The sequence below is a fragment of the Haemorhous mexicanus genome, chromosome 18, assembly GCF_027477595.1.
Source record: "Haemorhous mexicanus isolate bHaeMex1 chromosome 18, bHaeMex1.pri, whole genome shotgun sequence".
NCBI lineage: Eukaryota > Metazoa > Chordata > Aves > Passeriformes > Fringillidae > Haemorhous > Haemorhous mexicanus.
In genome coordinates, this window is record NC_082358.1 from 6,478,266 (window position 1) to 6,617,427 (window position 139,162).

The 139,162-nt window shown below is 52.3% G+C and overlaps 4 protein-coding genes across 9 annotated transcripts; 2 read left to right on the forward strand and 2 right to left on the reverse strand.

The window, feature by feature from the left end:
- The first annotated feature begins 2,230 nt into the window (after positions 1–2,230).
- PLCG1 (phospholipase C gamma 1) lies at positions 2,231–45,215 on the forward strand. Of its 4 annotated transcripts, none has more exons than XM_059862256.1 (32): positions 2,231–2,447; positions 21,154–21,306; positions 21,665–21,758; positions 22,194–22,241; positions 26,496–26,580; positions 27,609–27,692; positions 27,863–27,885; positions 28,966–29,038; positions 30,020–30,121; positions 30,816–30,934; positions 31,720–31,805; positions 32,138–32,258; positions 32,635–32,803; positions 33,220–33,342; positions 34,201–34,302; positions 34,531–34,718; positions 35,011–35,211; positions 35,579–35,698; positions 35,993–36,173; positions 36,448–36,525; positions 36,998–37,101; positions 37,339–37,435; positions 37,536–37,608; positions 37,834–37,991; positions 38,508–38,604; positions 39,052–39,276; positions 40,085–40,233; positions 42,425–42,539; positions 42,732–42,893; positions 43,401–43,489; positions 44,110–44,297; positions 44,620–45,215. In XM_059862256.1, the coding sequence occupies exons 1-32, from the start codon at positions 2,246–2,248 to the stop codon at positions 44,660–44,662; spliced, it is 3,852 nt and encodes a 1,283-aa protein (XP_059718239.1). In that variant the 5' UTR covers positions 2,231–2,245; the 3' UTR covers positions 44,663–45,215. The 4 variants fall into 4 exon arrangements, with proteins under 4 accessions (XP_059718239.1, XP_059718241.1, XP_059718240.1 ...); XM_059862258.1 differs by having other exon boundaries at positions 44,113–44,297; XM_059862257.1 differs by having other exon boundaries at positions 37,539–37,608.
- Positions 45,216–45,629: 414 nt separating this feature from the next.
- On the reverse strand, positions 45,630–92,433 carry ZHX3 (zinc fingers and homeoboxes 3). 3 transcript variants are annotated; one of them, XM_059862262.1, is made up of 4 exons: positions 92,337–92,433; positions 74,958–75,064; positions 52,730–55,450; positions 45,630–51,271 (listed from the first exon to the last, which is right to left on the reverse strand). In XM_059862262.1, exons 3-4 carry the CDS (start codon positions 55,298–55,300, stop codon positions 51,209–51,211), a joined length of 2,634 nt encoding a protein of 877 aa, XP_059718245.1. In that variant the 5' UTR covers positions 55,301–55,450; positions 74,958–75,064; positions 92,337–92,433; the 3' UTR covers positions 45,630–51,208. The 3 variants fall into 3 exon arrangements, with proteins under 3 accessions (XP_059718245.1, XP_059718243.1, XP_059718244.1); XM_059862260.1 differs by having other exon boundaries at positions 52,543–55,450; XM_059862261.1 differs by lacking the exons at positions 74,958–75,064; positions 92,337–92,433 and adding an exon at positions 56,817–57,221 and having other exon boundaries at positions 52,543–55,450.
- Positions 92,434–96,764: 4,331 nt separating this feature from the next.
- LOC132335833 (phosphatidate phosphatase LPIN3-like) lies at positions 96,765–107,466 on the forward strand. Its single transcript, XM_059862756.1, has 20 exons — positions 96,765–96,887; positions 98,859–99,059; positions 99,385–99,480; positions 100,237–100,448; positions 100,669–100,773; positions 101,211–101,331; positions 101,491–101,911; positions 102,523–102,622; positions 102,744–102,907; positions 102,992–103,085; positions 103,265–103,334; positions 103,423–103,515; positions 104,090–104,154; positions 104,294–104,423; positions 104,665–104,813; positions 104,977–105,063; positions 106,002–106,154; positions 106,451–106,562; positions 106,654–106,757; positions 106,867–107,466. The coding sequence occupies exons 2-20, from the start codon at positions 98,868–98,870 to the stop codon at positions 107,000–107,002; spliced, it is 2,604 nt and encodes an 867-aa protein (XP_059718739.1). The 5' UTR covers positions 96,765–96,887; positions 98,859–98,867; the 3' UTR covers positions 107,003–107,466.
- A 3,120-nt stretch (positions 107,467–110,586) lies between these two features.
- Positions 110,587–114,033, reverse strand: EMILIN3 (elastin microfibril interfacer 3). The gene is made up of 2 exons (XM_059862757.1): positions 113,484–114,033; positions 110,587–112,553 (listed from the first exon to the last, which is right to left on the reverse strand). Exons 1-2 carry the CDS (start codon positions 113,920–113,922, stop codon positions 110,659–110,661), a joined length of 2,334 nt encoding a protein of 777 aa, XP_059718740.1. The 5' UTR covers positions 113,923–114,033; the 3' UTR covers positions 110,587–110,658.
- Positions 114,034–139,162: the final 25,129 nt, after the last annotated feature.

Consider the following 139,162-nt stretch of genomic DNA (forward strand, 5'->3'; position numbering starts at 1 on the left):
TTTCTTCAAAAGCAAAACAGGAACGTAATAGAAGTTTTTGCTGCCCTGAGGGCTGGGGGTGATTGTTCACATCCTGGCTGGTACAGGAGCTGGGACCACCAAATGGGGCTGTCAAGCAGCAGGCACACAAAGGCTGTCAAATTTCCTGAGCTGTCAAATCAAACAGCAGAATTCCTTGGCATGCAGCATCTTACACACAGAGAGCTAATGCAAGGCTAAAAAATGATCAGTCAAACTTAGAAAATAAAAAATATCCATCACAAACAGCTCATTGTAAACCACATCCTCCACATGCTGGCCTCAGCCGCTCCGAGCTGAGGACACACCTTGCCGGGTGCTCTCCATCAGCAGGAACAGGCAGTGTTTGGGAACAAGGGAGTTACCTTTTCTGCTTCTTCCATGGCCACACTCCCTTCTCAGGTTTTGCCCTCAAAAACAAGGGTGTGCCCATAATGCTCAGCTATTTTAAGACCACTGGGAGCTGGCTGCTTCCTGCCGGTCCCAAGCGAGGCCATTACACGAGGCAGGAGCCACTTCCCTGGCGGCCCCGGTGTTTCACCCCGGAGAGAATGAGGCCCAGAGCGCTGTGCCAGCACCAAGCACAGCCTCCAGTAGCTCTGGCTCAGCTGAGCACATCCCCAGCATCCTTACAGTGCTGTCACACTCTGCTCATTTCTATCAGGGCAGGTTTAGGCTCTCACCTTGCCTGGTTTTTACACCAGGTAGGATCCTAAAAGACCGTATAGGGTTCCTACTGTGTGTGCACGTGTGTGTGCTGGGGAATGTCCCTGTGGAGGCAGGTGGAGCAGTAGGACAGAGAGAGCTGCTCACATGTGGGATCCACTCAGGGATGGGCCCCACGCTTAGAAGATGATGCCCCTCCCAGTCCCAGCTGTGAGCTGGAGGGGGTGAGATAAGGGCTGCTGAGCACAGGCTGCCTTGCCACGGGCCTGTGGACACGTGTGTGTACATGTGTGTATTCACAGAATCATTAAATTTGGAAAAAAGAAAAAAAATCATAGGATCATTAAAGTTGGAAAAGTCCTCTAAGATCATCAGGTCCAAGCAGTAACCCATACTTACACATTTATACATATAAATGTGTCAGCCTGAGCACCCAGTGCGCCATGGGGTGCTCTGATGGAAAGGAGGGCGTGGGGAAGAAGGTCGGTGGCACACAGAAGGGGAAATCACAGGCTTTAACCACATGAATGGAGCAAACTGCATTGAAACGCTTCCCAATTCAGCCACTTATCCCCTCGCTAACCCTGCTTCTGTGTGGTCTCTAACCCTGTTTTTTTGTGGGGCCGGAGAGCAACTGGAGAGCGTCCAGTGACCCCCAGCTCCCTACAGGTCGCCCGGGGCGGGATGCCACAGGCCACCCTGCAAGTCCTGTCCTGCTTTCCATGCCAGCACGGATCCGGCTGGGATCTGTGCGGAGGAAACGACAGCAAACGCAGACCTGGCTTCACCAAGAACCCACACCATAGTGCCAGCCACACGGAGGGGTCTGTCCCCAGGAAAAGCCACCGTGGGATGCAATGTGGGGACCCCACATGTGCCACGTCAGGATACCACGCAAACCCTGCTGTGGGTGCCGGAGCCCTAAGGTATCCCGTGGGCTGTGTGACCCACGGGGGACCTGCGGGGTGCAGGGTGGTCCCGCAGGCGTGCCGTGGGGTGCAGAGTCCCCGGTCCCCCAGGCGTGCCTGGTGCGGAGGGTGGCGCGGTTCCCAGGCGTGCTGGGTGGTCTGTGGCACTGCCATCCCGCACCACGCAACGGGTCCCGCTCCGGCCTCCGAGCCCCTGGGCGGGCAGCACCGGGTCCGTGTCCCCCCGCAGCCCCCGAGCCCCAGCACCGGGGAGCCCCCAAGCCCCAGCACCGGGTCCGTGTGCCCCCGCAGCCCCCAAGCCCCAGCACCGGGTCCGTGTGCCCCCGCAGCCCCCGAGCCCCAGCACCGGGTCCGTGTGCCCCCGCAGCCCCCGAGCCCCAGCACCGGGTCCGTGTCCCCCCGATCCCCAGCACCGGCTGCGGGTCCCCCCCGCGGACCCCCCGCGCTGCGCGCCCGCCCCCCGCGCCGGCAGCGCTCCGCCCCTTCCCCTCCCTCCTCCCTCCTCCCTCCTCCCTCCTCCTTCCTCGCTCCTCCTCCTCCTCCCTCTCCTCCTCCTCGGCTCCCCTCCCGCGGCGGCGGCGCGGGGCGCGGCGGGGCTCGGGCGCTCCCGCTCCCCTTTGTTCGCCGCGCCGATGGCGGCCGGGCCGGGCGCCGGCCCCGGGGCGCCCAGCGAGGCGGAGGCGGCGCAGCTCTGCCGCAGCTTGGAGGTGGGCACCGTCATGACCCTGTTCTACTCCAAAAAGTCGCAGCGACCCGAGCGGAAAACTTTCCAGGTGAAGCTGGAGACGCGGCAGGTCACCTGGAGCCGCGGCTCCGAGAAGGTCGAGGGCGCCGGTGAGTGCGGCGGGAGCGCGGCGGGAAGGGGCGCGGAGGGGCTGCGCTCCCGCGGGCGGCGCGGCGCGGCCGGAGCCCTCCGGGAGCCGCCGTTCGGGGAGCGCCGGGGTTCCCTGGCGAGGAAGGAGGAAGAAAATGAAAGATAATGAACCCCCAGGCTCGCCGTGCCCGGCATCTCCCCGCGGGCAGCCGAGGGGGCGGAGAGGGGTCCGGGTCCCAGCGTGGGGCCGGCCCCGACCGCTCTGTGCGCGGGGGATGCGCGGGCCGGTACCGCCGCTGCCCCCGCCCAGCGCCGCCTCCCAACTTTCCGCATCCCTGCTCGGCACCAAACTTCCCCTGGGATAAACGAGGTGTTTTCCCGGGTGGTGCCTTGGCGAGCAGCACCTAAAGGCTGTGGGGAGCCTCAGAAGGAGGCAGGATTAGTGTGAACCCTTTTGCGGTTGCACCTCGGAGCAACAGATGAGACCAAACGGAAAAGGTTAAACAGTAGGAAAACCAGCCCAAAATATTGTGCTGTGGTTCCGTCCTTTTTCCCGTTGCCCTGTGCACATCAGCCCGAGGGTGATGGCACAGAGTCAGGTGAGCCCCAGCTTCCTGTGCTGGATGGGGACAAGGCGGACAGAGGAAAGGATGCGTAAGAAACCTGAGTGTAAAATCAGGTTTCTTATGCATGGGCGTAAGGTGGGAAGGGGGTGAGATCTGGCATGCTCTGCACTCTTAAACTTGGTGTTGGTTTCCCAGGTTTTCTTGAATTATCCTTCCTGTCCCCGTGTGCACCAGCACAAGGACAGGGTCTCTGTTCCAGGTGGGACATGAGGAAGAGGGGACGTGCATGAAGGCCAAGGGGTGGGAGAGCAGGTGCTGGCCATGGCACTGGCCTTCCCCATGCTGAGGGATGTGACTGAGGCCCAGCAAGGCCAGGGAGGGGTTGTCATCTCTCCTGGCAAAAGTGCTGCAGGTCCACGATGGAAAGGTGGGATGCTGATAGTACCAGGGGCTTAGATGAGGAAAGGGCTTGGAGATGGTGGCCACATCTCTGTGGCAGGTCACAGAATGCTCGTTTGGGGCTTTGGTTTGCCCTGAGACCCTTCCAGTCCTCTGCCTTCTGCCCTGTGGTGTGTGCAGGCAGATCTGGAGGGAGCCTTGGGTTCCTTTAGCATCATGAGGATGTGAAACTCCCTCATCTCTTTCCCAGAATGGCCTCTGGAGTGATGAGGCAGTGTGAGAGGGAGGAGAGAGCAGCATTCTATTGACCCTGGGATTAAGTTGTTCTTAAACTCAGGCTGAGCAAACGTTGATTTTGCTGAGGAGACTCTGGTGTGAGACAGAGCCCACAGACCACATGTGCCCATGGGGGACAGAAGTCCCCACTGGTGTCTGCAGGGGTGATTGTTCCTGGGGACAAACCTAGGTGTGTCCCTGTAACCTTTGGGGGAAATCTAGAGAACTTCAGCTTCTGTACCAGAACTGTGGGCCTAACAATGATAAAGCCATGGCTGCAAGGAATTCTTATGCTGTGCAGACATCCAAGAGCAGTGAAAGCAAAGAGAGTGTCCCAGGGACTGAGATGATTGTGTTTCTTGTAATGTCACAGAAGAAAATTCCTTGGGGCTTCTCTACTGTGCCATAGGCAAGGTGTCTGGCTGGTGGCTTTGGCCTCTGGGCTCCCCACGTGTGCCTCCCAGTGCTCGTGGTGTGACCCTCCCAAGGGACCACGGGGCCTTGCTGGACACAGGACATCAGGCTGAAGAGCTGCTGTATCTTCAGCCCCATCTCTCTGATGCCAGATGCTTTCCCCATGGCATCCTCTCTCACCAGAGCAACCCACCCTGTCCTCAGTCCCCTGCTGTGGTGTCACCCAGCACCCTGAGCTTGCAGGGCTGAGGAGCAGAGCTTTGCTTTAACATTTCCTGGGCAGAACTGTGGGGCTCCAGCTGGAAGTACCAGCTTGTGTACACAAATAGTGCCTGGGTTTCTCGGCAGGCAAGGCAAACCATGGGATCGATGGCCAGCAGTACTGGGTTCTTGGCCAGCTTCCCTGTTTTTATCTGTATGTGCTTTCTGGGCAGAAAGAGGATGCCTGGGGAAAGGCAGGTGTGTGACAGCTCCATGTGGCAAATACACCAAGGTATTCTCCTGGCTGATCCCTTGAGGTCAACATGGCCATGCTGGGAACCAGAGGGTGAAGTAATCTGGAGCTGAGCTCATCACTTTCAGTGCAGGGTAGTGTCAGCCATGGGCAGTGCTGATCCAGTTCTCCCCATGAAGACAAGCCATGCCAGCACAGGGAGCAGTAGGTTGGGTTTTGCATTTGGTTTGGCCCCAGCTTGCACTCTGAGGGGGTGGCCAGCTGTCAGGAGGTGAGATGTTCCTTCCCATGGGACAGCATCTGCACCAAACGGTGTCTGGGGACTTACAGGTCAAAGATTGCTGTGTGCATGGGTCAGTAGTGGATGCTCTTGTGTTTCTTGAGAGACAGAGACCACTGGGGAGTTCTAGACCACCCTGGATATGTGTTAATTGTCTAAGTAGGAATGATTCTGAGTTTTTATCCACTTCAGAGCAGGTGAGCATCCACAGCATCTCACATATGGAGGTTTTGGGCTCAGGGCATGTCTGTGTGGATGGCCATGTCTTGGAGAGGTCTGTCTCCATGGACACCAGCTATAGAGGATCTGTGCTCCTTTCTCTGCTCATGGTGGATGTGCAGAAGGGAGATGTGTATTGGTCCCAGGGTGGGTGAGGATGGGTGGATGTCAGCCTGGCTCCATGGCTGACAGTGTTGGGAAGAGCACAGCCCCTGTGGCTGCAGCTTGGGAAGCTCCTGTTGCATGGTGGGCAGTGCATGAAGGGACAGAGGTCAGGTGGGCTAAAGCTGCAGCGTGCCAGGAGGAGAGGGCTCTGGGCACAGCCACTGCCATCGTTCCTCAGCATGGTGGTGCCCATTTTGGAGCTTTGCCATCACTGTGAGGTGTTGTGGGGCAGCTGCTGCCCCGGGATCTGTTGGTACTTCTGATCTCTGCTGAACTCTGCAACAGGCAACCAGTTCTTTGCCTTAGAAACATTGTTTGGGTGGTGCTTGGCTTTCTGTGCACACTGATGTGGAGTTTAGAGGGGAGCAGAGCCTGAGCAGGCTGAAGGTCACCCCACTGCTGGAGGGAGGTCCAGGGAACCTCTGTGCCTTTGGTGCTTCAACAGCCTGTTGCTGGGGGCCTGAGCTCCCTCTCTCTGCCATGCTCAGAGGTGATGTGCCACCTTTATTCAAGTTACTGAGGCCAGCAGGGTCTGACTGGCCTCTGCAAGGAACTTTTGGCACTTAAGGACGAAGGTGTCTGTGTGCTTCAGCATCTCCTAAGAGCAGTGAGGTTGGACCAGGGGGCTGCTGCCTGGGGAGAAGTCTGTGTAGATGTGGCACCTGGGGCATGGCTCGGTGGTGGACCTGGCAGTGGTTGGACTGGATGGTCTGAGAGGACTTTTCCTGCCTAATGATTCTGTGAAGGGTTGGGTGGCATGACTACACGTGCTGTAGATGGACAGGTAACCAGCTGGCCTCAGTGGCCACCATGAACTGCCCAGCCTGCCTCCCCATGAGCCAGGAGGTGCTGGGGGACAGAGAGCAGAGAGCCCTCGCTGGTGTGACAGCCCTGTCCTCGTCCCCTGCTTTGTGACCCTTGTGTAGCGCTTTGTGAGAGTGCATAAAGACCCTGTGTGTGCCCCCCTCTGTGCTCTCCGTGGGCAGCTCTGGCTGGGCTCAGGCTCAGCAGGGCCCCCAGCCAGCTGGGCTGCCCCATGAGAGCCTCTTCTCTTGGACAGGACCTGCTCTTCCTTGAGCTCTTCACTCCAGAGTGATGAGAATCTCCATGAGCTGCGGGCTGGGGAGGGGGGGTGAGCTCCCCTGGGCAGGAAGCCTTTCCCTTCTCCTGTACTTCTTCAAAACTGTGCAAAATGCAATCCTGGTTTGTGCCAAAAAAAAAAAAAGGCTTTTTTTTTTTTTTTAAATTAATACTTGTTTTTATTCATAAGGTTCCAGCCAGGTTTAATTACCAAGGCATTGGTTTCTTGCTACTAACTCTGCAGAGGGCCTGGCTGCTACAATAGGAAGAGTGCTAATAATTTTCTATTCTTTTTGTTAAGCACCCAGAGCAAAGGAGAGCTAATCCCTCAAGTCAGTTGTCTTTTATGCATTTATTTTCTTTTAAACTTCCTGTGTTAACTGATTCTTTATTTTTAATAAAAAAGGGTCTTGCATTCTTACCTTCTCATGCTGGGGGGGTTATAGGCCAGTTTCAAATTGAACTTTTTGTCTTGAAATACATAAGAAAATTCAGAGAGTTTGCTCAGAGAGTGAGCTGAAAATTTGGAGCAGATGTTTGTTTTATAGGGGAGAGAGAGGAGAAAAAAAAACTACCTCGCAAAAACCCTGGTTGCATTCTTGCTTTCAGTGAAATGAGCTCACTCCCTTGGAGGTGGAGAAAAGCCATTGCCTGTGTAAAAGAAAAGAAATGAGCTGTGAAATATTAATGCAAAGTGGCTCTGAAGTGTGGCTCGTACTCGCCTCAGCCGTTTCAAGCACCAACCTCTTTCATTAGTCCACTGGGGCACAGCTTCTTTAATTATGTTTTTTTGGGGCCATTTGCTTAAACTGAGGAGCTTGGAGCTCTGAAGAAGCAAGTGAGCCAGAAATGGTTTTCAAGGCTGAAATGACTTCAGAGTGAGCTCCTCCTGGGGTGCAGGATGGCTCCTGCACTGGAGGTCCCCTCCTGCTCCTCCAGCCATGGATGCAGGATGCAGCCCCTGCAGTGGGCAGGAATGGGAGGAGGGAGCTCCCCCTGAGGTGCCTGGAGCAAGGGGCTGCACAAGGGCTGGGCTGGGAAAGGGAGAGCATGGCTTGTGACTGTCGGGGTGGTTGGAGCTTCCCCTGCTGACGCTCTGCCGTGGGAGCTTTTGAGGGCAGGTGTTTTTGTCCCCCTTCCTGCCTATGAGGGCATTTGTGCTACACACAAAGCAAGTGAGTTCTGCTCTGCCTTCACCTCCAAACTGAAACAGCCTTTCCCTTCACTTCACATCCCTTTGTCATCCCAGTTTTACTCTTGGTAGCGTCTTCCAGGAGGGGCAGGTTAGAAAACCCCTCCCCTTGCAGTAAGATGTGTTACCCCCTCCCTCCCTTGGCATCTCTGCCACTGGAGAGCAGCTGGAAGTTGGCTGGCTGGTGTTTTCCTCTAGTACCTGCACCACGTCACCCATCCATCTGGTTCCTTCCTCTGCCAGTCAGCCACCTGGAAGGAATTGGCTTATGGGGTCCAAGCCCACTAATCAGAATGTGCTGGAGAGGTTTTGCAAAGTGTTGGATTGATTGTTTCTCACCAACATCAAGGGGCTGAGTTTTTCAGGGCTTGGCTTTCTCCTTGCCATGGCTGGACACCATGTGTGGCAGCAGGAGCACCTCAGTGAGCTGGGTCTGAACATCTGGCCTTGCAGAGCTCGTGCCAAGAGGTGCCATGTTCAGCTCAGCTCCATCACCTCCCATCCCCAGGGGCTGTTCTGTTGTGGGATTTTGTACAGGACTTTGATGTGCCCCATCTGAGGAGCTGAGCCAGCAGCTGCCCAAGCCAGCCTGGGATCCCTCTGCTGCTCCCTTTGAGCTGCCTTGCCTGCACAGTGGGGATGGTCATCCTTATCCTTATCTCAGAGGTTTGCTGGCTCTTTATCTGATGGCAGTGGCTGCCCTGGGAGCACCCCCAGGACATGCTGACTGTCCCCCTGTCCCCTGTGAGCAGGCGTGTGACCTCCTGCATATCTTACAGATTGCAGGCACAGGAGGAAAGGCTCTGCAGCCTTGAGTCAGTGCTAAAGTCCCCTGCCCTGAGCAGCCCTGAGGTCCCTGTCCCCAAGTGCTGTGTGTGGCAGGGCAGGCTTGGCCAGTGAGTTGCTCAGGAGAGCAGACTTGGTGTAAAATCTGTGTTCCTGGGAACCTGGGCACTGCTCTTTGGCTGGGACCTTCTCCTCCAGAGGGCACTGGGGCTGTTGTCTCCTTTTGGAACTGACCCTCATCAGTGTGCTGTGATGGGCAGCCTGGCCAGGAGTAAAACTTGGGAACGCTTGGAATGGAGCAGGAGCTCTCAGAGCACCCTCTCCTGTGACTGCCTTACAGATTTGGCTACATCACACACTTCTGCTGGAATTGCAGGCTTATTGATGAGCTGCAGCAGCTCAGCCTGTGGATGGCAACTTCAGAAGCTGCTGGAAGTGGAACATGTTTGATTGTGTGTCCACCTCCTCTGTCCCTGCCAAAGTGGGATCCTGATGGGCTTGGCTTGACAGACAGTTTGTGCTGAGCATCCCCTCCAGGCCATGGGACAGGCTGGCAGGAGCTGTGGGCTCTCTTGGGGATCAGCCCTGTCTGTGCTGTCCCCGGGGATCAGCCCTGTCTGTGCTGTCCCTGGGGATCAGCCCTGTCTGTGCTGTCCCTTTGGATCAGCCCTGTCTGTGCTGTCCCTTTGGATCAGCCCTGTCTGTGCTGTCCCCGGGGATCAGCCCTGTCTGTGCTGTCCCCGGGGATCAGCCCTGTCTGTGCTGTCCCTGGGGATCAGCCCTGGGAGTGCTGTCCCTTGGGATCAGCCCTGTCTGTGCTGTCCCCGGGGATCAGCCCTGGGAGTGCTGTCCCTTGGGATCAGCCCTGTCTGTGCTGTCCCCGGGGATCAGCCCTGTCTGTGCTGTCCCCGGGGATCAGCCCTGGGAGTGCTGTCCCTGGGGATCAGCCCTGTCTGTGCTGTCCCCGGGGATCAGCCCTGTCTGTGCTGTCCCTGGGGATCAGCCCTGGGAGTGCTGTCCCCGGGGATCAGCCCTGTCTGTGCTGTCCCTTTGGATCAGCCCTGTCTGTGCTGTCCCTTGGGATCAGCCCTGTCTGTGCTGTCCCCGGGGATCAGCCCTGGGATCAGCCCTGTCTGTGCTGTCCCCGGGGATCAGCCCTGTCTGTGCTGTCCTGCAGGGCTGTAGAACACCCCAGCACCACGCTGAGCTGTGGTCTGGCAGGTGAGGAGGCCAGCAGGGACTGTCTGTGCTCAGTGCTGGCTCAGCCAAGAGCTGGGCTGCTGGTGCAGGGCTCAGGGGTGTGTGACAGTGGCTCTAGCACAAGCCTGACCTGGCAGGGCTGCAGCCAGCCCCCGTGCTGTGTCCCTGCTCCCGAGCTGCTGCAGGTTTTGTGAGACCCAGTGTGATGAAGCTGACAGTGAAGGAGGGTGTGGGGAGCCCAGGAAGAGCTTGCAGTGTGTGGTGAGGAGGTGTGGGCCTTTGAGCTCAGAAAACCCCAGCAGCTCTGAGCTGAAAAACCGTTGGCTGCACCTTACCCTACAGCAGAAGGAAATGGGTGAAGTCAGTGGAGGAGAATTGTTACTTTTCTTGTGTTCTCTGAGGTTTAAGAGCAGTGGAAATCAGAACATTCTGAAGCTCTTGCAGTGCTTTTGAAAAGTTCCCCCCCACATCCTCCCTCTTTCCCCTTGGCCAGACAGGCTTGGAGAGTGGATGGTGGAAGATGATGCTGGACTAGAGCAACTAGAGGAGTTAGCATTCAGGAACACATCATCACAGAATGATTAGATGCAAGGTGCTTTTATTGAAGAGCTCTGGGTGTCAGGGGTGCACAGACCCAACTCTGACCCAACATGGTTTTGAGCCAAACATGTTTTATACTCTATCACTATATCACTTACATATTAATTATTAAACTTGCATTGTTCTATTGTATACATTGATTTCATCCAAGCATGGATTTCTCGTGATGCCCCTCAAACCCCTGACATAGTTTTTCATGATTCTTTAAGCAATAATTATATCTAACCACATCTAAGATTTATATCATTTATCACATACTGACTACACAGTTTAACAGTTTAACATGATCTAGCAAATACAAGGCCTAACATTTCCCAGTGCCTACCTTGAGCATTTTCCCAGGGCCTTCTAAGCCTAACTTTCTTTCTAACTCCCTGAATTTTCTATGATTTTAAAATCTTTTACTATCAGAGGGATACCTGTCTAGAGAGGGATGAAAGGAGCTCTGGGTGTTCCACAGATGGACAGCAGCTGGGTGGAGAGGGCTCTGTGGTGCCTGACACCTGGGGATGCTCACAGACACCTGGGAGGCTCCTCAGCTCCCTTGGTGGTGGTGGCTGCTGCTGGTGTCCCTTGAGGGATCAGTTCAGCCCCCAGGCCATCCCTGGCAGGGCTGTCCTGCCTGCTCGGGGTGGTGCCTGGCTGATCTCATGGCTGTTCCTGCTCAGCTGTTCCAGCAGTGTGGTTTTGCTGCTGGAGGTGTTACATCAGGCCCTGCTGGGAGGGTGCCTTCAGACCAGGGAGAGCCCTTAGGAAGGGACATGGTGACAGCAGCCATTCCCAAAGGGACTCTGTAGTGCTGGGAAAAGCTGTCCTTCTAAATGGTTTTAATCTTTGAGTTTTGAGTATTCTTATTTTGAACAAAGTGCTGCTTGACGTGGAAAGAGCTTTTTCACATTGATTCCAATGAGAAACTTCCTCATTTCTGAGAATTTTCAGCCTTTCTGGAGATCCCCAGCACTTGGAACTCTAGGCCAGGGCTGTCTGCTTCTGATCTGCCAAGCTCATCCCTCCTGCCCCAGGTGTCCTTATCTCTGAGCACTTTGCTGCCTGTTGATCTGTGCTTGTCATCTACTGACCACCCTGATACACTGGGTGGCAGGAGGATTCAGGACTGTGGAGCACCCTGAGCACCCAGACAGCCGTGGGCTGATGTCTCTAGCCAAAGCTGGCCACACTAAAGCTGTACAAGTCAGCAGAGCTTTAGGATGCTGCCAGCCCATACTCTGAAAGTCTCTGTGATTTTCAAACTGATTTTTAGCTCAATCTCTGCTGTCCCTGTGGTCTGGTGGCTCTCTAGCCTGATCTGGGGTCCTGAACTTGGCTGGCTGGAGAGCCATGGAAAGCCTTCCAGAATCTGGGATGGACCTCTCCCTTGTTTTCCTCTGCAGGTCCTCCCTTCTGTCTGTACACATTTGAGGCTCTGAGGTTTTGGTCAGTCCCTTCTTGTGCTGTCATAGGGTGCCCCAGAGTGTTCTGGCTGTCCAAGCCAAGCAAACCCTGGTGCTGGTTTAAAATGATCCCAGGGAAGGTCATGGTCCAGCACATGATCTCCTGTGATGTGAGATGCTGTGCTGAGCTGTTTGCCCACTGCCCTTAAGGATGCAGTGGCCAAAAGCCACAGCAGAAGGGGCAGGACTGTGACTTACAGGTTGTGTTTTCTCCCCAACTCATTACAAACACATTTATTTTCCTTTTCTAGGAATATGACTCTTCTTTTCCTGCCTTGACTTATGGAATCCCAGAGCTGTGCTGCCTTGTGTTTGCAGCTCACCCCCAGCCTTTATCCCTCTGGGGGTGTGCAGGACTCCTGCCTTCCCAGTCCTGGTCCTTTGGGAAGTCACCTCCTGGCTGGAGCATCTCAGGGACAAGGGTTGCCTTTCCTGCTGGCTGCAAACTCCATCCCCCAGGAGCTGGCTGTGTGGTGTGTCCCCTGCACAGGCAGGACCCCAGTGCCTGCAGGGATGGCTGCAGGGGGGCCACTGTGCTCTGGGTGACACACAGCCCTGCTGTGGCTGCTCTGCTGCCTCCTGGCTCTGTGAGCTGCTCCAGCTGTCCTGCTCTCCATCTCTGCTGCAGCTCCTCTGAGTCCCTCTGGGCTGTCCTGTGCTCCTCTCCTCCTGGGATCCCGTGCAGAGCCCCATCCTGCTCCCTTGGAGCATCACCCCCTGGTAGGGCTGCACCAGCAGGGCTGGAAATGGCCACATCAAGGACAGCTGTCACTGCAGGCTTGGCACACCAGCTGCCTGAGAGCCTTTTTCCTGTTTACTTGCTCCCAGAAGTGCTGATGGTGTGGTGATTAAAGGATATCCCCCCTGCATGTGCCAGTGCATCCTTCATCCCTCCTCCTCCTCCTCCTCACCTGTGGTGGTGCAGCCCTCAGCCCAAGTCAGGCTGGCTGTGGTGGGGGCTTGGCCATGCTGGGAGCAGGGAATGTCCCAGAGGACTTTCACCCCCTTGGCTCCCTGCCCTGGAGATCTGCACCCCATAAATCTGCTTCCCAGCTGGCAGGAGGTGGGGCAGGGGCTGGCTGGGCTTGTTTGCTGAGCATTTGGACACTGCCTGTCAAGGTCCTTCTTGTCTGAGGCTCGTCAGAGCAGAGCACAGAGCCTGCTGCCTCGTCCCTCCAAACTCCTGTGCTTGGATTCCTGCCCTTAGACACCACTCACCCACCTCTGGCTCCTCCTGCCAGGATTCAGGGCACTCTGGATACCTTCCTTCTCTCCCGAGCTTGCAGTCCTTGTCCTGTTAATCCCTGCCAGCTCACAGCCCTCGTCAGCTTCAGAAGACCAAAGAGCTGTGTCCCTGATTCCAGAGCAGACCCCAAGCACTGCCAGGGCAGTGGGGAGGTGGCTCTGCTTGTCTCTGTGTCCCAGCAAAGCAGCAGAAATTGATTTTTATTGTTTTTTTTTTCCTCTTCTGTGTCTCACATGTCCTGCAGTGCCTTGTGTCAGCCTGTTCTCAAGATCTTGCTGCTAGTTGGGTTATTGTCCCTGTAACCTCCAGCAGCTCAGGCTCTGGGTCACGTTGTGAAGAGCTCCAGAGGTGAGGGAATGAAATTTTTGGAGCATTGATGCATCAGGTTTGATATGAGCCATGGAGCAGGTTGGAGTACAAACAAGAAGAGGTCTCCAGTTCTGGGGACCAAATAAATCCCAGGTGAGGTAATTAAAAAAAAAAAAAAAAAAAACAGTCCCAAGTGGTTTCACACCATCACCATGATCTTGTGCTTTTCCCCTGTAAACTGAAAATGCTGTCATGTGCCAGGGAGTGTGGCTTGGGCAGTGTCTGCTCAGTGCCTGGACATCTTCACTTGGATGGTGCTGTAAGAAGTGCCTTTGGCTGCTTATCCCCCAAAATCTGCCCTTGGCATTGAAGGTGAAACCAGCCCAGGGGGTCCCATCGTGGTTAGAGCAGATAGAGCAAATCTGGGGGAAAGGGAAGAGGAGAGTCACTGTTTCCATTTCCCTTGGCACAGGTTTGATTTCACCTGCAGCTGCTCTGGTAACTTTGTGTCAGGTTTGTGGTGGGGTGGAGAAGCGACTCAGGTGGAGCATCCGAGGAGGTGACAGGAGGAGGTGACAGGAGGAGGTGACAGGAGGAGGTGCCTCCCTGCCTTTAGTGGTTGAGATGCTCCAGCCCCTGGGGCTCTCTGCACGCAGTGGCACAGAGGGAGATGGAGGGGAGGGCACACATCTGTAAGTCACATCTGTGCTCTGGCAAATACTCAGCCCTGCCAGTCTCAGAGCAGCTTTTGAATTGAGCATGGGGCAGGAAGAGGCCAGGCTGTTGTGGTGACCTCGAGCAGCTCAGCAGCAGATGGGATCTTCATCCCATCCTTCTCTTCCCAGTGTTGCCCTCACACTGCAGAGTTCAAGCCCTGGTGGGGACAGGGACAAGCCACTTCCCTGCTGCCACTGAGGGTCCTGGCCAGCAGGCACCTCTGCTGTAAACCTGTGACTGAAACTTGATTGTTTCAAGTTCACACTCAGGGTGAAACCTGAGTCACAGCATTTGAGCATCACTGACATTTGCTGCCACTGTGACAAATCTTTTCTGTCCTTTGGTTTTCACTCCTTGCCTTTGTGCCCTGTCCTGGGGACAATGTGTCCAACTCTTGTCTCCAGTTGATTTGTGACAGGGCATGACCCCTGGGCATGAAAGTTGGGAATGCACCTTTGTGGAGTGCCGAAATCCCCAAAATGCTCCGAGGAGATCTTGCTGCTGTTGGACACTTGGGTCCCCAGATCCACCTCTGCCAGGGCTTCCTCACTGGCCCTGCCAGGCTCCCAGCTGTCAGGCTGTGAGCTCTGCATTCAGAACTGCTGGATTGCCACCTCTGCCCCTCTGTCCTGCTTGGTTTCTGGCAGCCTGCTTGGTCCCATCCCCTTCCCCTCACTGGCACTGAGCACTCTGGCTGGCTGAGAGCCTGGGGGCATCAGTGACCCTGTAAGGTCCAGGAGAGAGATGCAGAGACATTGCACAGAGGGGCTCCCTGTTCAGCCCTTCCATGAAGGACACCTGCCCAGAGAGCAGCTCCCTTCAGCCTCTCACCCTCCTCCCTGCTGAGACACAGCATGTATTGGTGCCTCATCAACCTGTCCCTGCCCACCTGGGGGTCTCCTTGCAGCTGTAAGGAGATCTCCCCTGGAGGGAGGAAGAGTGGCAGAGGCAGGAGCTGTGCACACAGATCTTCATCCCATCCTCCCTCTGGTTTATTCTGCTCCTTAAAGGACATTGCATTTCTCACCCAGGCAGGGCTGGGGGGGTGGAACCTGCCATGCCATGCAGAAGGAAAGTCATCTTGGGGGTGGGGTGTGGAGCATTCCCTAGGCAGGCTGGCCAGAGCACCAGTGCTGAGCTTCCCCTTTCCACATGAGTCACTGGAACTTTGTGCCTCTCAGACAGGGAAATGACTGAAGGGTCTCTCTGCTGGCTGCCACCAGCCTGATTTCATCTGGGGCAGGGACACCAACATCTTCAGAGAAGCATCTGTGCAAGCAAAATCTGGGGCTCTGCCTCAGCTGGAGCAGCTGTGCCTCTCTCTGGGGTGGGAATGTGCTCCCGTGTCCTGTATGGTGACAGTGCAACAAGTCCATGGCTCTCAGAGGTGCCAGCCTTGTGTGTGGGACTGGGTACAACCAGCAGCCCTGGATGCCCAGCTTGGGATTTGGTACAAAACCCCACAGCTCCACAAAGACACAATTTCCATGGAGGACAAGAGAGAGCCCCAGCATTGCAGGAGGAGGGTTGCTGGAGCCCTTGCCTGGCATTTGCCATCTGCTGCCTGTCTCCTTGAGCTCCCCACCACTGGCTGGGAGGTAGCAGCATCCTGCTTTGCTCACTTGGAGGATCAGCTTGGGTTTTTTACACATATTTTCTTGCAGCCGAGGGTGAGCAGGGGAGATGTGCTGCTGATAACAGGTCAGGCAGCTGCCAGCCCACAGCTGCCTCTGGTTCTCACATCAAGAGGATGTTCAAGAGCTCTTGAAGGCCACCTGCGTGAGGCTGATGCTGGCAAGGCTGCCTGGGAAGAGGCCACCATGCCCTGTAGCAGCAGTGTCTGGGCAGGATCCTCTGCCTCCCTGCTCCAGCCCCTAACAGGGGGTACGTGTGAGGTGGAGGAGGGGAGGTCTCGTCCTCACATCCTCTCAGCAGCATCTCCTATCTCCCTGCACATCTCCTGCAGCTTCCTCTGCAGCTGATAAGGATTCTGGGGGGGTGAACAGGGGAGGGAGGAATGGGAGCTCGGAAGCCACAGGCCATGTGACTGGGGGGCACAACAGAGCTGGGGCAGGCAGAGGCTGGGGCAGGAAGCCCCAGTGCCCACAGAGCAGCCAGCACCTCCCTGTGTGCCCTGCGTGGGCACACTGCTGGCACTGCTGCCCTCTGCCATTCCCAGGTGGTGTTCCAGCTCCCTGCCAGATCCTCTCGGTCCACATTGAGTGACAGGATTGCTGAGAGCTGAGCCAGGATCTGAGGGGGGGTCCAGGCTAGCCCCAGTCACCCTGGCTAGTCAGCATCTCCCTGTTGTCTCCTCTCCAGCCCACTGAGCTGTTTTTCCCCCCAGCATCTCCCCTCCCAAGATGCTTTCTGCATGGATGTTGCTGGCACTGGGGTAGTGATATTGAGACTTCATAGCAAAATCCAGTGGCTTGGAGCAAAAAATAAAAAATCCAGTTTGTGATGCAGGTGAGATGAAGCACCTCGTTAGAGCAACCTGAGACACAGCTGAGCTGAGTCTGGAGAGGAAAATAGCTTTGCCTGCTTCTTTTCCTGAGGCATAGGTACCACCTGCCTGCTGTAGCAACAGGAGCAGTGGGACCCCCTGATCCCCTGGGCACCAGGATGGCTCCTCCCTGGGATAACAAGGGAAGTGAGAGGATGTTTTATGTGGGTTTGAGTGCTGAACTGAAAGGGCTGAGTTGCCTTTTCAGTTCGTAGGGGGTGAGGGATGCTCTGGGGCACAGGGTGCTGCTGCTTTGGTGATTGTTGGCCCCCGTGGATGCCTCCCTGCCCTCTGAAAAACCAGTTAAGGTCAAATGAGAGGCCTCAGCTGGTTTCTTGCTGTCCTGTCTGGATAAGCCATCTGCTAATGGCACTGGCTCTTCCTCTGGAAACCTGATAGTGGATGCTGAGCAGCGAGGGGGGTGCGGTAACCTCATCTGAGCAGGGATGTTCAATTCAGGGATGTTCAATTCAGGGATGTTCAATTCACTGTCACTCTGCCTGCTTTAGGCTGTGGATGAAGGGGAGCTTGTGGCCTTGAGAGGTTGAGCAGCTGTCACTCTGAGCACCAATACCAATGTGACATGCACTCCTGATGGTTTGGGCTGAAGGGGACGCAGAGGGCAGGACCGCACTCGGTGTGCTCATTGTGGGTGTCACACACGTGTCCCAAGAGCCACCCTAATTCCTACCCCGTGCCAAACCCCAGCTCAGCTGGCTCTGCCTGCTTCCCCTGCAGCCTGACGGGTTTGGGGCTGGGCAGGAGGAAGGGGCTGGATCAGCAGCGAGGGGCAGCAACAGCTCCAGACAGAGAGGTGCTGAGGGCTCTGGCCCCCGGCCAGCCGAGCACTTAGAGCTTGCCCAGCCATTCCTGAGCTCACAGGGGACTTGTGCTGGGGTTTTGTTGTTCTTGCAGGTGGTGTTGGGTTGCAGCAGCAGAGCCAGGGGCAGGGCTGCTCGTGGGGGGAACACCCGGCTGGTGGGTGCCAGCAGGAGCAGGTGAGCCAGGATCCTCCTGCAGCTCCAGACGGCCACTGCTGGCCCAAATGTCCCCTTCAGGGGGCTTGCACTGAAATAGTAAAAAGGGAGGTGGTGCTGCTTTACTCTCCACAGTGTTGCAAAATAGATTTTTCTTGTATTGTACTCACATGCACATGCACGTCTTTTTCCTCTTTCTCCCTGGGGGCCGCCTGACCCTGCGGTGCCCTTTCAGTGATGGGAAGCCTGGGGATGACCACATGGCTGTGCTCAGTGGGATCCACAATGCTAAATAGCAGGAAGACTCTTTTTTTAACCTCTTTTTCTTTGCCAGAGCCAGTAGGCTGGAGGCTTTTCCGCTGCCCCCGGGCAGGATCAGTCCTTGTCAGCCAGCTGGGCTGGCAGTGACCCCGTGGCTCTCACTGCACCATTCCTCCCCAGGGAGACCCAGCAATGCCTCTTGAGGGGGTGGGTGTTTGCTTGGAGGCTGCCCCTGATAAACCCATCCTGGAAAGTAATCTGGCTAAATGCTCTTTTGGTCAGCTTTTTAAATTTTTAATTTTTTTTTTTAATTTAATCAGTTTTCCATCTTTCCAGAAATCCTCTGGAGGTGGTGATTTTGCAACCCTCAGAGCCTGTTCCAGGCTGTCCTTATCCTTGCACGTTACAACACCCTATCCATCAGTGGGTAAATGAGGCTTGGATGAAGTTTCAGTTTTAAATGACTTCGAGGGTGGATCTGGTTTTCATGTAACCAGAGGGTAATTTGGTGGGGTTTTTTCTTACATGGTGAGGGAGGTGGATCTGGGGTCAGCTTTTTCTTTCTGATGCAACCCACTCCTGCTGAAAGAGGGCTCTTTGCCCAGAAATGTGACTTTTTTCTTTTTTTTTTTTTTTTTTTCAGCCCTGGAGACAAAGGGAGGGCCAGGCTGTTTCTTCTGGCAGTGGGCTGCCGGGAAGTTTGGGAGGTTGTGAAGGGCACAACTGTTTGTAGAGCCATGGGATGGCTCAGTGTGCACTGTGGGACCACGTGGGGAGCTCAGAGCATCTCTGGGCTGCATGGGCTTTGCTGCCTCCTTGCCAGAGCCTCTCCTGGCTGCTGTCTGCACACCCACCCAGGAGGGCTGGAGAGGAGCCAGCCTGCTCCAGGCTCCAATCTCAGCCACTGCTCATCCACCCCTGCCTGCTGCTGGCTCTGCTCTGGGGCATCCAGCTCTGTCAGGCTGCAGCAGGGCTCCTGTTCCATCAGAGAGCTTCCTCTGCCATTGCTGTGGGACCAGGTTCTTCCTCTCTTGCCACATCCCAGGTGGGATAAGGACCAGTTTGTACACTCTGCCTCCCCTGGGGGAGAGGGCAGCTCGGGGAGGAGGGGGAGATGTGGCTCACCTTGGTGGCAGAGGGCTCTGGCCCTCTTTGGAGGGCTTGCCCCAGGTCACCTGCCCAGGTGTGCATGTGGCCTGTGGAGCTGGGACCCCACCGGGTGCTTCACCCCCTGTCTTTGCCCACATCCTCAGTAAGCCTTTCCCAGCAAGGACACGAGGTGCAGCCCCATGGTGGCACATGTGGGTCATGTCACAGAGCCCGTGCCACCCCTGATGGGGAAACTCCTGGTGCTGAGCAGGGCAGAGCCTGCAGAGTGTCCCTGTGACACCTGGGCTCCAGCAGGGCAGCCTGGGCTCAGCCCTTGCTGCACCAGGGGCATGGTGCCATTTGTGCTGGCTGTGCTTCCTGCTCAGAGTCACTTCCTTCCAGCTGCCAGGGGCCAGCCAGGTGTTGGAGGCTGCAGGTGGGTGAGACTGCTGTGCTGAGAAAAGGGCTGCACAAACCAACCCCAGCACACTCAGGCAGGTTTGGGAGGGTGAGAGAGAGGAGCAAGCAGCTGCAGGTATGCGTGGGCTGGAGGTTCCTGCCCCATCCTCAGGGATCCTGCCCTTTGCCCCAGGAATTCCCTGCGTGCTTTTGTCCTTGATAAGCGCCTCACTTGCTCCAGGGCTCTCTCCACTGCGTGGATTTTAGGTATGCACTTTGTAACAGCACCTCTGCCTCGCTGGGTAGTAACCTGCTGGTGCTCTGAGCAGGGAGGGGTGAGCACAGGGCACAGCCCACTCTGCAGCATCCCAAAGTACAGACAATATGCTTGCAAAGGCAGGCCAGGAATATGCCAGCACTTTCCTTTGGTAGTTATTGCCTGGTAAATTACCATGAAAACTCATCTGACATGTTTTCCCCCACTGTGTTGGTCAAATCCTGCATCCTCCAAGGACAGGATTAGCCTTCAACCCCGCTGTGTGTCCTGGATGCAAAGACCTGAGCTGTGGTATGGGCTTTTATGGGCTCAAATAACCTGCTCACTAAGGATGTCACTAAGGATATCAGCACATGGGTAAGGTTATGGCAGGGCATGCTAACATTTGAGCTGCCAGACAGCTCCTTTCCAAAGGGTAGATGATGCCTCAAAAAGTCACATTCTTGCTTATTTTAGGAAGCTTGTCTGTCCTTGCTTTGCAGCCCCAAGGAACTGGGTCTTTCTATGCTCTTGTCACAGCTTGATGAGCTTTGGAGGGTTATTAGGTTCATGGAATGTCCTGAGTTGGGAGGATCATGGAGTCCAGCTCCTGGCTCTGCACAGGACAGCCCCAAAATTCACAGAGGGGTCAGTCTGGATGTGTCCTGTGCCAGGCAGTGAGCAGGCTTCCACTGTCTCCAGGTGCACCCTCAGTGCTGCACAGGAGCAGGATCCACAGGGGATCCCACGTTCTTTGTGCTTTGCAAGTCCTCCCAAAGTCAATCCTTGTGTCTGCCTTGCTGTGGGGTTTGGAGGGAGCATCATCTCTCATGCTGCAGTTTAGTGCTGTGGGTGATGAGCAGGTCACATTTCTGTCTAGTTTTAAACTGCAGTAAATGGAAATGAAAGGCAAGATGATCCACTGTGAGTGCAGTAAGTGGAGTTTAATTGGGATGAATTACATGCCAGGTTTGCAGTAATCTCCATCCTGCATTGCTCAGAAGCATCATCTGCTTTGGAAATGTGACTCAGAAATGTTGTTATTTGATTCCCACGAGCATTTAAGAAACTATTTTTCCAGGAAGCAAAAATTCTTGGGTTTGGGTTGGGTTTCATTGTTTTGGTTTTGGGTTCTGTTTTTTTTTTTCTTGCTGCTGCTGTTGTTTTCTCTTTGTTCTATGGCAATAGGAGTCCTTTCCCAGAATTTCCTCTGGGGAGGGAGGCTGTGAGATGCTCCCTTTTCAGTGTCTCTTCAGCTGCTTCTCCTCGCTTAGTGCTAATGCTCCAGCATGCTCACAGCTGCCCCTTCCTGGAGATCCCTGTGGGGGGGACATTCAGCCATTTTTGGGGAGCACAGAGGTAACTGGGGGGGTTCTGGCTGGGGAAACCTCCTCGGGAAGAAGTAAGAGGGAGCTGTGCTTACAGGCTCTAGGCCTGGGGCTGCCATCATGTGCTAACCCAGCTCTTCAGATGACTAAATCCACTTCATCTGTGTGGATCTGTAGGGGGTTAGAATATAAGAAAATAAAGATAGTGTAGAAAGTAATCTTACCCCTAAGGAGTTGCAGCTGGACCAATTAGCAAAGATTAGGAACAGGCCTGACTTTAACAGGCCACAGCTGTAAGCAATGAGAAGAAGAGTGCTATAAAAGAGTGGGATGGCTGGGTGAGAAGGGAACTGGAGTCAGTTGGCTGCTTTGTGAAGAGGAAAGAGTCAGTGCTCTGAGGAGCTGCCCACGAGAAACACCAAGGAGGTGTGGAACTTTTGTGATAAGGAGACAGCAGTATGGAACCCCTGCAATAAGATGGCAACAGGTGTGCCCTTCCTTCTCCAATGCCGTGGGAATTCTGAGCTATTCCCTGAATGTTTTCCCTTTCTCTCAGTGGACATCCGTGAGATCAAGGAGATCCGCCCAGGGAAGAACTCGCGCGACTTCGACCGCTACCAGGAGGATCCGTGTTTCCGCCCCGAGCACTCGCACTGCTTCGTCGTCCTCTACGGCACAGAGTTCCGCCTGAAGACCCTCAGCTTGCAAGGTAGAGCTCTCCCAGGCTTGTGCCAGGCAGGGTTGAGCCAGAGCCTCACCCTCACAGAGCCCAAGCAGCTTGGCTGCTCGGGGACAAAGATAACTGCCAGCTCCTGGGAGCTGGAGGAGGAGGGAGCGGGACACGTGGGGGCAGGGGGTCCAGCCAGCCACCTCCATCCCACAGGGGAGGAGCAGGAGCTTGGCAGGGAGAGGAGGCAGCCAGAGCATCTGCATGGGGGGGAAATGTTACCAGAAAGGGGATGAAGCAAGGAATAGGGCATGTAAGGTGCTGGGGATAGTCCCAGGAGGTTTGGGTTGGTGATCAAGCCTGTGTGTCCCTTCTTCCCTCTTCTATTCCTTTTCCACAGCCACTTCTGAGGATGAGGTCAATATGTGGATCAAGGGGCTGAACTGGCTGGTGGCAGACACTCTGAGGGCACCCACCCCCCTGCAGATTGAAAGGTGAGGAAAGCCTGTCCTTTTCCTGCACTTGTTTTCTTTTTCCCCCCTTCTGTCTGTTTTGACAGAAGAAGGTGAGCACAGTGACATCTCATTCCCTCTCTGAGCCATGCTGACCTAGCACTTCTGCCTCTGCACTCCAGAAGCTTCATCCTGCTGACCCCAGAGTCTGATCTCATGCATCAGGGAGAAGGAGTTTTACCACAAATTGATGTTTCTGTGTGTGCACAGCCTGTATTATCTGGAGCACTTCAGTGCAGAGGCACTTTTAAAGCAGAACTTGTATGAAAATAGGGTAGGCTGCCTGTGAAAGGGGGCAGAGCCGGGTTCCCTGGGGGGAAGGAGGGATGTGGGAGTGGATGGTGTGGCACTGAGCAGCTTCCAGAGAGGGGTTGGAGCAGGGGCTGAGTGTGTGCCTGTTTGTGCCTTCCCACCTAGGTGGCTCCGGAAGCAGTTCTACTCCCTGGATCGCAACCGGGAAGACAGGTGAGCAGGGAGGGACTGCAGCCGTGTTCAGGGGAGGGTTTGGGCTGGGAGGCTTCACCTTTGGCTTGAAACCCCAGCCTTTGGGTTTTTTGTTGGGTTCTTTAGGATTTTAATGCTCATTTTCAAGGAACCTTTAGTCCAAGTCCCAAACTTCCCTGGCTGATTTTCAGTGAATTAAAAAAAGCATAACAAAGCTGTCTTGTTTTCCTGACCTATTTCTCAGCTCTTTAGACCCAGTAACCCCTTGACAGCTTCCCCCCAGCTGGCACCACCCAAGGAAGCAGGCATCAAAGAGCCAAGAGGCAGTTCAGGGCCCCCCATCAGGACTGAACTGGGTTGTGTTTATTACTCTCCACCCTGTTTGTTCCATTCTCCTTTTCTGAGGCCTGTAAGGGCATGGATCATCATGCTTGGCTTGTGGGGCTCTTGGGTGAGTACTTCGTGTTGTCCTAGCAAGTAAAGTGTCATGAGGAGGTAAGGGAAGGGAATTGGGTCATGATTCACCATGAGATAAGGGAGGGGATGTTTTCCTGCTGGGGAGGTGAGTTCCACCATGCTCTGCTCTGTCCCAGTGCCATCACCAGTTTTCCAGTCCCACTGCTGCTCTTACTGAGCTGCTGTTGTGTGCCCCCTTCCCTCCCTGGGACGTGCTTCTCCCCTGGCAGTGGTGTTAACCGAGCCCATTAACCTTTCAGCATTGATCCCCGTGTTAATGTGCTCCCTCCCCTGGGGGCACCAGCCCTGCCTCCAGCTGCTGTGCAGCACGTGGGTCCCACCTGCCCCTTCTCCATGCTCTGATCTCCAGAGAGGGCTGGCTGCAGGACTCTGGGCTCCAGAGCATCCTCTGCTTTGTCCTTGTTGTGCCCCTCCCAGGACAGCCAGCCAGGGGATAGATTGGCCCTGTCCAGGAGCAGGGCAGGAGTGTGTTGCATGGGGCAGACCCTGCTGTACTGGATGTTTTTGCCTTTGCAGTGATTTATTCTGTGAGAGAGCACCAGTGGGTGCATGGGGATTTTGTGGAGGGGGGATAAATCCTCACAGAAAAGGAAGAAATCCTCACAGAAAGGGAAGAGGAGCTTTAATCTGTTGCAGCTGCTCTGCATAAGCCACACACCTTTTGAATCCAGGCTTGTATTTCCTAATTCTGCAATGGAGAACGCTGAGGCAGGTGCAGGGGTAGCTGTGTGGAGGTTCTGGAGCAGGAGTGCAGGAAAAGTGGAAATAATTGGTCCTTTTTTCCCTCTGGTTATGCAGTAAAAGTGATGAAATGGCATGCCTGCAGTACAAAAGGAGATTGCATGTATAGATCTGTCTGCCCAGGGCAGACCAGCAGAGCTGACAGAGCCAGCCTGTTGCACCCCTGTTGTTTCTATTGATATCATCTTTCTATTAGCATTTAGAATTAAGGCAGCAAAATCCAAGATATTCCTTACCTGTCACCCACAGGGAGAGGTTTCAGTGCAAAATTAGGAGAGCTGCTGCTCCAGCCCAGGCAGTGAGAGGAGCAAAACATCAACAGCAGGCATGGGGAAAGATTTGGAGTTTTCCCATTTTACAAACATTTTACAAGCATCCATGTGTTTTCTGCAAGGTAGAGGCTAAAGTTATGTAACATACACATCTCCTGGATTAAATCTTGGCCCCTGTGAGGCATTCCAGCATTAAATTTTATGTCACTGAGCTCTAGCTCTTTGCTTTTGCTTCTCAGTCTGGAAGTGGGTTTTCAAAGGGACCAGTGAGTTGTGATTTTTTTTTTTTAATTTTTTTTTTTTTTACAAAACCCCACTTGCACACCATCCTTGATCCTTTCCACAACAGATAGGGTTTTGGCAGCTGCAGAAATCATTCCCAGCATTTGTGTACCCCATGGCTCTTGTGCTGGAGCCCTTTCTTCTCTCTGCCTTCCCTGTCTGGGGGCTGGGCTGTCCCTTGCAGCACCAGCAGATGGTGGCTGTTTCCACTGGCTGCTGGCCCTTTGGGTATTTGTTTTTCCAAGGGAGGTTAGGTGGAAAGAGGAGGATAACAGGATGCTGGGGTTTTTTTTCCTAATTGCTCTGGAGAAGACTGTTTCACCTCTGGCCAGGAGAGCTGCCCATGGCTGGGATTTACAGCACTGAGGGCTGGCAGGGGAATGTTTCCATCCCCTGTGAGAGGGCTGGGCCTCTGGCTTGTTTGTCCTGAAACCTTAAAAATTGTTCTGTAGAAAAAATTAGTTTTTGTTTTTACTTTCTAGTCTGAAAATACTACCAAGCTGTTTTTCCAAGGTCTCCAGCAGTTTAACATGATGAGTAACACACAATAAATAAAATCCTTCCATATCCTGTCCTCCTTCTGTGGCTGAGAGGGAAATGCTGGTCACAGCTTTGACAGGGCTTGCTCTTGTCACATCAGTGAGCAGGGCTGTGGTCCAGCACCTCCTGTGGAACAGCTCAGCATCACCAGAGCTGAGTGGCAGCTCCAGAGAGTCCCCAGGGATGGCTGCTGCTGGTTCTGCTCTTCCAGCCTCTCCTGCTCTTTTTCCATGAGCTTTTTTGCACCAAGGAGGGGGAGCAAGGCTGGGCAGCCCTGGGGACTCTGTGTGTCCTCTTGGGGGTCCCATGACAGCTGTGGTTCCTGACATGTGAGGGCATCTCTCCTTGTACTCCTGGCTCACTCCACACATTTCCCTGTCACCCAGGACCCTGTGGCTGGGACCCCCTGCCTGGGGAGGGGTCACACAGCACCCATGGCTATGGCTGCTGGGTGTGCTGGAGAAGGGAAGGGGCAGGATCTCCTCCCCAGAACACTCCCTCTGAGCCCCCAGGTAGCTTCACCTGCCAGGGAGGTAGAGGGGCAGGGGAGTACTCGTGCTGTGTGTGTGTTGCTGACTGTACAGCATGAGGGAAGGGGAGGCTGGGGCTATTTCCCAGCTTCTTTCTTCTTTTTCTGTTCTGCCAGTGAGTGGCAGGACACTGCAAAGCCCTTGGATGGTGGGGTGCTGGCCCTGGGCAGGGCACAGGAGCTGGGCCAGGTCCTGCTGTGGCTGTGTGTGTGGGTTCCCAGGGCTCTGAGGCCAGGAACAAGGGCTCTCTGTGTGCTGCTGGCTGCCCAGCCCTGGGCTCTGCAGCGCCTGACACCAGCCGGTTTCTCCCTCTCCGTGGAGCTCTCTCCATCCCTCCTCCTTCCTCTGCTGTTTGAGATCACCCTGCTCTCAGGGAAGAGTGTAAAAAAGATGTCACATGTGAATGCCAGCATGCCCCTGGGTTAAATCTCCTGTGCAGGGCATCTTCTCTGCTATTTTTATATTTGCACCCCAAAGCCATAAGGATTTCCAGACTTGCCCTGTGCTTTGTGGGATGGGGGAGCATCCTCCAGGATCCTGTGTTCCCACGTGCTCAGTGGGGGACAGAAGCACCATCTGTGATTGCAGGGGTGGACTCCCAGGACTTGCTTTTAAGGCAGGAGCTGCCAGAAAATGATTGGACACAGACCCCTCAGCTTCTAAATCCTGCAGATGGGAGGCATCCTCATTTTTCCTTGCTGCAGGGCTGTTGCCTCATGTGGGGACAGCTCCAGAACAGGCAAGGGCAGCCCAGAGCTCCTTCCTGCCTGCTGGGCTGTAGGATCCTGCTCAGGGTTGGCTCTGGAGCTTTCCCTGGTCTGGAACCAGCACCTTTGGTGTGGAGGGCTTGGGGAAGCACAGCCACACTGGCTGCTCCCTGCCTGCAGCGTGTGAGGCTGGGGGAGCACAGCTGGGCACGACGTGGCAGTGCTGTGCCTGTGGCTGGGGACCTAAAATGGCTTTTTTCCTCTCCTTAAGATAAAATTAGCTGAGTCCTAACCACTTAGAGAGCCTGTCCTCCTCCAGCTGGCCAGGGAGTGGGTTTTGGAAGGGAGTGGGTCACCCAGCATCCATGCTGGGGCACAGATACACAGAGCAATGCTTCTTCCTGGTCGTTCATTTAAAGTAGTGGTGCTGCCTGTCAGCTGTGGCATCAGCTCGATTGGGCAGAGGGTGCTGGGCTCACCCTGCTCTGCCAGGAGTTGTAGGAGCAGCGTTTGCAGTCCCCACTGACTACAGGTACCTCTCTCTGCTCCCCACATCTTCCCCACTGTTCCCAGCCTCAGCATCCTTCTGGGGTCTCTCATCCATCCTTGTGCCACAGCTGATGTCCCTTTGGGCACGGCCTCTCTGTGCCTGTTCCAGCCCCAGGGTGAGACCCCTTCCATCCCAGACTCCTGAACAGGTCTCCCCTCTTTCCCCTGCCGAGCCAGGATCTCTGCCAAGGATCTGAAGAACATGCTGTCCCAGGTCAACTACCGCGTCCCCAACATGAGGTTCCTGCGGGAGAGACTCACGGTGAGTGTGTGGCCCCTCTGCTCTCCCCCTCAGCAGTCCATTGCCTGCCTTTGAGCAAAAACTGGTGGTGGTTCAACTCCCAGGGAGTGTTTGCATATTGCAGAGCCTCCCAGCCTTTCCTGGGAGGGCCCCCACCCACGGTGGTGACTGAAGAGGTGCCAGCTCCCACTGGGTGCCGCACCCTGGCCCATTTGTGGCCAGCACCCTCTCCTTACCCCACCCTGCCTCCCACACTCCCCTTGTTGCTCCTGGCTCCAGTCATAGGCTGGTGCTGGTGGGGTAGAGTGCAGAACAGCTACCAGGTCCTGCATCCTGGCTCTTGCACCCCCTGCCAGTGATTGATGCTCTGCCAGCATCACTGCTGACCTGGGCATGAAGGGTCATCTCATGGTGGCCAGCTGCTCCCACCAGTACAGAACTCCAAGGCCAAAGAGTGGTGTATCCAAGGGAGAGCACACACTTTGGGTCTTGCAGTTTCCAGACACTTCAGACACTCTGGGCAAGCAAAAAATCAAATTATCCTTTTGTAAGTAATCAGTAAGTGGTGACACTTTATCAGTGTGTGGGTGAGCTTGGGGAATTGTGAAACTCATTTTAGGATGTGTCTGTGCCCTGGGCACTGCAGGGTCTCACAGCCCCAGCAGAGACTGTGGCAGATTTGCTAAGATTGGAAAAGCCCTCTAAAATCATTGAGTGATGCCATTACCCAGCACTGCCATGTCCACTAAACCATGTCCCCATGTGGCACATCCACGTGTTTTTTGAGCAGGTGCAGGGATGATGACTCCTACATTGCTTGGGCAGCCTGTTCCAATGCCTGACCACTGTTTTCATGAATTTTTCAAAATATCCAACCTAGCCCTCCCCTGACACAACTTGGGGTCACTGTGCAGGAGGCAAAGCCTGAATAGGTTTTGGCCTTTTTCTTCTCCTTTTTCTCCCCAGGGATGGTGGGAAGAGACATTCCTTAAGCCATGCAGAGTTACCTGTGGCCTCTGTAAAACCCCTGGGTTTGATTTGTTTTTCAGGATGTGGAGCAGAGGAACGGGGATATCACGTACGGGCAGTTTGCACAGCTCTACCGCAGCCTGATGTTCAGCGCCCAGAAAACAGTAAGAGCTGAATTCTCCAGGGGAGGAGAGGGAAGGGAGAAACCATATTTGTTACTGGGCATTCCCACTTAATTGACTTTTTAACCCTGCTGCCCTCAGGGTGAGCTCTTCTCTTGAGAGTAAAGAAGTAGCTGAGAGCAAACCTAATGCTTGTGCTTCTTCTTTTGCAGATGGATGTCCCGTTCTTGGAAAGGTGGATATTTCTCTGTGTTTTCTGGGGAAGGGGCTGTTTTCTTTTGCTCCATAACATGCTTTGGGGCCTGCAGCAGCATGTTGGGATGAGGCATTATGCACTCCTCCTGCTCCTGTGCTGCCTGTGGTTCTGTGCTCTGAACAAGCATCACTGCTGTAGATGCTTTAGCCCAGGGCAGGGAGGGCTCTCTCCCTCCCAGAAGTCCCAGTGGGATCCAGCTCAGGTCAGCTGGTTGATGTGAAGTGATCAGACCTTGGGCCATCTCCCAGGGATTATGCTTGTGGTGGCTGCAGAGCCCTCCCCACCCAGGCAGTGCCTCTGGTGCCACTGCCAGCTGTGCCCTTCCCTGCCCTCTGCTCGCCTTGGCTGTGATAGAAAGAGCTTGAATTTAGACACAGGAGCTGAAGAGTGAAAGACTTACTGACTTGTCCAGTAATTCCCAATGGTTTTCTTCCTTTTTTCCCTATAACTATAGAAAAGAGATGTCAGGACCCTCAGCAGAGCATCTGGCTCATCCCTCTGCCCAGGGCAGCCAGCACTGCCCAGTCCACTTTGGATTTTGTGGTGTTAGTGCCCAGCATGGCCCTTGGCTGCCCATTGTGACTTACAGCAGTCATGGGCCAGTCTTTAGAGATTATCACCTACAAACAATTCCCTTCTTCATTCCCTGTCTTGCCACCATGAGCCCATGTTCCCTGCATACCTGTAGGTCTGTCCTGTCTGCAGTCACCCCTTAACTGCCCTGCCCCTGTTTACTTCTTTACACTCAGATTCAAACCAAACCCTCTATTTTTAATTTTTTTTCCACTAATCCATCCCTCTAATGGTTTTTGCTGCCCTTCACCAGAGTTTCATGTTACCATGCCTTTGTCAGTGTGAGCCCTGTACTGCTGCTGGAGCAGTCCCTGGTTCTGGGATGTGGACATGTGTTTGCTCTCCTCAGCTCTCTGCTCATCCCACTCTGCTCCTTCAGTGCTGCACGCTCAGGGCACATCTGGCTGCACGTGCCAGGGGGGGCAGATGGCATCTCACAGGATGTGCTGCACTAGTGACTGAAGCTTCTCTCTCTCTGCTTGCCAGGGGTGCAGAAAGGTCTGAGCACTTCAGGGTGTCACTGCTGGAGCTGCAGAAGTTTTTGCTGGAGTACCAGAGGGTGAGCTCAGCACAGGCAGTGGGGAGGGACGATGGGGTAGGCACTGGTGACATTTGGGGTCCAGTGCTCCGAGGGTGGCTTTGCTGTGGGCTGCTCTGCCTGGCACAGCTCATCCTTCTGGAGCAGGAGGTGTTGTAGGGGAGGTGCTGGGGAGGGCAGACCTGAACTCAGCTGGGCACCATGGCCAGAAAAGGAACCAGGAGATCTGGGAGGAGTGGGGGGTCCCAGGAGGCAGGAACTGATCAGTGGAGGTTGACCCAGTCCCTGTGACCTCAGCTGGTCACCAAAGGTTTGCTGCAGCCAAGAAATCATGTCCATCCTGTTGCTCAGGAGGTGTCAGCAGTTCCTGAGGAGCAGCTGATGGATTCATCTGCTGATTCTTCAATTTAAAAGCAATCTTGGGTCACTCAGCAAGCACAGCATGCATATGCAGACACACACACAGGCACCAGCTGTGCATTTTTGGGCAGCACAGACCCTTTGGCTCTTGCCAGGTTCCTGTCTCATTGCTGGTCTCCTCCAGGAGGGCAGGGCTGGCTGGCAAAACCCTGCCATGGCTCATGGCTCCTGCTCTGCCCTGTCCCCTGCTGCCACCTCCCTGCCTGTGGTCTGCAGCCAGCAGGGAGTTAACCAGTGGGGAAATGCAGAGTTTTGGTGGCTAATGAAAGAAACCCAGGGAGAGAGGGCCAGATGAAGCTGGGTTGGCTTCTGCTGCTGAAGGAGGAGGGATGGCAGATGTTGTTCAAAGGAGCTATTGGAGAGAAAAATGCACTGAGAAAATGAAGCCCACTCAGAAGCAGGGCAGATTTCCTCCTTGTGTGCTCTCCAGCACTTGTGCTGACAGTTGAGTTCCTGGCAGAGATGGGCTTGCATCAAAAACCACCTCCTTAAAGGTTAAAGCTTTGAACTGGATGAGCTGCATGTGGTTTGCAGTAATACATTCTGAAATGGCTTCTTTTATGTCTCCCCTGGGCTTGGCAGGAGCTCTGGGCTGCAGATACCCTTCAGGTACAGGAATTCATGTTCAACTTCCTGAGAGACCCTTTGAGGGAGATTGATGAGCCTTATTTCTCCTTGGATGAAGTAAGACACCTTGAATGTGGCATGTGTGGGGTGGGGTGACACAGGGGATGGCACCCTGGTGTGGTGTGTGCTGAGGTGTGACAGCTCTGCTGTCTGTGCCTTTGCTGCAGGGTGGGGGTGCTGGAAGGGTCACAGCTCCTGTGAGATGGACGTGGTTGGCAAAGGGAATGGCTTCTGGGCTGTCCTTTAGTGCCTTAGTGTCCTTGAGTGTCCTTGAGTGTGTGCAGCTGGGAGCACTCACCAGGCAGTTCATCTGGAGGAGGAGAGGGGCTGCCTTTGGCTTGAGGCTGCCTTGGGGTGTGTAAGGATCTCTTCAAAGCAAAAAGAGCTGAATAAAGGATAAAAACAACTAGAGATGACCATGGCACTGGCACTCTGGACTAAGCCAAGGTCCCTTGACCCACATGGCCTTAGTAAGCTATTGCCTGCCATGTCAGCTGCAAAAAAAAATGCAGAGCCATTAACTTGTCCCTAGCTGGGTCAAAGGGTCTGGCACACAGATACCTGTCAGAGCTCAGTGGGTAGGTGGCAGTGCCCAAGCTGTGGTCACTCAGGCACCCTGGCTCAGGTAGCTGGTGTGCTGGTCATCCTGTGCTGGACGTCTGCTGGCACAGAACGTGAGATGTGTGTGAAGCTAAACCACAGCAGCTGGCTCCTCTGCATCATTAACACGTTTCTGTTTCTTCCTGAGCAGTTTCTCACCTTCCTGTTTTCCAAAGAGAACAGCATCTGGAACTCACAACTGGACATGGTGTGTCTGGAGAACATGAACAACCCTCTCTCCCATTACTGGATCTCCTCCTCACACAACACGTAAGGATGAGGGGAGGGCTCTCTCCACCCAGCTGCTCTCAGCATCCTTTTCTCATGCTAGGGTGGGAGTATTTTGCCTGATTCCAGTGATGGGTCAAGTAGGCTTTTCCAAACCAAGGCCAGTACATCAGAGACCTTCCTCTTGGTGCCCCACTCCTCCCTTCTGTCATTTAGCCATACATGTTGTGCTCAGGCACTGTCAGCAGCACACATCTGCACAGGCCTTCAGGTGCCTTCACGTCCTGAGCTGTTGCTCTGGTAATTTCTCACCATTAGCAATGTCATTCTCCAGAGCCTCTCAGGACAGATGTGATAAACCCTGTCAGGCTGAAATTGGCCATTTTCCACTCTCTGCTGCTAGAATAATTTTGTAGGAACTGCTTTCTGTGCAGACAGGCTCTGTCTGTGCTATGTGTTCCTGCTAACCCGAATTTAAAGGACTGAGAGCCTAAGCCAGCTGAGCAGCCCTGAGGGCAGGCAGTGAGATCCTGTCTGCCTGCAAGAGCTCCTCTCACCCTGCTCTCAGGCTGCAGGGGGCTCTCTGTGGCACCAGTGCTGATGTTGCTGTCTGAGGTTTGTCTCAGGAGCTGGGGCTGGACCTCAGAGTGCTCTCAGCCCTGTGCAGCAGGGGCAGAGCTGAAGCCCTCACCCGGGGAAAGTGGCAGGCGTGGAGAAGCACCACTCCTGCCACTCCCATGTGCCAGAGGCACGTCCACAGTGTCCCAGCAGACACCTGTGCCCTCAGTGGGTTTGTCACTGTGCTGATGTGTTGTCTCACCTGGAAGGTACCTGACGGGGGATCAGTTCTCGAGCGAGTCCTCGCTGGAGGCGTACGCCCGCTGCCTGCGCATGGGCTGCCGCTGCATCGAACGTGAGTACCCACACTGGCCCTTCTGCCTCAGCACAGCAGCTTCTGCTGCTCAGGGAGGCTTTGCAAGGAAGGCACAGCTGAAGGGAGATCAGGCCAGTGGCAACACTAACACCATGATGTGCAGAAAGAGCTGAGGTCGTTTGCTTTGTGGGACTGGGTGATCTGTGCCCGAGGTTCTGGTCCCACAGAAAGCTCAGGGTTTCACTGATCACCTCACTCCTTTATTGCCTTCCAGTACATTTCCCAGCAGCACCTGGCTCAGCCCATCACATGTCCATGTCTTGCCTCTGTTCCAGCCTTTGGGCTAAGTTTCTCCTGTACGTCTCTTTCAGTGGATTGCTGGGATGGTCCTGATGGCATGCCAGTCATCTACCATGGACACACCTTAACCACCAAGATCAAGTTCTCTGATGTCTTGGTCACCATCAAGGAGCACGCCTTTGTCACCTCTGAGTGAGTACAGCAGGACTTCAGCTAGCAGGACAGAGAGATGGTGGAGCCAAGGCTGTAGCAAAGTGAAGCTCACTTTATCCAGAGCTGCAGCACAAGGCCTGGATATGGTGGGAAGGAAGCATGTCATGTCTGCCAGCCAAAGGGAGATTTTTCCCAGAAAAATGTTATGGGAGGGAGAGCTTTGGGTAAACCCCAGTAGTTTGGCAGTCCTTCTCCACCCTGTGCACTCCTGAAGGGTGGCTACAGGCAGCACAGATGGCTGTTGGTATGAGCTGCTCCTGGAGGGCTCAGAGGCCAGGCTTTGAGACAGAGCTCAGAAGTCTTTGGTTCCATCCAGATCCAATGCTGGTTTTGATGGCTCTGCTCCTTCTCCCAGTTTCCCTGTCATTCTGTCCATTGAGGACCACTGCAGCATTGCTCAGCAGAGGAACATGGCTCAGAATTTCAAGAAGGTTTTTGGAGACATGCTCTTGACCAAACCAGTCGATATTTCTGCTGATGGCCTTCCATCCCCAAACCAGCTCAAGAGGAAGATTCTCATTAAGGTGAATTCCCTTGCCCAGCAAGGCTCCTGAGTGAGGGAATGGGTGAGGATTTGGGACTGAAGGCCGCTGCCTTTGGAAGGGTGTGGTTGGCAGTGTAGGGGTAGAAGTGGAGACCTGATGCTAAGAGCAACTGGATACAAAGACAGCTCTCTCACTTCAGAAAATCTGCTGGGAAGTGAGCTCAGCAGCTGGGTGCTGCCTTTTTTTGAGGGCATGGGGGATGTTGGTATTTCTGCTTCAGGAACAACCTTTGAAAAGAAGGGGTGGGACTTCAGTGCTATTTGATGATCCCTGTGGCATGGGTCATGTTTATTCTAATCTGAAGGACCCCACTGCAGCAGACCTGGGCTTTTAGGGCTATTCACCAGGAAATCTGTGCTGGTTTTGGGTGCCTGACCCCTTCTCTCATCCCACAGCACAAGAAGCTGGCGGAGGGCAGCGCTTACGAGGAGCTGCCCACGTCCATGATGTACTCCGAGAATGACATCAGCAACTCCATCAAGAATGGGATCCTCTACCTGGAAGACCCCATCAATCACGTATGTCTGTGCCATGGTGGCCCAGTCCCTGCTCTGGTGGCTCTGTTGGGTGCTGTGTGTGCTGGAAGGAAGGGCTGTGGTGCAAATGATTTAAGAGGCTCTCTGTCTGTCTGGTTTCTCAAGTGTCCCTGAAGGCCGGGGGAGTTTTATGCTGGCTCTCTCTGTGCTCTTCCCTGGGAATCTCCTGTGGGCCCTTGCTAGAGGCAGAAGGCTGAGCTAGAGGGAGCTCTGGGCCAAGGCACTGCAGCCTCTGATTTGTGCTGCCAGAATTTCTGGAGATGGCTGCACTTCCAGCCCTGCTCCTGCCAAGTGCCTGCACACCTGACACACCTAAGCAAGGTTTTATCCTTGTAAAGCACTGAGTGTTCATCACTGGGTGCATTTACTCACAGCCCACCTTCAGCAGCTTTACTGTGCTGAGGGTCTGTCTGGCAAAGCCACAATGCAAATGGAACAGGGTTTGTTTGTTTTTTTTTTAAAAACAGTGAAATGCAGTGGTAAATTCACATAAACATCTCTGGTATCTTCAACTCAGATTGCCCCTGTGCTGAGTCTATGCAGACTGGGATTTTTTTTTTGCATTGATTTGCTCTTCATTTGGTCATCTCCTTTTATTAAGTGTTGGAGTGTTTGCAGTGTGATCTGTCACATGCTGAGTTTTTTGCTACTGATAAATCCATGCCTCTGGGGGATGTATTGGAAGCTCCTGTGACTCACTGGAATCAGTGTTGGTGGCTGTCCTTCACAAACCTGATCGTCCCTCCCTGTACTGGTCAGGAGGAGATGATCCCATGGGTGGGTGGTGGGCAGTCTGGTGCTTCCCCAGGGATCTCTTTGCCAGAGTTCATCTCCTTGCAGGAGTGGAACCCACATTACTTTGTGCTGACCAGCAGCAAGATCTATTACTCTGGGGAGACAACCAGTGACCAAGGAAACGAGGATGAGGAAGAGCAAAAGGAGGTGAGGGCTCTCCTGTGGGACTGTGAGTTGTTCCCTAAGGAAAGGACTTGACTGCCCAATGAGCATTGCCATTGCCAGCTGACTCCAGGGGGAGATCCTGTGGTGGGGAGGATGGGAGCTGCTTCAGGAACTCCCTGCTCCCAGCTGGAAGACCCTGTGCAAAGCAGAATCCAGCCCCATGAGCCTGCCCTCAGTAACCCAAGGTGATGGCTTTTTTCCCCCTGCCAGGTGAGCAACAGCACCGAGCTGCACTCCACGGAGAAGTGGTTCCACGGGAAGCTGGGAGCGGGCCGCGACGGGCGGCACATCGCGGAGCGGCTGCTGACGGAATATTGCATCGAGACAGGGGCTCCTGATGGCTCCTTCCTCGTCAGGGAGAGCGAGACCTTCGTAGGGGACTATACTCTCTCCTTCTGGTGAGGGTCCCACTGCTCTGTGTCGCTCTGGGGTTGTTTTCTCTTGCCATGTTCTTCAGTGGTGGGGTCCCGTTCCTGGCTGGCCTGTGAGCAGTCTCTCCCCTGTTCCTGTGCCCCAGCATCATGCCAGCTCCCTGTCCTAGTGCAGAAGGGTCAAGGATCTTGGGATCCTTGTGCAGTCACTCTCTTGTGGGGCAGGAATGCCATGTCAGGCTGGAGCTGTGCCTGAGGGAGATGTAAAATCTCTGTGGACAAGGCTGGCTTACCCTGTCCCTCCCTCCCTGTCCCACAGGCGCAATGGGAAGGTGCAGCACTGCCGGATCCACTCGCGGCAGGACGCCGGCAGCCCCAAGTTCTTCCTGACAGACAACCTGGTGTTTGACAGCCTCTACGACCTCATCACCCACTACCAGGAGGTGCCTCTGAGGTGCAACGAGTTTGAAATGAGGCTGACAGAGCCAGTGCCACAGACCAATGCCCACGAGAGCAAAGAGTGAGTGCGCGTGTGTGTCCATTGGGCAGCCGGGACACTGTAGGAAGCTCTTCCAGATCTCTCCTCAGCCCTTCCTCCCTTGCTGGAGTTTTCTGGTCCCCACTTTCTCCCCATGGAGCTCTGCTCATGGCTGCTGTCACAGCAGCCATGCTGGCCAGCTCTGTTGTTCATGGAGCTGAATGTCATGGGTTTGGTAGGGATGCTCTGGCCCCTGCCACCCTTCACCAAAGGCTCTGATCCTGCCTGCCCTATTGCAGTCCCTGTCTTCCTCTGGAGGATTCAAGGAGCATTTCAGGAGCTGGAGGGGAAGGGCTGTGGGATGGGCTGGGTGTGTGTGACCTGTGCACAGCCATGTCTCTCCTGCCAGGTGGTACCATGCCAACCTCACACGGGCCCAAGCCGAGCACATGCTGATGCGGGTGCCCCGCGACGGAGCCTTCCTGGTGCGCAAGAGGAGCGAGCCCAGCTCCTACGCCATCTCCTTCAGGTGTGTCCCTGCAACCGCGGTGGTGGGTGCTGGAGATGGAGCTGGGACACTGCAGTGTGTGAGAGAGCAGGACAGGTGCCATCAGCCAGCCTTGAGCCCTCCCAGAACTCCTGTTGCTCTGGGATAGCCCTTGAATAAGTCCTTGAGATCCTGCTCTTCCCTCCCCTCTTCCAATGGGAGATGGCTGTGCTCGGCCACCTTACCAGGGGCACCTTTTCCTTGGTGTCTTTATTTTGGCAGAGACCTTCTCTTGCCAGGTGCCAAGTGGCTTCTCCCTGTGTTTCCTCCCTGCAGGGCAGAGGGGAAGATCAAGCACTGCCGGGTGCAGCAGGAGGGCCAGACTGTGCTGCTGGGCAACTCTGAGTTCGAGAGCCTGGTGGACTTGATCAGCTACTACGAGAAGCACCCGCTGTACCGCAAGATGAAGCTGCGCTACCCCATCAACGAGGAGACCCTGGAGAAGATCGGCACAGCGGTGAGTGCAGGAGCCCCAGAATCATGGACAGGTTGTTTTTGAGGTGGTGCTGTGTGAGCCATCTCTGTGCTTTGCAGCCCATACCTCACGGGGCTTCCTGACACTTGAGTGGAGTTCGGTGCTTCCCCTCTGAGTCAGGCTTGGGCTGCTGTTGGCTGTCTGCAGCATCATCTTTGGTCTTGTGCCTTCCTGGGGCACTCTCCCACCTACCCCAAGGTAGGGAACCTTTTCCCCTGCAGTCACTGCTGTAACCACTGTCCCTCTGCTTCCACAGGAGCCAGACTACGGAGCCCTGTACGAGGGACGCCATCCTGGGTTCTATGTGGAAGCCAACCCCATGCCCACCTTCAAGGTACACTCTCACTGTTTGGCACAAAACAAACTGCAGGGCTGGAGGATCTTTTAGCACAGATCTTTTTTGGCAGGGATCTTTTTATTTTCTAGGAGCTGTATTAGTTTGCACACCTATTTCTAGACCACCAAGAGAGAGACAATGGAGGTTGAACCTCCAGGTTCCCAAACTGGGCTGCCTCTTATTCTGAGCTCTCCAAACTAAGCCCCTCAGTGGCTCTTGGGACAGAGGAGAGTGCCTGTGTGGGGCCATACCAGACTTGTGAGCTCTGCTTTGGCATAAATGGGGCCTTGATTTGCTCTGCAGGGTGTCACTAGGTCTGGCAGCAGGGCTGGATGCTGCCTGCCTGCACATGATGTGCCTCACAGTCCCAAACAAACACATCTGTGGTGGGAGGTGATGTCTCATGCTGTGGGCTCGTTGTCCACATGTCCATTCCCTGCCAGCCTCATGGGACCCCTCCTCATTGCAGTGTGCAGTCAAAGCCCTGTTCGACTACAAGGCCCAGAGGGAGGACGAGCTCACCTTCACCAAAAATGCCATCATCCAGAACGTGGAGAAACAGGAAGGAGGCTGGTGAGTTGGTCCTGAGCCTCTCTTTTCCCTTGGGGATATGGTCAAACCTTGCTGTCACCATCCAGACAAAGGTGTGTCCACTCTAGGAATGGGTCTGTCTGGGGATTACACGTGAGCAGCACAGTTCCAAAGCCTCACAGACCCATAATGGATGAGCTGCCTGTTCCCCTCACCCCCACTCAGAATACTCTGGGGTCCCATGGCCAGTGCTGACATTGCCCCTTCCCTCCCTTCCAGGTGGAGAGGAGATTATGGTGGCAAAAAGCAGCTGTGGTTCCCTTCCAACTATGTAGAGGAAATTACCAGTCCCACTAGCCTGGAGCCAGAGCGGGAGGTGAGTATGGCCATGAGTGCAGCAAGGAGGGTTTGTGCCCCCCGAGCTGGGCTGCTCTGCCCACTGTGCCCAGCACCATCCTGCTGTGCTTCCTTCCCAGCAGCAGCTGGATGAGAACAGCCCCCTGGGAGACCTGCTCGGAGGGGTCCTGGACGTGCCCTCCTGCCAGATTGGTGAGTGCCAGCGAGGGAGCATTGCAAAGGCCCCTCGAGGCTTCTCAGCCCTCACTTATTGCTGCCTGGGCTCCATCTCTTGCCTCCAGAGAAATGGGAGTTTCCTGTCACTGTAGAGTGCCGGGGTAGCAATGTGTCCCTGTGCCTGTCTTCTCCCGTGCTGCCTGTGAAGGGCCTGGCTCAGCACCTGCAGTGACCCTGTCCCCTGCTCCCTGTCCCTCGCAGCCATCCGCCCCGAGGGCAAGAACAGCCGGCTCTTCGTGTTCTCCATCAGCATGTCCTCGGTGTCACGGCTGTCCCTGGACGTGGCGGCTGACACGCACGAGGACCTGCTGGACTGGGTGAAGAAGATCCGGGAGGCAGCTCAGACAGCTGATGCCAGGGTGAGTCTGGGGAGCCCCTGGCAGGGGAGGAGGTCTCTCCTGGGTCTCCAGCTGCTGGGTTTTCCAGGAGCTGGTGGAGGCTGGTGGGGGGTGATGAGGTGACAACCTGTGATGGCTGGCTGAGCAGTTGCAGAGATGATAAAGCCAGAGCAATCTTGGGCAATGTGGCAAGGGGTGGTGGCCACATGGCTTGAGAGGTTCAGGCTGGATATTTGGGAAATTGGACTACTGGGTGGGTGCTACAGCCTCAGAAAGTGGGGGTCCTCCATCAGTGAAGGGTGGCAAGGCCACAGATGTCCTGTGCTAGTACCAGTGCCAGTCCTGCTCTGGGCAGGATGTAGGACCTGCCCACACCCTACCTGTGTGATGTCCCCAACAAAGACCTGGCAGATCTGCTGGTGGTCCCTACAGTGTGGGCAGGAGCCACACCAAGCAGTGAGGGTCAGCTTGTGAGCTGGGTTATCCATCACCACTGCTCCTACCTGGCCTGACACCTCTCTCATCCTCTCTTGGCAGCTCTCTGAAGGGAAGATGATGGAGAGGAGAAAGAAGATTGCCCTGGAGCTTTCAGAACTGGTGGTCTATTGCCGACCTGTGCCCTTTGATGAAGAGAGTGAGCATCTGCTGAGCTGGTGGCCATCACAGGCAGTCACTGTGGCATTACAGACCCTGTGGTGTGCCCCAAGAGGCTGCTTTGGCTAGATCTCAGCAGAGGCTAGGTGTCCAAGGTGTCCAAATCCCCAGTTTACCTTGGAGCTCTGGGTAACTCCAGAGGGTACAAGTTCCCTTCCCTATCCCTCTGTTGCTGGGGTCTGTCAGCACACAGAGCAGCTGCTGAGGGAGTGGGGCAGGGGAGCATCGTGCCTGGTCAGTGGGAGCTGTGTTGGTGCTCTGTCATTAGTGTTGGGCACCTGGCAAACACCCACTGGGGCAGAGCAGGTGTGAGACTCTCACTGGTGGCTGCGCCAGGGGTGAGAGGATGGCGTCAGGAAGGAGCTGGGGTGGTTGGGTGTCAGCAAAGGGAGCGTGCCCCTGGCTCACACAGTACTGTCCCTCCCAGAGATCGGCACAGAGAGGGCCTGCTACCGGGATATGTCCTCCTTTCCTGAGACCAAGGCAGAAAAGTACGTCAACAAGATCAAGGGCAAGAAGTTCCTGCAGTACAACCGCCTGCAGCTGTCCCGCATCTACCCCAAGGGCCAGCGCCTCGACTCCTCCAACTACGACCCCCTGCCCATGTGGATCTGTGGCAGCCAGCTGGTGGCACTCAACTTCCAGACCCCGGGTGAGGGCAGCAGGAAGGGACAGGGATGGTGGGCTGGCTCCTGGGGTGCCCTGTGCCTCCTCAGAGCCACCTGCTGAGCCCTGCTGCAGGAAAATGGGGACTGGGAGGGGCTCTGGGTCTTGGAAGGGCTCTGCGGGCAGTGAGACCTGGGTTAATGTGCTCCAGAGGGCTGGGTTGAGCCAAGGAGCTGCACTGAGGCTGGGGATTGTGCCATGAGAACAAGATGGAATGGAGAGGAGGCAGGGGATGGGTTCTCTTAGGTCCCTGGTGACAAGCAGGGCAGGCAGGGAAGGTGCCAAAGGGGATGGTGCTGCCCCAGGCTTGGGACACCAGCTGGCTGCATGGTCTGAGTCCAGCTGGCTGCTCTTCCTGCTTTTGCCCAGCTTCCATTCCTGCTCCTGCCATGCAGTCCAGCCTTCCTCTCCCTGGCCTTTGCCAAACCCTGCTGTGAGCCTGCTCAGCTCAGCGACACACCAGCAAACAACCTGCCTCTTCTTTCCTGCTGGCTTTTTCATTCCTTCTGTGAATTCAGGCATCTCACAGGGGGTTTGGCAAATATTACAGGCAGCACACAGAAAGCTGAAAATAGGAGGAAAAGAGGGAGGTGACCCATGGAGCACTGGGTAGTTGGGCCGATCGTGCATGGTAGGGTCACCTCATGGCCCTGACACGTGGTGACACATTGCTCAGCATTGCCAAGGGGTGAGCCAGGTCCTCTTGCCAAAGGCTTCCTGAGAAGCATCAAAGATGGGGGTGATGAACCAGCTTGTGCATCCTTCATCTCCTGTCTCTCCTGCCTGTGCTCTAGACAAGCCCATGCAGATGAACCAGGCCTTGTTCATGTCCAGTGGCCAGTGTGGGTACGTCCTGCAGCCGACCAACATGAGGGATGACATCTTTGACCCCTTTGACAAGAGCACACTGCGGGGCACAGAACCACTCTCCATCTCCATTGAGGTCAGTACCCCCTCCTGGTGTGGGGGAATGCAGGCTCAGACCCCAGTGGGGTACCAGATTTGGGGTGAGAGAATGTTTTTCTGGGCCCCTGGCTCTCCCTGCCCCTGTCCCGCAGCACAGACTGGGACAGCCCTGGCTGTCCCCTGTGAAGGGCTTGTCCCCCTGTAAAGGAAGGGCTGCCACTTTGAGGGAAATTTGGGGGTTTGGGGAATCGCAGAATCGTGGACTGGTTTGGATTGGAAGGGACCCTAAAGGCCCTCGCTGAAGAGGGGCACTCGTGGGTGCTGCTGAGGGTGCCTGGAGAGGAGCAGCAGGAGCATCCCTGGATGCTCCCCCAGGACTCCTCCTGTCCAGGTCCCCGTGCCAGCAGGTGGCATCCACGAGCCGCAGAGGTGACATCCCTGTCCCCAGAGCCCGGCCGGGCTGCATCCACAGGCTAGCAACGCAAGAGCTGTGCCTTGTCCCCTCCTTGTCACTCCGTTGCTCCAGGCTCGATGTTTGCTTTTCCCTTGCTCGTGGTCCCTCTTGGGAAGATGCTCGAGGTCAGGGCAAACTTTTCAGGCCATTTCTGTGTTGTGGTGATGATAAGAGGAGGAGGGCTGAGGGGTGCCAGAGGAAGGGGTGTGGATTCTTGATGAGTTTTTTACTTCCCTGATGGTGCAGCTGAGGCTGGATGGTTCCTGTGTCAGCTCTCAGAGCTGCACAGCAGAGGCTCTGCAGGGACATGGGAGAGCTTGCCAGGCAAAGCTTCGGAGGGCTGTGCCAAACCAGCTGGCTCTCATGTTTGGACCAGCAGGGTCCAGTAGCCTGTACAGGCATTCCCTGTGGTCTCAGAACCAAGCTATGGGTCAGCAGTCTGCTTTGCCAGTCCCCTCAGCTCGTGTAGACCTTGGGGAGGATGCAGTGGAGATCCTGCCTGGAGGTGCTCACAGGTTTCCTCTGCAGCCACCTCTGTTTCGGAGTGATCCCACCTAAAAAAGCCACAGCCCTTCTCCATGAGGACAACCTATCATGTACCCTCTGCACCACTGACCCCATGCCCACTGTCTCCCTAAAAATTCCCTGTGTAGGGGGATAGACTATAAGAAAATAAAGATAGTGTAGAAAGTAATCTTACCCCTAAGGAGTTGCAGCTGGGCTAATTATCAAAGATTGGGAGCAGGCCTGACTTTAACAGGCCCCAGCTGTAAGCAATGAGAAGAAGAGTGCTATAAAAGAGTGGGGTGGCTGGGTGAGAAGGGAACTGGAGTCAGTTGGCTGCTTTGTGAAGAAGAAGAAGGAGTCAGTGCTCTGAGGAGCTGCCCACGTGAAACACCAAGGAGGTGTGAAACTTTTGTGATAAAGAGACAACAGTATGGAACCCCTGCAATAAGATGACAACATCCCTGCCCCATTCTGTTTTCCAAGCTCTTCCTGCACCTCAGGATGCAGCTGCCCCCACCAAGTGCCAAGAGTCATTGTGCCATAGCCAGTCACTGTTGCCTTTAAGAGACAGGCTCAGCCTCTTGTTGTCTGGCAGACCTGCCTGCTGTCCCCACCAAAGCCAGCTTTCATGGATGGAGAAGCCATCTCAAGCCCAGCATGACTCAGAGCACATGATCCAGGGTTGGCAGCAGGTCCTTCCCCTGCAGCAGCAGCGTGCTGGAGCGACATATGGCCACGGGCAAGGGGGAGCTGCCATGGCTCTCTCCTGCGAGGAGGCAGCTTGGCATTTGAGTGGAGCACAGCCTGTGCTGCAGGCATGAGGCAGAGCAGGGGTGGAGAGCAGCTCCTTTTCCTCCTCACAGCAAGGCAGGAGGACTGAGAAGTTTCAGCAAAGATGAGGGGGTCCAGGGTAGTGCTTCGAGCAGGAAACAGTGCTCGGTGGGAGCCCAGCTCCAGCTTGGCCAGCTGGGGGAGGGATGCTGTGGCCCAGGCCTGGCTGTGCTGGCAGCAGTCAGGAACCTGGAGCAGTTCAGCTGGTTTTTTTGTGGCTTACAAGTCAAACTGTGGACCAAGAACACTGTAGCAGCTTCCAGGGGTGGGAGCTATTTCTCTCCAAGCTGCCGGCTGGGCTGGCTGTCAGTGCTCCTTCTCTCTCCAATTAGCAGAGCCAGGGTGATTTATTTGGGAAGAAAATGTCCTGGTATGCAAACACATTTTTCCCCCTTTGTTCCTGTCTCTTACCAAGTCTCTCCTGCTCTCTGCTCAGGTCCTGGGGGCCCGGCACCTTCCCAAAAATGGAAGGGGAATCGTTTGTCCCTTCGTGGAGGTGGAGGTGTCTGGTGCTGAGTATGACAACGCCAAGCAGAAAACAGAGATTGTGGGTGAGTGGGTGGGGAAGGAAAGGGAGGGGGCTGCACAGCACTCCTGATCCTGGTGTGAGCCATGGGGTCTGCAGCAAAGCCTGGCACTGAGCTGGGGGCTGCCCTTGTGCTGTCCCCGAGCCCAGCATCAGCCACGGGGGTGGTGGAAGGACTCAGTGGGGCTGCCCAGTGACAGCTGTGTTTTGTGAGCAGCTGACAACGGCCTGAACCCTCTCTGGACCCCGAAGCAGTTCCACTTTCAGGTCAGCAACCCTGACTTTGCCTTCCTCCGCTTCGTGGTCTATGAGGAGGACATGTTCAGTGACGAGAACTTCCTGGCTCAGGCCACCTTCCTGGTGAAAGGCTTGAAGACAGGTGAGGCACTTGGGACAGCAGGGAGGGGGGTCATGCTGGTCCTCACCAGTTCACACTGTTAGCCAGGGAGATGGTGATTTTCATGGGAGGGTGTTGTTGGGCCCCAGGCTGGCTCAGCCTGTCCCCATGACAGGTCACGTCATCCCCAACCAGTTAAAGGAAGGCAGAGCCATTTGCTAACAGCCCTTGGGGCCACCTGCCACTTTGAGGGAAACTTGGGGATTTGGAGAATCACGGAATCATGGACTGGTTTGGATTAGAAGGGACCCTGAAGACCATCTTGTTTCAGCCCCACTGCCTCGGGCAGGGACACCTTCCACTACCCCAGGCTGCTCTGAGCCCCATCCAACCTGACCTTGGACATTTCCAGGGATGGGGCAGCCACAGCTTCTCTGGGCAGAAGAGAAAAAGGGTCTTGTGAAAGAAAAACCCCCTTGAGTTCTGTGCCAGGGCATTGCCACCTCACCTCCTGTGCAGGGAGTGACACCAGGGCTCTCTCTGCCGTAGGTTTTCGAGCTGTTCCCCTGAAGAACAACTACAGTGAGAACCTGGAGCTGGCTTCTCTGCTTGTCAAGATAGACATTTTCCCTTGCAAGGTGAGACTGGCTGCACACACAAGAAGGTGACCATGCTGTAGGCTGAGGAGCAGAGCCAGTGAGACCAGCCTGGCCCTGCCCACTCTCCTGCTCCATTTGGGGTGGTGAGGCTCAGTGGTGCCTGGCCTGAGTGCCTGTGGATGGCTGAATTCCCAGTGCTGCTCCATAGGGATGCCCAGCAGGAAAGCAAGCACTGGGTTTGCCTCCTGTAGCAGTCAGGGTGTTTCAGGCAGGGTCCTGCCTGCACTGGGTTTGACTTGCCTGGAAATCCCTTCAGCAAAAGCTGGAGAAGGCGGATTTGTCACACTGCCTGTCTGTGCTCCAGGGACATTGCAGCTCAGGATCACGGAGCTGGCTGGCCTGGGGCTGTCCCTGTTGGCATAAACAGAGGGCAGGGCTCCTTCTGAGACAGATGGTTCTTTTATTTCTTCATTTAAAATGGTGCTGGTGGGAGCCAGCGATGGCTGTTAGAGCAGCTGCACATTGCAAACCCCAAGCCCCCGTGAGCCCTGGACACCCTGCAGGACAGCCAGGGCCCTGCACCACAACTGCCCTTACTACAGGATATATGCTTTGCAATCGCAAGCCCTTGACTACAGCATTTTTTTTCCTCTTCCAAGCAGGAAAATGGCGAAATAAACCTCTTCAATGCTTCATCCCTACGGGAACGAGCAGGGGATGGCTCCAGCCAGCTGCTGACAAGCAGAGGCAGAGAGGGCTCCTTTGAGTTGCGGTACCAGCAGCCTTTCGAGGATTTCCGTGTGGCCCCAGAGCAGCTCGCTGACCACTTTGAGAGCCGGGAGAGAAGGTGAGGCCAGTGCTCAGTCAGCTCTTCCCCTGCATTTGGTCTGGCTGGAGGCAATGAATTCAGCCTCCCCCTAACCCAAAGTGGAGCTGCAGCCTTGTTTGCTGCTTGCAAACCCTAAATTTGCGCTGCAAGTTGTGCCAGTGCTTGTGGCAGTCACTGCTGTGGGAGTAGGGTGGGACACCACAGCTGGTGCCATTATCCCAGTCATGGGCGATGTGGCTGAGCTCCTGCTTTGCTCCAGTGGGCAACGCCCAGCAGAGCGTTGTCCTTGGTCATGCCAGGGTGAGGCTGAGCTGTGTCCCCTGTGTGTGTCCCCTTGCAGGGTACTGCGGAGGACCCGGGTCAACGGGGACAACCGGCTGTAGCCCATCCCGGCGGGCGAAAGCACCTCCAGTGCTTGTGAATCTCACAGCACGCTGTGAACTGGTTTCTATGGAAACGGCACTGCTATGGCCTACTTTCAGGCAGCTTTTCCAGTTTCTCTGCTGAAGTGTGTTCAAGTGGAGAACTAAAAAAAAAAATAAAGATATTGGAAATAAACCCCACCCCGAACCAGCCCCAAGCACCCACCAACCTTCACCACGAAGCCCTTAAGAAGCGCGTCGGTGCGGCCAGGCTGCCAGAGGCCAGAGACCAAACTGTCTATAATCACAAGAAGAGACCTAAAAATTCCCTATCTCTGTGTCACTGCTCTGCCTGTAATCCAGAGATCGTGTGCAGCTGCTGGAGCCTGTTTGCAGCCATCCTGTGCTGGGTCCATTGCCAGAGCTCGGGGCCTGCAGTGACCGCAGCAGCACCTCTGTCTGTCCTGGTGACACCACACCTGACCTGTATAGCCACTGCCGAAGGGTCCAGTAGTGAAACTCTACATTTACAGGGCCGCTCTAGCTTTAAATGACAATAAAAGTGTCAGTATTATGTGTGTGCTGGCTCAGGTGTCTCGTGGTCTGTGCCCTGCAGAGCTGAGGTGCAGCTATTCCTGAGGAGAGGCTGCACTGCTCCCTCCTTCCTCCTGGTTTTTGGGGAGGAAAAATAACCAGGAACAGCCCCAGGTTTTATGCTGTTCACTCAAAAGGGTAAAAACAAATTTATGTGCTCCAGCTGCCTGTGCTGTTCTGAGGCAGGCTGGGGACAGAACTCTGGGATGAAGAAGCACCTCTCAGGCAGAGGTGTCTGGGCACTCACTTGTGGCCTTACCCCATGGAAAAGTTGTCATTCTTAAAAAATAAATGAGGAGGTTGTGATGGAGCACTCCCAGCCCAGCAGCTGGAAGGCAGGCACAGCCATTCTTGGGCCCTCCCAAACCCCAGTGCAAGCACCACTCAACTCATGTTTGATTTTTATGCTCTTTATTTAGGAACAACCAAAAACGTCTGGTTTCATTTCAACAAACTGTACAAGCAAGCTCTTCCCCTTGCCCACCCTCACATCCACATATACAAAAGGAAGGGAAACTTGCCGTTCACTTCTCAGAAGTGGCATTGTTGCTACAGGGAGTTCTTGCCCTCAGAATAAGAGCAGGTAAAGTCCATAGCACGTACAAGCTACCCTAGCCCTAGTAATAGCTACAGCCCACAATCACAGGCAGCTTCTTTTTTTGTTTCCTCTTTAAAACCTTTACCAAAAGTAAAAACTATTTCCTGTTTCACACGATTGCCAAGGTGACCATTTAAAATTGTGGTCTTGGAAAAAAAAAAAAACCAAACAAAATAAAACCAAAGTAACAACCCCCCTGGAACCCCCCACACCTCCCCGGTACAAAGACAGCTTTACACAGCAGAGCTCTCACCCTGCTCCCTCACTGCACCGGCCGCCCTTATGAAAGGTCCCGTTGCAGCTACAATTACATTTTCCTTTGGATAAATCCAAGCAAAAAATTCCAGGTCATTCAGCACCAGCATGATTTCTAAATAACAATAATTAAAAAAAAAAAAAAAGAAAAAAAAAGAGACCCCGTTAGGCTGACTTTGTGGTCTGCTGAGAAACAAAGTGATCAACACGCTGTTCCCAAAGTCTCTCTTTTAGTGCAATGTTAGTATGTGCAAGGGGAATCACAGCCACGTACCCATAACACCACCACGAGCCAGATGGGGCAGAGAGAAAGTGCAATTTTAGCTAGAAATTTTCTATGCCATGGATTCCTAGCCCAACCTTCACTAGCACCAGTAAGCAAGAATCCTCCTAACACCACCTTCCATCAGTACAGGGGAAAAAGGGGCTTTAATTGTGCCATCAGAATGTGCCAAACGTCAGCCAACAGAGCACTTGGGCCATAACAAGAAAACCCAAAATTAAAAAAAAAAAAAAAAAAAAAATTCACTGCTTACATAACTGAGGTCCCTTGCCCTGCTTTAGTTTTCTGATGCCAACCCAACATTCCTGGCACACACCCCTGCCAGTAAAACATACAGCAGAAACTAATTTTCTCAATAAAAAGAACAGGGATAGCCTGCAAGTGCCTCATTCCCCTCCATGTGTTGTGTTGCCTAATCTTACCCTGCTGGTTTTGGGATCAGCTGAGAAGCGACACCAGAGCTTTACAGGTGAGCTGAATCACATCAGGACCTCGACTGATTTGAAGAGAGCAAAACCAAAATGATCTGGGCAACAGGGAGAAGACATTTACAAGCATTTTGAATACTGTCACCCTAATGGGAAAGCGCAGCATCCCGTTCACTTTGTAATTTGTGCCCAAGTGCTGAAAATCATATTTTTCTTCTGATTCCCAATGAGCAATCTTCAGTTTGCCTCTGTTATATCTGTAAGAGAGGGGCTGCAGGGAAAACAATATAACACTTCTGCAGGCGACCAAAATCTGTTGCTTTCCATTAAGAAAATAGAAATACTCAAAACCCTAAATAAAAAAAACCAGCATCACTACAGCTTCCTTCTCTTGAACTGTTGGGAACACTAACAAAAATTAACCCAGCAGGTGTCTTCCAGCTCTGGTGAGCATGCTTCAACCAGGTAAAGGACGACAGTGTTTCTCTGCCAGAGAACTGCAGCTACTGCTCTTGCTGGTGGCTTCTCCTGGTGACCAACTCAGGGAGGGGACATTAAAACACACTAAGTACTTGCCAGCACCTGTGCCTATCCTCCCACCACACTGCAGCATCACTCAGCTCTCAGGCAAGTGGAGATAGGAGCCTGTAGATCATTGTTTGTTTAGTGTTCTGCTAAAAAAAAAAAAATAAAAATTCAAGGATGCTTATTACAGAGCTGAAAAATAAGGTAGCCAAATGAAACATGGAACAATGTCTAGAAATCTTATGGCAGGGGCTGCTGACATCAATGAATAAAGAAACTCAGTTCCTTGCACCAGGAGAACCAGCAGCCCTTCCCATGAGCAAGCCAGGGCCAGCACAAATCAGGGTTTCAGGTTATTAAGCAATTGGATTGTGCCCTAAATCTAAGCAGCCTCAGAGACATAAGTAACAAGATTCACATGGATTAAAATTGATGGTTTCTGCTGTGCCTGCCAAGCCCAAGCTCAGGCACAGCGGATGGAGGTGGGGAATTCAATTTCCCTTCCTTACTGATGCTGGCTACATCACCTCGATCTTACACCCCTTTCAAGTCAAGATAGTCATCTTTGATTAGATGATGATAAATATTCACACACTGTGAAGAATTGTGGTGACATTTCCTCTTAACACCACAAGAGCTGCTGTTGGGACTGTCAAGCCACCTCTCAATTTTTCTTTTCAGTTTCAGATGCAAACACTTTTCCAATGTCCTGCACCAAAACCGAGTCTGTTTGGAGATGGCACCGGTTTCTCCTCCTCAGCAGAGAAACAGAAGACCACAGAGCTAAACCCTCAAAAATCTTCAGCTTATACTTTTACAGAGATTTCAAGTCAACTAAAAAATGCAGATAACAAGGAATGTAGGAGTTAGAAAGGGAACTCGATCATGTTTTGATTTCTTTTTTGTCTCTAAATCTTACCCCCCCACGCAAAGGCGTTTGCCAGCCCCATTGCCATGTCCAAGGGGAGTCTGCATGGAACCACTTTTTAAAATTCCTCCGACCCAAAAGAAAGAAAACTCCTGCTGTGCTTGTATGAATGCATGGAGACAAAGCTCAAAAACCTCAGCAGCTTCCAACCCTCAAGGCTGGTTTTTCTGTGTACACCGGGAAATTCTCCCTCTAGCTCACAAGACTTCTTTTCAATTTTTCTGGAAAACTGGCTGAATTCAATCCAAATGCAAAACATTTCAGCTAGTGCATCAAAACATGTTTTGAAGGGACCAGTTCATACCATAGTCCTTAAGCATTCCTGTAGATGGAGTGGGGATCACTCTTTCAATCAGCCATAGGCCCTTAAGTGTACACCAAAAATCCCACAGAAAATCACCTTGAATGGGCAAACTACACTTCCAACATATTTATATAGCAAGTAGTTAGTAAAAGTGTACATTTTTAATGTACATCATAATGCAATAAAGAATCAATGGCATATTTGAACTGTATATATGTGTAGTTAAATAAACCTGCATGTACACAGACACTACAGAGTAAATTGACCTACCTGTATTTGTTCTCTGAAGGTGACACTGCACATACATCCATATTCTCAGGCTGCACAACTCCCAGATCTGCTTTCAGCTCTAGAACCACCCAGATTCTGCCACCCTCTCTGATATTTTGGGGTGCACAGGATTGCACCCATGAGGGTGAGACCCTGGGGCAGCTCTCACCACTGGGCAGCTGTCCCTGATCCCCAAAGAGGGACCCACGGGGATGCCACCAGCTGAGCCATCACCACCAAGGTGGGATGGCTGCTGGTCATGCCTCCAAATGTGTCATGACCATCAGCAGTGCTCCCAAAGGCAAATTTAGAGTGCCAAACAGGCTCCTCCAGGTCAGAGCCACCCCTGCTCAAAGCATGGTGGGATGGCTGCTCTGGCTATGGGATGCACAGAGCCAGTGGCCACATCCAAGGCATCACCCCGCTCTCTGTGGGGTGCAGGTCGCCTCTGTGTGGAGCAGATGGTCACACATGGCCGTGGTCTCACACCAGGGAAGCCCTGTGAGCTCAGGCACAAGCACCCAGCACATCCCACCAGGCAAGGGGAAGCCTCTGCCAAAGCACTGAGCAGCCACAGCCCCTTCCTGCAGCTGAGCAAGGCGGCCTCTTGAAGAGGGGGTGAAGAAAGAATTGCAAAAGCAAGGGCAATTAAAGGTAGAAATCAGACACCATCTTTGGAAGAGGTTCTGAAAGAGCTTTTTTGTTTTTAAAACGGTTTTTTGTTAATCTCTGGATCCAATCCTTTGGGGTTTGCTACCCACCCTCCTAATAAATATCATTTACCACCAACAATAAAGTCTCCCACATTAAAAAGCTCTCACTAAATAAAAACCTTCTACTGAAAAAGCTTGGCTGAGTTGGCTTGGCAAAAAATAGGGAGCTATGACTACTCTCCATAAATACATCAGCAGATAAACACCAAAAACTATTTAAGTTAAAGGACAATGTTGGCTCCAAAACAAACCAGGAATGTACCAGCCACAAATTAATTCAAACTAGAAATTTAAATACAGTTTCTAACCACTCAAAGGCAGTCAATTTCTGATCTAGCCTTCCAAGAGCAAAAGTGAAGGCAAAACATGGAACCAATTTGGAGTTGGGGTTTGATTAGTTTGTGACAGAATGATCTGACACAGCATTTGGCTGGACTATTCAGTTCAAGAGTTTCCCTTCTAGACTTTGTTTTCTATTAAAAAGAATATTTAAAGCAAAAATGTCCAAGCAGTTGCATCACACAGCAACCACACAAGACAACACACATTAAAAATGTACAGGTATCAGGCAGCAGACTGGATAACTGGGAAATTTATTTTGCTCTTTTTCCAGAACTATTGCACATGGCCTGGGGAAAAAAAAAGGGGGAAAAAATAAGAAAAGAAAAACAAAAAGGACTGGAACAAACACTTGAAATCACCAGCAGTGCTGCAGGAGGATCTGCCATGTAGGGCTGCAAGAAGGAAACTTCCTGGTGGCAGCAGAGCCACTGCCTTGGTGACAACAATGACTTGAACCACTCACAGCCACACTGTGACTCTCTGCGTTTGTTCTCTGAAGAACAGACTGTTCTCTCCAAACAATGAAAAGGATTCCAGGTCAGGATGCAAAAATTATTATGTGCTAGTTCTCAGATATTAAAGAGAGACTTGGAGATTTAACAGCCTGTTACAGTCAGTCTCCAGGAGCACAGAGGAAAGTGTTCTTGCCAGCAAGGGACAAATGACACCAAACTCCATCTCCAGGGCTGCCTCAGTCTGGAAATCTGCTGCTTATCAGAGAGTATGCAATGCTCACTCTAACCTCATCTGAAGGGATGAGAATCTCACTCAAATTCAAGATTGCCAATTTTCTTCTCAATTCCCTTCCCTTTCCTAATACACTCACACCTGTGTGCCCACAAAGCCCTTCACTGCCAGGACTTAAGGACCAGAAAGGGCAGAGAGGATATATGCAGCCCTGCCAACCTTTAGAGAACAAACACCTTAATGGACAGATGAAAAAAAAAAAACAAAAAAAAACCAAAGAAACAAGTACTATGCCATGATAGTCCATATCTAAGCAATGACCTTGTTTACACAATGTCTGAGATTTGTTATGCTTGTATAGGCAGCTGTAGGCATCGGTATATGAATATGAAATCTGAAAGTCTGTCACTGGAAAGCAAACAGGAGCATCCTATTTCCTGGGTGTGAGCTGAGCCCCTGCCCCTGCCAGCTCCCAGCCATCTCCTTGGCTGGGCCACCAAGAGCTCAGCACCGAGAGCTCAGTTTGTGCATGTGCTGTCTCGTGTGCTGTGCCCAAAGGTCTCATGTATGGCAGTGCTTCATCACCACGTCCTGCTCCTCAGGCTTGGGTCAGGCCGGCCCATGGGTTTCTTAAAGATCACTAATTTCTTCTCAAGGGTAAGAGCGGATCCTCCGGGGCTGGTGGCTTGAGTTCAGTCTGTTTCTGAAAAAGAACACAGGTGTCAGAGATGCTCCTGGTCTTGCTCCAGTTGGGGTGCTGGGTGGGGAGGAGGGGATGCAGGAGTACCTCAGGATAGGCAATATCAGGAACCTTGATAGAGTCAGCTGCAAAGAAGGGCTAGCAACATTCAGAGGGGCCAGGAAACCCAAAATCCTTGAGGGATTAGAGTTGCCTTTGCACTCTAAGGAGGGATGCACCTTAGCTAAGCACCTCTGTGCCATGAGGGCTGACAGGACTTTTGCTCTGGCTGGCAGAAAGCCACGCTCAGAGGGCACTAGCAGGGGTACAGCCACCTCCCCAGCACAAAATCTGGCACCCCACCAGTCCCCATACTCACCCTTCCCCTGCAAAGCACACACGATGTGCAGCAAAGGCAGGACCCATCCAGACTCACGTTCCACCTTCTCCAAATTAGATGGGAAGGGAATCAAAGAATTTTACTCGATTTTTATAAATTTTTTTTTTTAAGGTCTGCAGCCATGGCAGAGGTGTGTGGGAAGCTCCAAAGCAAGGCAGTGGGACTGGAGAAGATCCCAATCCCAGCTGGCCAGCAAGGAACTGCATGTGTGGACCACCATGGGACAGGACCAGCACTTGGCCATCCCCATCTGGTGGGAGCCCTACCAGGCTGGAAGTAGCCCCCAGCTGCACTGCAGAAAAGCTCACAAAGGGCTTGGAAAACACCTCTCCTCTCCACCACACACACATACACACACAGACATATGCTTTTCCAAAGTGACTTCAGGAAACTCCACATCCCCTCCTGCCTTTGCAGCCTACACCTTCACCACCTGAGCCCTTCTCCACAGCGAACAAGGATGCTCACGTCTGGAAAGCAGGCAGCAGGAGAGAGAAAGGCAGGCAGGGGTGTGTCTGCTGCTGGAGCTCAGGCAGGGACATGGGAGGAACCAGCAGCACAGGACAAGCAGTCAGGCCCCTTTCTACCCAAATAAATCCACGGGTCATCTTCTAAAATGACCAGACACTCCTAAAGTTTTACTCCAGACAGGATTTGGTTTCTGAGTGGTGCCAGCACCCAAAGACCAAGGCAGGAAAGGGCAGGCAGGAGTGGCGCTCATCCTGCCAGACCCTCCTCACCGTGCTTCCTTTATGCCTTTCCTTCAGAGAGCGCTCCTCACCACTTCCTCAGTTAAACCTCAAACGCTAAGCTCTTCACTGAACCTGCTTCGGAAACACGCGAGGCCCAGAGCCCCGTGCCCCCCGCAGCCCTCCCGCCGAGGCAGGGGCCTTACCCAGCCCTGTGGCGGGCGGCGGCCCGGGGGCGTCGGGGCTCCCGGCGCTGCCCTCCTGGCCGCCCGGCTCCCACGCCTCGCTGCTCTCCGACGCCTCCGCGCCGGCTCCGCACGGCCCTTTCCGGCTGCCGGCCGCCTCGGGGCCGCAGCCCCTGCCCTCCTCCTCCGCCTTCACCGCAAACCACACCTTGAGCTGCTGGGCGCCGAGGCGGGCGCGCTCGCAGAGGCCGGGCACGTCCTCCTCCCGCAGCCCCTTGTGCTTCTCGTAGTAGTCCTCGAGCACCTCCCGGCCGGCGGGGCTGACCTCCACCAGCCCCGGGGGGAAGACCCCCCGCCGGTAGTTCTCATACCACTTCAGCTGCCCGTTCTTGTAGCCATAGCGGCTGTCCCCGAACCAGCGAATGACCTCGGCCCGCGGCAGGCCCGTCTGGGACACGATGGCATCATACTCCTGGTTCGTGGGGCGCTGGGTCTGCACGAACATTTGCTTCAGCAGATGCCGCTGCTGGGCCGTTTTTTTGAAGTTCAGTTTGGTTTTGGGAGGGGTGGGCGGCCGGCTGGAGCTGCCGTCCCCCTTTTCATTTGCGCCGGTCCCCGGTACCTCGTTTTTGCCGTTGGACTCGGTCACTCGCAGGTTTTTCAGGTTGATTTTGATGGGACTCACCTTCCGCTCCGCTGAGTTCGGGTTGCTGCCGGAGGCGTCGACTGAGCCGTTTTCACTCGTTGCCCTCTGCTCATCCGAGGAGTCTTCCCCTTCCCCGCCGCCATTCTCTGCCTCCTCGTCCTCCTGTTGAGCCACCTCCTCCACTTTCTTATTCTCCTCCGCCACCTTCTTCTTCCTCCTCTCCGAGAACCAGCTGTCGATCTCCCTCCGTGTCATCTTCGTCTCCCCCCTCAGGCGGTTCACCTCTTCCTCCGCAGGAAGGGGATTTTGGGCAAAACTGCTCTCCAGGGCCTTCAGCTGCTCCGGCGCTCTCTCCTTGTACTTGGTCGGGGTGAAGTCGGGTGCCTGGTGCCACGACTGCCGCCGTGGTGGGTGGTGAGCGGCCGGCGTAGCCGCCATCGCCGCAGGGCTCAGCTCAGCTCCTCTGGGTGGGACATCTAAGGTGATTTCGGGCAGGGAATCAAGAGCACTGTCTCCAGGGAAGACGGCCCGGCCGCCTCTCACATTCCTGTAGTGGTACCTCCTGTCACTGAACCATTTCCGGATCTCCTTGGTGGACAAGCCTGTGATCTTTGTTAGCCGCTCGACCTCAGCCTGGCCAGGGAACTGGTTTCTGCAGAAGCTGCCTTTGAGGGCTGAGAGCTGCTCATGGGACTTCTTGTTTTTGTAGACATTGGGATCCAGGAAGGTCTGCGAGGAGATGGCAGGGCAGGCGGTGAGCAGGGACTGGGCACTGTTGACCACCTTGACCCCAGATGTGTTGCTGGAGCTCACAGTGCTGTGCTGCGCTGCCGGCTGCGGCTTGGGGACAGAAGTCACTGCCAAGGTGAAAGAGGAGCTGGTGCCCTTCAACCCGTTTGCCATGATGGGCTGCGTGACCAGCAGCCCCCCTGTCCCCTCTGGCTGCCCCACCACGTGGCCTGGTAAAGTTGCCTGGATAAGATGGGGAACAGTCCCAGGATTTGCTACCAGGGGCGTGTTCAGCACTGTAATGGTGGGTTGTGGCACAGACTGGATAACAGTGTTGAACATCTTCTTCCTGGCATCTTCAATCTCCTCTGGTGACCAGCTAATGCCCTGCTTCAGCCTCTGGGCAGTGAACCAGATCTTCAGCTGCTCTTCTGGGTACTTGGTCACCACGGTCAAGTAGCAGAGCTCAGCTTTGGTGGGGTAGGGGAACTTGTTGAAAGAGTTTTTCAGGAAGCTGTTGGAATCCATGGCGGCATTGTATGTGGGAATGCTGCTCAGTGGGATCATCACCTTGGGAAGGGACTTGGATGTAGGGAGCTGCTGATGCAACGGGGGCTGCTGCTGCAGAGACACAAGTTGTGCAACACCCGCCTGCAGAACAGGCACGTTTCCTATGATAGAGCCATTCACTATGTGGGATGACTTCGATGAACTTGCAGTAGGCTGGCTGACTGGCACCGACCCATTTGGGAATGAATGCTCTCCATCCTTCACCTCTGACTCACCACCCAACTGACTTGACACATTCTCCTTCAGCGTGTGGATTTTTTTGGCCTCAGGTTTACCCTTCATTATCTTCATGATAGGGGTTTTGGTAATGATAATTTCAGACTGGCCGTCTGCCCCTTCCTCAGGGACCTCTCCTGGCAGGTCATGGCTGCTGGTGGCCTCACAGAGACTTTGCTCCACGGTTGTACGACTGTCCTGCTTCACCAGCCTCCAGACAAAGCCGGTCTCGCCGGCATGTGACTCAGTGTTGTGGTGTGAGAGCCCTTCGTGGCTGTTGGCCAGGAAGCTGCACCCGACACACGCGAACGCGGGCTCTTTGCTGAACTCTGAGTGCTCAGAGTCCAAGTGCCCAAAGAACTGGTGAAGGTCTTGAGAGCCAAAGTCACAAGGCTTGCAGATGTAAGTGTCACCGTCGGCAATGCCGCGGTGCCCGTTGGACAAAGCTCCGTTATTGCTGTTGCTGGCCCCAGCATCACTCGCTGCTGCTCCTTCTGCAGGAGCCTCTGGTTGGGTTCCTTCATGATCATCTTCTCCAGCATCCTGTTCAGTCTCCTGAAGCACCAGTGTTTTTACTGGTATCATGCAGGGAGTTGTGGATTTCCTTTTGCTAGCCATCGCTACAGTCGATCCAGAGGACTATTTTTCTTTCATTTAAATGAAATTCAAATTTAGAAAGCACTATTGCAAGTGTTTTGTGGTCCAGATTCCAGCAAACTCATGATGTCCCAAGGAGTTGTTGACAAATGTTCATATTTGCCACTGAACCTGCGGATAAGGAGAGGGAGGAGGGGTTAGTTCCCTTGGTATTAGACCAAGTACAACTGCTCTGGTATTTAACTGCTTCACTCAATAAATAATTTTTCTTCTTTCATTGGAAAAATCTAACTTGACCTTGGATTTACTGTATTTTCACACCTAAACCTGTGAACTGTTTTAAACCAAACACACAAACATGTCACTTTTACAGCCCATATCAAATTCTCATTTAAGGAGGAAAAACACTGAATTTTGCCCTCATTCTACCCTGTCAAGACCCATCCTTGGTGTTTCAGCAGGGAGCGCAGTGGCTGGGCTCCCTGTGCACCCAGGTCCCAGCTCAGCCTCACACAGTAGGTGACACTAGGCAGGGTCACCTGGAAAAGATGCCTGCTTTCCATCACAAAAAAAGGATGAAAAATCCACATATTCCCTACAGAACATTTCAATTTTTTCAAAATCAGCATTTTCCATCCATCCTGTCAGGAAGTTTCTTGCCAGCTCAGTGCACTGTGCCTGTGCCAAGACCCAGAGCTGCTGCTGGGAGTGAGGAGGCTGCAGTATTTGAGCCCTTCTTGCTCAGCAAGCCTGCAAAGCATTTGGGAGATGCCCTTCCCATCCCGTGTACACTTCATTCCTGTTCCAACACCATCTGTGAGTCCTCATCTGGAGCTGCAAGGCAAGGTAAAGGCTTCAAAGCTCAAGAGCAGCATCACAATGTTCTTGGCTCCTAGGCTTCCCCTCCCACCACCTCTGCAGCTTTTGGCAGTCACACCACCCAGTGCACTGGGGTATTCCCTGACAAAGGGTAATTTCTCGTCAGTGCAAGCCCATCTTGCTGGCCTTGGGCTAAGCAGAGATTTGTTGCATTTAAAACCAAAACCAAACAAAAATAAGCAAAACCCAACCAACCAACACTAAACTTTTTCCTTTATTTTTTTTCCTCCTCTGAAGCTACAGCAGACCCTGAAGTGCTCCAGCCCATAGAAGGTCAGGGCTGGCTGAGGCATTAGCCACAACCATTTATTCCTGGCCTGATGGAGCTTTCCCACTTGCACAGCAAATGCTCTGTGTGCCTGAGATCATGACCCCAGGGCAGCAAAGCTGCTGTAGCTGGCACCAGGAGTCATCTGCCTGGTGACACCCCTCTGTCAACCTTTTCTACAGCAACTCTGCTTTTTTTATTCTCTTCAACAGAGGGATAAAATGGTATTTTTCCAGATTGCAAGGTCACTTGGAAGCATATGGACACACTGATTCATATTACAAAGATTCTGTGCCAGATTTCCCTGAGATTTACAGTAACAGCAACTGAGCTTTATAAAAACACTCATAAAAACTTGAACTTTAAAAAAAAAAAAAAAAAAAGACTTACCATCCTATGAGATGACTCACAGAGGTAATTCCTATCAGTTACAGCAGTTGTGCACCAGCAGCTTTCTCAGATCAGATATTTGGAGCTGATCTCATGCACTGAGAAATGCAGATCAAGCAAATGCCTTGTTGGTGCTTATGCAATACCTCCTGTGCTTAGTTTTGTTGGTAGTTTTTAGAACAGAGGAATGAAAGATCCTCATGCAAAAGAAACCAAAAAAAGTTAAATGGAGGAAGTTCAATTTCAAATGAGCTCCCTAACTTTATTAGATTTTTTTTACAAAGCTTGTTCTGAAAGCTGACATCATTTTTTCCAAACGGGAGAGCCTGGATGGCTGGCTCTGGGCTCAGCAACTCTCAGGCACCGTTTGAAAGACTGACGGGAAAACGTAACTTCCCGTTAATGTGGGCTGATCTGAGATTACAAAACAGTCCTGTAAACAGTGTTAGTCATCACTGAACTTGGCATCAGAAAAGACTGCTTGCTATGCTAAGGCATGGTGAAGAGCTAGAAGTTATAACTTTAAAAAAAAAATTCTATAAATAAAACAGGTATTAAAGCTGTGAGCTGGATTTAGAGCGTGTGGATTGCACATCTCAATACCTGCTTTGTGCCACTCTCATCCCACCTTCTCGTGGTTGGTCCTGCCCTCTGCAGAGGGCCAGAGAGTTACTCATTAGCATTAGCAAGTGGAATATTTGGATGACTATGAATGGGCTGTGCTATTCAGAGGGGAACAGCATCCATTTGACACCAATCCCGAGATGCTCATTTTTGATGCTAAGTTAAATATTACACAGTCTAGCAGGCTGCGATGACCTTTCCAAGTCGAGTCAGTTAGGGGAAAAGCAGTAAGATCAGCCTGAAGGCTACAAAATACAGCTTTAAAGGCTGAGAGGAGTTTCATGTCAGGGAAGCAATGGTAAAAGGGAATACTTATTTCATTTTATCCTGCAGCTTTAGCACAGAGAAGCTGCTGGGCCCTCTGCAAGCTTTTTTCTTTCCAGCAAACTCCAGTCTCCATTACTGAGACAGCTCCAGTCCCTGACAGATCTGACCCAGCGTTTATGGAGTCTCCAGATATCAAAAAGATGATTTTTATCTGTCAACAGAGTAAATTTGATACAAAGCAACAGCGACACACAAAGACCCCCACTGTGCCACATTAACAAAGTGCCTCTCCCGAGCACTCCATCGCTATTATTTTGGGGAAGTGTGAATGGCCTGACCCACCTACAGAGAACCTAAAAGCTCTGCATTTCATTTACCAGCACATTTGCATCAAACTCTGCGCTCTCTCCAACAACTTTCCTTAAAAATGCAATCAAAGCAGCCCCAGCCACCACAGCTCTCCTGCGGGGCTCCAATATTAATGCCACCTGAGAACACAGATTGCAAATTTTAGCTGGAAGTGAATCACAGTGGCAATTTACTGGGGGAAAAAAAATTAATCAAGTGTACTGTTTGTCCATTTCATTTCCATGGAACAGTTGCATAACCACATGTTGGGAGTATGTTTTATTCACTGCTCACCTTTTGGAATGCACTTAATACTTTAATACACCACTAATATATAACAGAATTGATAATTCTCTGATTTCTCCCTCATTAAAATAAGTGAGGGTGTTCTAATGGATAGGGTGAATTAATAGCAGAAAAAGTAATTAATTGAAAAAGATCCTTACAACTGATCTGAGTGTATATATCACCACTGCAGATGCCTCGGACCCATCTGCACAGCCATGAGTGAAGAGCTCCATTTCCTATGTATTATTTTATTATTAACTGGAACAAAGAGACAAAGCTGAATGAAGAATTACCTGGAGCCAGGAAGACAAAGTTATTGTACTTAAATTCATGGTTCCTATTTAATTTATACCTGCTAATTTCATAGCAAGGTAGCAAAGCAGGTCAAATGTCCAGTGCACCTAAATCATCCCTGCTGCTGGAAAATTGAGGGAAAACTGACTTAAAGCAGAGTAAAACCAGTTTTTTTTTCCCAGGGATGCTCACAGAAACGCAGGCTGGAGGGAAAGGTGGCAGTTCCAGGTACAAAACCAACGCTCTGCAGAGCAGCTTTGCCTCTGCTGAGGGAAACAATGCCCAGACCAGTCACAGTGAGCTCTGCAATAGCAGAAAATTTACTTCTACAGAGATTAACAAAGGGAGGTTTCGAAATCTGCACTGCTGAGTATGAACTTTCAGCTTTTTCCAGCTTGGCTGGATATAACTGGTTTGGTTTTAAATGTTTCACTGAATTAACGAGTTAGGTTGTTAATGCAAAACATTCACTGCACGCAGAGCCAAGGTCCCCAGTTAGCAGATTAATTTTTTGTGACCTTTTGCAAACCTCGCCTAGAAACAGCAACCAGAAAACCCACCAGGCAGCAGCACCAAGACACAGCAGCTCCAGTCCCTCTGCCCAGGCATGAGAATATAGGGGCAGCTGCCCTCCCCTGCCCCCCAGCCCTGCCAGCTCCTCTGCCAACACTGACACCAGGGACAAAGCTCCATGGGGACACAAAGGATGGCTGCGTGTTCTGTGGGCTCTGGTGCTCTGCTGAAGAGGGAATGCTGCGTTAAAATAAAATGAAATTAATAAAAAATTCGATTTTTAAAAATCAGCACCAAAATAGAAGTAAAATAACAGTTTTCTCAACACTTCCAGTGCCTGCTAGGCAGGCAGACACGCTCCCCAGGTCAGAGACAAAGTTAATGTTTCTGTCTCATATGGAGCCAAGCACAATATTGGCACTTTAAATAAAAGTGGTTTGTTTTTAAGTTGAAGCTCTGCAGGCCCCAGCTGATAGCATCATATGAGGGGGGAAAGAGGAAGAAATCAAAGGAGGAAAAAAAGTTGATGTTTTTGAATTTCTGTCTCTCCCCTTCAGGCTCTACCTCCAGCCAGGGTCAGAAGATGCAGCACTGGCTCTGGGAGTTCCAGATGACTTCCCAATCACACTGTAATTAGCCAGACTATTAAATAAATGATCCCTGTGACCAGCACCATAGATCCAAACCTGAGGGCTGAGCCCCCTTCCCACCCCCACAAACATCCCCCTGTGTTTGACAGCAGGTTCCCCCAGCATGACAGGCACCCAGTTTGCCCTGGGAGCCAGCTCAGCAGCCTGGGACTGGGTGCATTTACCATGGTGCTGGGGAAGGAAGGACAAACAGGTCCATGTATTTGGGGTACAGGCCCTGTTGCCAGCCAGGGCAGTCCTGGGACTCTTCCTCTTTGGCTGGGCATTAACATTCCTTCTGCCTTTGCAGTCCATTCACAAGAAGTCATGTAGGAATTTCACCAGTCTGATTTATTGCTGAAGGATGCCCTGTGGGGGCTACTGCTAATCCATCCCAGGGACACACTGTGTGGATGGACATCTCAGCAAAGACCTCTCCAGGCCACATCCCTGTCATTCCATGCAGACAGACACAGCCAGCAGGGACAGATCACCTCTCCGGAGAAACTTCCAAGGTGTGGGAGGGACCTCTCTGCCAGCTGTGCCAGCATGGCTCTGTGAAGGAGAAGAAAGGGCAAGATTTGGCAGGGCTGAGCTCCTCTGTTCCCACTCTGTGGTTGTGCATCTCAGCTAGCTGGAGTCCAGCATCCTCCCCGAGTAACTCTGCAAAGGCTGCAGCTGGGAGGAAGTCACAGCATGGGAACATCTCCAGCAGCCTAAAAATGCCAGCAGCAGAGCATCACCCTGGCTTCTGGCACACATCCCCATGCCATGCCCTTGCACCTGGAGGTGGTGCCTGCCACCCAAAGCTTGGTTCATAACCCACACTGAGGTCGTGACACACTTAATTCTTTTGGGGTTTAACCTCATTCAGGACTGCAAGTTCATCAATGAACAGTTAGGGAGATTTTCCCCTCCCGAGCAGACTGGCAGCACACAAACTCTGCAGGCACTCAAACCCTAACATGAACAAGCAGAGCCACCAGCAATACAATAACCACAGCCCCAGAGAGGCCACACAGGCAAGAAAGGCTCTTCACGTCTTATTATCTCGTGCTGCACGAATGTACAAACACACGCACAAACTTCAGCAGTTTTGAGCTTCAAGCAGCATCACAGTCAACGTTTGTACTAAGGAACAATTTCTCTTTATGCCAACTGGTCAGGGTGCTTTGTAGCTTAAGCCTGGCTTTGAAACCACGGGTACAGTCTAAATGCAGTGGGAGCCGGTTGACCGAACAATCGTATTCATTCTCCATTCCTTGGCAGGCCTAGAGCAGAAAAGACTCTTTTCCATTTAGACCAGTTAAACAGAGCTATTCATTAAAATTTCACCCTTCTCCCAACTGCTGGACTTCTCCATTTAAAACCTGCCTTTAAGAGAAGCCCTCTCTCCTCTGCCCCACAGTGCTCCTCATCCCCCTGTCTCAAGTAGGCACCCATTTCTGAGCTGCATGTTTGGGTTGCTCTGGTGCTGCAACAGCAGCACCTCTCCTGTGTGTTGGTATCTGGGCAGAGGCTGCCTCAGCACTCAGGGACTAAGGGCAATTATCTCTGCTATTTTTTTTTTCCCCCCAGACAAGCACAAAACTGAGCAAGATGGAAGGTTAGAAAGAGCCGGCTGAAACAGAACACGATTAGAGTATAAAAATAGGTCACTGGGATAATATAACCTTTAGACTATTGGCAGTGTGCCCCCCTTAGAGACAAGCCTGTGTGCTATATTTCAGGAGAATGTGAGGAATAAAAAACAACCACAACAAAAACCATCAAAACAAAACCACTGATCATCCCTCAGAGCTTTGCATGCTTCTGTTTGAACATCACTAACATTAATTCACTCCTTTTCCTCTGCCTTCATCCATTTGATTGAGCACAAAATAAATGTTATGTAATCATACCATTAACATCTTCCAAAAAAGTAATAATCTCTTTTGGCACAGAGGCTTCATTACAGATTTGCTCTGCATTGCACTACCTTAGCAGGGTTCACAGTTCCAGCAATCCAGGGACCCACCTCCACAGTTTCAATCCTCAGATTTTGTCCATGCTGCAAAACATTCCCAGCATTCCCCCAAAGCAAAAGGCCCAGCAGACAGATAATCACATCTCAACAGAGCCAGCTCTAGGGTTAGCACTACCAGCAGAGGACACCAGATAGCATTAATGGAGCTTCAAGAAGTCCCTCAGCTCATCAGTATGTGGGTGTCCCACCACCGCACACTCAGCTGGTGACTGCCAGCAGGGTGCTTTGTGCCTGAACAGGATGGTATGACCATGCTTGTAAACACACTGGAGTTCCCATTTCAGCCCCTTGTGCTTTCTCTAGGATGTTTTATCTTTGCTTGCATTGCCAGGGCTTTGTGATTTCATCTGAAACACAGGCAACTCACACATCAATTATATCCTGCCACACCACCTTCAGATGTGCCACACGCCTTGTGATCCCACCCTTGGAACTCATTGTCAAGCATCACCATTTCCCCAGGACAAGCCCAGCTTTGGCAGATGCAGCCCTCCAGAATGTATGTGAAGATGAATAGGTTACACCTAAAATACACTTGTGTTTTTATTATCTGAAATTGCTGAACTGGCTCCGAGACAAAAATCTACTGGGGAGCTCAGAGCAATGAATAAGCACCAGAGGTAGATCTTTGTCCACATCAAATTTCCAACAAGGATACTCAAGACTTTTAAATCAGCAGGGAACACTTGGCTGAGCTGCTGAGGAGCTCACAGGTGTGAACACCCAATGGCAACAGAACACGCACAGTGCCACAGCCCCACTGTGCTCTCTAGTGCTGCTACAAGCCTGCCCCTTCCCAAGGAATCGTCTTGGGGAAGCCTTGGAGCCCACCTTTCTGATGTACCCCTGCTCACAGCCCCACTGCCAGGCTTGCACGTCACCTCCATACGGGTGACCTTAACCGAGGGGCCATCACCCCAAATTCGGGAACCACAGCTCTAATGCCAGCACAGCATTTACTGTTAAAAGAAAGCCAGTGTCAGCTTTTTACCAGCACCAAAACGATCCCACTGCAGACACAAACCCAAAAGCCTGTCACACAGGTTTCTCACCAAGCATCCAAGTCCCCTGTGGAATGAAGAACCTCTTGCTGAAGCCAGGCTGATCACCAGGCTGATCACCAGTTACCGAGCAGCCGCAAAAGGGACAGACCCGCAGCAATTCCAGGGAAGTAAAGAGTGCCCAGAGCTTTAAAACAAGATGTGGGTGGGAAGGACTAAACCAAGCTACTAAACAGTACCAGAGGCGCTGGAGCTGATCATCTGCAGCACAGCCTGATGACTACGAGTGCTGCAGCCCCTTCCCAGCTGAGCATTTTTGGATTACTTCATCCCCTGTGCCCTTTTGCAATATGCAGCTTCGAGAGCTGTGTTACATCCTGGCTCAGCCTCAGCTCCCATTCCTCCACTTACAGTTGCTATAACCAAAAAGAAAACTGCAAAATACTTCGTCTGAAAGCAAAGAAACAGGGTTTGGCAGGTTGGGATTGTGGATTATTTTTTTCCATCCCCATGCATTCTGCTTCAGAGTCGTCCTGCGCGCAGCCGATGGCTTTTGCAGCTTATTGAGCCCGCTGGTTTATGGCAATGTTTTTCTGCTCACTGAACTGGCTCATTCTTTCAGCAGAACAAACTGTTCCACGTTGAGGCAGGAGTTGGCTGTGTTTTAACAAAGGATTTTTCCCTTCTGACAGTGTTTTGCAAAAGACCCAAAAAAAGGAGTTTGGAGCCAAGTTACAAAAGGTCAGGAGAGGCGAGTCAAGCACTGGGTGTAGTTCCTGTATGTCACAGCCAGACAAGGAAATGGGTGGGGAGAAGAGGAACGGCACTTCGAGCTGCAATAATATGTATAAAGTGATATTAATGAGGAATGGGCTTTTAAATGAGGATGGCAAGTATGCAGGCACCGTAATTTTTGCTGTACAACAGCAGGCTTGTTAGGTAGGCTGAGGCTTCTGTAATCATTTATCCATGTGAAGCATGCATTTGAGAGAGTTCAAGTAGCACTAGGAGTGAGAAAAAGGCAGTCTTATTTGCTTCCCCTCCCCAAGCTGATTTCAAGGAGCTACCACACTCTCATCTCCCGTCAGCCAAATGAATATTCAAAAGGCTTTTGCCAAGCCAGCGCCAGTCAATCAGGGAAACAATGCTGCAGGGAAAAAAAGCACTGGGCTGAGAGACCTGTGTGAGACAGGCACCTTGTTCCTCACCACGGCTCTGCTTTAGCATCCAAGCATTTAATGTGGTGCACGGTGCTCCTGCCAGGGCTGCTGCTCTGCCTCCTCCATCCCCTGCCACCCCACAGGACAGCAGGGCTACAGCAGAGCTGCTGGATGGAGGATGAGCATCCCAAACCAGGGTGCTGCAAGTGGGGATGATCCCAGGACTGTGGTCCCAGCAACACAGCCCTCCTGAGGGAGCTGGTGATAGCTCTTCTCTCTCTTCTGCTACAGGCTGGGACCACAAATGTTTCCTGCATGGGATGGGCAGGTTCCTGGTGAGAGCCCACTCCCTGCTCAGCAGAAGCAGCTGGTAGGAATTGGGTCTTTCTGCTGTGTGCACTGCACATGGACAAGCCAAGATGGACAACTCCGGCCTTGCAGATGTTGGGAGGAGGGAGCCAAGGGGATCTGCAGCAGTTGACAGTATGTCATGCTTAATACTCAAGCTTTTCCAGGCCTCAGAGGATCCCTGAATAGAAAGAAACCACCCACCACTGGAACACAGCCACTTTTGTGGCTAGAAGGGGCAGATGTTCAACCCCATACAACAATGCAACACAACAGTTGAGGCTGTAAGTGAAGAATGCTGCATCCACTTAAAACTGAAGAGGGAAATTAGGGACACCATCTCATTCTAGAACTACCATTTGGTCCTGATGCTTAAAGTTCACATACCTACTCTGCAAGAGTGGCACAGGGCTTCCTTCTATTGCCTTAAATAGGCAATATCCTGGACTAAAGCACTGAACCACAAGGACTTCAGAAGCATATGGTCAGACTGGCAAGTGCTCAGCTCCTTCAGCTGGAACACCAGTTCCCAAATAAGTTCAGTTCCTTTTTAGCACCTACATAAGTGACAGACTTCCAGAAGTCCCAATTGGACTGCACAGGACAGGCCCTCCTGGCATAGAGAAGGGCAGACCAATAAGAGAGCTCAGTATCTCTGACAGCCAAATCCTTTGCTGAGATGAGCCTGGGGAGAAGCTGAGTTTCAGAAATCCTGCTCACCACAGCCAGCATTAAATCCTTCACCACTCAGTTGCCAAGAAGAGCTTGGCATGGAGAACAACCTTCCTTACCACCACACCCTCATTCAGTGACCCCCAAGACTTCTCATGGGACAACCTTCTCCCTTTCTCTGAAACGCTCACCATGTCTTTTAGGATTGATAGCAAGAGAAAAATGGATTTGAGACGTGATTTGAGATCTCTCTGGACAGAATCTGGGCATCTGGACCATGCACCTGCCACCCAGATGCAATCCTGGTCATTTGCTCCCTGGTTAGAAACTGTATTTGTTCAAAACCATTTGTCAAGACACTCTGGACAGAACTCAGAGACACAGAACAAAGTTCAAGGGTTATTTGTGATATGAACCATGCCAGTCAGGACTCTCCTCTTCCTCCAGCTGTTTAGTGACACTTGGAATTGGAGTGGCCTTACTGGACAGTCAGTTATTTTTTTTAGTTGAAACTCACCATCCTCTAGATCAGCTGTGAGCTGAAAGCATCCCAGTTATTTACTGCTGGAAGCAAAAGGAATTTCCTTACTCTCAGAAAACAGACATTTAAAATTAGTTTCAAGTTCAGTTGTGATAAACAAATCACATTCTCCTCCTTTCCCTCCCCTGTTTTGTTTTGGGGGTTTTTTGTTTGGGTGGGGTTTTTTTTGGGTTTTTTTTTTTTTTTTGGAGGGGGGAGGGGGGATTGGTTGTTTGGGTTTTTTTTGTTTGTTGTTGGTTTTTTAAATCATACCTGCTAGTCCAACCAGCCTTTTCCTCAGTTGCTCTTTGCAATTCCTCATTTAAAAACTCATTCACAAGGAGGCAGGGGAACTACAGACATCTTCTGAGAAGAAACAGCAAAGCCAGATCCTTGATTTTATAGCTTTTCCTTTGACACTTGATTCCCTGAGAACCTCATTAAAAAGAAACAAACCACCATGTATCTAGGTTTTTTTCCCACTTCCTGTGAAGAGCAAAAGCTTAGGAACTGGAATGGGGGCTCAGGATTCCAAATCTCTGCTGACAATCAAGATGAGCCCACTCCACCTACCCTGCCCAAAAGCTGGGGATGCAAACAGCTCCCAGCAGATTGATGAGGTGTTTTAAATTGATATGACACTGCAACTTAAAGGTTTGGGGTTTTGGACTGAGTCCCACAAGCCTGAATTCATATGGATGTACTTTGTACCTTGTGGATCACAAGGCCTTGATACAAGGAGATTCTTTTAAAAAATTCAGGCGTGCTGGGAGAATTGCCTCCTTGCCATGTTTTAGTGAGTCTGCCCATGAACTGCCAGCAATTACTAAGCATCTACTCTGTATTCAAAGCCCTATACAATGGAGTTTATTATTTTTAAGCCTTTCAGACATCAATGTAGCAAACTTAACAGAGCTATTTGGAAGATTAAGACACAAACACCACCATATTATTCAATTTAGCTCCAACACTGAACACTTATTTCTGTAAAGGATCACAGCTAATACATTGCCAACTGCCAGCAGAGACAAACACTTAAAGTCACACTGCAGCATGGTCTTATAAATCAAATTTAAGATAGAAGAAGAAGGAAATTACTATCATTATGCAAGTACAGCCCGATTACCACCAAGCGATAGCAAACCTATCTTCAGGTCCTTCAAAAATCCACCCCTAGAAATGACAGCCCATGGAAATCCTCACCTTCTGTGCATGCAGCTGGGTGTGAACCTACTAGTACACCTCCAATACCTGTATTAGATGATTTTTTAAAGTATTTTATATGTTCATAAGGGTGCAAAGAGACTTTGTTACCACCTCACCACCCCGTTCACTGTGGGGAATTCACTTATAGCTGCTCTATTTGCCAAATCAGACCTGCAGACAGGTGACAAAGGGGAGGGATGTGAGAAAACAAAGGATTTGTGCCTTTTCCCTACCATTACAGTGCTCACAGGAGAGCTGACTGCTGCATTTTGCCCTCCTGAAACCATCCCACCCTTCACAAACAATTGCATGAACTTAGGTTAGACTGGGTGCAGGAGTAGCAGAGGGGAGCAACATCCTTCATGGGAATGAAATGAAGTAAGAGTCAATTAAAAAAAAAAAATCAGTTTGCCGTACAAAGACTGTAATTTCCTTAGAGCTGACTTAACCTGAAGCCTTTGGAGAAAATCCATCTGTTGCAAATTTAAAATTTCCCAGCCCTTCAAATGAACATGGAAAAGTTCTCATTGCAAAGTGTCCCATGAATAACATAAATATTTCTGGTTTACACCAAAGGCATCACAGACTATGTTATAACTTCAGCAAATCAGAAATCAAGAACCCCACCTGGCTTTTCAGAAAAAAATGAAGGGTTGTCTCATTACACCAGTCTAAAACATTCATTATCCTCATTAGGCTAAAGGGCACAGCAACATTATTAACTCTGTTTCACAGCACTAAGAAAACAGCAGGATAAAGTAAACTGCAGGAGTCCGCACAGGGGACAGTAAGGTAAAAACATCCATGCTGTGTCAGCAGGCATCCTGCACACACAGGAATGGGGATGACTGACTGGTAATGCCATGATGGAGCACTTCATTTCTAGGCCAGCAGCCCAAATCCCAGTCAGGTTAGGAGAACATGGTCCTCCAGGCACCTGCCCTCTTCTCTGGGCTAGGAGTGAACAGAGTTGGGAGCATCTTGATGATACTGCACCAAATGACAGCGTGTCACACTGGATCAGCCTCAGGACAGCAGAACTGCCTCCATGCACCAGCCCATCATCACCCACCATGCAGGATTAAGGGAGTAGAAGCTTCCCATGGCAGGGCAGCCAGGGGAGAGCACTCACAGCCTGCAGGACTCATCCCTGATCCCATCAGGAGCAGACAGGGCACAGGAGCCCCTCGAGAGCAACACCCCTGTGATCAATTCCACATCGAGCTGCCTCCCCAGGGGCCAGAGCAGGCAGAGTGAGCAGCAGGGCTCCTCCAGGGAGCTCTCCATGGATCACTGCTGTAACACTGCCAGGCATAGCTGGGAAAGTGGCTGACAGCACTGCCCAAAGCACTGCCACTCTGTTTGGGGTTCTTCTGGACCATCTGTTTTCACATCAAAAACAAGCAGCAGCCACACAAAATTCATGGCCAGCTGCTCCTATCTGCACCCTTCATCCTCTCCACCCTTCTCAAATTTGGCACAAGTCTCATCATCACCTGCAAGTGCTGGTGAGTGCTGAGAAGCTGCCAGTGCAGGAGACACCCTCACTGTTTCAATGACTCAAGCTGCCATCCTGGGCAAGGTCCCACGGGATATTCAGGGTACAGTCACTTGCCATCCCCCAGAGTACATAAGTGTTCTGAAATCATACACCAGGGTTCAGCTCCATCAGGAAATTGCTGCCAGCCTCCTCCTTGTTGCCTGGCATCTTCCCCACATCCCTCCCTTCCTGGGTCAGTAGTTATTTCCATGGCGTTTTAGAATTTCCCAAGAGACCTGTACAAAGCCTCTCCCCAGGGCTCCAAGATCCTCCAACAGAGAGCCCTGAAGACTTTTAGAAGTCACACATCCATGTGATCTTCCACACACATCAGTCTGGAGCTCACCCTCCCCCACACACAAAGTGGCTAGAACAACTAAAAGTCTCACAACTTGGGGAAAAATCCACAGCCTTAAATGTTTGTTGGCCCAGCAGGAAGATCACACAAACCACAAAAGGGAAAAACAAGAGGGTTAGACAGCAGAAGTACTTAATGATACCACATCCTGTACATTGAATTCAATTTCTTCCCTTTCACTAGTGTCAGGGGTGCTGTTCTAGACAGTTTTACTCCTAGTTACAAGGCTGAGTCTGAGGAACAGCCAGATCTGCCTGTAGCCTGAGATTTACAATCCTGGTCCAGAAGCAGCCCCAGCCTGTTGCTGTGCCCTGGAGGCCACATGCTGCCAGCTGCCCAGCCTTGCAGCATCCCAGCAGGACAGTCAGCAGCTCAGGATACCTTGAAGGAGAAGGGGGTTGGGGTTTTGGCTCTTGGGAAGAGAAGGATGGAGATGAAAGCAAAGCTTCTGTCCAAAATGGATGGATTTTTCCAGCTGCTGGGCCACGCCTCTTGCAGAGGTGATAGAAATTTCAAATGAAATATTCACACCAAAGATGAAAGAGTGGCCACAATTCACACTGCTAGTTCTCAACAGCCTGCACAAGCCACGTGGTCCAGCTATGTGACCAGAGGGAAATACAGATAACAGCATTTTTAATATTTCTGGATAATCAGATACTCCCCATGAGCATTTTCCCACCCACAAGCACCACGAGGTCTGATTTTCTGCCACATCCCAAAGATGATCATTTCCATCCACCCACAGCATCCCACACCAGCTGGAGCTCACTCAGTGCCACAGGGGGGGGTCTCAGGCTGGTGGCTGTCCCAGATCCACCCCTGGATATGGCAAAGGGAAGAGGGGCTGCATGCCCCCAGGACAAAGGAGGCTCAGCATCACTCCTTCTGAACTCTGCTGTACCTAAAACAGAGGCAGCTCCCCCCAGGACAGCTGTCATGTGAGGGCTTCCCACAGCTCATCCCATGGGAATGGCAGGGAGCCTTCAGAGCAGCACACAGGAGACAGCCAGCCCCTTGTTCCCCCCAGATGTCTGCTATTCCAGCCACGAGGTTTTAGCACATTTCAGGCATGCTGGAAAGCTTCTCCTGACATTTAGGGAGCGGGGAAAGGGGTGGTCAGTGCTTTACCCTACACTGGGAAGGAGCAGGGAGAGATGAAATGATCTGCCCAAGGTCTGTTTGCACACTGCCATGGGGAGCAGGACCATGTGCCATCATCTCTATCCCCCAAAGCCATCACCCTTCCTTAGCATTCACCCAGGTTCAAAGCAGAAAGGCAGCACAGGGGCACCAGAAACCTGCTCTGCCCAAACTGGCCATCAATTTAAAGCTCAAGAGCTGAGAGCAGTGCTAAAGAAGATTTACAGCTCGAGAAGCAACCACCTTGCTAGAGCAGTTATGCCAGGACCTAATGGAACATATTCTCTGGGTACCTGTAAAACCCTTTCAATGGATCATCCTGTTCTGTTTTCCCCAGGAAAACAGAAAAGAGGCCCATGAGATGGTCATGCTTCCTAGTCCATCCAGGTTCTTCACACAGCTGCTCTGGAAAAGGGTACAGACACCTTCCCACTGCCACAGCTCCTGGCTGGAAGGGAAATGCTGTCACCAGTGTGTTACAGAAAGGGAAATGAGGCACAAAGCAATTTTAAATAACTCGCCCAAGGTCACAGGAAGCTTATAGCAAAGTCAGTAATTAAACTCAGGACTTGTGAGTCCCAGTCTAGTTATTTATCAGAATTCACCCTTTAATGGATCACCTGTAGTCAGATACCCTCCTATTTTGAACTGCCACTGAATTATACTGGCAAAGGGAATTATTATGAGTTTCCCTTACAGCCCAACATGCTTAAAGGGCTGTTTTGGAAATAAAAGAAAACTTGCAGCATGGAACAGACAACTCCTCAGTGCTGCAGAGAGCTGAACCACCAAAGTGATTACAAGGCTCCAGATCAAGCTGGGAAATAAGAAGCTGTTTTTCCTCTGCAGTGAATCACTTTGTTTTGAAGGGTGGCCTCCAGTCCACAGTTTGAAGGGTGGTGAGTAAGAACTCACCATTTCACCTTGGATTTGTGTCCTCTTTCACAAATACTTCTGAGGACATAGAACATTGTAGCCTTAGCTCTGAGCCAGACATCCCAAAGCCTCTCCCTTTGCAGCAGGCCTCTCCTTGAACCTGATGTGCCACCGGTTTGTGTTGGTACAAAACAATAGAATGGACTTTATCCAGACTTCCACAGGCCACAGGCACAGTTCTTTCCCTTCAGAAAGAAAACCTGTTCAAGCACACCCCAGTCCCCTCACAGAGACTGGACACAGCCTTCACTGGAGCCTTGCACAGCCTCAGGGCACCCCTGCCAGACAGGGCTGGCTGAAGGCATCTCTGGAGCATCCAACTGCTGCTCCTGGGGCTCTCCTGCTCTTGGAGCCCTCCTGGGGCACTGCTCACCTCACCAGAGAACAGCAGAGCCACTGCACATCCCAAACCCCAGCACAGGGAGAAGCCCTGCAAAGGGGAACAGCAAAGCCAAAGCCTCCTGATACACAGATGTGGTTTGTAAGAGCACAGACAACCAAACCACATCTGTGGATATCTGCAGTGCTCAGATCCCTTTCAGCTGATGACAAATAGTGGAAGTGTTGGGCAATAGGTTTGGAAAGGGACATGCAGGATGGAATTTGCCTTTCACAAAATACAATGTGAGGGGCAGGAGTCAAAACTGATAGTTTGGGGCTAGCCAAGAAGTTTATGGATCCAATTTATGGCCTCATCTTTCTGAGTACAAGCAATTTAATTTGTCACACTGATATTGTATATGTGTCCTGAGCAAATAGGTCAGTAAGAAGTAAGAGTAGGAAGGGAGGAATTATGGAGAAGGATGCAATGGCATTTGGAACAATCCATCTGATCTGCAAGTTGGGAAACTTTGCAGTTACACATACTGATTGGGGAGATAAGAAAAGAGGAGGCAAGAGAGGCTTGCTCAGAGCTGCAGCCCTGCCTGGGGACTGAGGGGCACTGGTCAGTGGCAGCCCCCAGCCATCACCTTCCTAGGGAGCACCAACACTGCCAGCTTAACAGAGAGAAAAGGAAAAAGGACAGAGAGCTTCACCTCTTCTAAGACTCTGTCACAGAAAGAAACCCCACATGCTACCAAATTACATGGACAAAGGACAATCCTGTTTTGCAAAGCCTTTGTGTGGGGAATTCTTTGCTTTGAGCTCTGCTGCAGATTTGCAGGTGAACGAAACTCTTGTGAAAAATTCACCTCTCAGGGTGAGGAAATGAAATCTCTTTTCCCCATCTGTTCTTGACTGGCAGAGCAGAGGCTCTGGGTGGAAGGGCTGCATGAGTGGGATGACCCTGCCCCAGCCCTTTAAGGCTACTCACCAGAGGTCCTTGCTGTCACTCCACACCACAAACCCCAGGGAGGAGCACATCCAGGGCTGCAGCTTCACACAGGGCACACAGTTCTGGGAAAGCACCTCGTGTTGTTCCCACCATGGATCCTGTCTTCCCTGAACCATCAGATCAGGGTGAATCCCTCAGCCCTCTGCAAGAACCAGCTCAGCAGAAACACCTCCAGAGGGTTATTAGCAACAAGACCAAACTAGCAGCTGTGGGCCTGCAGATCCTTGGGCCCTGAACACGGGGCTGAAGAGGCATGACATCAACTATGTCAAAAATTTGCTTGCTTTGAAATCCTACTCCTGGTTATTTATGTTACAGGAGTACCCAGAGGCCTCAGCCAAACCCTACAGAGCTGGGGCTGGAGAAGTGCATTTGCACATGTAATGGCCATAGAATCACAGAATGGTTTGCATTGGAAGGAACCTTAAAGATCATCTTAGTCCAGCCCTGCTGCCATGGCCAACCCTACACCAGGCTGCACAAAGCCCCACATCTCCACAGAGATGGCTGCCCATGGCCAGCCACAAGCAGCTCAGAGTTTTCACTGGAAATAACTCACAGCCAGGCTGGAGGTGAGGAGGTGCTGTAGGAGGGCAGGCTACAGGAAAGAGGCAGCACAAGGGCTGGGAAGGAAGCCAGCAGCCAGGCATCATGGCCAGGGGTGTCCCTGGGGCTCCTGCAGTGCTCCCACAGCAGAGCTGAGCTCTGCCTCCAGCAGCCAGAACACCTTGCTGAAAATGCTGCACACAGAGCTCTGCAACCCCCACAAGGATGCAGAGAAGGCTGTTAACCTAAACAGACAGGTCTGAGATTGATTTGCAGGAAGGATGAAATCAAGAGGCAAAAATAACATTTCCAACACACCAGTGACATACCAAGCCCTTAATCCAAGGCACTATTTACAGGCCAAGAGCATTCCTTGCTGCTCTTACCTTCAGCTGCAAGTCTGGGTCAGCAGCTGCCTTGGAGGAGCCTGTTTGAAGGTAACAGACAGCTCAGGGAGCAGCCAAACCCAGGAACTGGGATTTGCAGGCAAAGATAAATAATTAAAGGGACAACTGAGCACAGCTCACTAGACTTTGCTTCACAATGCAAGCGCTGAACGTGGAAAACTCGAAACATTTCCTCCCCAAATGCATTAAATGCCCATTTTGCTATTTCAAAGTCTTCTACTTTCTCCAGCATCCAGATATTCACTTCCCAGATGCACTGCCAGGAATAGGGTCTTGTAAATAAAGTTTTACAAAAAAGGAAGGTTAACACACAACATATTTTTCCCATTACTTCAATACATCCTGCAAGCTCTGCAAGCTCGGTAAAGAAAGAGTCTATTTAAAAATCTAGGGTGGGGAAGAATTAGCTCACCAAAACCATAAACAGATTTGCTTTGCACTTTCAGGCCAAGAGAAAAACAAGACAGGCCATGCACGTATTGATGCACACAATGGCACAATCGTTTTAAAAACAAATGAATTGGGAGGGAGAGGACACCACAGGAGGGTGGGGGAAAAGGAGGAGCAGAGAGAAAGGAGCCAACTTCTGCAGCAAAGATCCTCAGCTTGGTTCTTAAAGCTCCCTGAGAAGACACTGAAAAGCCTTCGTGGGCCAGCACAGGACCATGAGCTTGCAGGGAGGATGGCACACTGCTACAAGGCCACAAGCCATCTCTGGGTGCTGGCCCTTCAGTAATGAGCAATGTCTTTTTCTGCAGATGGAACACAAAGGAATCCTTCTTATTTACCCAGACACCTTCCACATGAACCACCCACATCCATTATTGCTGTATTTCCATGGCAGATACCAAGGGATATAAAATGTAATGCCCTTCTCCCCACTCTCCCTCCTAAGAGACTGACTCTGTTTACAAAGGCAGAGCAAAGCTACCAAAGCTTCACCCTCTTCCTTCTGCAAGATTCCCTGTTTATAATAGCCAGACAACCAGACAGCCACAATGTTCACTGCATTTGCACAATTGCTGCCATGAGGTTTTGAGGACCCACCTAGATGCAATTAATGGAGGGAACTTCAAGGAGGACAGCTCTCAGGGGGCTGAGGGTGCACGTGGATCCCAGCACATCACATGCTTCAGCAGGGTGCTTTAGTTTATTCCTACCAGTTTAACAGGCTACAGAACTGGAAGTGTGTCAGGAAAGCTGCACCAAACAGCATCAGCCCAGTTACTGTACTCCCAACGCTGATTATTTATTAAAGTCTAGAAACAAGCAGTCTCCAGATGTGGCACAAGCTGGGTAGAAACCACTCCAGGGTTTGAAAATCCCTTTTTCCACAGGGACACGGTCATTTATCACACAGCCATGAACTGGGTGAACAAATTCCCTGCTAGTCTGCTCACTAATGTTCAATCATGGAGCTTACTTTTTGTACAAATAAAATGGCTTGGCTCTGCTATGAGACCCAATTTCTTCTTCAAAAGCCTGGAACAGTGTAATGGAAAACTGGAGTGTTATTTCCAAGCACACTTCTTCCATCCCCAGAAGCCAAAGGGAAAAAGCATTGCTCTCCTGACCCTTCATCCACACCATGGGACAGATGGATATTTATTAAGTGATATGGAAATAAAGTAAATCAGCAACTAGCACACAGATAGAGGAGCCAGCCAGGAGAAAAGCACAAACACACAGACTATCTGTACTCTGCTTTGTTCAAGGAGTGATATCCAAAAGCAAAGAAAATAAAAATTTCCCCCTTCTCAGGGACACCTGGAAGCATAAGCCAAGTTTGATCTGACCACAGAGCAGTCCCTGCTCTCAAGGCAGAAGAGCCATTCACTGCAGGATCACTTCCTTCAGCCATCAGGCTCCAGCAGCCTGCACAGAGATCTCTGTGACACTGGAATACCCCATATTTCCCTGTCCAGGCTGCACAGGACAAAGGACACAGGACAGCACCCAAGGTGACAGCAGTGTCCTACCTGCTCGAGGGACCACGTCCTGAGCCTGTCGTTCTCCTGCCCCTCCTCTGTGCTCAGCCACATCTTTAAAGTGCCTGCAGTTGCCTCAGTAGCACCAGGATTCAGGGCTGGAAGAGAAGACATGACACCAAAAATTACTGCTGCACCCCTAAAGGAGAAGGCAGCCTTTGGTGAGCAAAGGCTAAAAGCAAAAATAAAACACTGATCAGTTTGAGGTGTCCACCCTGCCATGCTCCCACAGTACATCCCCACTGAAGCACCCTAAACACCCATATTTGGGGGTTTTTTCTCCCTCTCAATTAGTAAAGACATTATTTATGAGAAGTTACCCAAATTTGCTGAATTAATCACCAAGCCCTGAACCCAGTGAAAGCAATTCCCCAGCTGCAGCATGCTGGAAGCCAGTGACACTGCTGCCCAGCTCCCTGTGGACTTGGACCATTACAGGGCTGGAAACCTCAACTGGCCAGAACATATTTAGAGCAGCAACCACAGCACCCTGACTGCCACTGCCACAGCAGCAGCTAAATATAACAACCAGCTCTGCTCATAGCTGTGGCCTTCTTTTCTCCCCCTCATTTCCCCCCACTGCCATCCAATCCCTGTTCCCTCACTACTGGAGAAGCAGCAGAGCCAGCTCCATGTATTTCCTAATTTCTAAACTTTACTATCTAAACATAAGCAGCCAAGTGGATTTCTGGGATTAAGTTCAGACCAGGGGAGAAAAGAGCATATTGAAAAACAAAGAGTCACCCTGGAAAAAGGTGAGCCAGAGCTTGGAACAAGGATGAAAACCAGGAAAATTAGGTTGTGATTGCACAAGTAAAGGAAAATTTAAAGTTGTTTGTTGTGACAGGTCCTCCTCTCCCAGCAGCACGTCCCAAGTGTCCCATGCCCAGTGGCAGGAGGGCTGGAACGATGTGATCTTTAAGGTTCCTCCCAACCCAAACCAACCTGTGACTCTATGATTCTGTGAAGTGTCCCTGTGCTTCAGCCAGCTCCAGTCCCTAAAGTTCCCTGCCAGAGCCCCACTGATCTGCTGCTCAGGTTGGATCCTGCTGACCACATGCTTTGCACACAACTGTTGCATTTCTTGGATTATTTAAGTAAGTGGCACAGAGAGATTTCACCAAATAACTGCATTACAACTCAGGAAAGGGTTCCACAAACCCACCCAACATCCTGCAGACAAGAAATTTCCACTGTGGCTGTAATTTTACAAAGCAAACTCAGCAGGATTTAAAAAAAAATTAAAAAAGCAAAGTAATTGGACAAGGGTAGAAGGACACAAAGGTTTTCCCTCACTAAGCACTCAGGTGTCCCAGCGTTCCCTGGTGCAGAGCCATGCATGGAGAAAGCTTTCTTTTCTCCAGACCTGCAGTACTGACTGCTCAATGTTATTTGTTATAAATTATTTGCTGTACATTATTCTCCCAATTTAATTCACAGGAAAAGCAAAGCAAGCCCAGAACCAGGGGGGAGAAAAATCAGGAGGCCTAAGTCTGGCAAATCACAAGACTTCAGGGAACAAGAAAAAATGCTTTAAATGCCTGCTAGATGCCACAGTTTTTTCTTTTTTCCTCGCTTTTCTTTTTTTTCCTCCCCTAAAATGAAGGGAAGGCTTACCCCTAACCAATTAGGTTTCAGCACATTTGGAAAGATCCCAACATGGAATGCCGAGACCTTGACACAACAGGTGACAAACTTTGCTGTGCCAGAAAAAAAATCTAACATATAATAAGAAACAAATACTAGACTGCTGATGGAGTGGGTTTTTATTCCAGAAATTTGTGTAAATGTCCTATATTGACTTGCACAACCCCAGCACCTCCCAAACTGAGTGATAACAGCATGGCCCCACTGCTTATCTGCCATTCCTCCTCCTGTAACAGTGCTGCTCCTCTCCCTCTGCCATGGTACATTTAATATCCTTCACACACTCCTTTAGGGATTCAGCATATGCCTAAGACATCAGCAAACAAGATTTTGCATTCCTTGGAGTACCTAAATTAAAGAGTGACCTCGATCACAGCAGTCAGAACAGCTTCGCGCTTCAAGAAATTAAAGGTGGCTTAAATAGAAACTTAAGCTGGAGGCAGAGATAAATCTGAGTCTTCCAAAACCTCGTTCTGAAATATGGAGTAAAGCCCCTGCAAATTTGGCACCATGAGCCATGATTACCCTGGCAGCTCCTCCTTGAATTCCCTGGAATTGCTGCTTCAAGAAGAATAACACAGAGGGGGCTGGGGCGAGAGGGCAGCGACTGGGGTTTCCTCAGAGCAGAACATGCAAACAGCTCAGCTGCTTATCACTGAAACTGGAACAGCAACAAGGACAACCAAAGCATGCTTTTTTCCCTAACTTCTTTCAGATATTAAAATCCCAGCATCCAACAGCCAAGATACACTGAGGTCCTTCTGTCTCAGTTATTTGCAGTGTCTGCCAGAACCACAGCCATCATTACCATCCCACCGCTGTCCTTTCAGCTTCCCAAGGCTTAACTGAGCAGCTCAAACCTGCACACAGTTCCAGAATGGAGAGTATCTTCCCCAGATAGCAAATTCAACACACACAGTGAGCTATCTTACTGTACCTGGAGGTTCAGCACTGCAATGGCTGAACCAGCTGGACCAGTGGGCTCATGAAAGGGGAGAGAAAAACTCCGGCACCCTGTGTGAGATCCACTGAGGGACTGAACATTTAAAAATCAAATCCACTGCAAAGGCTCAAAAATAGAGATTATTCTGTTTTCCTTTTACCTGACATCCCCACCTCAGATTTTTTTTTAACAGCTGTTAGCTCTCTTTTGGGATCTTAACAGATCTTCTTGCTCTCTTTTGGGATGTTTTTTTTGACATGACTGAAAAGGGAACTAGGCTGTCCCAGAATAAAGCCTCCTTGCAGAGCAAAGCCTGGTTCACCCTGAGACTCACACAAACAGACACAGCAGCCCCAAGCCCACCTCTCTGTGCACACAGAGGGAAAACAAAACAATACAGAAAAACACAAAAACAATTTCCCTGCTCACCAGTCTCCAAAGGGGATGCTTTGAGGGGTGCTTCACCCTTTCTTGCAGTTCTCAGAACTAGGAAATAGCTGACCTGTGAAGGCACTTTGCAAGATCCCAGCTTTGGCAGAGATGGGCACCTTCCTGAGGTGTCCACATGGAGCTGAAGGAAACTTCTCAGACATGTGACACCTTCTGACACTGCCCAGCAGAGACTGTCTGGCCCTGTCGCCTCTGCTGCTCGTGGAACACTGATTTTAAAAAGTGTTTTTTTATCATCCCCAAGGTGTAATTAAAGGACTGACAGGTTACCATTCAGGATCTCTAAAGTGGCTGTTTCTATTTCTCCAGTATTTACAGAGCTGGGAACTCCACTGATATTTCTTTAAAGAGAAATAGCTGGACTAAAAGCAACATCATTCCCTCCCCTCTCTGTCTCTTCCAACTCAAGTGAACCAGCATCCTGGAAAAGATCCTGAGAGAGACAAGTTGTACAATTTAATGTCCATAGCATTCAATTTCAGAACCAAAGAGCATAAAATATTTCTGGGCAACATCTGCTTTTGTAGGGAGGCATGCAAACTTACATTATGTTTAGCCACTTCAATCTTTTTTAAGTGCCTGAAAATTTAAGCCACAGAACATCATTTCTCATCTCTTGATTATTTTAGACCAAAACCAACCTTCTCCAGCCTCACCACTCCAGGCCAGGAGGGAAGGGAGCACAGGACAACTCCCACTGCAGGGGAATGAACTGCACCTTCCTCATGCATCAACGACCATCGAGAAATATCAGAAAGATATTTCCAAGTTGTTTTAATCTCTGACAACTAATGCTCCCCAAGCTCTTCAGACCATCAAATCCTGTTGTTACTTTCAGGCTCTTGTTACTTACTGCCTTAATCTTGCCCATTTTTTAATATGAACTTTTTTCTCTACAATTTTAGGACTGTGACCTCTTGCTCTGCCTGCTGTGTACACAGAGAGCAACCACCCCCTTCCCTTTCAGGCACCTGGAGATGCTTTTCCTGCCTTGCTCTTCTCCCATCTAGAGCCAAACAGCTCAGGTTTGTTCAGAGCAGGGATTTCTACACTTCCAGTCAATCTCCTTACAACTCTCTGGATCTCCTCCAGCCAACCTCTTCTCTCTCCTGCCAGAACCAGACAAGGACACTTTCCCCTATCCTTCTGCACTATTCCACTCCTGATGCTGATGTTTATTTTCAGCTGAGTTTTATGCTCAGCCCCCAAGAATTTACAAGCAGAGCATGGTCCAATCCATGTCTACTGGAATAATTTTTTCCATTGCAAAAAGAAGGAATTATGGAATATTCCCATGATGCTAAAAAATCCTATTGCAAAGTTTTACAAATTACAAATCCTATTCAGGTTGGGTTTAAAAACAACCAAACAGGTGTAGAGAACATGGAGCATTGAAAGTCAGCAAATGATAGTCAGCTTCTCATCCAAGAAAAGAAAACAACAGACTCCCACTCCTCTCATTTCCATCTCACTCCCCAAAGGATGCTCTCAGAACCACACAAAGAAATAAATTTAATTATTATTAAATAAATTTAACTATTATTAACTATTTAATTATTAACAATAAATTTAACTATTATTAGATTTAATTATAATTTAATCTATTATTTGAGAGCAGTAATCATCCCTTTGTTCCATGTTTTATTTGAGGCCTGATGGGGCTCTGATCATCTGTGTGATTTTCCAGTTGAGGAAACAGAAGAGCACTGGTTTCCCTTTCATCCAAAAATCCCAGGCCTACAGCAGGATGTGGGAAGCTGTGGCTCCGTTCCTGCACTGCCTGGAGGTTTTGGCATCTTTAGCTTCAGCTCCTGCTGAGATATTCTGGGATGGGGAACTCTGTCAGTCCCTCGGGATCTGCTTCCCATGCTGAATACCACATTTAAACTGTCAATACATTCAATAACATGGCTGAACAGTTCCTCTGCCCTTATCTCCAGCCCCTCCCAGCTGCAGTTGCTGGTGCCATTCACAGTTCTGTGGGAGCAAAGAGACAACAAAAGCAAAAATAAGTTTTTTCCAAAAAACATTCCGTTTGACAGGCAGCCCTGCCATTAACTGAGGGATAAAAAAAGCCTGGGAGCCAGCAGTGACAATGCTATTATAATACAAATTATTAATACAAGGGACCTCATTGCTCTCAGCTTCCACACGCAGCTTGCCAAAAACCAAAGGTTCCTATTTTTTTGGGGGTGCACAGACCTTGAAAACTCCACAGTTAGCAAAGAAAAAACCACACTGACAGTCTTCACACTGTCCATTATATCTTTTTAAGGTGACTTGTCATTTAAACTGTCAGCTTGAAATCTAATCACTTTAAAAAATGAATATAATATTATGTATTACACTCACAGGCTGCAACCACTGCCAAATTCCTCTGACAGTTTTTACAGGATTATAATCACATTCCTTTTTTAATGTTTTAGTCTCTTGCTCCTGTGCCAGAGAGATGGGAAGGAGAGTAAATGGCTACTTAAGAACAACACGTGATGGTCCAAACCAAAACTGGAAATGGAGCACAGAGCTGTGTCCCTCCTCCTTGGAGAGGGGATGCTCAGCAGCCAGAACACTTTTGGACACTGGTGTGATTTGAAGGCCAGTTTTCCCATGAAAAATCCTTTTATTAAAGGAAAAGCACTGATAATTGTGAGGCAAACGTGGGAGGACAAGCTTTATGTTTGTGCCATTGAGAAATACCAGGCTCCTGCAGAGACACAGCTCAACTCTCCAGTGGCCACAAAGGGACCATCAGTGGCACCCCAGCAGAGACAAGAGCTGAGCACACCAGAGCCCTGTCCCAGAGGCTGCACCTCCTCCATTACTACTCCATCTCCTGCTCAGAAACCCTCCTGCCCCTTCTTCTCCTGAAATTCTGCTGTTAAGATGGGCCAGAAGAACAGATCCATCCTCCCTGTTTGCTCTCCACACCATGAACAGGGCCAGCCTGAGCAAAGTGCCAGCTGGGTCCCAGTGCCAGCTCCTGCAGGGACCTGGCTGGGGCTCAGCCTCGGGACAGTTACACAAAACAAGGATTCTGGCATTTCTTAGCTGAACCTAAATGTCTTTTTTTTTTTTTTTCCCTCCCCAAAAAATGCCTGGAGCATAACAGTGCTTACTTGTACAAAGAGGACAGACAAAATTGTCTAGAAATGGAAGCAAAACCTGATTCACCCAAATTAATGGGCAAATTTTAGAACATGAAAAATGTTGGGGTTTTTTCTTTTTTGTCTGCAAGGTCCTTTTTTCTTTTTCTTTTTTTCTTTTTCTTTATTTTTTTTTTTTTTTAGGACAGTGTTCCCCTACAAAAGCATTCTTCTGAAAGCACTTCTCCCATGAAGCTCCCCTCCAACAGCTACTGTTACAGATCTGTGATAAAAGATGTATTCAGCAGGGCTTGGCACACAAATAGCACCCAAATGGGCACTGCCAAAGCCTTGCAATTTTATCGTGAGCTCCAAAATACTTGGAGAGAGAAAAGATGCCCTTGCAGGGAGTTGCAGGGAGCATCAGCATGAGAGAAGCTCCATGTCCTAGGGTCATGAGGACCTCAGATTGATCAGGATGGGGAAAAAATGTACAATTCTGGAGAAAATCTCTCAAGTAGGAGGGCAAAGTGATCCAGATTTTCAAGAACTGATGGCCAAGCAGAAGGAACCTTTGATGAATTATCACTGGATTTGATCCATCCTCAGGATTTTGCGGTGTCCCACTGGTGACTACTTTTTGGGGGGCAACTTCCCAGACCTCACCAAGAGTTTCTGGACCAACAGAAAGCTGTCCAAAGCTATCCCTTAGCATCAGATCAACCATCTCACAAACCTCCAACTTAGGCTTGCAAGGGAAATAGAAATAAAGCCCCACACTGACTCACCAAGGTCCATCAAAACCTGGGGGACACAGAGAGCTCCTGATGGGGGACAAGCCTCGGTGACACAGAGCAGTGGCTCTGCTGCTCCAGCTGTGGAAGTGTGGCTGAGCCCAAACACAAGTGTGTAACACCTACAGGGCACCTGTACAGGACAGACAGACACACACCCAACACAAGCACAGCTCCTCTGTCCTGCTGCTCCTCTCTTTGTGCCAGAAACAACCCGTGGCCAAACTGGACCCAGCATTCATGGCACGGGGGAAAGGAAACATCTCAGCAATTAATAGACTTCAGCTGGAATCTCCCAGGAGACAGTATTAAAATGAAGGAGGGAAGAAACAAACAGAGGAGAAAAGAACCAACCTAGCAGTGTCTGCCATGCCAACTTCTATAGCCAAAAGTCAAGCCCGGGACCCCATGGCACTGTTCCCAGTATGGGACACTGGGAAACAACCAGGCTGATGCATCTCCCTACCACTCTCTGCCCAAGAATTCCCATTTTCCAGCTTTTCTCCACAGCCACAAAGCTCTGGAGGTTTTGTTTCCCTTTAAGAAGGCGAGGTTTTCACTGAAGTCTCTGGTTCTGAGTGCTGGGCTGTAATCCAAGAGCCCCAAGAGGCAGACATCAGGAGGCAGCAATGGGCTGCAGGCACTGGCCACCAGCCGACCCCTTTCCAACCAGCTCAGCTGGGGTCTGGATTTGGGAATCCACACTGCTGCAGGCAGGAAGTAGTTCCCAAAATGCAAGGTTTAACCCCAAAATTGCATCATGAAGCAGCAAGCACAACTCTCTAAAACACCATAAATACATCACTCTGTACCACACTCACCAAGTCCAGCTCTGAATCTGGTTCACACATAAGAGCCAGAAAATATAAATGTTCTCCCTGATTTCAGTGCAATTTCCCAAGCTGATCCAGAGAACCTACAAAGTCACTAAGCTATAATTAGAGGTTTATTATAAAAGGTGTTTGGGATGCCTGTCAGCACTGAAGAACACACTGTATTTAAGGTACCCTTAACATACACAGTGGCAGTGGGCCATTTTTTGAGCTTTCATTAAACAAAAAAGCCAACTTGTTTACTCACCTCAAATGACTTTTCTCAGTCTCTATTTGATTTTTTTTTCAAATCCCTGACTTTATTAATTGCATTTTAAAAAGGCAAAAAGCAAAAGCCATCAGTGAGGTGATTTAAAACATACATTTTTATCCATAACTCATAACATGATTGCCTGCTAAATCTTGCTTTTCACAAAAACCCAAACAAACTGTTGCAGAATGTGCATATTCAATCACTGGTTATTGTAGGGCTGTTGGCATTCACTTAAAAAAAAAAAAAATCAAGTGTGGAGGGGAAATGGAACAATGTGATTCTTCTTTGAGACAGTCTCTAACATTAGGAAAACATGCCAAGAAAATCCCATAGTGCTCCACTTGCAGACCTGCCCACAGCATACCAAGCTCGAATTGATAAAATAAATTCTGTTTCAAAGTACACAGGCTGGGCTGGGTTTTTCAAATAGTTTTTTAAAATAATATATGGCAATAATATCATACACCAGCATATCCTGAGGCTTTGGGAGGGAGAAGAACCGAGTGCCACCCACCAGAGGTGCTCTGTGGGACCTGCTCTCCCTCCTGGCTGTCACTGCCCTGGCTCTGGGCAGGTGTCATTCCCCACAATGGAAACAGGGGGCACATGGGATCACCAGCTTCATGCCAGAATGAGCATTTTTCATTAATTAAAAGGTGGCTCCATCACACATGCCAGGATTTCTCACCACTGCAGCACAGCCGGGACCCACCTCTTGTATGCCTAGGGTTTCAGCAGACCATCCCAGCACTTCTAAATGAAAAAATTTAAGCCTACAAGCACCAAGCTCTATCATAACTTCACAAATGTTCCTAAAATTGAGTTTAAACTGGAATGAAAAAACATCTCTGAAGTGATGCTCTGGTCCAACAGCTGGTAGCAGCATCACTTGTGCTTTGCTGTTGGAAAACAAGCCCTGAGGGGGAGGTGGCCATGGCCACCAGGGGAAAAACATCATTAGGAGATAAAATCATCTCTGCTAATCCTGACTGTGAACTCAGGTGCATAATCAGACCAGCTGCCAGGTACAGCTCTGCAGAGGTGACCTTTCCTCGTGCTGTCTGGATGTGACACCATGGAGGTATCAAGGCTGAGAGAGCATTTCTACCTCCTCCAAACACCACCCACCTTGGGGGCAGAACCAGCCAAAAAACAAGCAGGAGAGGAAGGCAGAGCAGAGCAGGGCTGCAGATCCCTGTGCCAAGAGGGTGTGCAGCTCCTGGATGCTCTGAAATCACCAAACACCAATTTCCATCTCTCCCTTCAAAGCACAAGAACAAAATATTTGGGAGCCTAATGGATGCACATAAACATATTTCACTACTAATGACCATATTTCACTGCTACTCCAGTGGACTTGTTTTTGCATCTTGCAGCAAAGCACAACTGCAAGGGAATGTTTTCCTCTACTAGAAGACTATTTACTGTTAGGCACCTACATAAAATTATGGATATTTTACTTACAGTTGTATTTCTCTTCCCAAAAAAACAGGTGAAATCGAGCTACTTGGTTGTAAAATTAGCAATACTTTGTTGCTAATTCAGATCCAAGAACCTCCCTCAGCTCTTTTTTCTAATCACATGCAGAACAGCTACACTGCACATACCATTTTTCGCTACATTGAGCTTGACGAAAATTTAAGACTTCCTCCCCACCCCATCTTGTTTTTAATGGGAGATGTGATTATTGAAATTAATTCGAAAAACAGTCAGCATTCACCAATCAGCTCAGCAGTTTGGGTTTTCTTCATCTGCTGGTTACATGCTAATTATTGTACTGGTGAGATTATTTCCCATTCACATTTGGAATTTACAACCCAGTAGGGAATTGATTAAATTAGAAGAAAAATAGGAAAAAAATAGAGAAAGAAATCAATGACATTTTACATTCAACATGGGGGTTTTTTTTCCCATTTTGTTCCCAGCCTCATGCCTACAATGCCCTGACAGACTCAGCCCCAGCAGAGCAGATGCACAAGGCATTTCCCAGCATTAAGGGCTGGAGCAGAAATGAAATCCACGGAGCAGATATTTTGGGAAGGCGATGTAACCCTCCCATGTTCATCAACACCTCTGTTGTTCACCCATCCTCCACTGCCTCACAGCAACCAGACCCTTTTCCACTTGGCTGATATTTGCAATTAGGAAGGGAAATCTCCCCACATGTGGGAAACGAGCCCCCATTTCCAAGGCCAAGGCTCCAGCAATGCTGAAATGCCCACACAGAGGCAGGAATGATGTCCCTGCCCCATGAGCAGCTCTGGGGGACTGGCGTGGCTTCATCCTCACACCAGAAAGGGCACAAGGGACAGAGTAACCCCAGCCCAACAACACCCAGCAGCAGGGACCACTTTATCCTGCTCTCAGGTCTTCCCTATGGAAACCCTTTTTTCAGAGATACTCAGCAGAGAGATCCCAAATTTCACTTCTGCATCTCAAATACTATTTACCATCTCATTTCACCTGGACAGGCACAACAACATTGTCAACAGCAGGGCTTTGAGCACACAAGGGATGCAGTGTTTGCCTGTCAATGTTGTTTATTTGTTGTTACCCCTAAAAGCAAGGGCTGCTCCTCACCCCCCCCCCTCCGTTCCAACCATCCCCTTGAAAGCTACAAAAAAAAAAAAAAAAAAAGCCCAAAAACAAACAATCAAAACCTATCCTAGGTGTCAGAGAAGATCAAAGTAGGAGCCCCAAGGCTTTAAAATTCCTTTAAACACCCCAATCTCCTGCTTGCCACAAACTGTTCAGCACCCACAAGCTGCTCAAAGACCTAAATCCTGTTTTACAAGAAAAACAATGTCCTGCAATGCCAAAGGGAAACAAGGGAAACACACAGGTGAGACCACAGCAGAAAATAAAACTGAAAAAAACACCTCTAAAGAACTGACAAAGAAAAAGAAAGATGCCAGGAAAACCAGGAGAGCATAGAGTAGCAAAAGGAGCTTGGAAAAGGCTTAGGAGCAGGTGGACACACTCAGTGACTGCTCACAGGAGAGGGGTTTTGTAAAATTAACCCCCAGTACACCAACTCAAATGATACCTCCTGCAGAGAACCTTCATTTCTAGAGCCCTAATCAGCAGTACTGTGTTCCCAGGGCCAAATTTCCAACCTCCAGAAATCATGCTGGCACATGGCAGAGGAGCCACAGTTCTGCACAGGCTGGCAGAGCAGGACAACACCACACCACCAAAGCAGACAGAACAACAGAGAGAAAACAACTGAAAACAAAGGACCTGCAAACCTGCAGCAGTTCTACATCATCCTCAGTCTCTGTCTTTGCTGCCTGAAAAGCAACATGGAGATGCCAGACACTGGAGCAGGGAGTGCTGGCTGCCATTTAAAACATCTGCTGCACTTCCCAGCGCACGCAGGGCTGGGGGAGCAAAGCCCAACAGGTGGATTATGATCTAAATGAAATATTCACATCATTTGCTTGCTCACAGCCCAGACCATAGCCTGCCTCCCCTGAGCCAGCACAGCTGAGGGGGTCTGTGCTTGGATTTTTGGGTTAAAGTCAGCTCTGCCTCTGTAAAACAGAGACACTCCCCTTCTCTTAAATGTTTTCTGACGTGGAAATGATTCCTAGCAAAGAAAGAAAGAGCAGGATACATTTCAGAAGGGGAGCTGCTTTTACATCCTGTTTAACAAATCAAAGCACAGTACACAGCAGGCTTGCACAGGTCAGACTGATCTGTCTCCAAGGGCCACCCCACACCCAGGAAACAATGTAAGAACCAATTAACCTTTGATGCAAAGTGTAAAAACCTGTCTTAGCAGGGCTGTGAAAAATGGGCATCACATTCACCCTTTCAAGGCCTCCAAAGCCACCTGCTCAAGGTGCTGCTTGAGAGGTGACCACCTCTGCAAGGCTGCAGGCTGTAAGAGAAAGCCCAGTGCTTTCCATCATTGTAAGCTGGAATGATCCTTGTGCTTCCCATGCCCCAAGGCAGGACCTGGAGGCACCAGGAGGGTCTCCACCAGTGCAGCCTGCCCTGAGTACAAGCACCAGGAGCCAGGAGTCCATTTGGATCCTTCACACAGAGACCCAAGACTTCATTAAATATGCTACACATCCAAAAGCATCCAAGACAAGCCCATCTCAAACATCCCCCTGCACAAAGTATACTCCAAGTACTCCAGTGCACTCCAGCACAGCCCCGTGCTACCCTACACTGAGGACAGCTGGAGATGAAGAGCTCCAAGATCAAGTATCCAAGACTTCAAGCCTAATTTTGTAAACTCTTTACTTTTACCATTTTAAGAGCAGGCAAGAAGTTTCAATCCCTCTTTAAAGACAGATACCAACTGATTCCTGATTATTTGGGGAAGATGGGAGCTCCACCAGACAGCAGGGCACAAGCTTTTGGCAGTAACTGCATTCTCCATCTGTGGGATAACCCAAGCATTGGACTTACTCTCCAAAAGGACACCAGCAAAACCACGGCTGAGGCTTTAGGACAGGAAAGCATGACACCAGAATGGCTATTTTGTTGAGCTTTGCTGTATTCTGGGAGTTTTGTTTTTAAATTCATTGCAGCAGCTGGCCCACCACTGACCTGAAACTCTTTTGGAAAACAAAAATATTCTCACAGCAAAGAAGCATCTGGATGTAAAGAAAAAAGGGTCACAGCTTCTAATTTACAGCACTGCAATTGTAGAGCACAAGCCCACAGAAGATGCACAGACTTCCAGATGGAGAGAGGGACAGGACTGATTACATACAATTATTAATGTCTGTCCCTACACCACTGGAAAAAAAAAAAAAGAACTGAATGTGCTCAGGAAGAAACAAAGCAATGAAAAATAAAATGACTACTCATTCAAGTATTTGTGTAACACTGGCATGACACCTTAGGGAAATAAATATTTGCTTGACCTATTTCCAAAAGAGAAGTTTTTTATAAGTCCCACGAAAACCTCTTTATTTATTGAGGCATGAGAGCAGAGCATTTGCAACCATCCCGCACACCAAGCCATGTTCCAGGAGCAACTGACTCCCTTCTTACCCTTCCCAGAGGAGCAAACTGATGCCTTTACACCAGTGGGACAAAATCAGCCTGAAAACAACACCCAAGCACTCCTTCAGGAGAGGAAGAGTTAAACAACACCGACACAAATAGCAGAGAGCCCCCCTGGAAGCCCCTTTCTACTGATCCCTCTGCCGCTTGCTCAGTGAATTTCTGAGTGCTCACACTTTAAACCTGTGCCATCCAGGCTCTTCACTGAGAAGTCAGGCATCAGAGCTCATTCCTCACCCTATTCCTGACATGGCTCTCCAGCATCTCTGTATTAAAATCAAAATTAAATTAAGAAAAGAAAAAGCTGTTCCCCTTTCCCCCCAGCAGCAAAGCAGGCAGGGAAGCCCCATCACCCAGACTGAATTTTCTGAGCATTACTGGGCAGGAGTGTGGGTGGAGCTATAATGGAAACTTTTGCAACCTCAACACCACGTTATTTTATTTCATTTTTTTCCCCAAGCAAATGCTAAAACACATGAGGGACCTGGCTGGAACAGCAAGGGCAGCACTCGCCTGCAGTAGGAGGAACCTTATAGATGCCATGACTGCAAATGGACACACAGTTTAGAAGGTTCATTGCCAATTTTTCTATTTCTAATAAAAAAAAAAAAAAAAAAAAAAAAAAAAAAAAAAAAAAAAAAAAAAAACAAAGAAAGGTAGGAAAAAGGGGTGAAGAGCACACAGATAAATAAGCGTCCCCTTACTGTGCCTGTAGAACAAGGAGAGGGCACCCTCACAGTGCCCCTCTGAATGGGGAGAGGAAAGAGAAACCACAAAGCCTTTGAAGCACATGAGAGCATCCTCCACGTGGAGATGAGCCACGGCTGCCATGGCTGTGACTGCTCTGGTGACAACCCAGCCCCTGCCTGGGCTCTGCTCTTGTGCCATGTGTCATCACCAGCTCCTGAGCTCCACCACAGTCCACCCCAAGCAGGCCTTCCCTGGCACTTCAGCAAGCTCACCCCATTTGCATTTTAAGCATTGTTATTTAGAACATTTGTCAAGAGAAAAAAAAACAGAGAAAAAGCAAATAAACAAAGGAGGGGAGAAGTGCAAGACTTCTTCCTTTATAATTAGAAGCATCACCCCACTCCTCCTTAACAAAGCAGAAGAGCCATCACAGCTGCCAGAGGGAGAGAGGCTGCTGACCTTCACCACAAAGACCATCAGGCACCAGCAAGCAGGATCTTCTCCAAAACAGCCTCCATAGCAGGACTAGACTCATTCCACCTGGAGCAGGTGTTTTAGTTACTGACATAATCCTCCTGATCTCTTATGTAGTTAATGCAAAGAGATAGACAACTCAGCATGATTCTGTGTCTGCATGGGGCAAATCACCCTTAGGGGGAGCAGGGTGGAGGAACGTGGACCTGGCTCTGGGCTCCTGCAATCCCAACAAAATCCCTCTATTCCAGGGTGACCCCAGCCCCCTACAAGAATGAGGGTGATGATAATTTACATTAGCTGTGAGCAAACCAAGGACCTCTCCATGGGGTAACCTCGCTCGTGCTTTTTTACATGCAAATCAGGTGGAAAACCAGAAAGGAATAATAATATCAGGCAAGGGAAGCAAGGGATCCATTGCAGCAAAGTGGGCAGCAACAAGCCAGCCCTGTGGGGGTTATCTTGCACAAGCTGGGAGGGGCTGAGCAGGATGGGGGGAGATGTCTGCTCCCACCTTCTGCCTTTTGTTTGCACAGGTTTCTACAGACTCCCAGTTGTTTGTCTCCATTCCCAACAGTTTTCAGGGGGAGCTGATACCCTGTCTGCCATCAGCCCAGTCCCTGGAGGGGATGAATGTAAGCAGGTCTTGCACGGCTCATCACAGCCCAGATACTGTCCCACATTCAGGAATAGCAAGAGACATACCTGTGTGACAGTCTGCCACAAAGCAGTGAGATCCAGGTGCCCAGAAACCTGGGGGAGGTGCCGTGGGACCAAGGCACAGCCGTGCCCTGCAGACAACACTGCCTTCAGACCTGTCCCATCACACAGACAGGGAAAGGCTGGACAAGGGATGGACACAGGCCCGCGTCCCAGGGCTGGACTGCAAACCCAAGGTGCAGATAATTCCAGGAGCTACAAGACGAGCTGTTTTTACATAGTAGCACCATAGTAACCAAAGCAGAGGGAAAAGCTCGCATACTCCAGGGGACAGCCTTTTTGGAGAGGAGGAGCAGGAGGAAGGTCTAAATAGAAGGGAAACCCTGCAGAGCAAGGAGACACTTATATAAAGGAAAACTGGAGCCACACTGCTGTTGAAATCTCCCCACACTGACAACCCAGATGGCTCTCAGTACCAGCCTGGCTCACCTGCTCCAGGCTACCCTGCTCCAGGCTGTCAGCACTGCCTTCATCCATCCCTGTGCCTCCCTGATGAAAGCCAGCAGTCCCCATGGGGCTGGTTTCACTTGGCTTTACAACAAGGAATTTATTGATAGGGATGTGCTCCCACGAGTGACTTCAGGGCTTCAAGTTACTACAGCTTTTCTACAGTAGCAAGAATTGCGGAGGCTGAGCCCTGTCAGAAAAACCTATGCTAAAGCCCAACCCATCTATAATATAATTAACACCAGCTACAGATTAGGCTGTATCTGAAGCAAATTAGGTCCCCCACAGCCTCTTCTTTCCCACCCCCAAAGGTGGGTCAGGACTCTAGAACTGTGTGGGCATCCGTGAGCTGCGAGTTACTGGGATGCACTAAGAGGAAACAATAAACAGACTGGAACAGTCTGCTCCCTCTTCTCAGCTACGTTGCAAAATACATCAAGGTCACAGACCCAACCTAGTTAATAGAAGTTATCATTAAATTGCTGTTTTCTTTTACGGTAAATAAAATGCATCTGAGCATCTGGGTGGTTTTCCCTTCCTCTTCATCTCTTAAAGAGAGATTAGTTTAGAATAAGCTGTTCCAGATAATTAAGTAAACTTCTGGCTTCCTATCCATGGAGAAGTGTTCCTCAGGACACTATGATCCTTGCTTGGGGACTGCAGCCAGAGTAGGTGGTCAGGGAGAAGAGGAGGGAAACCCTCCCTGTTCAACTTGAGCCACCCTACAGCACTGTGCAGAGAGAAATCCCATGGCTGGGCAGAGTTCATGCCTTTAGTGGGCAGAAATGGGAAAAATCAGATCAAGAAAGGCTTGTATATGAAGTTTTCTAGGTACATCACATGGCCTTACAAGACACATCACCTACCACTCCCCCAAAAGTTTCCCATCAGGTAATCAGAGTAGCAGAGAACTCCTTTGAAAAACTGTATTGTCTGAGATCTGGGGGTGCAGACAAAGACAAAGCGTGCCCTGAGCAGCAGGATGGGGCCACTTCTCACAGGCCAGCGTGCCAAGCCAATGGGACACCCAAGTGTCACAAGCCCAGTCTCCACCTTGGACCCACATCCCATCCCAAGGGACATCTCTGCTCTCCAAACCCACCTCTCACAGCGCAGAAGCCTCGTTCTGCTGGCACCTGGCCACACGCCCGGCTGCCACCGCAGGAGCCCTGGCTAGGAGCTGGCATAGCCCGGGCAGGACTTTACCCCGGCAGCCCGAGAGGGTGAGGTTAAACCACTGTCCCCAGCCAGGCAAGAAAAGCACCGAACGGGAAATCTGGGGTTTAGTCCCGGCTCCGCCGCAGATTTCCTGTGCGGCCTCGGGCTCGTCACTTAGCGGCCGCTCAGCTTTCCTACCTGTGAGCAGGGAGATGCCGTCTGCTCACATCCCGGTTTGTCCCAAGCACCGGCACTTTAAACCTGGCACTGCCGCAACACCAAGAGCTCTAAAAATCCCCACTGTGACCAACCCTCCAAGCCCCAGCTGCGACACGAGTGGGGTCTGCTGCCCCGCTGCCCATAGAGCGAGCAGCCAACGAGGACTAGAGAAAAGCACTTTTCTTTCTCTAAAAACCCAGACTAAAAGAAAAACAACCCAGACCACGCCGGGGGAGAGGGGTTCCGAGCCGCCCCACGCAGCCGAGTGGGTCCCGGGCCGCCCCACGCAGCCGGGCGCTCACGCAAAGCTCCCAGCGCGGCGGGACCCGATTTTTAACTGGGTTTATTTCAATTTTAATTGCTGGCGAGCCTCGGCAGCGCGGCCCCGCCGCTCTCCGGCCAGCGGCAGGGCAGGGCAGGGCTGGGCGCACCGGGGCGGCGGCGGGGCGGGGGGGTCCACGCGTGTTCCGACCCTCGGGTGGGCACCCCGCACGGGGACGAGGGGCGTGCGACCGCCTCGGCCCCGCTGCCCCGCACCTGCCGGGGCTCTGCGCTACCGGGGGCAGCGGGTGCGGGCGGGAGCAAAGCGCGGGGCGTGGGACCCTCCCCGCCGCGCCGGGCGCTGGGCACTCACCCGCGGCAGGTCCGTGGCGGCTCGGCGGGGCTCGGTGCGGGGCGGTCCGGTCCGGTCCGGTGCGGTCCGGCGGAGGCCCCGGCCCCGAGCGCGGGGCGGGCGGCGCAGCGGGGCGGGCGGGCGCCGCCGAGCGCAGGCATCGGCGGGGGGAGCGCGGGGCGGGCGGGCGCGACACACACCGGCATCAGCCGGGCTCCATCGCCGGGCGGGGGGGCGCTGACGTCACCGCAGCCGGCCGGAGCGCGCGTGCGCGCGGGGACACCCGGGTGGGTCGGGACAGTCCCGGCGCCGGTACCGGGATCTGGGATCTGGACCGGGATCGGGATTGGTCACCGGTTCTGGGGTCGGGACAGGGATCGGGACTGGGCACTGAGACTGGGATCTGGACAGGGATCGGGACAGGGCACCGAGACTGGGATCTGGACAGGGATCTGTCACCGAGTCTGGGGTCTGGACAGGGATCGGGACAGGGCACCGAAACTGGGATCGGGACTGGTCACCGGTACTGGGATCGGGACAGGGCACCGAGACTGGGATCTGGACCGGGATCGGTCGCCGAGTCTGGGATCTGGACCGGGATCGGTCACTGAGACTGGGATCTGGACCGGGATTGGTCACCGGGTCTGGGATCTGGACAGGGATCGGGACAGGGCGCCAGGACTGAGATCTGGACCGGGACCCGGCACCGGGGCGTGCGGGGAGCGCTTGCACCGGAGCTTTGCCCCCGAGTGCTCGAAGTAGCCCCTCGAGCGCCCGTGGGGTGCGCGGAGCAGGGAGCAGCCCCGAACACGGGGAGGGACGGTGATGAAGAGTGAGCGGCCACCGCCGGGGCCGGGCACGGCGCGGTGCACATCGGACCCCGCTGTCCCCGCCGCTCTGCCGCTCCCCGCACGGAGCGGAACCGGCCCGGCGGAGCGGGGCTCCGGTGGAACCGGAGGAGGGCCATGAGTCCGGTCGGTCAGCGGTCTCCATCAGCGCTGTCAAGAACCGCGGGCAGCTCGGGGCGGGCAGCCCCGCACGGTGTCCGAGGCGGCGGACCCGGCGTGGATGGTTGGGTGGCTGGAAGCCCCCAGCCCCTTCCCTTTCCCGGCCGCTGTCCCCCGGGGGCTGTGGGGGGCTCAGGGGTCCAGCCACGGGGTGAGCCGGACCCCAGAGGTGCTGTCTGGCCCCCCCGGCACTCCCCGGACTGGAGAGGTGCTTGGGGTGCCCAAACCGCTGCTCCCCAAGTCTTTGGCAGCGTCACTCCCAGCCTGCTGTCAGCGGGTCAGGAATCGAACCGAGCACCAACTATTTCTTTTAAATAAAGTGTGTCTTGGAAAGATCTTGTCTTGAAATCAGACACCAGCTTTGGACAAAAGATAAAAGATTTTCCAGTTGCCTAAATGTGCACATTATCTCACTTTTCCTGGATTCGGAGCTGATGGTCAGACTCTGCTCACAGTTACATTGATGTAAATATATCTCTTATCTAAAGCTATTGGCTTTAGAGTGTGTGTCCTGGCTGGATTGTTGGGAGTTGGGGCACAAAAGCTAAGGACTCTCAGTTCAGAGACTTCATTTTTCAGGACCATGTTTTGCTCAGGGCTCTCAGCTCTCCCAGTTTGAGGGTATTGCTGGATTTCTCTGCAAGCCCTGGTTCTTGGAGCCACACAACTGTGTGGGAATTGCAGCTTTCTGGGGTTTTTTTATTAAGTAAGCTTGAACCCTTTGTGTTTACAGAAGAAATGTGAACTTCCAACAGGTCAGAAACTAAGAGCCAAATCAGCAGAGCATGTTTTTAAACCAGAACGGATGGTTTCAACCAGTCCTGCTGCTGTAATTCAGCTTTTTCAATGCTTGTGATTGGGGACTGAGGATGGCATTTCCTCCTCTTCAGGCAAAATGGCTTTCCCACCCACTCCATTGCATGCCAGGCCAGTCTGACTTGATCTTTCTGGGAATGGGAATGAAAAAACAAAACAAACAACACTGTTTTCCTGTTGTGTTCCTGACTCCAGGGCTGGTATCCAGAACAGCTGGACTTTCAGGAGTTGTCCCTATGCCTGAGGGAGTAGGACACCTGAGCCTCACTCCCCATGGCTTTCACAGGACGGGAATTTGACCCCATCCAGCTGTGCTGACTTGGTGTTTCTGCCTTTCCTCTCATCCTGTTTTGCTGAATCACTCCTTTCACAAGCCTCTGGAGCTCTTTGTTCATCCAGGAAAGGAAATGGGAGCCCCAGCCCAGTCAGCTGAGGGTCAGGAAGCTCTGCCAACCTTTCTGAAGGTTCCCCCTCCTCTTAAATCGCTGATTCTCCCTGCTGAGAGAAGGGGCCATGATAATGAGAAAGCCCTTTCACATCCCAGTGTCTGGCAGGGATTCCCTGGAAGATCTCAGCAGAGGAATGTCAGTCAGGGATGAAAACCCTGCCAGCAGCAGGCAGCTGCTCCTGGGAGCTGCCTGGCACAAGGACCTTGGGCCTGACGGGTTGATTGACTGCTGTCACCCAGCCCCATGGCTCTGTCACCCAGCCCTCACCAGACCTGTGGTGCCTGCAGCATCCTGCTCAGTGCACAGCATTCAGGAAAAGGCATCCTTACAGCTGTGTCTCAGCCTGCCTGGCTGCTGCCTGGATTTTGCCAGCATCTCAGAAAACCCCCTGAGCCATCATTCAGAGCAGCTGTGGCACAGCTGGAGATCTGCTGCAGGGGCACAGGGGCACAAGCAAAGGTTGCTGTGTCAGGAACCAGGAGTACAGATTGGTGGGAAAACCAGCTGGGCAAGGAGCCTTGGAGGTAAGTGATGGAGTCTGTACTTCTGCAGCGTGCCCAAGTGCCAGGAGCTCATCCCTGTGTCCAGAGGGTGGAGGCTTGGAGCCACAGCAAGGCTGAGCTGCCTGCTTGCTCCTGCTGGCATTTTGTTCCTTCTCCATGTTCATCTGTGGATGCACTCAGCTGGCTGAGGAAGAAATGGTGTCCTGTGCTCAGATGTCCTTTGTTGAATGTCCTCTGCAGCATTTTTTACCAGTTACCAGGCATTTGCAGTCCCCCCCGTTACCAGGCATTTGCAGTCCCCCCCGTTACCAGGCATCTGCATCCAAATCTGCATCCAAATCTGTCTTTGCTTTTGTGTTCCAGCCCTGAGGTTTGTGTTACACCTTCAGGGCTCTCAGGATGTAACCCCCTGCCCTGGGTGAGACCCACTCCAGTGGAATCAGCAAGCACCAGTCTAAGAACAACACCTGAAATGTCACACCCAAGGTGTCTTGATGGAGGTTCCAGCAGATTCCTCCTCTGCTGGGCAGAAGTGCCCAGTGACCTGGCCATGGGCTGTGGAGTTTGGTGGCAGCTGCCTGCCCTGCAGTGCCAGCCCACCCTCCTCAGGGACCGCAGCCATGCTGGGCCATCCACAATAGCTGCTTTCAGTCCAATTTCACTGAGGGGCAGAGCTCTCAGAAGACTAAGCAGCTGGAAAATAAGCTTCATTCCTCAGCAGATTTGCCACAGCCTTCAGGAAAGTTCCCGTGCTGAGACTGGGATCTTGTGCCCAGGCCATGCTTGGCACTGGACAGGCACAGGAGGGATGTCTGTGCCTACAGTTGCCATCAGCATAACTGAGGAAAGTGAGGCACTGGGTGCTAAGAGGGCTTGCCTGGGAATGAGCTGTGGCATTTCTGCAGATCAACCTATCATCTGGGACCAACAAGCTTTGGATCCTTCTTCTCAGGGTCTAAAGATGTCCTAAGCAGCCACCCTTGATGTTTGGTGCTTCCCTGCCCTCACAGCACAATGTCAGCTCCATGAGTGATGTGTTGGAGAGCCTCCATCCCTAAAGTGCCACCACTCAATACCCATCACTCCAAAACCCAGCAGAGAGGCTGCTGGGGAATCACCAGCACAGAAGTCAGGTAAATACAGGACAAAGCCCACACCAGCCACATCCCTGCCCTGGGGTTATAGTATGGTGGGAGTCAATGCACTTTTTGGGGGCCACAAAAAAGCCCCACCACCTCAGTTTCTCACCTGAAGCTATTCCCACATTACTTCCCCACTGCTTTCAAGTTCCCTGAGATCTGGAGAGCATCAATTTTCCTAAACTGTCTGCTTTATGTGCTCTCCTTTCACCATGCCCTCTTTTCCCATCCCCATGGAGACTATGCAGGGCAGAGGAACTCCTGGGGTTTGGCCACCCTTCGTGTCTCATTAAGGCTTCACTGTGTCCTTGCAGGACGGTGGCTTGGAGAAGGAAGGGTCTCCATGGGCACAAGGCAGCTGTGCCCGGGGCTGCGGGAGCAAAGGGGCTGCGGGAGCAAAGGGGCTGCGGGACGAGCCCCGGGTGCCAGTGCCAGCGCAGAGCCAGCCCGGCCGGCCGGGGCCCTCAGAGGCCCGGCGGGAGGCAGGGTGTGCAGCCCGGGGCTGCTCGGAGACGGGCCCTCCCCTCGCTCAGGTGAGAGGAAGGAAGCAGCAGGGAGAGGAGGAGCTGAGGGTGAGTGCTGCTGCCGGCACAGAGCAACCCCGGCGTTTAGTTTTGCTCCGAAGTCGAGGAGGTGCTGAGGCACAGCAGCTGCCCAGGTAATGGAGAAGGCCCTGCTGGATTGCAGCGTGCGATGGATGGGAGCGCGGCTGCGGGTGTGGATGTGGATGTGGTGCTGCTGGCAGGGTGGCTCAGGAGCAAAGCAGACTGGTGTCAGCAAAGCACCTGGTTTATTTTGGGCGGCTCTTTGGGTCTGGAGGTTAATATGGGCTGTCGGCAGGGGAGGACTGTCCCCTTCATCCTCCATAAGAGCTGCATGGCTGAGGGCTGTGGTCCTGGCAGGTTTGGGGGCTGAGGGCTGGAGATGTCCCATTCCTCTAGAGGGTTTACTTATTGAATATGACTTGAAGACCATTTCTCTTGCCCTGTCTGCCTATTAATGTCTCTCCAGACTATAACCTACCCTTCATCTCCCTGTTGGGCCTGCTCCATCCATGGTGGGGCCAAGGCCTGCAGGGAAAAGCCTCTTTCTCTCCATTCCCTGCCTTCCTCCAGCCATCCCAGGTGAGGCCCATAGGGAATTAAATTCACTGAGCTGAAAACTGTACCACAGCCATGCTGTCCCCAGCAATGAGATGCTTGGGGAGTGGGCAGCTGCCCATTGAGGCAAGGGGGGACAGTTGCTCTGCAGAGGGGATATGGCCCTGGCACTTGTTTTGCTGTGTGGCTGCAGTGTTGTGTTGAGCTCTTGCGCCCTGCATTCACCATGAAGGTGGTGCTCAGTGCATCATGTCTGTGGATAATTTCCAAGCCCCCACCCCAAATCCTATGGGATTTCTCTGCCCAGGACTTTCTCTATGCACTTTTCAGATCTGTGTCAGTGTGTATCTCAACCGGAAGCTCATAAGCGCTACCTGGGGAGCATCTGGGTCAGTCTGATCATTCCTCCTCTCCAAAACTGCTCCCATGTGCAGAGAGGAGCTGTCTCCCATTTGCTGCCAGGCCCTGCGGCACAGCAGGGAAAGCAGCTGGAGGGCTGCCTGCCCTGGCAGCAATGCCTGGGAAAGCTGGGCTCAGCAGGTTGGTGAGAGGCCCCGTGATCTGAGCCCTGGTCACAGCAGAGCTGATGGAGCCACCGAAGTTTCGGGAGCTGGCTAGCACTTCCCTGCTGTCATCCTCCAGAGAAGATCTGGGATTTGGGCTTACTCCTGGCTGCCAGGGAGAGGTGGGGGACGGGGCATGGAGCAGAAACCACTTCTGCCTGCTCAGACTGCCTTCCAGGAGGGATGTCTGGGAATGGGACAGGGCTGAGCTTATGCAAAACAGATCAGAGAGGCTGGATACCTGCTGGGACAGAGGGCTTGTTGCGTGGCATAGCTTGTCATCGTCCCTTTGGGTAAGGAACCAACTCCCCCAGCTGCCCGTTGGTTTGAGTGTGCACTGGGTGCTGTGCTGAGAGTCCCTGGGGACACCACATCATCTCCTGGCTGTGCTGCCCAGCACAGGAGTTCTGGCTTGTACAGCAGCCATGTCTGGCCAATTCTGAAATGCCTAAGTGGGATGCCTTTCCTTCTGAGTGAAATGTTGGGTTTGGACTTTATTTGAAGTGAGTGTATGGTGTATGGTGCAGCTCAGACTTCCCACCTCTCTGCCATGAGTTGTTTGGGAATTTCTAAGGACAGTGCATGACAGGAGGTCTCCTGCCAGTCCGATTCTTATTTGAATGGGATGTTGACAGCTTGACTGTGCAGTGTTGTTGTGAGGCTGTATTTGCCCTCTCAAGAAGGAAATGTGATGGTGTATCCTAATAGAAAGGACATCTCTCTTCCAAGCTGTATGTAATAACTCATGCTCTGGCTTCTGTCCTGGTTTCTGGTGCTCACAGAGGCCGTGGCTGATCTTCATCAAAGCCCTCAGGTGTTTGTCTCAGTTTCTCTAGAGGCTTGCCTGTCCCCATGATGGGGCTGTGTTGCAGCCATGACATGACTCTCCTACACTAAACTCACATTGCCTTTAGTTGCTGCAGTTCTCTTCTCCTACCTGGGTCTATTTGTGTCTCTTCCTTGCAGTCTCAAACCATGAACTATGTGGGGCATCTGGCTGAGAGCGTCTTTGTCACGGTGAAGAGGCTGTACCATGACCTGAACCCTGCCACCCTGTCGGGCTGCATTGATGTGATCGTGGTGAGGCAGCCCGACAACTCCTTCAAGTGCTCCCCGTTTCATGTGCGCTTTGGGAAGCTGGGGGTGCTGCGCTCCAAGGAGAAGGTGGTAAGTGATGCCTGCCCTGGGGCTATGCTTCCTTCCCAGAGTCTCCAGACCCAGGATCTTCTATAACCCACAGGTTTGTTTGAGGGGAATGGGAGCCCACTGAAAGGGTTGCCAAGTTTTTGAGGGGGATGCCCCCAAATGGAGCCCAGCCATTTCCAGGGTGGAATGTGCTCTCCAGGAAAATTGGGAGAGGTCCCTTGCCTTAAAGGCTGTGTGGCTGTCAGCCCTGTGAGCAACTTCAACCCATCCCCTCCACCTGGAAGTGCCCCTTTGCTCCAGTGGATGAGGGTGTTCAGATGGACAGGATGCTTCTGTCCCTTGCTAGGTTGACATTGAAATCAACGGAGAGCCTGTCGACCTGCACATGAAGCTGGGAGACAATGGAGAGGCCTTCTTTGTCGAGGAGCTAGAGGAGCGTGAGGTTGGTCATGAGGAGGTGCTGCATGTCTGTGTCCTGGTGTGACTCCCTGGAAGTGCAGTGTTGAGTTAGAATGACCAGGTTTGGAATGGTGCTCTTCTCCAGAGTGACTCCATTGTCCCATCTGATATTTTCTGTGTCTGGAAAGGTTCCTGCTCAAAGGACCTTGCAACCCATGTGGTGGAGCACCCTGAGGGAGTATTAGACCAAATATCTGCATCCCAGACTGGTCTCCATCAATGAGCATGGCTGCTGGCCAGCCAGGTGGATATCTTGGAGCTTGGCCTCTCAGGGGATCTTGTGGCAGGGATGAGAATGAGACAGATGCTGTGGCAGGCTGCCTGCTCCAATGGGAAGTGGGATGAGACTAGTTGTGGCTTCCAGAAATCCTGGCAGCTCTTCTCTCAGGCATACTTGTGGTCACTGCTGTCTTGGGCTGGGTTTGGAAGTAGGAAAGGGCTCTGGAATCAAATCCCATTTGTAACTTTGGTCTTGTGGTGCCATCTTCTGCCTGTCTCTCCTTGCCCATGTTAACGATGTTTTAGCTTGTAGCTGAATCACCCTAATATTCTTTTATTCACATGTTGTAGGTACAAATCTTTTCCTTTTAGGCCAGGCCACAAAAGCACCCCTGAGCTGAGGGCTCGGTGGTGTTTGTTATGATGTTCCATAGTATGTTCCATAGAGAGAAAGGAGTTGCTAGGCTGAAAAGGAATGTGCTGGAGGGAGCTGATGTGCTCTGCCCCATCCCTGTTCCAGGGTGGCATCCCTTTCTTCCTCTGCACGTCCCCCATCTGCAAGGAGCGGTGCTCAAATGATGCTGCTCAACCCTCCCCTGGGCTGGAGGCCTCCAGCACTGGAGAGATCCTGCGCAAGAGGAGGCGACGCAAGAGAAGGCCCAGAAAGAAGGAGGTGTTGGACTCAGATTCTGACAGCTATGATGAGACCAAAAAAGAGCTGCCAGCCCCAAGGTGAGCTGCTTGGTCTGGGCAGGGTGATGAAGTAGGCCAAGCCTGTGGTTTCGTTTGGTGATGCCCAGCAGTACTGAAACAGGGAGAAGGTGCAAGTTGGAGCCCAGTCTCCTGTGGAGTGGAAGGCCAGGGGGAATGATGAAACTGGTATTGCCAGCTTTCTGGAGAGGAGGCTGCTGCTTGAGAAAAGCACAAGTTCCCTCTCTTTCCTCCTTTGCAGTGATGCAGCAAGTTCATCCTTTGCTGGTCCCCTTGAAGTAACTGGGTTGTTGGAGCCCCCAGACGTATACCCGTACTCCGATGGGGACCTGCTGGAAGTGGACAGGTAACAGGCAGAGCCAAGGTGTTCTGCTCAGCTCTGGTGAGACCAGGGCACATGACCCATGGCAGGGAAGGAGGTATGGAAAAGTGACTTGGAGGTGTCAGGAGAGGAGAGTTCTCCTAGCTTGATATGGTGTGGCTGGAAGAAAACTCAGAGACTGCAAGGGACACTTGTGGCCATGGTCACAGGTGTGAGAAGCCTGTGTGCACTGGGCTGTCTGCTGATGAGCTGCTCTGGGCAACTGCTGGCATAGCACTTTGCTTCCTTGGGCCTCAGCTTCCACAGATCTTGGTCCTTTAGGAGTGACAGTCTTATAGGGTAGAAGTGACTTTATGGGAAGCCAGCATTACAGAGTTCTTAGCCCTAAATGTCCTTGCACTGATAGGAGAGCAAGGGGCTGCAGTGTAGGCGAGGCCCCACATCACCTTCTCTTCCTGCAGCTGCATGCTGAGCCATCAGTCGTCTCACAAAAGTGATTCTGAACTGCAGATCAAACCACGGGAAAGCTTTTCTCTAGGGGCTGAATCCCGCATGAAGTGGATCTGGGGAAGGCTCCCTCAGGTAAGTCCCTGCTCTTGCTCTTTTTTGGGAATGGGTGTCCAAAAGACCTGCAGAAAGCAGAGGAGGCTGTGGCCAGGCAGCCTTAGAGAAGTTGTCCTCTTCTGTGTGATGCTTTGGGCAACTTCCCATCCTCAAACCTGTTCTTCTGCTTCCCTTGAGGTGAATAAATTGGTGCAAGTTAAACCAACCAAGTCCACAAAGATCACTGGTGCTGCAGCAACCACCATCTCAGCGACAGTGGATGAGGCAACCCCTCTTGTTGCCACCTCTGAACATCCAGGAGGGGTTTTAAGCCCAGCAGAATCTCAGGACATGCCCCATTCCTTACCTGTGTCTGCAACTAAGCGAAAACTTACACCCGAGGCTAGGGACAGCATCTCCAGGCTAAGGGAAGTCCTCCATGCTCTCAGGCCAAAGAGATTTTTGGGGGCCTACTCAGTCCCACAAGAGAAACAGAAGGAAGATGTGAATGCTTTGCCAGAGGTGCTGCCAGACGTGGAGCACTTTGAGGGAGCCACTGCTCCAAGGCAGGTGGGCTCAGAAGGCCCTACATCCCAGCTGGAGAGGCAGAGGAGGCAAGGTGAGAGGGTGACTGGTGCTGCTTGAAGTGGTGTTTGAGCCTGCAGATGTGTCTGACTCAGATGAGCCTCTGGGTTGTCCCTTCGGTGTAATTCCATGACTTCCAAGTATGGTATGGTGTGTTTGCTTTCCCTCTCTGTGTGCTACCAGCTCTTTTGCTTTGAAGAGACATGCCTTAGGTGTCCACCTTTCAATGATCACCCTGCTCCCAGGAAGGCTTTCTTGCCTTATGTTCTCTGAAGTCCATCCTTCAATGTCTCTGCTTTTGCATACTTAGAAGATTTTTCAGCAGTACAGGCCATACCTTAATTTCAAGTGTCAGACAGCACCTGGCCTGACTTGTGCCTTCATCCCAAGCTTGCCAAGTCAGGGAAAATCATAGAGAAGCATTTCTGTGCCCTTCTTCACAGTGTATTTAAGGATCATGCTAGTGCAAGTGTCTTGAGGCACTTGTGTTGCTGTTGACTTAGGCAGTTTTTCCAGTAGGAAAATGTTTGCCCTGTTTGTATGGTACATGGATGTGAGGAAAATGCTGCTGGCTTTCTCAATAGATGCTGGGGTGTTTGGAAAGGTGATTCAACTAAGCTGTCTCTCTTCTGTCTATGCATTGAGGATCCATCAAAAGAAGTCCTCTCAAGGGTCCCAGCGCCATTTACCTGGAAGACTTCTCCGATCCTACCAAGAAGCCAGTGGCTCTCTATTTGGCCGAGAGGTATGAGTTGCCCCAGCTGGACAAGATCAGACATTTTTGAGCAATTCCCATGGCACAAAGGATGGAGGTATTGTTTAAAGCTATTCTCTGATGTCACCACTGTTTCTTCCCTTGCTGGCAGCGACACAGAGCATAGTTCGAGTTCTGTGACAGACCCCAACAACCCTCTGAGTACCCAGCTGCCATCCACCTCACCTGCCAACAGCCCCATGGACTCTGACTCACTGCCCACAGTTGCCCTGTCACTGTGTGGGGGCCTCAGGGGCAACACGGAGATCTCTCATGGTAGGTGGGAGGAGAGAGGGGCAATCTGCAGCCCTGAAATCCTTTCTATCCTCCAATGGCATGACACAGCCTCTGTCCCACCAGAGAAGTTCATGGAACACAGGGTCTCCTACCAGCAGTTTGCTGCGAATCCAAGGCTCATCAGTGACCCAAACCTGGTGATAATGATCAACAATAAGTGAGTGGCTTACTCTTCCTGCTGCTTCATCCCACAATGGACAGCATGGCCTCTTTGTCCCTGTGGAAACCCTCCTGTAGGAATGTGACTCCATTTCAGAGCATGATTGTACCAAAGTAGTTGTGGGACCTGGCCATGCTGCAGGATGATGATGTACTCATCCCTCCTGCTTTTTCCAGGTACTACAACTGGGCAGTGGCTGGTCCCATAGTCCTGGCCCTGCAGGCTTTCCAGAGGAACATTCCTGAGGTCAGTGGTACAACACATTTACTGGCTATGATTCTCAGCAGGGCCTAGGCTAAGAATGACCTCATCCCATCTTCTGCCATGTTCACAGAGCATCATTGATGAATTGGTGAAGGAGGACATGCCCAAGAAAGACAGAAGATATTGGTTCTCCTGGAGGAGGAGAGAATCCCCAACAGAGGAGGTATGTTTGCAGCAGTGGATATGACAACCATATCCCTAGGGGACAGACATCATTCTGCTGACTGGCCGGGGTGGGAGCAGGGTCCTAGGGATGGCCTGAGGTTGACTATGAGGACATCCAGGACCTGATGAGGTGACTTCTTAAGGTTGCTACCTGTCCCCTTTGGTCTGTTAATGCCTGAGTAGCAGAGCAGCACCTGGTAATGCAGAAATGTGGACCTTGTAGTGGTGAGACCTCCTGCTGTGTACCTGTCATGCCAGATCCCTGGGCACCACGTGTGCTTGCTGGTCTCCCTGCCCCACCACAGCATCAGGCTGTGCTTCCTCTTCCATCAGCAGTGTCCCTGTGAAGGCAGAGACTGCAATGATACCTCTTTTGGCATTGCTGTTCCAACTGGAAGAAAAGCAAAGCAGCCCATGCTCTTGCTCTTAGCTCTGTGCAGGCACTGCTCAGCAATAACAGAAACATCTCTGTTATCCAACACTGTGTTGAGCCCAAATGCAGAACACAGCCCCATACTTAAGTCACTGTGAAGAAAATTAACCAGAACCAGCACACCCCTCTCTACCTGCAGCAGCAGCAGCCAAGGCCAGAGAAAGCCAGCATGGGAACACTGTGGCGTGACTTTCTTCAGCAGAGGTGAGTGCCTCCCTCCCAGGCCACCTTCTGGAGTCTGGATACTCCTGTTCTCCTATGTGACTAATTATTGTTAAGTTTGCTTAATAAAAGAGGATAGAAAGCTTTTTAAGACTCTGACTGACCCCTTCTCTTTGTGTAGGCAGGAGGAAAAGGAATCACCCAGTGACAGTGAGCCCCAGCAACCTGGGGACACGTTGGAAGCAGAAGCTCTCCCTCAGAAACCTCTGCCAAACTTCAGGAAATCCCTGCGTCTCTCTTCCGAACAAATTGTATGTATTTATTCCTCCATCTTCACTGTCCATGTGTGCAGGGGTGAGACAACCCTTAAACAGGGATTTCTCTTCTCCTGACCTCATGTTTTCATAGGACATCCAAATATTTTGCCCTTGTTGGCCACCTTGTAGAGTCTTGGGACCTCTGGCCTGGGTGGGTGGCAGTCTGGCCTCTGGCAAGCCTTGGAGTGGTGTGAATTGGAGCTGGTGTAACACTTTTGGTGCCCCTCTGCCCCAGGGAAAGTTGAATCTGCAGGATGGCCCCAACGAGGTGGCATTCAGCGTGACAACTCAGTACCAGGGTACGTGCCGCTGTGAGGCCACCATCTACCTGTGGAACTGGAACGAAAAAGTGGTGATCTCAGACATCGATGGCACCATCACCAAGTAAAAGGCCTTTCTCCCACCCCAAAATCCTTGTTTTCCCCTGTTGGGGGAATGTTCTCCTTGAAAGGCTTGCATAAGCAGGCAGAAGGGAGCACAAACCCGATTGAGGTGGGAGTGGATGCTCACCACATGATGGCACTAACCCAGCCTCCTTTCCTTTGAGATCGGATGCTCTTGGACACATCTTGCCACAGCTGGGTAAAGATTGGACTCACCCTGGGATTGTTAAACTCTTCCACAAGATCCACCTGTAGGTATTGGGTCAGCTGAGTTCAAGGGGAAGTGGGAAGCTGATTGAGGCAGAGTCAGGGCTTCTTACTTGCTGATAGAGGCCCAGATAGTTGCACTATCTGCTGTCAGTGGTGGCTGATGCTAGCTGCTCTGCCTAGGTGATGTTGAGGGATGAAAGCAGAGGGTCCCCTGGGAGCATATGCTGGCATTACCTTCCCTGGAAGGAGTGTGTGTCAGTGGAGGCTTTGCTGTGGAGATATAGCTGAACAGAAGAGGAGACAAGACCACCTAAGTTCACACCTGAGAGAGGTGGCACGGGGGTCCCCAGCACTGTGGTGCTGGAACCTCTTTGGGCACCCAGCGATCACTTCCCGCAACGCAGGGGACTCACCTGCGAGGGGTGACACCAGCAGTGAGTCCCTGCAGAGTCTCTAGCTTGGTGCCTGGCCCCTGTGGCCACTGAGAGGCACTGTGGGCCCGTGGATGGCTCGTTCTGGCTCCGGGGGGAGCATGGGAGGGATGCACTCCCGGGGATTGCAGGGACCGGCATCTTGGCTGCCTCTGGCCACCCGGTACCTCCTCTGCCGAGCTGTCTCCTGCCCAGGCATCTGCAAGGGCTGGGTACAGCCCTCCACAGTTGACAGGCAGTGCTGTGGGATAAGAGTGTTGTGTGAGGGCGCTGAGCACCAATGGGGGCTGTGCAGCTGGGCTGGGTGGGTGTGTGGCTGCTGCGAAGAGCATGGAGGGTGGTGCAGGGGCTCCCAGTGTGAGGCAGGTGGGGTTTTGGCTTAGTTGGGGTTTCCAGATAAGGGATTCATGTTCATGTGGATTCATGTACCTTGCTTACTGGAGTAAGATTTGGTCTTAGGCCAGGTACTTTGCTACCTCTTCCTCCTCAGAGCAGGACAATGCTTTGCCCAGACCACAGCTCAGAATGGCTCCCTGTGTTCTCTCTAGGAATGGCTACAAGTTCCTCTACTGCTCGGCCAGGGCTATTGGCATGGCCCACATCACCAAAGGCTACCTCAAATGGGTCAATGAGCAGGGCTGTGGCCTTCCCATGGGCCCCATGCTGCTTTCCCCCAGTAGCCTCTTGTCTGCTTTCCACAGGTACTGTCTTTTCCTGCACTTCCTGTATCCCTGGGGACAGCACCCCCTTCCCCCCCCCCTTCTCCAGCTTGACCCTGAGGGTTGTCCTGGCCTTAAACTGCTCTGCCCTCCTTGGTGCACAGTGCCTTTCATGGGAGGCAGCAGGGGAGCTGCCTGACCTTGCTGGAGCGTCACAATGAAGCTTCTGATGCACAAAACCTCTTACCCTTCAAATCACTTGCCTGAGCCCCAGACAGCTTTGGTACCCACAGTCCTGGCCAGCTGATGCTACTGTGACCGTGTCTCTTGTGCTGCAGGGAGGTGATTGAGAAGAATCCAGAGGTGTTCAAGGTCCCCTGCTTGATGGACATCCGAAAACTGTTTGCTACAAAGTTTCCCTTCTATGCAGGCTTTGGGAACAAGCCCAATGTGAGTGTGTCTCCAGGTGTGCAGGGAGGGCTCAGGCTGGGTGGTGGTGCCTTGCTGCAGCTCTCATGCCATGCTGGCCTTCCTTGAGCAGGATGTCTATGCTTACCAGCAAGTGGGGCTGCCAGAGAGCCGCATATTCACAATAAACCCCAAAGGAGAGCTGATCCAGGAGCTCACAAAAACCCAAAAGTCAACGTAAGCAAAGTTTATTCCTCTGCATCTTTGGGATGACCCAGCTTTGATGCGGAGAAGCATCAAACAAACACCCAATGACCCCAATGTAACTTCTTATTTACCCCCACAGGTATGAGCAGCTGTCAGAGCTGGTGGAGGTGTTCTTCCCTCCTGTGGGACGGAGGGGGAGCGCTGCTCTGGTGTCCCCAGAGTACAGTCACTGGAGATCTTCACTGCCTGATGATGACTGGGATGGCTCCCCCTAACCCCATCCCTGTGGAGACCTGACCCAGAGCTCTCCTGCATGTTCTTTGCCAGGACTAAATGCTCCATGTGGACCTCACCCTCCCTGTTTGCTGCTTGGGCATTTTGCACTTGTAATAGAGGTCATGACACCCCTTAGCAGGAAGCCAAAGGGGGTAAGAGGGAGTTCTGACTCGACAAAAATGCCAATTGCTAAACACAAATTCCTGAAAGCTGGGTCTCTTCTGGTGTTTGTAGCTCCTCTAAAGCCTGGCTCTTTTTTAAAGGTGGTGGTTGTTCACTGTTGTATTTATTGAGGAGCCTCTGACATAGCTATTACTACCTTTGGTATGACCAGTGTTCCAGACAGTCCAGCTACCTGCAGTTTGGTAGCTGAAACTGCCCACCAACTTGTAAAGGTTGATGGAAGATGCTGGGGTTTTGAGTGTTCTGAACAAAAACCAGTAATAAACAGTGCCTTAATCAAGGTTGTCTCTTGTCTGCTCTAGCCCTGTGCATACAAGTGGGAGTCAGGCTCCAAGTCCTTTCTAAAATGTGATTGGGCTTATTCAAGCATCCTACCAAGTGGGTGCGGGGGGTGATGGGATGCACTTCTATCAAGACCATGTTGCTAGGAGCCTTATCCAGCCTGGCCTTGGATGTTCCCAGGGATAGGGCATCCCGAGCCTCTGTGCACAGCCTGGGTCTGTGCCTCACCACCCTTAGTAAAATACCAGCTTTCTTAGATAAAACCTAAATTGACCTCCTGCAGCTGAAAGCCATCCCCCTTTCTCCTCCCACCACAGACCCTTTTGAACACTCTGTCCCCATCTTTCCTGTGGGACCCTTCAAGTCCTCTACAGTTGCAGTGAGGCCCTTCCATGGCTGTCTCTTCTCCAGGCTGAGCATTCCTGACACTCTCTTCTTGGGAGGTATAAAGTAAAACAGAGGCAGAAGCACTGCTGGGCTCCTTCCTCCAGTCTGGCATCTACCTTCTCCTTCCCTGACCCCTGTGTGTAAGTCATCTTGTCTGCCACTTCTGGAAGCCACACAAGTCATTTTGATCCTGGAAACCTCAGCAAGAAATACTTTATTTTTTTCCTTTCCAGTACAAACAGTTTTTCAGCTTTTAAAATCTGAACAAATAGACATGGTTTTAAAAACAATAGAACACAGTCTTTTAACAGGATCAGTTATCAACTGCCTCAGAAAGCTGCCCATGCAAGCACAACCCCATGGGCAGCATTTCCTTATTCTGCAAGCAATTTTTTAAAAATGCCCAGTTTTGTACAAAGTTTCTTTCATTTTTTAAACATGAATAGCTGAGAACTGAAATAACAAACTGTCCATAGCTTCAAGTGACTAGTCAGGAATAGTCCAAACATAGCACCATTTTCTGGAAGGCCAGGCTTCTTCCTTGTCCTGGTTTTGTTATGGCCAGTCCTGGCTCCCTCTTTTCTGGGGAAGCTGTTCCTGTTCACCCACTCTAACCCAGCCCTGGCTGGGGAACAGGGAGCCTGGCCCTTGGCTTGGTTTTCTCTTTGGTTTTCTCCCTGGTGTGAGGGGATGGAAAAGGGGCTTAGGCAGGATGCTCCCCCTGCAGGGTGAGGGCTCCCCTGGTCCATCACAAAGTACTCAGAGTTGCCTTGAAACTTCTTCCTGAGGCTGGAGAAAAAGTTTTGTTGTCTAAGAGCAGGTTTTTCAGGATGCCCAATGGCAGCAGGAGATTGTTCCTCAGCTGGAGAAGTGTCTCAGCAGCTGGAGGGTAGCTCCAAATCAGCAAAGCCCAGAGCAGTGAGAGCAAATTCTGGTGCTGTGAGCAGCTGGTAGGGCTGGGCAAGTTGTGGGGGGCCACATGTCCTCTCCATGCTCCCACAGCTCGTGCTCCTCTGGAAGGGGACCGAGCTTTTACTGCCTCAAGGGAACATGGCTACTGGACTCAGTGATCCCTGTGGTCCTCCCTAAACTGGAAGCATGTTTAAGGGAGCTCACCCAGATTTTCTGGGGGAAAAAAGGTGCCCAGATGTATCTCTGCTGGGGGCTGCTGCTGGTTTGAGCTAGTCAGAGCACAGAGCTGCTCCTTCATGCAATTAAGGGGGATCAGGCAGGGAATTATGGTGCAGAAGAGCAGGAACAGCCTGGTAAGGGTGACAGGCACTGTGTGAGAGCCAAAGGCTGGCTGGTGTAGAAGGGTTCAAGAGCTACAATGCTGAGAGAAAAGTATGTTCCTCTGCTATAAAGTGCCAGAGTTGCTTGGGTGGTGGCTCTTTAATTTCCTCCTCATCCTAGTAATGAAGTCCCCATTGGCTGATCAGCAGAGGGTGCCCATGGTGGGCTCCTAGGAGAGATGGATTCTGTGTGCAACAGCTCTGCAGGACAAGGCTGGAGCTGCGCAGGAACATGGACAACGTTTTCCAGCCTGCCTATTTAGGTTGGGTAAATGATGTGGGTTTTTCATTCTGAGCTGAGGACAGGCCTCCAGAGGTGTTCTCACAGATGTCCTGCCTTGTTCCACATCGGTGTTGGTCCCAAGGCTACTGGCAACCCAGTGGGATCAGAAGAGCTTGAGAAGGATATGGGCTCCTGCTCCTCCACTGGTGCACTCACACCCTGCAGCAGCTGGAACTCTCCTGCCTGGGATGAGATGATGGAGTTCACAGCTTAAGCAATAAAACAGGGGAGAGACAGAGCTGGAGGACAGGACTGCTCTGTGCACAGCTTGGTCTCTGCAGAGACCTATGGACACAGTTCTTCTCAGGGAAGACACGTGTTTTCCATGACCATCGTGTCAGTCCCAGGTGTAACTAGAGAGCCCAGCAAAGTGGGATTGCAAAGCACAGCAGCCCCCAGAACCAGCTCTCTCCAAACACTGCTGCCACAGCTTTTTGCAACTTGGTGTGGGTCTTTGGAATATGGCAAAGGACATGGGGGCAGCATTAGGAATCCAGAATCAGATGAGCACCATGACACAGGATTGTTCAAAAATATACATACACATACCATATATATATATATGCATATGTGTTTTCCTAATGCACACCCTCATATGCTCCATAAGGCATCTGCATCTGCATGGAGGAGGGAGCATTATAAATGGATTTACCATACACAAGGAGGGCTGCCATCTCAGAGAAGGGAAGCCAGTTCCCGGAGGGACGTGTGAATACGTGTGTTCTTTGAAATCTACAATTCCTGTGGTGAGTTTTGTTCCCTGCAAGGAGCCCTGGCTCTGCTCAGTCTCTGGATTAAGATCCAGGTGGTCTTTAGGTCAGAGAAACTATTCCTCAGCTGATAACTACAGGGTTTTATTCTTCAAGAAATGATAAATCCACCAAAAAAAAAAAAAGAAAAGAAAAAAAAAATTTCTGCCTCCAGCTTACTCTTGAGTTGTCCTTCTGGGGTCATCAGCCCAGGAGCCAAAGCAACACCCCCAACCAGGAGGCAGTGACACTGCTGCGCCAGGGTCAGAACAGTTGCTGAGCATCAGGAGGGGAGCACCAGCATGATGGAGTTAAGGAGAAGTGGGGCCAACAAGATTAGGGGGGAAAAAAAAAATGTAGCAGCTTTTCATAAAAAAATTATCCCAAGAACTGTTGTCACATTGGAGTGAGTCTGTGTGATATAATTTAATCCTGTCCTTCACAGCAGGAGAAGGAAGACACATGGCATTGCAGTGTGGCTAATGCTGCCTCCTCTCCGCCTTCTCCTCCAAGTACCCGACCTGCTCCGCCAGCTCAGAGACCTTGGCTTGGCAGTCAAGCAAGTTGTCCTTCAGTCCTATTATTTCCTGAGAGTGGGCAGCCAGTGTCCCGTTCATATGGTCCATGTAATCCCATAGACTGCCCGTGTGTTTCTCCAGTTCCTCCCTGATGTCATCCAGGCTGCCGGGAATGGCCCCCAGCCTGCCACAGGCGCTCTCCACCCGCGCCACCCGCTCGTCAAAGCGAGAGACCTCCTGCTGCAGGCCGTGGGCCACGTTCTTGCAGGAGCTCAGGTCGCTGACAATCCTGGCTTTGAGTCGCTCCAGGTCTCCCTTGAGGTTCAGGACACGGCGGTTGCTGAAGAAAAGCTGGGAACCTTGGTCATTGACTTTCTCCTGGATGGAGTGGACCTCATCCTCAATCTTCCGCTCGTGCTCGTCTAGTGAGGAGTTGACATGTGTCACGGTGTCTGAGTACTGGGAAACTGAGTCCTTGAGCCCTGTCAGAGACTTGCTCACAGTGTTCAGGTTGATCTTCAGCAAGGTGATCTCCCCTTGCAAAGCCCCTGATGCTTCCTCCTCGATTCGCCGCTGGATCTCCAGGATGGTGGCGTTCAGCTTGCGCAGGAGGTCGTAATTGCTGTCCATGCGGAGGAGCAGGTCCTGGTTCTTGTTCTGGCAGTCCTCGATCTCTGTCCGAAAGGTCTCCACATCTTTGGAGGCAGAGGTGCAGCCCAGGGAGCAGGTGCTCTCCAGGGTGATGAGGCGATTCTGCAACGCCTCCAGTGTCTCATCTGTCCGTTTCCTCATGCTGGCAAGCTCCCCTTCCAGCACAGGCACCACTGCTCCATCCATGCCCACGGGAGAACTGACATTGCTCAGCTCCCCCACGATGGTCATGAACCTGTCCTCCAGGGTCTGCATTTTGTCTTCAAAGGCAGTCCTCATGCCATCCACCTCTGCCACCACCGTGCCTTTCATGCTGTCCTCTATACCAGAGCAGCAGCTCCCCGTTTCCCTCTCTGTGGCATTGAGCCTGGCTTCCAGGTCCTCGAAGCGCCCTTCAAAGAGGTTCCCTAGGGTGACGGTGGAGATTTCTCCATCCAGGCGTGAGTGCAGGTTCTTCTGGGATTCGGAGATGCTGTGAAGGCCTTTCTCAAGGATGTTCATGCGATCAGTGAGGTAGTCCAGGTTGCTGCAGCAGCTTTCCACCACTGTCAGCCCTTGGATCTGGGTCTCCAGCTGAGAGATCTCTTTCTTGATCTCCAGCTCCTTCCCATCCAGCGTCTGCTGCAGCCGCAGGTTGGCGGCTTTCTCCTCCTCGCACTGCTGCCGCACCTCTTGGATGCGGAAATCACACGTGGTCTGGATCTTGCCCAGCTTCTTCTCAAAGCCATCGAGCAGCTCTCCACGCAGGTTGCTCAGCCTCGTGTCCACATACTCCTCCAGCAGGTCGATGGAGGTGAGAGGCGAGGGCCGGGCAGATTCCAGCAGGTGCTTGATCTGCCCGTCGTGGTCCAGGACCATGCCCTGGACCTCGTGCAGCAGATCCGCCTTGGTTTTCAGCACATCGCTCACCTCGGTCACTTTGGTCATGATGTCCCCTACGGGAGGGTACGTGGCAATGTCAGCTTTGTCTGCCACGTCCACCAGGCCGTCGGGAATGATGCCGAAGCCCACGGAGGAGTCTGGCGTGCCCGGGCTGTTCATCAGGGAGCCGATCATCTTGGTGGTGTCCTCCTGGATGGCCAAGCGCAGGCGGTCCCCCAGCCCGCTCACCATGGTGTGCAGGCTGTCGTAGGACTGGGAAAGGCGCCTCACCTCCTCCTCCAGCCGATCCAGGCGGTCCCCAAAGAGGCCAGGCAGCTTCCTGCCTGCACAGGGAAAGAAATAGATGTCACAGACGTATTTTATGAAAAATCCGTTTGCCAGGATCTTTTCTCCTGAGAAGCTGAGAAGCTTCAGCTTCTCCATGTTTTGCTGCTTTAGAATGTGATTTGGAGAATTGTTTACCCAGCATGTGAAATTGTTTTTACTTGATGACCAATGACAGCCACCTGTGTCAACGCTGTGAGCAGTCACAAGATTTTATTATCATTCCTTGCCTTTCCTTGCTAGCCTTCTGATGAAATCCTTTCTTCTATTCTTTTAGTATAGTTTCAATATCTCATTTTCTTTTAATATAGTATATATCATAAAATAATTAATCAGCCTTCTGAAACATGGAGTTAAGATTCTCATCTCTTCCCTCGTCCTGGGACCCCTGCGAACACTGCCACATTTGGTGAGCCCTGAGTGAGGAACATTACCACAAATAGAGAGGGCACAGTGAGGGCTGGTGCTCCTTTAACTTCCTTCCTTCGAGTCCTTTCCCATAATAACCTCGTGTCCTGCCCTCTGTTATTGTCATTTCAGCAAAATCTCAGCCCACATCTCTCCTTAAGCTATCAGGAAACCCTCTTTCCTCTTGGGATCCAGCCCTCTGTTCCCAAGTCCAACAGCAGGTAATGATAACAGCCCAGGAGAGCTTCATCTTGAGGCGCCTCCTATCACCCCCATAATTAATAGGAAAATGCTCTAAATCAATGAGGAAAGACAATTTTGAAGCTGCATGTTTTGAAAGAAACAAGATTTAAAAAGCAAGTGGTCCCTAAAGCAATCAAATGTCAGATCTCTGATGGAAAACATGTCACCCACTGCATTTTTGCCAGATTCATGTTCTACACTGGAACAGAGAGAACCTGGTGGCTCGAGTGCATGACAATGCAATGACCTGGGGACATGAAGCAGGAGCAAGATCTCACCATATTGATTCTTCTTTGGTCCTGGAAACAGGTCAGGGTGGCTTTTGGGATAGGGAGGAAGTCTGGGCATTGGAAACATCTTTTGCCCAGGGGGCATTTTAGGGCTGGGATGCTGGGGCAGAAGGCCAGGCTGGTCTGTCGGGCTGTCATGGCACCCTTCTCCCATGAAGCCTGGGCAGCACCTCCAGGACAGCTCAGTCACTGTCTTGTATCCAATCTTGTATTTGGGCCTGAAGAAGGTGCGGTACCTTGCCAGGAGAGGGGAGGGGGAGAGAGAGAGAAGACAGTTTAGAGAAGCAACCTCAACATCAAGCAATAGAGCAGGGTCACGGTCCAGTTGGATGTGGGAGATCTGGGCACATGGGGAAGCCTGGCTGAAACCCTTGTGCTGCACCTGCAGACCATGGCCCATCTTCTCCAAGAGCTCTTGCTGCACCATAGCTCACTGCAGCATTACAGTGGGGTTTTGGTCGAGTATTTTTTAACCTGGGACACTGTGGCGATTTAGAACTGCAGCTCTAAGTGCACTGCTGCAGTCCCTGGCCTGAGAGGTGACTACTGTGACACTGTTTGGCAGCTCCTGGCCAGCAGAGCACAGGATGAAATGATGGAACAGATTCCAAAAGCCCTGCAAGCGCACATCACTTCCAAGAGGGAAGTGGACTGCTTGTAAAAGTGGTTTGCACTTTGAATTGACCTACAGAATTTCCTAGTGGGATCAAAACAATCCTCTTCTCAACTGTAATCCTGGAAGCGCCCATGAGGGTTGAAATACCTTTGAAAAGGTGTTTCCTCTCTGTGTGGAGGGCATCAGTTTGCTGGGAAGCCTAAAGAGGCTTGGGCTGGGGGCTGGCCTGCTGAGGGTCTCCAGGGTGATGCTGTGATGTGCACAGAGGGATGGCTCCTTACCCTGCCTCCTGCCCCAGCTGGGATGCCCTGGGAAGTGTCTCCATCACTAATTTGGGTATTACAGCATTGATCCTCCCACAGCCAGCACACAAGGTGCAAGGTGCCACCTCACAGCTTCCCCCTCTGCTCTCGCTCTGGATGGGGTCCCACCAGCCATTGGGGAGGATTCAGCTGCTCCCTGCTTTCCCGTGAGGCAGCAGTGATGGAACAGGGCCCTGCTGGCCCCTGTGTTCCCCCACCAGCTCAGCTGAACTGTACAGGGCTGAACACAGCACTTTTCTCACCACCTCCAAAACACCAATGCTTTAAGCCTGCCTTTTGGAAATTTCCAATCTGAATTTACCAGGGCCTGAAAATCCTGAAGTTTGCTGTTTTTCAACAACACACACCATCAGCCTCTTGTTCTTCTGAAGCATGTTCAGCAGAAGGTCTTGGAGGAGCAGCACAGCCATCCATGCTGCAGAGGGGCTGCAGAAGGCACTAATCCATCAGTCAGGGCAGCACACGGGGCTGAGTCCCTGCCATCCATGTCCTTGTCTGAATTCAGTGTCCCCAGCCCAGGCTGCAGCCCCTGGCAGTGTTGCTTCCACACAATTCCCAGAGAGATACAGCCACCTCCATACACTCCACAGGGCAGGGGGATAAACCAAACCCAAAGCCTCTGCTCTTTGAATCTCTTCAAAATTTCTCAACATCAATTTCCCAAAGGGACAGTTTCAAAACAAGCTCTTCTTGATACTCCTCTTCACAGATGCTGCTGAATTTCAATGATCTTTCCTTCTGTTGTAGTGTGTAGAAACCTGCCTGGATGTACCACAGGAGATTGCTGCTCCAGCCGCTGTCAGGGGGTGAAGAAAAGTGGCATCCATAAGGCAGAGCACCTTCTCTGTGTCATCCCAGCCTCTGCAGAGGAGCTCAAAGCCTTGGGCACTTCCAAATCTTTCTTCTGCTGCTCCAAACAGCAGCAAGGGGAAGTATTTGCAGCCAGCTGCACAAACATTCACTGATGGCCCCAGCACGTGGAAAACCCATGTTTCCCTTTTGTCCATGGATGCAGCATCTGAGGCTCTGCAGAAAATTCAGCTGTGGGTCCAGCTGCTCTCAGAAAACACTCTGGTTTCATCCTGGTTTTGTTTGAAGGAGACAGAGGACATCGTGGAGATGGGAGAGGCTTTGGAGATCTCCTCCATGGGTACCGGCAGCTGCAGGATGTCCTGAAGTCCCCAAATGCTGCTAAAACACTTGTGATGGGAAGAACAAGTGAGTGAGTGGGTCCAGCTGCCCATCTCTGCCAGGAGAGGATCTGAGCAGAGCCCATGGCACCATTGGGGCACGGAGAGTCCCAGCCAGCTGCCACAGGATGGGTACTAGGCTCTGACAAAAACTTCTCTCATCCCAGTTTTCCTCTGTGCTCAGCTCTGCTCCACTCCTCCAGCCTGGGGAGGATGCAGGAGAGCTTTTCCACATGGAGCAGCATCCCTGGAGGGTGGTGAAGCACCAAGACCCTGCACCACTGGTAGCTCCAGCTGTGGCACAGTAAAGTGTTTCCCTCCAGCACTGACCAGGTGGCAGAGTTTTGCAAGTATTTTCCTGGAGCAGGAAGCACTGAGCCATCCCCAGCCACAGGCTCCATTTCCTCATCTTCCCAGCCAGGTTCTCACTGAGCTGCCATCATTCTGCCACATTGCAGGTCCGTGACAAGCTGCTTTCCTACACACCTGCACAGGACCTCCCCACTTCCCATGATTTACAGATTTATTGCTGAATCATTGAATATCCCGAGTTTGAAGGGACCCATAAGGATCATTGTGCCCAGCAACTGCACAGAACACCTCCAAAAATCACACCATGGGCCTAAGAGCATTATCCAAATGCTTCTTTCACTGTCAGGCTTGGTGCCATGATCATCTTCCCTGGGGAGCCTTTTCCAGTGCTCAGCTTCCATCTGGGTGAAAACCTTTTCCTGATATCCAATCTAAACCTCCCCTGACAGTTTCTGAGCAGGGATAGAGCTCCCTCTTCCTCCTGACAGATCCCACCTTGTCTCCTCCCAACACCACTGCCCTGCCACTGCCTGCCATGTCCAGGAGAAGCCCTTCAGCCCCGTTCACTGCCCTCTGGAAAGTGGGGGTTCATGGTCAGAACGGTGGCACAGGGTCTCAGGAGATAAATCTCTTTGGGAGGGGAAGGGAGCCATGGCCCAGGGTGCCCCATACTCACAGCACTTTCCCTGGGCACTTGGGTCCCCAGCTGCACTTGTGGTACTCAGCCTTGACGTAGCTCTCGGCCCCGTCCTGCAGCGTGCACGTCACGTTGCGCTGCACCACGTAGGCACAGTAACTCCTGGGGGACACAGAGAGACACTGTCACCCCCACCCAGCAGACAGCAGTGCCTGCACTGCCAGACACTGCCAGAGAGCTCTGGGAGCAGGAGCTGGAAGGAGCCCCCCAGCTTGGGCAGCTGCTGAGGAGGGGCATCACAACCATGCTGCAGGAGCGTGCTTCCTGTCACTGTCACAGCCACGTTGTCACCAGTGCTGGTGGTGTCCCCAGGGCTGGGCTGTGCTCGGCACAGCATGGACTGTGTGGTGAGACAGGCTGTGAGGACAATCAGAATCCCAGCAGCAGCAGTTGTAGGAACAGGATCCCAGAAATAGCTCCAGCAGTGCCTGGCAGGGGTGGTCTGTCCTGCTGCAGCTCCTGGAGTGCTGCCAGTGCAGGGGTCAGCCCAAAAGCCTTCAGCCCTTGCTGTGGGTGCTGCCACAGACAAAGCACAGGGAGGAGATGCTGCTCTGTAGGGCTGCAGCATCGTGGGTCCCTCCATCACGGAGGCAGGGACACAGAGTGATGGAGGATGGAAAGCCCCTCAGATCTCTGGGACAGTGAGTAGAGAGAGCCTCTTCCCTCCTGCCATCCCCCTGCAGTGCATGCCACAGGTACCAGCCAGCTTTCCTGAGCCAAGCAGCACAGCCAGGCACTGAGGATAAGTTGGCTGGGAGGAAGGCAGCATGTGGGAAGGATGTAGGGCTGCTGCAGGACAGATGGAGGCCAAGGCTGCTCCAGCTGAAGGCAGGGCTGCTGGCAGGAGCAGATGGACTTGGTCCACAGGGGCAGAGACAGCAGGGATGAGTGGGGAGGCAGGGATTAAGGGCAGGGGGATGTGGCAGACGGCGGAGCAGGAGGAGAGGAGGGCACAGGCCCAGGGTGCAGAGCTGAGCAGAGGCAGGAGGTCAGCGGGAGGGAGCAGATGGGCCAGCGCAAGCTGCAGGTGCAGAGAGGTGTTCAGTGAGGCGGGAGGACGTGGCTGCCCCTGTGCCAGCTGGGGGCTTGGTATGGATGGGTAGGGAGCACACTTTGTCTTCACCTGCTTGCCATCAGTGCTTGTCCCTCCTTCATTGATCTTTCCCCACTCAGGGCGAGCCTAAGTGACCCCTGAGTGTGACATGGGGGGGCTGGAGGAGGGCTGTGCACACCCACCCTGTGCAGGCACACACACACACTCAAACAGGAGACACCATAGCCCTTCTTACCAAACCCTTCTGCTCCATCCTGACAGTCACAGTCCCTTTCCTGTAACTCCACCAGCCAGAAGTGTCTCAACATCATCCAGACCACCACAGCAAGCCCCTGAGACCTGGGCTGAGGTCCTGCAGCTCGTTTCTGTGCTCAGCCCTGAAGCTGTTCTCCACAGGCCATGTGATGGCCATGCCAGGGAACTCTGACTGCATCCCAGCCTGGGAGGCAGCTGAGCTGCAACAGCCCCAGATGCTCCCCAGTGCCCCCATCCAGAGGCTGCACAATCTCCAACAGGCCCCCAGGGCAGGAGCTCTCTCCATGAAGCAGCAAGGTATGAGCAGGGTCATCCTCCCTCCAAGCCTCTCTCTGCTCCCTTCCAGCAGGGATCCCCTGATCCCACACCCCCAGCACATCCCATTTCCCCCCCCCAGGAGCTGCAGCAGCACATCCACCCCAGCCCCTCTCTGACCCCTGGGATGGGCACACCACTCCCATTTGTGACTGGCATTTCCAGCCTGCCCAGACCTGAGCAGCTCTGCCCTGGCAAGGGGCTGCCAGGCTCAGAGCATGAGCAGGGCCCTGTGCTGCTCCCTGCTCCTCCACAAGTGAGTCATTCATCCATGCACAGGACCACAGGAGAAGGAAGGCCAGCCACTTCTCTCAGCTGGAGAGAAGGGAGTTCATGTGTGTTCATGTGTGGAAATTTAGGATCACAGTCTATCCATAAATCCAGGACCTGCTTACAAACACCACCAGCTGCCTCTAAGTTAACTAGTAGCCAATGCAGGCAGATCTACTAGCCACTAATAAACCCTGCCTACACAGGTTAGTGTGGTTCTGGCTCACTCTCCCTCTCAGAACCCCTTCCCTTCTCACACACCTGTGGCAAGCAGTTTTATAGCTCCAGCCTGATGTTTTTAGAGTGAGCAGCTGGAAAATGTTATGGGTTTTTGAAAGTTCTCACTGGCACTGCCAGTATTGTTCATCCCTAGTGTTACTTTATTCATTTCAGCTTGTTCGTAACACCACATCCTCCCTCTTTCAAAGGAGCCCGGCAGAAACTGCCCCAGCAAACAAGCAGAGAGGGAAGCAACACCCCCCTCTCCGCCCCCAATGTAACAGCTCTTATGCAACTGAACGGAAAAAGTCTACAGTTTGTGTAAAACCCACATTCCTCACTGCCCGAGCTTTCCAGGTTTCTTGAAAACGTATTTAAACTCCAGCATGTATGTATTTTACAAGCAATTCCCTCCAAAGCAAGCTGTTTTCACACGTAGGTCTGTGCACTGCCATCCTCGCCTCCCGCACATCCTCACCCGCCGGTGTCACGCAGAGCAGGTACCTGCACCTACCCCAAAACCACACACGGGCACCCCCATCCCCACCTCCCCCAGCGCCGTCCCGCACCGCACCGCAGCACACGTGTCCCCACCGCACGCAGCCCGTTCCTTCCCTCCTGGAAATACAACTCCCGGAGCCTCCTCTAGATGGAGGGGGGCACTGAGACATTCGGACGCTGCTGCGCTGCCGCCAGCCCTCGCTCCGTACCTGGCGGATGATACCGAGCAAGGGATGCCGCGGCCGGTGCCCAGGGACTCCCACCCAGCCAGCGATGCCCGCAAGCGAGCCCTGGGGAAGGCACCCACGGTCGGCACCGGGGTTTGGGTACCCGCGGCAGCGCTTCCCCCGGGGATGCTGCCCGTAGAGCCCAGAGGCGCGGCCGGTGCGCGGTGGCCGCGCTCTGTTCCCGGTAAGGGATGCCCGACGCAGCCGCGGCTCGGTGCCGGGCCCGGCGGGTCCCGGTGCCCTCCGGACGGGTTGCGCGGCCGCGGCCGGGGGTCGCTTACTTGTGCTTGCCCACGGGCTTGCCGGGGCCGAGCTGCGGGCTGGAGCCGGCCGTGTAGAGGCTGTACCTGCCGCCGTAGGGCAGGGGGGCGGCGGGGGGGTAGAAGGTACCCTTGGCGTCGGCGAGGGCCAGCAGCGTCCCCAAGGAGAGGCAGGCGAGCAGCGCTCCGCGGCGGCGCAGCGCCCGCGCCCGCCGCATGGTCCCGGCCCGGCGGTGAAGCGGGATGGGATGGGACGGGATGGGATGAGATGGGATGGAACGGGATGGGATGGGATGGGACGGGGCGGGACGGGGCGGCCGCGGGGCCCCGCCGGGACAGCGCTGCGGAGGGGACCGAGCGCCGCCCGCTGCGCCCTGCCCGGCCCCTGCCTGTCCCTGTCCTCGTCCCCAGCCCTGCCCGGCCCTGCCCGGCGGCACACGCCGCTCCGCCGCCCGCCCGTCCCCTTTTGTACGGCGGCGGCGGGGGCGGGCCGCGCTCCTCCTCCCGCCCTCCCACGGCCGCCGACCCCGGCCCCGCGGGAGGGGAGACAAAGCGGAGCCCCCCGACCCCCATTCTCCCCCCGTGCAGCCCCCCCAGAGGTGCTGCAGCCCCCGGCCCGGCCCGGGAGGAGCGCTGCCCACCCCGGCGGGGGCTGCGAGGGGCTCGCGCCCTGTCCCGACCCCGGCCCCCTCTAGTTCCCTTGTCCCGATGCCCCCTCCCCGCGCACTGGGAGTCTGCCCCCACGGGGTAGCAGGTGCAGCGGGGTCTGGAGCCCTCTGGCTTCTGGCTCCCCCCAGTCTCAAGCTCTGCTCTGCTTCATCCCGGAGCACAAACGAGAGAAAGGCTGAAGCGACCCTAACGCTGCCCCCGAGGACATCTGTGCTGCTGGAGATTGGCAGCTGTCAATCATGGCTGGCGCCAGCCTGGTGCATAGAGCATCGCCAGGGAACCCAGCACCTGCAGGAAGGGGGAGAGGGAAGTGGTGCTATTTTGAGCTCTCCCCAGATTTTGGCTTTGGATCCAGGCTCCAGGAGAGAATCCCTTGCGTTTCCCTGCAGACCCCTGGATCTCCCATAGGCAAGCACATTTAATCTTTCACGGCTCTGGAAGGCATGTTTGTGTTTCCTTGCCATCCTGCCCTGCAGAGATCCCTGCTGTCCTGCACCCCAATGCCTACACCCACTGCAGGGAGCACCCTGAGCACCCTGCCCTGCCCTGCCAGCCCTCCCCAGGCTCCACACCATTAACCACAGCAGTTCAAGACCCTTTGTGTGAGCCACGGCTGTTGGGTAGAGAGGGAAGGACCCTACTTGGGGCACCGGGCATTTTGGGAGGGGGTAACATCCCCAGTGCTACCCAGTGGAGGTCTTATTGAAGCCCTGCAGAGGTGAAGCCATTCCAGAGAGCAGGACATTTTGTGATATATGCAGGCAGTTACACCCTTGAGCATCCCACCAAAACCTCGCCAGAGGTTTTTTGATGAGATTCCTGTCTTGGCTGGCAGAAGCCAGCTTTAAGTCAAGGAAGCACCATGACAAGATGTGCCATGCTTCTCTGAAACTCTTGGAAGAAAACAAGAGGTGGCTAAGAAAAGGTGGCTGTGTGAAATTCCAAATGAAGGAGTGAAACCTGCTGCTGGGGGAAGGAGGCATCAAGGCTTGGGCTGAGACAGAGATGATAAGATACTGAGACAAACAGCCTTTTTCAGTTAAAATGAATCTTTGGCTCACTCTGAGGTGAGTACGGAAACATTATCAGGAGAAGAAAAATCCATCAGAAGGCCGAGCTGGGAGAGGCAAGCTGGACAGATCAGGCAGAAAACCAAGAGAAGAAAGCCTGAGCACTGAAGCAGTGCATCCTCTTGGTTCAAGCTGCTGCAGGGTGTTGCTGAGCCTGTCAGGCTGCACCCCAGAGGTGCTGCAGCGTGCTTTGTACGTGGTACATTTGGCAGCACATGAAGCAATCCTCATCCAGCTGGTGCACTGAATTGTTCTGCTCCTCTGGGATGCTGCAGGAGGGACACTCCACAAGCAATTCTATAAAAACAAACAAAAGCTGACCGAGCCTGCCTGGTTCAATGCTGGATGCCAAAGTGGAGAATGAAGTTTGAGCACGGCCTTAATTTTTTTTCCCTGTGCACAGGGAGTGTGAGCCAGTTCTAATAACAGCAAGCTGCACGTGTGTGTCTGAGGCCTCCGGAAAAAAACATCTGGTGTTGCACGGCTTCAGAAAGAGCCCTTGGCCCCTGCCTTGGAGCCTGTGCTGTGCTGGATGGGTACAACAGGGCTGAGCTAAAAGTGCTCCTTCATTCTCACCAGCTTGGCTGGGAAAGGGAGGAGGTGGGAGCCATTGCTCTTGGGTGGGTGTCTGTGTGTCTGTCTGTCTGGCACTGCTGTCCAAACTCACCTTTGAAGCACCAGATTTCAGAGTGAGGCAGGATCCTCAGAGACACTGAATCCCATTTTCTTGTTCTATTGTCTAATTGTTTATGAAAAAAGACATCTGAGTAGACAAGAGAATGCCAAACTTAGGTCCCAACTGAGGAAATGGATTCATCATCAGCTCTTTTGTAAGACAACAGGGAATCCATACAGGAAAGAGCCATTATGGGTGCCCCAAATCATGGGGGAAACTCTCATGTGCCTTATTAGCTGTGAGCTAATGCAGCCATGAGACACAGAGCAGCAGGAAACTGGGATTTGTGAAGTTGCTCTTATCAGGGAGCAGCTCAGGTTGAACTCTCTGGTGCTCAGCTGTGCTTCTGGCAGCCCCCACCACACTGCAAACCCTGGCCAGGCACAGGAGGGTGCCCATGAGGAGCCTGGCATGGCAACCTGGCTTTGGAGAGGTCTCATGTGGAGAACAAACAGGAGACTCCCTTCCCCCAGGGCATCCTCCCAGCATGGGCATGTCCCAGGGCTGATGGAGAAGGTGCCAAGCCCCATCTCCCAGAGCTGTGAAGCACATGCTGAGCACTGAGCTCTCCAGCAGAATAGAAGGGCTTTGCCACACTGAACTGCTGCCAAAGGGCTGTCAGGGAGCACCAGCCCTTGGTGCTTCCCAGAGGAAAGATCTGCTTCTCCCCTGGCTTCACTTGGAGAGTGAAGGGGATCAGATCAGAGCTGCTGCTGCTCAAATCTGGATGCTGGGAAAACCCTGCCCACAGGGGTGCCTAACCAGGAGGGTCATGTCCATCAGGGATTCCATAGGAGCACATCTTACAATGGCTCACCATGTGCCTAGAGAACTTCCTTCTCCACTGGAACTGCAGTAGCTGCTTATTTTGGTTCTACCTCTCACTCACTATGCTCCAAACCTGTCCAGAAATTAATAGGTAGCTTTTCCCTGCCAAGGATCTAGCAGGAACATGATGCAGGACACAGGAGGCACCCAGAAACAGGAGCTGAGCAGGAAGAGATGAGAGCAAGAGCAGAGGCACTAGGGGCAGCTGCTCTCCTGCTCTAGCTCCTGGGGAGGGCTGGGGGAATCACCACGAGGCTAATTTCACGAGCGGATGACACCAAACAGTGACCTGGTCTGCTTCCCATGCTTTTTAATTAGCACTTGCATGGCCTCATCAGCTGAGTAATTGCCTCCCTTCATGGGTCAACAAGCCAGCAGCCCCTGACCTCCTGTTCCCATCTGGGTATGAGGTTTGGTGCCTGCACAGGGGTGGGTGTGTGCTCTTGTACCACCAGATGCACAGAGACAGCAAAAGTGATAGCACAGCCCAGGAACTCTGGAACTCAGCTTGGTCTTGGCCAGGACCAGCCTTTCCCACCCGAATGCTGAGCTTTAAATAGTTACCAGTGGTGGAAACCCCCCCAGCATGCTGGGCAATAAGAGGGCAGTTGCTCTCTCTGTTGCCATGGGATAGGAGCAGATTGCAGCAAGGGAAATTTAATTTGAATATTAATAATAAAACAGTATCTGCTAGTAAAAATAATATAGCCCTGGAGGAGACTGTATTGAGCCATCTGGAGATTTTAAAGGAAAGGTTAGATAAAAAAAAAAACCTGTCAGGACCAATTTGGGGTAGGGAAATGGATTGGATGGCTTCCCAAGAGCTCTCCCAGCCTGATTTTTTTCCAAGTACAAATTCATTTCCCAAAGTGGCAAGGCAAGAGAGCAGCTCTATTTAGAGGCAGAGTTTCTCCCCAGTGATTCCTACTGGATCAAAGGCATTCCTTGAATTGGCACTCACAGAGGCCTTTTCTCTTGGCAGCGGGTCTGTGTCTGTGTGAGAGAGGGACCCTTCTGGACAGCCTGGATTTCCCAGGTGCACATCCATCAGGACCCACTCAGGGCTCATTCTCCCATGTCATAATCCCTGGGAAGATCCCACAGCTATCCCACACTGCTTCCCCAGCCCTGGGGAGGGGTGGGGACACTGTTGCCCAAGCTGCCAGGCAGGACACACGTCCCAAACCACAGCAGTGCAGTGGGGTACCAGTTCAAGCAGAACAGTGATAGTTCTGCAGGTGCTCCAGTTCCCAGCTAAAACTGAGCTCAAGGAAAGTCCACCATGCTCATGATTCAGCTGCAGGACTGGAAGCTCTTTTTGGCTCCCAGCACATGCTTTTGCCACATCCCTGCTCCTTGCTGGGCATGGACCCCTTCTCCCATTGGTGTCAAGGGGAAGGGGATGCAGGTGTGTCACAACAGGACACGAAGCACAAGCTGAAATGTCTCACGTAAAAAAGGGGTCGTTTATTTCCAAACTCCAATATTTATAGGCTTTCAAAGGTGACTATGGATTGGAGGATGAAATTACCACCTCTCCAGCCACACTGGTCAAAACAACAGTTTATCAAATTCTCTCTTCCTCTAGAAAGAAATGCAAAACAATCATTATCTACATGAAAAGTGGGTGAGAAACTCCATTACAAAACTGTAAACAGCAGAAGGCTTAGAAGAACTTAGAAGAACAGGGCAGCACAGGTGTGCAGGCAGCAGGCATCCCTGGTGCATCAGAAACCCAGGCAAGGTCACAACATTTGTCTGGTTTGGAGGTTGCCAAGGCTTTGTTCTGAACTGTCCCCTGGCCGCAGTCCCAGGGGTGTGATTTCAGAGCGTGCCCCCCAAACTGTGGGCTGGGGGCACCTGGGCTTGCCCAGGCTCCAGAGGAAGCCATGGCCAGGGGCTGAGAACCTTGGTGGGAAAGCAGAGTGACTTGAAGTGGCCAGGCAGCCTTATCTCTGGCTGGAAAGGCACACGCTGATCGTTTGTCAAGATTAGCGCTGCGGTAGAAGGGATGGAGCTGCTCCAAATCCAGCTCACATCTCTTCCCCGGGCTCAAGGCCATTCATAAAAATGCCAGAGCAGCAGCAGCGGCAGCACACACTGGGCTTGTGGTTTAGGGAGGACTAGGAGGGGTCAACCACAGGTTATCCAAGCTCTGAGCAGGGAAAAGAATACACAGGTTGCTTTATTTAGATATCCATTAGCGTCTTTCCTTCAGGAAAATGTGCAGGGAGACTGGCAGTGGGAGATTCAGCAAGGATGAGGGGCAGGCAGGAGGTGATGTGCTTTAAAAACTTTCCCAGCTGTGCCAGGACTCCAGGGATGAGATCATTGGCAGGCAACAGCCATGGAGATGGAGCAGGAGCAGGATTCAGCAGCACACAGGTCAGGATGAAGAGGATGAAGACTGAGTAAAGGAGGAGATGACACCCGCCCAGCAACCCCAGCATATTGATGGTGGGGCTCTGGGACCCTGTGGTGGTGGAGTAGCTGGCCCTGGGAGCCCCAAGGAGGAGCAGCCCTGATCTCAGCTGAGCAGGAGCCTGGAATGCTATAGAAGGCTGGTGCCAGGGCTAGGGAGGAGTAGGGTTTTTTCCCCCAAGGTATCCAGGGTATGAGAGAAAAGGTTGCTCTGTGGGCAGGTAAAGATCTGGGAGGGATCCCTAGGGCAAGAAAAAGGTTGGTCAGCTCCTGCCTACCTGAAAGGATATCCCTGAAGCCAAAGGAAAGTGGTAGGAGCAGAAAATGCCTTTGGAGTGCAGGCTTGAGGCTGTCAGGCACAGAGCTGTGCTGGCAGGAGCAGAGCTGAAGGGATGTGCTGTGAGGGAAGGTACTGGTGCAGCTGGGCAGCTTTGGCAGGAGGAGTCCTTGCTAGGCAATTCCTGTCCATCCTGACAATTCCTGTCCATCCTGGTGACTCCTGTCCACCCTGGCTTTGCTGGAGAGGGCTCTGGCAGCAGGTCATGGGCTTGCTCAGCCTGGCTGAGACCATGGGGTCCCTGGTGCCCTCACAGAGGATCAGCCATGAGAAGAGGTGTCTGAGATGTCCCATGGATCTGGAGAGGGGTTGGTGCCAGCTCATCCTCAGCACATCACATTGTCCTACAGACTGTGCTGTCCTGAGGAGCCCTGGCTTTGGGGAATTGTGTGGCTTCAGGGCTCCTGTGTCAATGTCCTCTAGGGACTGTCCCTGGTGCAAGAAACAATTTCACTGCTTTTGGGTTAAAGAAACACCCCAGAACTATTTAGATGATCTTTAAGGTGCCTTCCAGCCCAAACCAGCTGATATTGTGCCTTTGGATTTTAGGAAGATCCATATTCTTCCTTAGCTGTATGTCCAGCTGAGTCACCTTCTGCCTTTCCTGGGAACAGGATGATGGCAGCCACCCAGCAACTGAGTCACAAAACCTCTGCTCAGTGACCTCACTGCTGCACACAGTGGAAGAAAAGCACCACAGGAGCAGAAAGAAAATACTTTTTCTTTGGGATGTGGGGAATATTGAAGGGCAATAATTCAAACAAACTTCCTAGGTGATTTTTTTTTTTTAATTCACCCACGGGCAGCTGGTTTGTGCAGGCAAGGAAGGACAGCAAGGCAGGTCTGCTGGGGTGACTTCAGCAAGAGAGAAGGACATGAGGGACAGCTGTGGGTACAGATATTTCCCTGTACCTGGTGGGCCCTCAGGGGTGATGGCCAAGTGCAGAAGCTGCTGCAGGGCTCTGTGAAGAAGCAGCCTGGGCTTTGTCCCCTCTCCCCCATCTCCTGCATTTTAGAGGCACAAGCCACACTGAACTTCCCAGGATGCACCCACAGCACCTCCCCTTGGATGAAGATTGTCCCAGTGGCCAGTGGGTGTTTCTGTGATGAATGATGGAGAGCAGCCCACCTGGGATAAGTTATCCCGCACATCTGATTCTCTATTTTGTGCCTATTTTTGCCTATCCATGGACATTTTGCCTGGAGATGGGGTCCTGGGACAGCAGGGAGCTTTCCCACACCTCAGCCCTGCTTCTTCTTGGCTGTGGCCATGACCTGCTTGCTCCAAGCCATGGGCAGCATGGCTCCCTCATGTCCCCAAGCACTGGGTGACTCTGGATGTACCAAATGTGGGAACAGCTGGGCTGAAACCCTGCCATCACCCACATCTCTTGAGGCAAGGGGATGAGTGGCAGTTATTTTTGGGTTCAAAGAGGGGCCCTCCACGTCCTGTTGCTGCAGCCAGCTCTGCCCCATCCCCTGAGGTGACACCGCAGGCACGCGGGTGCCATGAGAATGGCCATAAATAACAGGTGGTTATTTATGCACAGGGAAGAAAGAGTAACTGATACCAGCTTGGGCTCCTTCCAGACCTGCTTGGAGCTCATGGTTGATACTTGGCTTCACCCTCTTCCCTTTGCAAGCAGCTGTTCCTGCAGGCCCTGCATCTGTGCTTGGGTTGGCTAATCCTCTGTCTCACTGCACGGCAACGTGCGCTCGCCAAGGTCCCACTGACCCATCACCAACAAACAAAAAAAAGAGGAGGAGGAGGAGAACTTGATATCTTCTGCAAGTGAAATGGCTTGGGTTCAGTCTTGGAGAGTTTCCTGAACTCTCAAGGAATTTCCTGATCTTAGGGATCTGCCAAAATTTGGGATCTGCCTCGGCTGGGCCGTGCATATTTCCAGAGCACACGCTGTGGTGATGTGTTGTAGGTTTCCACCCCTGTCTTTGCACTTGCCCCTCTGTGGCACTCTCTCTGAATGGGTCAACTACAACAGAAAGGAAAGTCTCACTCTGACAGGCTGCAGGAATACAGAGGGATTTATTTAACATCCCTTTATTATGGGATCAATGGGATTTTGATCCTAAATTCCTGTCTTGCTTCCCCATGCCAAAACCCAGGCTTTTACTGCAGCCCTCATGAGCATGGAAACTTGGGTGCAGCTGTAATACTTTGGGTTAGTGGCAGACCTGAAATTAAAGGCATAACCTCAGTTATGAACTAATAACCCATACTTTTACCCCAACAAAAAAAAAATGGCTTTGCAGCAGAAGGCAACCTCAACCTTCCTTGTAGCTGGGGCTCAATGTTCATGTGTTTATTGCACGTATTCCAAAAGCAAGCAAGGTTCTGGGTGGGAAGAGAGCAGCCCCTACCATCAGAACAAACTCAAAGGAAATTCCTCAAGGTCTTTTTCCTAAAATTAATGCTGTCTGGATTGCAACCAGGTTGTTTTTGACCAGCTTTAATCTGTGAAATCAACACCGACTCAGGAAATGCTTAGATTGACTCTGAAGGAGGATTTGGCCAGAACTTTTCTCCTATTTATAAAGGATAGTTGGAAAGCAGCAAAACCTCCCAGAGGGGACCTGTCCTGACCTCCCATTTAACCAGTACAGTCCAGAGGGGTTTTATCATCCCTTAACGCTTGGGTCTGTCCCCAGGAGCTCAGCAACCCCCTTGGGTCATGCTGGAGTCTGGGACAGCTTTTCCACTGGCTTCAGTAGACTTTGGACCAGTAATCCTTTGGGAAAAACCCAGACCCTGCAGGCAGAGCAGAGCCCTTAGAAACACCATCCTCCTCCCAGCTCCAACACGGACCAGCCCAAGGAGCTGCTCTCTGCCTCCCTGTTTGCTCTGGATGCCTTGGCATTGCAAGGTCTCCATGGCATCCCCCATGTCCTCTCACGTCCCTTCTTCCCCATCCAATGCCCTGCAAGGGCATTGCAACTGTGTCACCCTTGAGAGGAGGAAAAGAAAACCCAGCGTGAGCACATGTGGCGGGCAGGGGGAAATGGCTGCTGCAAAGTAAGCAGTGCCTTTAAAGAACTGTTTGTCTGGGATTTGTTTAGTTATCCTCTAGGTAATTTTACAGCTGAGGAGGCTGGGCCATTCAGGCAATGGCCAAAACAATATCCCCACTGTCTGAGCAGCTCTCGTGGCTCGGCACGGCTCAGTGGTGCTGGGGGGGCAGAGGGAGGAGGGCAAAGAGAAGTTTCTTTTGCTGTCCATAGCCAGAAAGGCCATGGAGGATGTCCTGCAATTAAGACATTGCTTGGAAGGCTCAAGTCACTCGCCTGTCAGGTTGAATAAACCTCTGGGCTCAGGCTGGCTGTGAGGGGGGAGGAAGTGAAAAAGCCCACTCCCATCATTTTAATCTGAACCGTGGCTCCAGATTTGGGGCAGAATGGGATTGCTCCCTGTGGAGGAGGTTGATGGGATGAGGGCTTAGGTCCCTTGTTCTCCTGGGCAGTGTGGAGTTGGAGGCAATTCTGCCCTGCCTGTGCCCATCCGTGCCCCCAGGCCCTGGGAACCCGTGGCTCCAGCCTGTCAGACTCAGGGAACTGGGACTCCAGAATGCTGACTCACCCTGATGGGGAAGTCTGTGCCAGGGCAGTCCTGCCCCCACCCACCAGAGCACGGTTTGTCCCATCGGATCCCAGGCTGAAATCCCCAGTGCAACCCCCAGGAAAAACTCCCCTGCCTCTTCCCAAGGCCTTGAGCAGCCCAAGTTGGAAACGTGGGGGCTCGAGTCTGTGAGCACTACGTGCAAATAGCTCACATCAGCTCACAGAGCTGTTCCCAAGAGCCGGAGCACTCGCTGCTGGCAGCCAGCTTGCAGGAGGATACTGATATTTCATGCAGACATGGCAAGAAACCAGCCCTGTTTCCCATTCACTGGGGGTGGCTCCAAAACAACACAGAGATCTGTCACAGCATATATGTGGCATCTGTGCAAATTGGCCTGACTGCCTAAATAATTCGGTATATATTTATAAACTGTGAGATGTAACGTTTTTTCCTGTTTACTTTTCGGTTGAATTCCTTGCTCATGGAAATGAGAGCTGCAGCACAGTGGCTAGACACAACCATTGTATGGGGAAAGCACTGTACAAACTGTCCTAGAAAATTCTGCCAAAATGCCAGGCCATATCAGCCCTGATCTGCAGCCCCTCGCCCCTTCCCACAGTTCCCCCTGCATGGAGCTGAACCCAGCCCAAAGCTCTCTACCAAGGGGGGTGTTTGCCCAAAATATTAATTTGGAGAGAGATTGGTTTGGACTCACAGCAAGGAAGGTGGAAAAGAGGGAGAAAAGAGTGGGGAAGTTTTCCAGCTTGGCAGGATTGCTGTGAATCTGAGCTGGGCAAATCATCCACGGATGAAATCAGAAGAGGTGTCTGCCCCACCAGCCATGGATGGGATGTCCTCCCACGTGCTGCTGAGCACTGTGGAGCTGGCAGCACCCTGTGCTGGCACTGATGGAGGTTGGCAGCGTGAGCCCCTTTGTGGCACATCACTGTCCCCACCAGGATCTCCCATGGCTGATCTCAGCGTTCTCTCAGCATTTGCTGAGTGTCTCTGGGGCATTGCTGAATTGCTGTGCCCAGAAGAGTAAGGTCAGCCAAGGGGGGGGCAGGTCCCTGGCTCTGCTCCTTGGTCTGTTTGTGTGGCCAAGCACACGGGATGGTTCCCTGGTTATGTGGGAACTGCAGGGCTCATACCAGAAGCAGCCCTTGCACTCTCGTATGAGTTTGGAATCAAGGTGTCCAGAGCATTTGTGCCTCTGGAATTTGGGGGATAGGTGCAAAGTGGCTGGGTTAAGGAGCTCACAAGGCTTCTGCATCAGCCAGCAGAGCAGTCAATGCAGGTACAGCTCTTGCTGCCAAGTGCTGCAGCCCCGTGAAGGGCCAGGACCTGCTGGAGAGAGGGATAACACATCTGCTGGGGAAAGAAGGGAAAGGGAAGGGAGAAAAGATTTTAAACACTGAAAGTGAAATGTAAACTCCAGTTAATGGCTGCATGGAGGCCACATGTGAGGCTGTCAGCTGTCCAAGGGGGCTCTGGGAGAGGGGCCCAAGCTTCTACATCCCTCAAAGGGGCTCAGCCTTCTTCATGTACCTCGAGGGCTGGGCTGGCACGTCCCACCCTGCCTGGATCATCCAGGTCCAGCATGGCCAAGGGGAGGTAAGGAAGGAGCATCCTCAGGTCCCACTGGCTTTTCCCCATGCCACTGTAGCCCCCTCCCCTCTCAGGGGCACTCTGACCCTCTGGAGGACTCACTGCTGGACGCTGGCTGCTGCTCAACATCCCCTGTAGAGCAGGAGAGGGCAAAACAACCACTTCCATGGCTGACAGACAGCAAGGATGGAGCAGGGCAACGAGGACGTGTGGGGCCTCCTTGGGTTTGCACTTGCATCACCCTGGTCACTCCCCTCCTCAGATCCATGTCACCTGCTGGTGGCATCTTTGCTTTCCACTCTATTCATACCATCAATTCAATTTAAAACCTATTTAGCAGTGACCACAGTTATTGTGTCATATTTATTTATAGCCTTTCACACTTGCTCCTGTTCACTCTGTCAGTTATTTCAGTCACATTTCTTGTCCCTTACATAAAGGTCTGGGAACAGCTGTGCTGGAGCAGATCAAAGGCCTGGGGAGCCCCACATCACCTCTCAAATATGAGCCAGCAGCAGGAACTGGGACAGGAGGAATGAAGTAAGTGTGCAGGGATGCTGCTGGCAGTGAAAGGGTGAGGCACACCTCTGGGTCAGCCCCCTGCAGCCCCCCCTGAACTACTCTAATCTCTTCTGCAATGTGGTTTTACTTCTGACCTCCCCACTGCCCCACCACCAATGTCACATTTTGTGGTGCCCCTGGTGAAAGGGGACTGTGACCATGGCATGCATTCATTCCCGTGGGGCCACGGGGACCAGCTGGGGGTGACAGGGATCCCCTGTGAGCAAGGGGATAACAATAATTATAGAGAGTAACTGTTGAATTCCTAGCAATGCCTCAGAATGAGGGTTTCTGTGCTTGCACATGGCTCAGGGAGCAGGTGGAGCGTGGCTGCCTCCCAGCCTCCTCCCTTTGTGGGGGGATGATGTGGGATAACCAAAAGCATCAGGAGGTTCTCTGCCCCAGAGGCCTGACCTGAGGATGTGGAGGAGCTCCCACAGGAGTGATGGGATGCAGAGATGGCACCAGTGGGTGCTTTGCTCAGAGCCCTAAAGCAAGGGGGTTGTGGGGTGGAGAGAGCAGCTGTGCCTGCAGGAGGGTCAGTGGGGCTCCTGGGATGGACCTGGGCAAGTGGAGAATCACCATTAAGGGAAGTGTCCATGGAAAGCCTGAATTCTGGACACAGTTGTTTCATACAAGGACAAAGACCATCAAAGGAGGGGAGACAGGCAGAAAGGAAAGCATAATTGGATGTTTTGGTAATCCTTTTCTGAAGGAGACTCAATGGCTCACCGGACTGGAACGGGGTAAAGGCTCATCCTCCTGGAGCAGCTCTGTGGGAGGGCTGGGACAGCCCTGCCCATCCAGGGGGGCAGGGAGCAGTGTCCCCTCTGCCATGGCCAGCAGTGCCAGCCCGGGGCACTCCGCCTCCTGTCCCCTCCCTGGCAAAGGGCAGCTGGTGCCGCTGGGTGAAAAAAGGGCACAGCAGCTCCTGGGCAGGAAAGGGGATGGTGGGGCTGTCCCATGGCTGCTGCTGCTGCCCATGGGACACTCTCACCAGGGGTGTCCCCTTTAGACAGATCTCAAGCTTTGCACTTGACTGACTGAGTCATGGCCAGGCTGAGCTGGCCCTACACCTCCTCTGGGTGCCACGTGGCCCCACCTCAACTCAGAACCTTGTCCCTGCCCAGGGCGATGTGCCTGATGGAGTCTAAACCCTTTGCTGCAGGACTGGAACCTCATTTTCCTCTGCTTTACCATCCTGGCCAGGTGTTATCCTGGGGGAAAGGGCCTGAAGAGTGCAAGTGGGGACAGCACAGGGGCAAGGCACTGCTGCCTGCTGGCTGGGCGTGGAGGGAAGGCAGGACGGTGGCAGAGGGAGGTTCTGGTGCTCTCCCCAGCTCTCCATCAGGTTTTCGATCAATGTGGAGAAGCCCGCGGCAGTCAGTCCCGCTCCCCCCACTCTCCCCTGAAACTGGATCTATTTCCTGGGATTACATGCAGCACCTTAAAGAAAATATTTACAGAATTTATATTCACATCCCGTTCGCCCTCTTCTCAGGGGGCTCTCCCGTGCCCTCCCTCCCTCCCTCCAGCCCGCACTTCATCTCCCCCGCCGCCTCCCCCCGTCCTGCCACAATGCCCGCCTTTGTGAGAGGAACAATGTTTACTCTGCACCGAGGATGGGGGATTGGCAGTGAAAAGGGAAGGGCTGCCTGCCCCCGGCCCCGGCCCCGGGCTGCTCTCGGTGGCGGGAGAAGGAGGAATTCCTGCAGGAATGCCGATGGCGACGGCCGGCGAGGAGACAGCCCAGACGAGGGGATAAATATTCATGTTGGAGGAGAGAGGGAGGAAAGAAAAGAGAAAGAAGGGCCTGGGGACCGCTATAATCCAGGGTCCATCGTTTTTCTCTGTGCCTTACGGGTGTGTTGGAAATTCCCCGCTGCCCCCGCTGGGTTTAAGGGTGCGTGATGCAGAACGGGTGCAGCTCTCTGTCGGCCTAAAGCAGGAGATGAAAGGCATGTCTGGGTCGGGGAGGGCTGTACAGCAGCCCCAGGAGCGGAGAAGGGGATCTGGGGCTCGGAGGCGAGGGCTGTGGGAGCCAGCATGTGGCTGCAATTACGGGGATGCTTGCGAGGATGGTGCACTCGACGTTGGAAATGCATCGCTTTCCCTCCCCGCCCTTCCCTTCCCTGGCTGCCTTTCCCCACCAGAAGCCAAGATTTCTCCTGCTGCTCCTTGCTGGGAAGCCATCCAGTTGGGAAAGGGAGGGAGGGAGGGCTGCCCTGCAGCTGAGGATGGGTGACAGGGATGGGGACCCCAGCCCAGGCACCCCAAGGAGGAGTGGCAAGCCTTTAACTTAGCCAAAAATGCAACCTTTTTCTTTTTCTCTCAAGGTAAAAGCATTAAACGCTGGAGAAGATGTTTTTATGGGATGGCTTTGCCACCGCCAGTGCCCTCTGCCGTCCAGCAGAGCAGCCCTCGCTGCCAGGGCTGGGTGGCAGCAGGAGTAGGCACTGCTGCTCTTTCCCATTGCAGCCCTGGCCCTCTGCCGGCTTTCCTAAGCCTTTCCCCGTGTGAAAAGGGCTGGACAGAGCCCACAGAGCTCACCCTGGGCCAAGGGCATCTCAGGGACCCCCAGTGCCTGTGGGAGTCCTGGTGGGGCAGGAAGGACACGTGGGGTTGGCACCGATGCAAGGATGGGCTTTGGAGCCAGCCCTAGTCAGGAGGCCAGGAGCCGTGTCCAGAGGTGAATATGGAGCTTCACACAAGCTTCTTTGTGTTTCCTGAAAAACCCCAGGCTCTAAATATAGCAAGTACTTGGGCATTTTACTCTGGGAAGGGAAAACAGCTCCAGTGCCAAGAGAGATCCTCTTCTGTTTGCGCAGTGTGAGGGCTGCATGTCCTCTGTCTGCACCCATCGAGGGGGGTCTGTGCTGACAGGGGCTGGCTCACCCCGAGCTCTGCCTGTCCCTGGGGAAGCTCGTCCAGCAAGCCTGGGTGATGCCAGAAATCCTGCACTGTGCTCTGGGCATCGAGTCCAGCTGATGCATGAGCACGCTGAAAGGCTCTGCTCTCTCCTGGAAGCAGCACAACTCTCTTCCCAGTTTGTTCCAAGAAAAGAAAAAAAATATTTGCTGTTTAATTCAGGGCTGAGGCAGGAAATCATCATTCCCAGGGTCCCCTCTCCTCACTGACCAGGACAGTCTGGTTGGGTACCACATGCTCTTACCCCAGGAAGAGGGGAGTCTTAGGAAGAGGCATTCCCTGGGGTATTCCATTCACTGAAATACTCCCACTGGTCTCTGAAGAGGCATGAGGACCTGTACCCTGGTCCATCTGTGTCACAGGCAAGAGCTCCAGCAGCTCTCTGAGCGCTGTTTATTTTCTCCCTGACAGGTGGGAGGATACAGTTATCCATCTTCTCCCTGATTCCCAACCTGATAGGTGCAATGGGAACACTCAATCCACGCAAAAATGTTTTTCTTCACCTAATTTCCAGATGCTGTGCTAGACAAAAAGCAGACTGTGCTGTTTATTGTTTATTGGATTTAACCCTGCTGTCCAGGCAATCCATGCCCTCACCCATCCTCAGGCTGTTGGGAGCAACCAGGCACCACCAGAGGAATCCACCCCTGCTGCAGCTTGTGCTCATCCCCTCAGCCTGGCTGTGGCTCTGTTCTGGAGGGGATGGCAGGTCCCTAGTGGCTCATCACTCCCTGTCACCACCAAGGGCTGTGGGTGGTCTGGGCAACCCACCTTTGCCCTGGCCTTTGCTCCCCAAATCAAGGAAAACAGATGTGTGACACCACAGGGGCTCTGTGCTCGCAGGGCTCTCTGCCTCGCTGCCTTCTCAGCTGCTCTTCTCCTGGGCTCTCCTTCAAGCAGGGTCCTGCAGATCCAGGTGCTCTCCTTCCAAGCAGGGTCCTGCAGATCCAAGTGCTCTCCTTCCAAGCAGGGTCCTGCAGATCCAGGTGCTCTCCTTCCAAGCAGGGTCCTGCAGATCCAGGTGCTCTCCTTCCAAGCAGGGTCCTGCAGATCCCAGCACCTCCATGCCATCACACCTGGGCACAGCCCTCGGGCTGGGCTGGGCGATGGGTGACTGCAGAGAGCAGAGGGAACAGGGCTCTGCTCTGAGCCAAAGCACATCCCGAGCTCTTGGAGTGCCTGGGGCATTCCCAGGCTCAGAGGTGAGCACCGGCTGTGGAGCAGGACTGGGAGCCTTTGCAGTAAAAGCTGCTTTCCTGTCATTCCCCACGGGCAGAGCTGCAGCTACCGGCGAGCCGGGATGGACACACCCGGGGAATGCCGGGTCTGACTGGGGTGGGGGTGGGGGGGGAGCATCGTCCTGGCAGGGTTGGAGGACTCCGTGCTGCTCCAGGAGCAGTGCCTGGCTCCCACACATCCCCCAGCACCAGCTCCTGCTGCCCCTGGGCTGCCAGGCTGGAGGCGTGCGAGGCTCTGCAAATGTCACCCACCACAGAAGGGCCACCGTGGTCACCCTCAAAAGCTGCAGGGAATAGGTTTTGCATCTGATTGTTTGAACAGGGAAACGGTGTCCCAGAACTTGTGTAGAATGGTTTGGGCTCCTCTCCCTGGGTCTGCTGGAGGAGGCTTTAATGGAGAGCAGGAGTGAGTTAAAGGGTGGAAAGAGCCCCTGGATTTCTCTGGGAAAGCAGAGAGGATTAAAAGCTCTGGTCCCTCTATTGCTTTTTCTATTTCCTTTCTCCTTTTTTTCTTTTTATTTTTTCCTTATGGTATTATTTGATAGTTAGAGGAAAAAAATCTGGAAACATAACTGCATAAATTGCTGTTATTTCCGGCTATCCCTGCAGAGCCTGGCTCTCTCTTCTCCAGATGGACTGGCTTAGAGAGCCTCCAGCTCCAGAAAGGCTCCCAGGGGCCCAAACCTGCCCTCTTTTCATTTGCCATCTTGAATTTTGCTCCCACCACCCGTGCTGGCTGTGGGAAGCAATCCTGTTCCCCGATCCAGGTAACAGAGGCAGCTGGGCTCCACGGGCCCCTGAGCTGGCTGGGAGCACTGGGAAACGCTGCTGACAGCACTTTGCTGCGTGTCCCTGCTCCCCTTTGCAAAGACAAGACCTTCTCAAGGTCTGCTTTCCCCTCCCCATGGGTGTGCAGGGCTGTTTGGGGCAGTTTAGCCTTCCCCAGGGACAGCATTCCTCCTCGTGGATGGGAGGTAGGGCCGGTCTCTCCTAAGCAAGAAGCAACAGGGCAAGAGATAATGACCTCAGCTTGTGCCAGGGGAGGTTTAGATTGGAGATTAGGAAAAATTTCTTCATGCAAAGGGTTATCCAGCCCTGGCACAGGCTGCCCCTGGGCAGTGGTGGCGTCACCATCTCTGGAGGGATTTAAGAGAAGTGTGGATGTGGCACTTGGGGACATGGGTCAGTGGTGGCCCTGGCAGGGCTGGAGGAACAGTGTCTATGTCCCGTGTCTGTGTCACACTTGGTGACCTTGCAGGTTTTTCCAAACACGATTCAATGTCTCCATGATGCTCTGGGGACCAGCAGGCAGGGCAGGCACAGGGTCAGGGGGGGCAGGATGGGAGAGGAAGGATGCTACAGCAGTGACCTGGTGATCAGTGCCCAGCAGGAAGGAAGAAACCTGCCAGGTCAAGTGATTCCCAGTAATCCCACAGCTCCTTGCCTGACTGAAGAGCAGCCCCAGCCCCAAGGGGACCTGTCCCTCCCTGTAGAGAGCTGCTCCACAGTCCTGCTCTGCTGGCTCCTGCCCCACGGCCAGCAGAGCATGCAAAAATTCCTCAGGTGCAGGAGCCACTATGTATTCAGCGTCATATGTGCAGAAAAATATGTTTATGTTCCATATGCATGAGAAAGAGGCCTTGAAAACTGGGAGGATGCAATGATCAATAAATTATAGCATGGATAATATTTTCCACCACCACCAAATAAATCAGATCTTATTTTTCCCCTTTGTCCACAGATTTAATGGCAGCAACTGTGCCCTTGGTGGTCGTAAAACTCCCTCCTCCTCCTGAAGAGCCTCCCAAACAATTTGTCATTTGGCCTTTGCTTGTTTGCTTTAAAATTAGCTGGTCCAGACATTTAATAGCCCAGGAGCTAAGAAATCCATCAACATATCCCAGCTTCCAACTATCTCTGTGTGCACTCCGAGGCTGTGCCGCATCCTGGTGGGGAAAGGAGGGATGGGGAGGGAGCAAGCTGTGGAGTCAGGGATCATGGGGGATATTTTTCATCTGAGCTTTAAGATCACCTTTCCTGTTTCCACTTCTTTCTTTCTTCCCATCTTTTCTTTCCCCCCTGTGGTCACATCACCTCTCCAGCTGCCATGAGCAATACTCTCCTTCCAGCAGAAGTGAGCAAGGCAGGAGCTGACCCTTTCCCATAGGTGTAAACACTGCCTTGTTAAAAGGGGATAATTACCGGGGTCTAGTTAACCCTGGTGCAAAATCAAAGTGAATAGAGCCCTGCTGAGACTTCCAGCCATGTGGACCATGACGCCTGGGCTCTGGGGGAAACAGCCAAGGCTTCACTGCTTGTCAGCTCAGTGTATTCAGTGGAAAGTTAACTTCTCCCTGAAAGAGAAACGCTGTCTTTTGGGCTGATTCGTACCCCCAGACACAGGACCAGCTGAGGGTGAGTCCTTTATCCACTGGAGAACCTTGCCAGGAGTTTCCGGGGTGTCCTGTTGGGAGCAAGCAGGGGTTCAGCTGTGGGTGGTAAGCTGTGTGTCTCTGGACAGACTGTGACCACAGCTGGGACCTGATGAGTATTTTCAGCCCCGGTGCCCCTGCACCCTGTGACAGTCCCTGGGGTCCCAGGAGAGGCGAACCCAGGGCTGCACACAGGAGCTGGGAGGGTGCCATTCTCCCGATTTCTTGGAGGAGTTTGTGCATCACCGTCACAGAGAGGTTCCTGTGCAGCTGGAGGCCTCCCATGGAAGATGAAGGGCTGATGTGGCATTTCTGGCATCTGCTGCCTCAGTGCTGCCCTGACCCGCATCCCCACAGTGCCCTGGATCATGGGCAAGGGTTGGCAATAAAGAAGCTCCAGAAGTTTTCTCAGCTGGCAGGAAGGTGTGCACAGAAGGTAAGAGAGAAGGCCAGCCCTTTTCCATGCATCCTTCTCAGCAGAGCCCACTCTTGCATCCACAAATGGAGAAGCTGCTGCCCAGGCATGCTCAGCTGGGGGGGGGAACAGGGGCAGCGTGCCCAGGTGGGATGTTCTGGACAAAGCACAGAGCAGGCAGTCCTGCTCCCCCATCCCAGAACACCTGAGGCCATTCCCAGGCCAGCAGGCAGGAGCAGACGCCCATCAGGCTCCCCCAGCCAGATTGAAAGAGAAGCCAACTCCCTCATGTTATTTTTTCCTATTTGACCAGTGGGGCCAGTCATAGTCAGCTCCAGTAATTCAACCTGAAACGCCAAGAATCCTATTTCTGCCTCTCTGCTCACTCTCCAAGCTCTGCCCATGGCCTCAGAGCGAGATAAACCATCTGTGGGTGAGTCTGGGCTGTGAGCAAGGCCCACAGGCTCAGGGCTGGCTGCAGAGAGAGCTGAAGGCATTTTGATTGCTTCCAGGATTACTACCCAGCATGTTTATTCCTCCAGTGAGGAGGACTTCATAACTCAGGGACTCCTGACAATGTATATATATTGAAATCTTATAAGAGTAATGAGCATATCCAATGATATTTTGTTCTCATCTTGCCAATATAAACAACTCGCTGGACTTACCAA

Bases quoted from the DNA above. Each gene is read 5' to 3' on its own strand.
- ZHX3 (XM_059862260.1), bottom strand. From the start codon at position 55,300: ATGGCTAGCAAAAGGAAATCCACAACTCCCTGCATGATACCAGTAAAA.
- LOC132335833 (XM_059862756.1), top strand. From the start codon at position 98,868: ATGAACTATGTGGGGCATCTGGCTGAGAGCGTCTTTGTCACGGTGAAG. The intron at 100,774-101,210 runs GTAACAGGCAGA...CTCTTCCTGCAG, and splicing joins GACCTGCTGGAAGTGGACAG to CTGCATGCTGAGCCATCAGT. The intron at 104,424-104,664 runs GTATGTATTTAT...CCTCTGCCCCAG, and splicing joins GTCTCTCTTCCGAACAAATT to GGAAAGTTGAATCTGCAGGA.
- PLCG1 (XM_059862256.1), top strand. From the start codon at position 2,246: ATGGCGGCCGGGCCGGGCGCCGGCCCCGGGGCGCCCAGCGAGGCGGAG. The intron at 34,719-35,010 runs GTGAGGGTCCCA...CCTGTCCCACAG, and splicing joins GACTATACTCTCTCCTTCTG to GCGCAATGGGAAGGTGCAGC. The intron at 43,490-44,109 runs GTGAGACTGGCT...TCCTCTTCCAAG, and splicing joins TAGACATTTTCCCTTGCAAG to CAGGAAAATGGCGAAATAAA.
- EMILIN3 (XM_059862757.1), bottom strand. From the start codon at position 113,922: ATGGTGCAGCAAGAGCTCTTGGAGAAGATGGGCCATGGTCTGCAGGTG. The intron at 112,554-113,483 runs GTGAGATCTTGC...TTCCCTGTGCAG, and splicing joins ACCAAAGAAGAATCAATATG to GCAGGAAGCTGCCTGGCCTC.